We start from the raw sequence: 144,179 nt of genomic DNA, 5'->3' as shown, positions 1-144,179 counted from the left end.
CTATTACTGGAAAACAGGGGAAATAGGAATAAATTGCAGTTTAGTTGAGAGTATCATACCAAAATTAATTTCTTCATTTTGCTTGTTATATCATGCTTATGATATCATGCTTATGTAGGGGTAATTGCCTGAAAGTTACTTTAAACTGTGTTACCATTTCTATAAATTTGACATTATTTGGAATTAAAGAAAAAAAGGAGTGCTTAAAAATAACTGATATTTTTATATATATATATAATATTATATATAATATAATATATAATATATTTATTTATATATATGTTTATATATATCTACTTCCATATACCTAGAAAAATAGTCTGGAAAGAGATTCATGGAATTATTATATAAAGATTATCTGTGGGGGCTGGGGAGATAGCTCAGTCAGTAGAGTACTTGCCTTGTAAGCACAAGGCCCTGGGTTCGATCCCCAGCACCCCCCAAAAAAAAGATTATCTGTGATCTGTAGAATCAGCGAGGTGGTGTAGATTTTTATATTTTTCTCTACATAATTGTACCTTACTTGAATGGTTTGGTAGGAATTCGTGGTGAGGCAGGGTCATAGCTGCTCCTTGCCCTGCCATGCAAATACAGGAGGTGATCAATAACACTAAGAGCAGTAACAGTTATGTAGCACCCACCATGTTCTAGCCACTACCCTACAGTCTCTATATGTTAATTTACCTAATTTGCACAAATATGCCATAAGTACTATTATTGTCTCCATTTTACAGATGAGGAAATAGAAGCACAGAGAGGATAAGCAATCTGCCCAAGGTAACAAAGTGATGGAGCTGGGATGGAATCCAGGTGGCTTGGCTCCCACAACTGCATTTAGCCACTTTACTGTTATGTTGATTAATTGATGGGATGAACAAATGAATAAATGTATGCTGAAGGGGAAAAACGAGTTTTCTGGCTAAGTCTCCAATAAGCAGAAGAATCAATAAACCAGTAAAGCTCATTCCCAGAGCATTCTGCTTAATCAAGGTTTTACAATTTATCTTTCATTGGGCTGTTTACACTCAGAGCCTTCCAAATGCTGAAGAGACACTGATGTTAACAGCTGTTGATAAGTGTGACTGGGAAAAGCTGAACATTTTAATTTAAAGAAAGTGAAAGAATTAATTGCCAGCAAATTAAAAGGCTTCATCTGCCATTTCTCTGCCTCCTCTGTCTTCTGCCTTCCACCCAGAACAATAACAAGGACATGGTGAGCTCAACCATGACCCGCTGCCTATGCCTTTCTAAGTCGCCTGGTTTTGCAGGTTGTGAAATAATCTTCTCTGTGTTTATGTCTGGGAACTTGGAAACACAGGAAAGAATTCTGTAGTCCAGAAACATCTCTATGCCTTAAGAGACTGATGGACTCATCCCCCAGGGGAACAGCCTCTGGCCTGCTAAACTTCATCTTGTTTGTGTCCTCTGCATCTGGCAAAGTGCTTGGCACATAGCAGGAACTTTAAATGGGACAGACCATCTTAACTATCTGGTTAGCTGATTTTGGGGGAGTGAGGGGAGCTGCTGGAGATTGAAACCCAGGGTCTTATGCTTGCTAGGCACACGCTCTACTATTTAGCTACACCCCAACCCTTAGAAATTTTTATGATATAGAGGAAGTTCTATGAAATATAAGTATTCTATGATTAAATAATGTTTTCTAAGTCAAAAAATAGCATTCACTCAGCAAATGGATTCTAAGCACCTACCCCATGCAAAGCACTGTGGGAGATTCAGGTGAATTCAAATAATTCCAGTCTTTAAGATGCTTATAGTGGAGTGTTGGGGCAGGTCCCAAAATGGCTGTTGTTAGGCTCTCTCACTGAGATTTCTGGTGAGCTATGTTATGCTTTTAGTGTGTAGCTAGGGATGGGAACTGATTATGTTATGGTTAGTCAAGGCCAGAAACACTGCAATTCCGTGTATACATTCAAGCTCATAAATGTCAATTTGTGAGCACATGCTCCCTTATGTAACCCGATGGTAGTATGAATTCTTTGTTTGGCCTGCATATTAGAAGGGCCTACAGAAATGGGCTAAGGGGGCTAAAATGGAACTGGCTGGGGGCCGAAGCTAAAGCTGGGGCTAATGACTGTGGCCGCCACTGAATAAAGTGTGTCTGCTATTCTAACTGTCTTGCATCTTCTTCCACCTACGGAACCCTGAATCTGTTTCCTGGGTCAGAGCCCCTGGGCAACATGGAGTCTGAGAGATATATACATATAAGTCAGCATGGTGACTTTAGAATAAGAATTTTATAACTATGAAGTCAGGGAAATCAGTAGTGTGTCCCCACACCCCTGCCTCTGTCTCTCTCTTAAAGTACGACTAAGGAGTAATTTTGTGGGCCTGTGAAGTTTGTATACATGTTTGTATACATTGCATGTTTGTGGTACAGGGTCATAAATCACTTCCCTGGTGCAATTTAAAGTGGTTTCTTGGCAGAGTGGAGGTTGGTTTCTCAATACACAGTGGAGTTTAGGGTAGAGCTGCACCTAAGCACCTCTCTATAAGTAGTAAGAAGAAAATCCCACAGAAAAAAAGACATGTCGGCCTGTTGGATGGGACAAACTGGGGGAAGAGGGAAGGAGAAGAATGTTTAAATTAAAAACAGTGCTGGCTGTCTGATCCTTGGTGGTCTTAATAGAAAGGGCGTAGAGCATTAAGTAACTGAGACATAGCACTGTTGGAGTTAGAAAGGTACCTGGGCAAATTTTGGACCACTCACACTTGAGTCTTTCTCAGAGTGCACAAGCAACAGGAATATCACCATTCCCAGTTTGTTTCCAATCAGAATCACTGAATATTTTTCATGAGTCTTTGAGCCCTTGGGAAGACTGCATAATGTAGGTGAGAGATGAGCAGGCATTGGTGATAGACTTAGCTGTGTTACCTTGGACAGGAAAATGTTATGAAGACAGTAATATATTCAAAGGGTTGGTGTTAAGGTGAAATGAGATGATACAGGTAAAACACACAGCACATCCTAACTATCCAACAACTGCAAGTTATTAATAGCAATAGCTGTAACAGGGAGTAATTCATGCAGAACCTTTTTTACAGAGTCTTTTCACATGCATGCTTAGGGGAATGCTAAGTTTAAGGGTCAAACCTCCAGGTTCACACAGATCTGAGTTCAAATACTGGCTCCTTTCTCATCAGCTTTACAAACAAGGGCAAGTTAGTTAACCTTTCAGGTTTGGTTTCTTCATCTGTAAAATGAGATAATAGTACATAAGGTGTCTAATGTAGTTGTGAAAATTAAATAGGGTAAGTTGTTTCGTATACACTAAGTACTGAACAAATGTGAGCAATTATTTATTATTCATTTGTCCTTCCAAGATTTCTTTCTGAGGAACCTGAGACCCAGAGCAGGACTGAGATCAAAATCCAGTTCATGTGGAGCACCTGGCCAAGAACATTTTCCATGGTGATGTAAGGCAGGTGTTGAATGAAAATGAGTTGGCGGCATCCCCAAAATATATTCTGTACCTGAGCTGAAACAAAGATTTTAGCCCCAGAGGTCTTCAAACCAGCAAAGCCCTCCTGCTGGAGGAAGGACTCCATTTGAATCTGGCAGTGCCACAGAGATCTCTTCACCTCCTAAATGCAAATATTCAAAGCGGGCATTCTTTACTGGTCTTCTCTCTAGCTTTCAGGAACTGAAGTGGGAAGGGAGGTCATGATGTGTTCTCGATGTGACCAGAGTTTGGCTGTGCTCAAAGCTCTACTAGGTGTACCTTAAATTAAAGAAAGCGTGCCTTATGGAGAGTACAAAAAACAGTCATAGGATTGGGATCAGCTCAGCCTTGGATAGGCCCTCCTGATTCTTCAGGATACACAACTCAGTTCTGAGATCTCTTGCTGAATCAGAGATTTTTCTCCTTGAAGGCACATGTAGCAACTGCAGTAAGAGACCTAATGGGACTGAATTCTGTTTCTGTCGGTGCCAGCGTCTGTTCCCTCCGTTCGCTTTCTCTTCCCCTCTCCAGTTACCTCCCAAATTGCACTTGGCTCAGATCCCACATTCTTCCTCTGTATGGATGCCTACTCGCTCCCTCTATTTTTGAGTTTTATGATGCTTGATCCCCTGCATAGGTCTTGCATTTGTCTCCATGAGTGTCCGTACTTGTCCATGTGCATATGAAGATGTTGATTGGTGTAATCTAGCAATGAAGCTATCGGGAACTTAAACCCAAACCATGAAACCAAATCCTAAAGGAAACATGCTGGTTTGCTGAGCAAAGGTAAATCTAAGAGTTAAGCTTTCCTTGAACCAAAGTTTAGAAGAAGATGGCTTACTGCCATTGAAGACAAACAATAAGATTTAAAAAATTTAATATTTAAGGTTGATGATAATTTATATAATCCAAAATCAAGTAAAGATCTATGCATATGTTTTTCCACCCTTGTCCTCCTCGTATTCAATTCCATAACACCTTCCCAAACCAGTGACTATGTAAATATCTCCATTGAATGCTTCTGGAAATTTAAAAAATATATACTACAAAATAAACACAAATTTACAATTCAAACACTTCCTTTATACCCAAATTAAAGCATACAATGAATGTTATTCTTTTTACTTTTTTTCACTTCATAATCCATTCTGGAAATCTTTCAATATCAGTTCATAAGAAGTGCCCTCCTCTTTCCAGCTGCATAATGTTCCATTATACAGGTGTACCATAATCTACTTCAAAATCCCCCATTGATGGACAATATTAGGTTGTTGCCAATTACTTGGTGTAGAAATAGTATTGCAGTGAATAGATTTTGATGCTTACATTGCCCATCTGTATGTGGCATCAAAGGACACCTACAAGAGCAGTGTAGACCATGTGCATTTCCTCCTTCCTTGCCATATAGCATGCATTATTACACCTATAATTCTACTAATTTGATAGTAAAAATGATACCTCATCATAGTTTGAATTTGTGTTTATCTTAATAAAAATAAGATTGCTTGGCTATTCATATATTTAAAAGCTGTTTATGTCTTTTTACTGTGAATTCTTTACATTCTTTGCCCAATTTTCTTCTGGATAATTGATCTCTTTCTTATTGACCTGTGGGAATTTTTAAAACATTAAGGACATTAAACCTTGCGTGTTGAAATGAGTTGCATACGATTTGTTCCCAATTTGCCATTTGTCTTTTGTCTTTGCTAAAATTGTTTCTGCCAAGGGAAGATTTTTATGGAACTTAATTTAAAAATTTTCTCTCTTATGCCTTCTAGATTTTGTATCACAGTTAGAAAGGTCTTCCCTGCTCTGAATTTATGCAGGAACTTTCCTCTTAGTGCTTACTTTTTACATTGAATATTTGATTCTTTTGGAATGGATCCTGGTATAATGCATGAGGAATGGATCCAACTTTTTTTTTTTTCTAAATGGACCTACAGTTGTTCCAGCACTATTTATTGAATGGTCTATCATTTTCCCCACTGATTTGAGAAGGCAACTCTATCATATGCCAACTCACTGTATATATTTGAGTATACTTCTGAATTTTATATTCTATTTTATTGATCTGTCAACAACAGAAGATTTAAAACTGTGTAAATCACTGAGATATCAGCCTAACCGAAATGTAGAAAGAGCAGAGGAATTCATGAAATAAAAATGGTACTGAACTCAATTCTATAAGAATGCTTTCTTTTCACAACAGTGTAAGGCTGAGGAATAGGGCCTGAGGGGGTCAGAAGGATGTGCCTGTGTGACCCAAAGGCTCGGATCAAACATATCCAGAAGATTCTGTGACTGTACCAGGTGCTTCATGTGCTCCTGCCCATCCAGTCATAGATCTGCAACAGGGATGAATATCTGACCCAAGATAGAGTCCATTTGAGCCCTTCTTAGGAATTTCTGAATTTGACACCTAAAGAGAATCAGAGTTTTTGGTGAAGGTAACCACAAAATGTAAACCCCAGGACTTCCATGGGACAGACTTCCTTCTGAAAAGATAGCCAAGAAGCAGTGAAAGAATAAAACTGACACAGAAAAAATCAGATAACAAAATAATACTCAGCAATAAAAGTGAATGAATTGTAGATGGACATATAACCTGAATCCATCTGAGTGAAAGAAGACAGACAAAATAAAGGCGTACCAGACTCTATCTGTATGTAACTCCTTTTTTTTAATGGCAGAGTTCTTTTATTTATTTTTAAATTATTATTTATTTTTTACAGACTGCATTTTGATTCATTGTACACAAATGGGGTACATCATTTCATTTCTATGATTGCACACAATGTAGATTCATACCATTTGTGTAATCATACATCTACGTAGAATAATGATGTCTGTCTCATTCCATGATTCCCCCTCCCTCTCACTTCCTTCTAAATAATCTAAAGTTCCTCCATTCTTCTCTCACTCCCCACTCCCCCACCCCCATTATATATCCTCATCCACTTATCAGGGAAAACATTTGGCCTTTGGTTTTTTATTGGGGATTGGCTTATTTCACTTAGCATGATATTCTCCAATTCCATCCATTTATTTGCAAATGCCATAATATTATTTTCTTTATGGCTGAATAATATTCCATTGTGTATATATACCAGAGTTTCTTTATCCATTCATCTGTTGAAGGGCATCTAGGTTGGTTCCACAATCTAGCTATTGTGAATTGAACTGCTAAAAACATTGATGTGGCTGCATTACTGTAGTGTGATGATTTTAAGTCCTCTGGGTATAAACTGAGAAGTGGGATAACTGGGTCAAAAAGTGGGTCCATTCCAAGTTTTCTGAGGATTCTCCACACTGCTTTCCAGAGTGTCTGCACCAATTTGCAACTCCACCAGCAATGTAAAAGTGTGCCTTTTTCCCCACATCCATGCCAACATCTATTATTGTTTGTTTTCTTGATAATAGCCATTCTAATTGGAGTAAGATGAAATCTTAGAGTTGTTTTTATTTTGCATTTCTATAATTATTAGAGATGTTGAACCTTTTTCATATATTTATTAATTGCCTGTATGTCTTCTTCTGTAAAGTGTCTGTCCAGTTCCTTGGCCCATTTATTGACTGGTTCTTTGTATTTTTGGTGTAAAGTTTTGTAAGTTCTTTATAAATTTTGGAGATAAATGCTCTATCTGAAGTGTGTTTGGAAAAGATTTTCTCCCACTCTGTAGGTTCTCTTTTCCCATTATTGATTGTATCCTTTGCTGAGAAAAAACTTTTTAGTTTGATTCCATCCCACTTAATGATTCTTGCTTTGATTTCTTGTGCTTCGGGAGTCGTGTTGAGGAAGTCTTATCCTAAGTCAACATGATGAAGATTCAAACCTACTTTGTCTTCTATTTGGTGCAGGGTCTCTGGTCTGATTCTGAGGTCCTTGATCCATTTTGAGTTGAGTTTTGTGCAGGGTGAGAGACAGAGGTTTAATTTCATTTTACTGCATATGGATTTCCAGTTTTCCCAGCACCATTTGTTGAACAGACTATCTTTTTTCCATTGTATGTTTTTGGCTCCTTTGTCTAGTATGAGGTGACTGTATTTATGTGGGTTTGTCTCTATGTCTTCTATTCTATATCATTGGTCTGCCTGTCTATTTTGGTGCCAATACCATGCCATCTTTGTTACTGTTGTTCTGTAGTATAGTTTAAGTTCTGGTATTGTGATACCTGCTGCTTCACTTTTCCTGCTCAGGATTGTTTTGGCTATTTGAGGTCTCTTATTCTTCCAGATGAAGTTCACAATTGCTTTCTCTATTTCTATGAGGAATGTCATTGGGATTTTAATTGGAATTGCATTGAATCTGTATAGTGCCTTTGGTAGAATGGCCATTTGACAATATTAATTCTGCCTATCCAAGAACACGGGAGATATTTCCAACTTCTAAGGTTTTCTTCAATTTCTTTCTTTAGTGTTCTGTAGTTCTCATTGTAGAGGTCTTTCACCTCTTCTGTTAGATCGATTCCCAAGATTTTTTTTTTTTTTTTCGAGGTTGTTGAATGGATTGGTTTTCCTAATTTCTCTTTCAGAGAATTCATCACTTATGAATAGAAATGCATTAGATTTATGCATATTGATATTATATCCTACTTTACTGAATTTATTTATTAGTTCTAGAAGTTTTCTAGTGGAGGTCTTGGGATCCTCTAAATATATAATCATATCATTAGCAAACAGGGATAGTTTTAGTTCTTCTTTTCCTATTTGTATCCCTTTAATATCTTTGGTCTGTCTAATTGCTCTGGCTAGTGTTTCAAGGATGATGTTGAATAAAAGTGGTGAAAGAAGGCATCCCTGTCTTGTTCCAGTTTTTAGAGTGAATGCTTTCAGTTTTTCTCCATTTAGAATGAGGTTGGCCTTGGGCTTAGCATAGATAGCCTTTACAATGTTGAGATATGTTCCTACTATCCCTATTTTTTCTAGTGTTTTGAGCATGAAGGGGTGCTGTATTTTATCAAATGCTTTCTCAGCATGTATTGAAATAATTATATGATTCTTAACTTTAAGCCTATTGATGTGATGAATTACATTTATTGATTTCCAGATGTTCAACCAACCTTGCAACCCTGGGATAAACCCCACTTGATCATGGTGCACTATGTTTTAAGTATATTTTCGTATGTGATTTGCTAGTATTTTGTTAAGGATTTTTGCATTTATGTTCATCGGAGATATTGGTCTAAAGTGTTCTTTCCTTCATGAGTCTTTGTCTGGTTTTGGTATCAGAGTGATACTAGCCTCATAGCATGAGTTTGCAAGGATTCCTTCCTTTTCTATTTCCTGGAATACTTTGAGGAGTATTGGTATTAGTTCTTCTTTAAAGGTCTTATAGAATTCAGCTGAGTATCCATCTGGTCCTGGGCTTTTCTTGGTTGGTATGTTTTTATGGCATCTTCTATTTCGGTGCTTGAAATTGATCTGTTTAAATTGTGTACATCTTCCTGATTCAGTTTGGGAGGATCATATGTCTCTAAAAATTTGTTAATGTCTTCAATATTTTCTATTTTGTTGGAGGATAGATTTTCAAAGTAGCTTCTAATTATGTTACGTATTTCAATGGTGTCTGTTGTGATCTTTCCTTTTTCATCACGAATTCTAGTAATTTGAGTTTTCTCTCTCCTTTGTTAGTGTGGCTAAACGTCTATCAATTTTGTTCACTTTTTCAAAGAACCAACTTTTTGTTTTGTCAATTTTTTGAATTGTTTCTCTTGTTTCAATTTCATTGATTTCAGCTCTGATTTTAATTATTTCCTGTCTTCTACTGTATTTGGTGTTGATCTGTTCTTCTTTTTCTAGGACTTTGAGATGTAATGTTAGGTCATTTAGTTGTTGACTTTTAATTTTTTTAAATGTTTGAGCTCAATGTAATGAACTTTCCCCTTTATACTGCTTTCAGAGTGTCCCAGAGATTTTGATATGTTATGTTGTTGTTCTCATTTACCGCTAAGAATTTTTTTATTTCTTCCCTGATGTCTTCTGTTATCATTGCATCATTCAATAGCATATTATTTAGTCTCCAGGTATAGGAGTAGATTTTGTTTGTTATTTTATCTTTGATTTCTAATTGGATTCCATTATGGTCTGATAGGATACAAGGTAGCATCTCTATTTTTTTTGTATTTACTAATGGCTTCTTTGTGACATAGCATATGGTCTATTTTGGAGAAGGATCCATGAGCTGCTGAGAAGAAAGTATATTCGATCAATGATGGATGAAGTACTCTGTAAATGTCCATTAAGTCTACATCATTGATTGTATTATTTAGTTCTATAGTTTCTTTGTTCAGTTTTTATTTGAAGGATCTATCCAGTGGTGAGAGCAATGAGTTAAAGTCCCCCACTATTTTTGCGTTTTGGTCTATTTGATTCTTAACATTGAGAAGCATTGTTTGATGTACATAGATGTTCCATTGTTTGGGGCATAAATATTTAAAATCATTATGTCTTGCTGATTTATGCTTCCCTTTAGCAGTATGAAATGTTCTTGTTTATCCCTTCTGACTAACTTAAGTTTGAAGTTCACTTTATTTGATATGAGGATGGAGACCCTTGCTTTTTTACTGAGTCCATGTGCATGGTATATTTTTCCCCATCCTTTTCACCTTTAGTCTATGGATGTCTTTTTCTATGAGATGAGTCTCTTGAAGGCACCATATTATTGGGTCTTTCTTTTTAATCCAATCTGCCAGTCTATGCCTTTTGGTTATTGAGTTTAGGTCATTAACATTCAGGGTTATTATTGTGATATGATTTGTATTCCTGCTCATTTTGACTTTTTTTTTGTTTTTTAACTTGATTTGATTTCTCCTTTAATTGGGTTTTCCTTTAGGGTAGTTCTTCCCTTTGCTGACTTGTATTGTTGTTTTTCACTTCCTCCTCATGAAATATTTTGCTGAGAATATTCTGTAGTGCAGGCTTTCTATTTGTAAATTCTTTTAACTTTTGTTTATCATGGAAAGATTTTATTTTATCATCAAATCTGAAGGTTAGTTTTGCTGGGTATAGAATTCTTGGTTGGCATCTGTGTTATTTCAGAGCTTGAAATATATTGTTCCAGGCCCTTCTTGCTTTTAGCATCTAGATTGAGAAATCTGCTGATATCTGTATTGGTTTCCCCTTATAAGTAATCTGACACTTTGCTCTCGCAGCCTTTAAAATCCTATCTTTATTTTGTATGTGAGATATTTTCATTATAATGTGCCTTGGTGTGGATCTGTTATAATTTTGTGCACCTGGTGTTCTGTAAGCCTCTTGTATTTGATTTTCATTTCATTTTTCAGGTTTGGGAAATTTTCTGATATTATTTCATTGAACAAGTTGTTTATCCTTTGGTTTGTATCTCTGTGCCTTCCTCAATCCCAATAATTCTTAAATTTGGTCTTTTCATGATATCCCATAATTCTTGGAGGTTCCCATCATGATTTCTTAACATCTTCTCAGTTTGTTCAACTTTATTTTCAAGATTAAATGTTTTGTCTTCATTGTCTGAGATTCTCTCTTCCATGAGATCTATTCTGTTGGTGGTGATTTCTATTGAGTTTTTAATTTGGTTTATTGTTTCTTTCATCTCAAGTATTTCTATTTTTTTTCCTCAGAATCTCTATAACTCTATTGAAGTGTTCTTTTGCTTCCTGCATTTGCTTTTTTAACTGTTTATCAGAGTGATCATGCATTGCCTGCATTTGCTCTCTTATCTCATGTTTTCCTTCACAGATCATTTTAATTATGCAGATTCTAAACTCTTTTTCTGTCATTTCTACTGCCATACTGTCATTGGATTCCATCAAAATAGCATCTTGGTTTTTAGGGACACTTTCTTCCCCTGTTTTTTCATATCGTTTCTATATATTCCCTTCTAGCAGTGAAGATATGAGATACTGAAGTTTCCCCCCCTGCAGGCTTATTGTGACCCTGCAGTTTTCCAGTACCTCTCCTTTGAAGGGGAGATCAATATTAGCAACACCCAATACAGAGAAAATGCAACCCTGAACCAGATAGCCCCTATAAAGACTTTAACATTATTGTAATAAACAAGATGAGTTTGATTATTATTTATAGTATTTCTAGTGGTGAACGAAGAGGATGGGGAAGAGTGTAGAATGTAAGTGAGTAACTAGAGGTACCTCTCAAAGGGCCTCCAGTCTCCTGTAGGTGTCTCAGGAAGAGAACCACACTTCCGATGATGGTGGCCACACCCTCAGGAATAATTCAAAATGCCTGCACCAGCCTCCAAAGAAGCTGGGGAGCCCCAGTGAGGGTGCGACGAGTCTGCAGTAGGAGAGGCAGGTGGGCTGGGTGTCTGGTGTTCAACTGAGGTGGGGGGCGGCAGGAGGGCCATGTATATAAATCTTGAAAGTGCAAACTAATTTACAGTGCCAGAAATTAGATCAGTGACTCCTGCGAAGGGTGGAGAGGAGGGGAGAGACAGAGTTGGTTGAGAGAGAAATTATCAAGAGGCAAAGGAAAAAGCTGGGGGTGATGGGGGTACTCAGTATTTTGAATGTAGTGATGATTTCATAGGTGTGGACTTTCAAAACTTATTAATTACGCACCTTAAGTTCCAGGGTTTTGAGCATCTAAGCAAGCACTCTACCACTGTGCTACATCTGCAGCACAAGATGTTCTTCATAAAGTCAAGACTGGGGAAGGGGAAATGAACACAGAAAGAAGCAGATATGAGTGGTGTGAGTGTAAAAGGGAGGACAGACAAGGGTCTCCCATGCCTTTTTATTTGTTTATTTTTTATTTTGAGACAGTATCTCAGTAAGTTGCTGAGGCTGGCCTTAAACTTGCCATCCTCCTACCTCAGCCTCTAGAGTCTGGGATCACAGGTGTGCACCACTGCAACTGGCTCCACTTAAACTCTTTTGAGGCCTCCAAACTGGGCTTTCCTCCCTTTTTTTCCCTCCATGTTGTTTCTAAAGTTACATATTGAAAGCATAGATTTGATTCTTTCATTCCCCTGAATTCTAACAATAACCAGTGACCATTTAACATGGTGCTCACTGAACCTGCCTCCTGGAGTGGCCGCATCATGCCTCTCCAGATCATCTCCAGCAGACCCCATACTCAGCAAGCTTCTGACTTCAACCACAACAGATGCAGTTGCCCTGGAGTGCTCTTATCCTATTTGTACAGCTGACAAACTTCTCACATATTGAAGGCCCAACTCAAACGTTGCCTTTTTATAGCTCTATTTGACTCTCAGCTCAGTGAATTATTTCTTCCTCATGTTCCCACAGCTCTTACCATCTCCCTTGTGGTGACTTGAGTCTTTCTTTCCTGCAAGATGACAGACTTTCAAAGAGCAGAAAGTGTGTCTTATTCATCTTTATATCCCTAGAAAACAACATGGTTCACAAAATGTAGCAGGTGCTTAATTAATGCCTATTAATTTTAAGTGGAGGAAATTGAAATAAATCAATGACTTCAAAACTTTTAGAATACTTCTTAGTGCATTTCTTTTTAAAAACGAATTGTTACTAGGAATCTCGAAACGTTTGGGGACAAAGGTGGAACTAATCTGGTGGAAGAGCAAATTCATGTGTTTGTGACCTCTGGCTATTTTATTATTCTGGTTTTCAACAGTTTTCTTTCTGTCTGCATCCACGTATAAGAGAGATTTGTTTTTCTACTCCATCCTCTGATGAGGACTCCACTTTCCTCTTTCTAGTTAGAAGCATCTGTAACCTTCCTGTATTATAAGATAACCCTAAATAACAACTCTCCTGTGTCACCAGCTGCCCTGGTTCACAGCCTCCCTGTGTCATAAGAAATCCCTGTTTATGACAGTTAAAGTTTATGAACAAAGAGATTTCCAACTGCAGAGAGAGACAGTTCTCATAAAGGGGCCTCTGACTGCTCAGTTTCTAAGTTAGTATCCAAAAAAGTTAGATGCAAGAATAAATGTCTCCAAAGTATCAAAGAGTCTGGGAGTTAAGCCACTGCTGTTGGGTGCTTCTTCCTCTCATTCTTCTGCTGGAAGGGTCTAATTTAAAATTTTGAATCTGTGGTCTTGTATTTCCAGATTGCCACTTTATAGAGTTGTTTCTGACATTGTTTTCTGTTTTGCATTATCCAAAGAGGCACCATATCTGAATTCTTCTGTAGTTTTATAAACAAAGCTGGCTCAATATAGAACTCAATAGGCTGCATAGAGAACCCATAGGAAGCATTTAGAACATTTGTGGCACATAGAATTTATGACAAAAATAAAAGTGAAGCACTTTCATTGTGTTTGTAGGCAAAACGAGGGCATTGGACCAGATGATCTCCAAGGGCTTTTCCAACCCTAAAAGTTTATGGTTTCTGGGCCGATGAGAACAATTTCAGGTGAATTGTGGGAGAAGTAAATAGTTTTCTGCACAAATAAATAGAATATTATGGCAACAAATCTCAGGAAGAAAATTTCAAAGATTCTCTTCAGTGCTTTATCATATGTAGTTTCATTCTGTATCCCTTTTCTTTCTCTCTAAGAAATGCCACTTGTGTAGGGATTCAGGGATTCAGGTGTAATTTACCAATTCACATACTAGTTCTTCCATACCCTCAAGACAGAGGCCACAAGACCAAGAGCCATTTTGCACGGTCAATAGGACTAAATGAGAAAAGGAAAGAATGTTTTCAGCTGCTAAGTATGTCCAAAAGGAGGTGTTTCAAAAATCCAAGTTCATCTGTTTGTAGGAACCCAAAATATTTTTGTTTAAACTAACAAAGTTACATGGTTTGGTTATGAGGCTAGATTTTGAGACCTTGTTTAACCCTAAATATAAAAGGATCATTAAAACTTTTATATATTTAGCCTCATTTGTAGCATCATTTTCTTGGGAAATGAAATCCATTCCTCATTCCTAGCTGTGACATCATAGACCTGTCTCCCTAATTCCAGCCATAGAAATAGACTTGCTATGGTGGGGAAGTTTGTGGGCAGAGGTCAAGGTGGTGATCATAGTTACACAGTTCATCCAAACTTTACATCTGCCTAAAAGGAAGCAAAACTTTTAGGCAAGAAAAATTACCTTGAAGGATGGGGTTCTGAGTAGCAGCTCTTCCCCTTCCTGCTTAAAATATGCTAAATATTAAGTATTCACCAAAAGCTGTTTGTCATTGCATTCATTTAGAATCCTATTTTGTGACCATGATTGAGGGCTCAGAAGGTTTTTGGTTCTTTATTATAATTAGTAATGATTTTTTGTTCCTTGATTATAATAAATTTGTTTTTGAAATCCACTAAGATCTAAATTGATTATTATCACAAATGGCTGTCAGTGTATTTCTTTTAGCAGAAATGAATGAACTAAATTTTTTTGAATTAATATCTTGCGAGGCTCTTTTTTAACTACTGGAAGAGAAAAAACAGAATGATAAAGTGCATTTTGAACTAAACATGAATTCAGTCATTCATTCCACAAACATTTATTGAATACCAACCATTGGGCTAAGTGCATTCAAGCATACAATGATGAATAAATCACATTTCCTGCACTCATGGAACTTAGGAATTTGAGGAAATAAGACAGATAAGTATAAATAACTCTGTTAAAGGTAAAATGAATAAATGCTTTAGGAGATGACAGAGTTGTTTGAGCATCAAAGGAGAAAGGGCCATATTCGCCTGAGACAAGAGAAGTTTCCAGGCAAACTGGCACACAGATTATTCTCTGCAGAGGGGCAGGATCTAAAAAGTGATGCAAGGGTATCTGGGAGGGAAGGGAATGGAAAACCACTGATGGCTTTAGAAAAGAGCCAGTGGGAGTGACATGGATTAGCCATGTCATTTTAGAAGCAGATATATACTAATTCAGTGGGTACTGTAGCAGTTCAAATGAAGTCTTCTGCCTTAGCGGCAAGGCTGCACAGATAGGGGAGATGCTAAGGAAGCAGAACTACACACCTTGGTGATGCTTTGGGAACAAGGGATAGAAACACAGTAATCAGTCAGCAGTACGGTTAATTATTAAAACCAAAGAAGAGTGATTCTTAAGTGTACAAAGCACAAGAATGACATGGAAAGTTTATTTAAACACAAATTTCAGGCTCAACTTGTGGAGAGAACTGGTCTGATTCAGTATTGGGCCCAGGAATTTGTATTGTGAAGCAGGAGCAGAGGATTTTGATGCAGGTGCTCCACTGCTCACATTCTGGGAAACTGCTGTGGAGTTACCAGAGAGTGTAGGTTCAGGAGAAGAGGAAGAGAATCTGCAGCCTTTACTACAGGGCATGATGTGCTCCTGCAACAAAGGCCTCACCTTCTTGGAACCCACATTCCCATGCAAAATAATACACATGCTAGACAAATGAACACATGAAAAAATAATATGGTTCAAAAAATAATATGGTTATTGTCATGAAGAAAATAAAACAGAATAAGGCTAGAGAGTGAGTGATGGGGCCTAAGACATGGGGGTGGTGGGAAGGAGATTGATTGGACACACTGAGCCTCTCAGGAAGTGACATTTGAGTAGGACCTGAGAAGAGCAGGGGCCCTGAGAAGATGTGGAAGAAGAGCACCACAGGCAGAGAGAGGAGATGCTTGAAGATCCTGAGTGGAGAAAGAGCTTTTGTGTTTAGGGAATGGCTGCAGGGTCAGGGCCCAGTAGAGCTGGAGCTAGTGGAGACAGGAGAAGACAGAGAAGCAAGCAGGAACCAGGCCCTGGAAGAAAGCCTTTGGAAAGGATCTTGATTTAGAAGGTGTGCTGGGAAATTCATCAGAGGCTTTGAGTAGGACAGCCACATGATCTGACTTTCTTTTTTGAAAGGACCACTTAACCTGCTGTGGATTGCAGAGAACAAGTGTGGGGGCTGTTGAACAGGTTTTAGGTAGTGTGGGGACAGTTGTGAAAGGCAGAAATGACACAACTGGCCAGTGGACTGGCCATAGAGTATGAGAGAAATTTTGAGTTAATTTTTTTTTTTTTTTTTGCAGGGGGATAGAAGGAACAATTAAACATTAAAGAGACAAAGATGATATAATGGGACTGAGATCAAAATTTAGGGACACAGAGGAAAAAACTGAGTCTCTAAAGAAAAAATATCCCTATTAAAATATAGAACAAACAACTCAGAAAAAACTCATGAGCTGAACAAAGGAGCCTGAGGGCCAGAAAGGGGCCAAAATGTATGAGAGCACTAAACAAACTATAAAATACTTTGTAAGTTTTCTGGGATATAGCTTTGTATATTTTCTGGGATATAACCTTGTACATTTTCTGGGATATAGCAAAACAGGAACAAGACCCCTGTAAAAAGAGACCATTAACCTCGGGAGAATAGGGGCTGACATTTGATTGGCCCATGATCCTCTGGTCTGATCACCAACTGACCGCTCATCTGCTTGAGACAGAGACATTGATGTGAGCTGAAACCCTCATGCCAGGCTAGAACCCTAACGGGGAAACATGATCTTGCTAGTTATTTCCCAATTCTGAGGGAAGCCCCATATTCTATCTAATTACACACCGTAATTAAAGACTCCATTTATGTCCCTTGCAGTGCATCTCACTCTCAAGATAGCCCACATTCTGCTCTGGGAGTGTGTATCTTCATTTTCCACTTTCTAATAAAGCTCTTCCTCTCTTTGCTAAAGCCAGATGCCTCCTTCAATTCTTTCCTGTGACATGTCAATAGCCAGGAAGTTTCAGGTGGAGATCTCCTCTGCCCTCTGGAGAGACCTCCTCAGACTCCCATGTGATGACAGGATGGAAGGCACAGAAAAAGAGGACTTTGAGTCTTAGGCCTTGGTATTCCTAATGCCTCATGTAACTCTCTCTTAACAAATATTTCTTGAATGAATTATTGGATGACTCAATGCTGTAGAAAAGTTAAGGAAGTGTGAACTGGAAAAAGCCATCAAATGGTTCTTTTCACTCTACTAGGTAATTTTATGTATAACTTACTGAGGAATCACCAATAAACTGAGCTTATTTTAAAAACGTTTGTGTAGGCGAGGGGGAGATCCATGAGAATAGTGTTTGGTAGGAGCAAAGGATGTTTATATTTATGGGGATATATATTTGTGCCAGAAAACTGCAATTATTTTCAGTACTGAGAACTGAACCCAGGGTCTCAATAGCTGCTAAGCAAGTGCTCTACCACTGAGACATTTTTGGTTTTATTTTTAAACAGGATCTTGGTAAGATTGCCTAGGTTGGCCTCAAACTTGTGATCATCCTGGCTCAGCTTCCTGAGTATCTGAGTTTGCCCTGCTGCAAATTATAATTTCTTGAACTCTTTCTCCTTCTCCTCTCTCTTTCCTTTCTCCTATTCTTTCCCAACTACTTTTAATTTCATTAATTTCTATATTGATTCCATGTTAAAGGGATATGACTTTGGATATATTCATGCTATCATGTATTATTATAGTTAATATCACCTGTATATTTTTACATATTTAATATGTCTATTAGAAATATAAAACCACATATGTGCTCTGTGTGTGTGTGTGTGTGTGTGTTTTCCTTTTTATGGGCTAGCACTGCCTGAGGGCCTCAGGCTCTCTCCACAGCAATGTCCCTGTCTGGTTTTAAAGATCTCCAATCAATGAGCTAAGATAATCCTTTAGAAAGAGGTTCTAATTAAAATACCCTTAATAAAGGGATATTGGTATTCTGACCAAATATCAGGTCTTAACAAGGCCCATGGGCAAATGGGAGTAGATGTTGGGTTTCAAGCTGAGTTGGTGTTGTAGTATGTTCCCGAAGAGACTAAGACTACTTTCTAGCCAATAAATCAGTGTACTTCACTTCTTGGAAGTGTGTCTAAGCATAGGTGAACCTTGGGTTCCCTTCCCTCTATACCTCCTTTAAAAAATTTCGCTCAGAAAATACAGTGGCAAAAGGCTTACCCCATTCCAATCAACAGCATCCATCATTTCTTAATGGATAGAGTACCTAAGAAGTAATTCTTTGCTAAGATAGCCCACTGAATTATTTTTAAGAATCTCATAAAATGAGGCCATATTCCAAGTTTGTGTTGCTGTAAAATTATCTTTAATTAATCTATCATAAAGACTTTTTGTCTTGATATTAAAAACTACCATTTTAATACAACTTCTTGGATTTCAGCAAATTGCTGTACTTGATAGAGCAATAACTTTAAAACCTCTTTTTTCCCACCTTCTTCTTCAGTGCTAAGGATAGAGCCCAGGGCTTTGTACATGTTATGCAAGCACCCTGATATTGAGCTATAGTCCTAGCCCTAGTCCATGGGAATTGCTTTTAATTAGTAAAGCTATCTGATTATTCTGTGTAAACTTTCCACACCACAGTTACCTCCTTGCCAACCTACTGCCTTACCTGTTTTTAAAGACCTTCTGTACAAGTTTTTGTTTGCACTTGTTTATTTTATTTTATTTTTTATTAATTTTTTTGGTCAGGGCGGTAGGGGGATACCAGGGATTGAACCCAGGAGTGCTTAATCACTGAGCCACATCCTCAGCCCTTTTCATTTTTAATTTTGAGGCAGGGTCTTGCTAAGTTTCTTAGGGCCTCCCTAAGTTGCTGAGGTTGGCTTTGAACTTTTGATCCTCCCCTTCAGCCTCCCAAATCCTTGGGATTACAGGTGTGCACCATTGCTACTGGCACTTGTTTTCAATTTTGAAGTTATAAATGGAGAACTGTAATTGCTGGTCATGTGGTAATTTTATGTATAATTTTCTGAGGAATCACCAATAAACTGAGCATATTTTAAAACATCCTCTCTGAAGATTCTTTTGAACTATCCTTTCCCCTTCCACCCAAGTTTCCCTTCCTTCTGTTACCACTGTTGCCAATTTAGACATTTCTCCTAGCACTTGAACTTGAGCTTAATAACTATATTACCTGAACCTTATCAGTAGACAGAAAACTCTTGAAGAGCCAAACTCAGATCTTATTTTTCTTTGTATCTTTTACCCCAACACCATAATAAATATTTGTTGTACCAAAAAAAAAAAAAAAAAAATAGAAGACTGTTCTGGGTGCAGAAAAGGCTCAGTTTCAAACAGAGGGACTTTTTATTTGGGGAACTAAGATCTTGAGATGCTACAAAATGGTAATTGCTGTTTTTAACTCTAATTACTGAGGCTATACTGGCACACCAAGGTTGCTATCGTATTTACTTACACAAAGGAAGAGAGGGTGTGTGTATAAGGGTGGGGAAGGAGAGGCTTTATTTTGTATACTACAGTTTTTTGACAGTAAACTACATTTGCAGAATCTGTCTATCAGTCAAGCAACCTCAGCCAGTGTGGGGAAAAACTTCTCAGAATTTCATCTTTGAGCAAGTCTAAGTTGCTCGGCTCCCGGCTGCTATGCTGAGATCTCAAAATGCTGCATTTTATAAGCCATGATTCTGCCTAGAGAGACTAGAATTTTTGGCAATCTTGCAAAATCACAAGAGTTTTAATTAAATTGCTTTCAACATAGCTTTACTTAATGAGTCGTAGGACAAAATGTTGAATTAACACAAAGAATTTCCTAATGGAGTGAAAACAAATGGGAGGTGGCTTCTCTTGTGAGCTTCCTGTAATTGGAACCACCAATCAGAGGTGTCGGCTGAGGGCTCCCAGATGGAATTTTTTTGTTGTGGTTTCTGAGTCAGCATACAAAATCAAATACAGAAAAAGGGTTGACTTTCCAAGTGCTAAATTGTTGAAGGTCAGACAGAGATGTATAAGGCACCACTTGCTTGCTAAGAGCTTATAATCTAGCTGTGGAGGTGAAAAATGGACACATATAGGATCATTATATAGTTAGTAAAATCTTAGAGAGTTAAAGGGAAAGTATAAACAACTGGTGGCCCTACATGGACTGGAGGGTTGCGGGTGGGCTCACCGCAGGGTTTGGTGGGGAGGAAAGATGCTGCCTGCACAGGTCCTTAAAGTGGAATGAGTACAGTAAGACAGGCAGGATGGTCTTAGATTTCCAAGTGAAGAACATGATGCCTGTCAAGGGCACGCAAAGGTTAAGGCCCGTCAAGTAAACTAGTCTGAATAGAGCAGGATATTTAAGGAAATATGTGGATCCAGAAATAGCATGGGTTAAACTGGGAGTTGGATTTAAAAGCATATAAAAAATGAATATAAGTTTAGATTTTATCCAGTAGGGAGTGAGAAGCCATTTGGGTTTCTGAGCTGGAGAGTGACACATTGACAGTTATGTTTATGGAAAAGTAATCTGACAAGGTATTATAGGCAGGCTGAAAGGGAGAAGATAATGGGCAAGAGAAATAAGCAAAGAGACAGTTGAAATGGTTCAGTTGAGAACACAGAGCTTGAACTTGCTCAGGGCAATTGGGTTATAAAGAGAGGTGCAAGAGGGAGGTGGATTCAATAAAGAAATTTGGACTTTGTTTAGTTTTAGATAGATTTTATATATATGGGCTTTGTTTAGTTTTAGATAGATTATATATATATATATAATATAATTTTTAAAAAACTTTTTTACAGACTGCATTTTGATTCATTGTACACAAATGGGGTACATTATTTAATTTCTACGGTTGTGCTTGTTGTAGATTCATATCATTCATGTAATCATACATGTACATAGGGTAATGATATCTGTTTCATTCCACTATTTTTCATACCCCACTCCCTCTCATTTCCCTCTACGTAATCTAAAGTTCCTCCATTCTTCTCTCACCCCCACCCACCCACTCCTATTATATATCATCATCCACTTACCAGGGAAAACATTCGACCTTTGGTTTTTTGAGATTGACTTATTTCACTTAACATGATTTTTCCAACTCCATCCATTTATTTGCAAATGTCATATTTCATTCTTCTTTAAGGCTGAGTAATGTTCCATCATGTATATGTACCACATTTTCTTTATCCCTTCATCTGTTGACACATTTTCTTTATCCCTTCATCTGTTGAAGGGCATTTATGTTGGTTCCACAATCTAGCTATTTTAAATTGAGCTGCTAAAAACACTGATATGTCTGCGTTACCCTAGTATGCTAATTTTAAGTTCTTTGGGGACAAACCGAGGAGTGGGATAACTGGGTCAAAATGTGGTTCCATTCTAAGTTTTCTGAGGATTCTACACACTCCAGAGTTTCTGCACCAATTTGCAACTCCACCAGCAGTATAAAAGTGTGCCTTTTCCCCCACATCCACGCCAACATAGATATGTTTAAGTGTTGATTTTTAAAATTTTCAATTTGTGTATTTCTACTTTGTATCTTCCAGGTAGCATTCTGTTGCTCATTAGAGCCTCATTAGCTGACCATTCAACAGTGACTTCAAGTAGCTGAGGGGTATTTAATCATATGGCCACTCCCAGTCATGCTTGATTTCCAGTCTCCAGTGGGTCCTGAGTGTTGTCTGGTAACCTGAGCACATTGCTCTGCTCTAGTGTTTACTGGAGGGTGAGCTTTCTATGGGCAAGGATGTCTGCTCTGTTCACTGATCTGTCCCAAGTGCCTACGATAGTGCTTGGCATACAGCATGTGCAGTGGACAAATAACTCACACTTTCTCCCCTTCCCTCAGACCTTAAGCCTTTTCATCACAATTCACATTTGCTACATATTTTGCTGTGAAGACATAATTGATCTGAAGAGAGCACCCATTTACCACCTCCAGCTAAGTCAACCAGCCCACTTGTGCCCTTACCCATATTGGCTCCTTCTCACTTCTCACAAAGGACAGCTTGTCTTAGCTTCCACCTAAGTCTAACCCTCTGAATTGTTCCCTGGGCCCCATCCCCTCCTACCTGTTGACTCTTCTTTCTCCTCCTCATCAGTTTCTCCTCTCAACTGGACAATTCCCATCAGAGGAGGAAGACCTGGGGCACAGAAGTCCAGAGGTGCTCTGACATGTGTCTGAGGTGGGGTGCTAGAACCCTTCACAGGCCTGTGCACAGAGCTGCCTTTGGGCAGTTGCAGGCCCCTGAAGCATCTGTTGAAGGAGTTTACTACCGTTTTCCCAGTGTGTAATTTTATGCCTGACAATTACTAGGAGCTCATTTAATATTCACTGGAGATTGAAAATCTCCCATCTAAAATTGTCCCTTTCTTGAGCCCACGTCCCTTCCAACTACCATCCTATCTCTCTGCACCCTTTTATATCAAAATCTACAAGACCATTGTTTATATGCTGTCTTTTCTTCCTGTTCTCTTAGTCTCTCTTGATCTCACTCCAGTAGCACTTCTGATTCTACCAGTGGACTGCGACTGCTCCTTTGAGATCACCTGTGACCTCCATTTTGCCAAATCCAGTTCTTAGGTCTTTCAAACACCATTTGACAAGTGAATCACTCCTCTTTCCCTAACTGGCAGCTCCATCTCAGCTGTATTTGTGGGTACTTACTTGGCTCTCAGTTGTAGCCTTCCAGTTTCTGTCCTCAGACATCTGTTTTCTATAACATTAACTCCTACACTCATGCCCTATCTATATGCTGATGACTCTCAAATTATATTCAGGCCCTGAATTTAATACTCATGTATCTCACATCTCTTTTATAGACATCTCTCTCTTCTTTTAAACTTCAGGTGCAAGAGTTGTGGGTGTGGCTCAGAGGTAGAACATTTTCCTTCTTTGTGTGAGGTCCTGGCTTTGATTCCCAGCCCTGAAAAAAAAATTCAGGGGCATAGCATCATAATCTTTGGTTGATGATATAGTTGGTTTTTGCCAATGTTTGGTCCTTTTGTGATTAACTGATTTACTTATTGTTTCGAAAAATATAAAAATTAATTATGAACCCATTTCCCAGTACAGAAAATAGAACATTGACAAAAGACCCTACATGATCTGGCCTTCTGGGTCCTCATCTGCTCCCATCCCCCTTGCTGCTTCTTTGGCCTAAAATCTTTGAAGTTGCTCTTCCAGTGCCTAGAAGGCTCTTTTCCAAGTCATCTCTGCGTGTCTCTCATTCTATTGAAGTGACCCTCATCAGGGAGCCCTCCTCAGCCTGTTCATTAGGAATGCCAATGGGCAAAAGCCATTGCAGAAACAGTGCCAGGTGGGTGGTTAGACTAGGGCGGCAGACTTGCCCAACAGTCATGCAGGCGTTCGAAAGCCAGCTCAGGAGGGCAGAAACCTCCTGTGGTGCAGAAGGGCAAAAGCTCACTAAGTCTTGATTTTTCAGGATGAATACAGTCTGTGAAGGCAGGGCCTCATGATCCTTCTGACCTTCTGGGCTTTAAGCAGGAGGTGCCAGAGAAAGTACCACAGGGATAAGTGGCTTATGGCAGCCAAGCGTTCATAGAGCTGTCACTGTTTGACCTAGCTGTCTAGTCTTCCTTTCAGTGTGAAGCAGAATTTGTCAACCACTGGATTGTTTGTCTAGTAACAGAGAATGTGAGTTGGGTTTAGACCGTCACGAGACAGGACTTTATTTGGCTCTCTCCATTTGACAATAGTATAATCCTTGCATACATTATGAGATTGGAGAATTTTAGTGTTTTTCCCAGATGATTACAAAATCAAAGGCAATTCACTTTTCCAAGGTAGCTGTTACACAAGGGGTACATCTGTTCTGATGTAGGGCTCTCAGCCCTATTGGACTCACAGGAAAAAAAAATGAATCCCCAGTACTTTTCCCTTTATGTCCAGTGCCTGGTTACTTAAATTCACATCTTGTATACAATGAGAAACAAACAACATTTTAAAAAAGAAAAGAAAAAAGGTTATAATTCCTCCCCAATTCCGACTTTTTTCTTTGTAGCCCCTCATAACTGACTATTTGTGCATCTGTGTACTGCCTGTCTCCTCTCAGGAGATTGAATTCTCCATGGGGACAGAGACCTGGTCTTGTTCATTATTCTAACCCCTTGACCTAGGACAGAACTTGGTACATAGTGGGTGCTTTTTGCAGGTTGGGTTCTCCGGGAAGCAGAGTACAAGATGGAGTTTGGTGTGCGTGACTTCTGGGGAGCACTCTTAGGATTAGCAGCAATAAAAAGGAAGAGAAGGAGAAAAAGTCAGGCAGGGGGAGAGGTTGGGCTGTGGAACAGTCTTGATGGAGTCCTCAGCCAATCCCACAGGAAGCTCTGAAGCTGGGATGGCCCCTTAGAGTTGTACCAAGTTGGGGTAACAGGTCTGAACCTTTATAATGCCGCAGAGATCCTAGGTTTTCCTCAGAGGGGAGCATGACCTTGGAGGATGAGCTCACTTCCTAGGTAATTGGGCAGTGGACTGACCACCAAAGGTCTAGCAGCACTGCCAGAAGCTGAGGAGAACGTTGCTTCATTTCTGATGGGGGACATGAGTAGCTCCTCGCAGTGCCCACCAAAGCATCTGATAATATGGTCAAACAAAGGAAACTACTGAGATCCAAAAACAGGATAGATGGGGTAAGTATCCATGACATACAAGAGAGAAAGTAAGGCAGAGTCGGGTCAGTGAATCCTCATGCCCAAAGCCCTCTGTTTGCACATTCGTCCATTGCTTACTATAAACCCAAGCCCTGTGCTGGGTACTATAGGGAGATGACATTACAGACAGTGTCCCCTGACCTCAAAAAAAACAAGGAAACATAGCACAGTAGTGTGTTATAACCTACACTTACAGAAATGAGTGCGTCTAGAGAAGGAAGAGGAGGGGAGTCCCTCAGCCAGGGGAACACGGGAAGGGCTGAGGAAGGCAGTATGGAGGAGGCTTTTAAAGAGGACTAAGACTTTGCTGGTCAAAGGAGGGAAGGCAGCTGGCAGAAAAAGTGATGGAGATCAAAGGTTCAGACGTAGGAAGTCCCAAGCCAGGTGGCCAGTAATCTTCTGCACGCTCTGGTATTTAAGGTTGGAGACTTCATTGTACATGAATCCCTCAAATGCCACCCAACGTGTGTCTTCAAGCCAATTCCTGAAAGAACCTTTCCTCTTTGCTTGCTAACTACCAGCCTCGGGAGATAATTTTCGGGTGTTCTCTGTGACTTGTTCCACTTTTAAAACTGTAATGAGCCATTAAATCCAATCATCCAAACTATAAAACAGTCCATTGTATTTGAGGAACAGAGTATAATATATACAGAAAAGACCATACCTTTCCGATGACAAACCGAAGGAGTAGTAGCTGAATCCGGTTAAAAAAGTTTAGAATCAAATAAACAGGCTTTAAAGCTCTTCACTGGTGAAACCCTACAGATGAAGGAACCCACATAGAAAGGTGAAGGGATTTCTTCAAGGTCACACAACAGATCTGTGTCAGAGGTGAAACCCAATAATAAACACATAGCCTCTGCATCCTGTCAATGACCTCCTGATTTTTCCAGGGCTCCCTAAAAGATGCTACTATCCTCTTTTTAAATTAATAGGAACAAGAGCCACTGGCCAACACATTTGCTGGGTCAAGTGGCAGCTCTTTTCTAATTGTAGCCACTATAAAGAGGAGTGACAGCAGTTGAGCTAGTTTGGAATCTGTTTTCCTGTAGCTCATGAATGGCAAGCAGAGCAATAAACTATGGGCTTTATTGTTGGGGTAAGAGAATGATTTACAAGGCCCTGGCAGAGGTCACCAGCCTTGCTCTGATGGAAAAAGAAAATACTCTAAGCCTGCGATTTCAGAGAGTGACAAACAGTCGTCACGTGAAACCATGGTTTCAGCTTGAGGTTCCAACTGGGCTTCATGTTTTCCCACCAGTTAATTTCTGTTTGCCTAACCAAATCAAACTGAATGACGGCTTCCTGATATGCTTCTAAAAGAGTCTCTCCCCAACCCCCCAACCCCTGCCGGACAGGAACCCAGCATTCCTTAAAGACCTAGATTCCTTTGATTGTTCAATTGCAACCTCAGACGTTGGCTTGGAATGTGTGGGTAATCTTGTGACCAAAAGAACAAGATGAGAACTGAGTGCCAACAGTGGTTATTGCTGTATTTGACCAGTCTGGAAACAGAACCATGATGGGAAATGATACTGTTAAAATCAGGCCTGAAAGGTACAAAAGACTCGTATATAAAATTATATCAAATATTGATCTCAGTCCTCCAAAACTTAGAAACAGGTAAAATGTTTATCATTTACTCCAAATTAATGATTTTTAAATAGTGAAGAAAGGTTTAGCTTTATTCAATGGGAGGTTACATGACCCCACATCCCTGGGTATGAGCCATTTTAATCTTTTATTCAAATTATGAGAATTCCAATGATTTAAGTTTGGCCTAGAGTTCTGGCAAAAATCAAGTGCATATAGATGCTTTGTTGATAACTAATATTCTGTTTGTCTAAATCTTCCATAATGTCCAGTTTCAAGATGAAACCTGGGCAAAATGAAACTTTAGAGAATTACATTGACTTTCAATTATCATTACTAACTGATGAACCCAGCTAGTGTTAGTCCAAACAGAAGAGCTACACAACTATTGTGGTTGTGCAGTGGAGCTAAAGAGACACTATGGCCTACTACTAGGTCATCAGATAACTAGTAGAAATGCTTTTGTTTTCCCTAAAATCTGTGACAGTCAATTCCTATGGGTCACACTTTGGAGTTTAATGTGTCACTCATCAGTCCCTCAAGTTACACTCATTTCTCATGCCCAACTTTTGTCAAATGGTCTTGTTCAAAGGAAGATTAACAAGGCCAGTAACTTGTAATTTTCTCATGTACTAGTCACCTATTCCTGTCGTTGTTCACATAGCTTAAACACTGTCAATCCAGTCATTACTTAGCATTCAGATTCAGCCAAGATGTGTCCTGTTGGTGATGGTGGTGATGGTGTGTGTGACCGTGGGTGACATACATGGTCTTGCTTCATCCTAAAAGCAACTGTATTCACTTCTATTTTACAGATAAGGAAATGAGAAGAAGCAGTGAATGATTTGGTAGGCAGGGGCCAGGTGAATATGGAGTTCATAAGCCATGAGAGTCCAGCTGCCGTGGGAAAATCCTGGAGGGCTCTCAGTAGGGACACGATGTGATTTGCTTTATTTCTGCCAATCATGGTGGCATTTACAGTATCTTGTGTAAAAGTGGCATTGGGGAGCCAGAGAGGTACTTCAGGAAAGAGTTCTTAGCTTGCTGTTGCCCACTGCTAATCAACGATTCTCACTTTTCCTGCATCTAAGAGAAGTCAGAGAAAGCCTTATAGACAGAGAAAGCGTTGGTGTTGTCTGATAGCAGGATGCCAGTTTTTCTTTGACATCCTCCATCCATTTCTGCTTGTGCACCCTCTGGGTTAGTGCTTGAAAGCAGATTCCACAGGGCCAACTGTTATCAATCTCCTTTCCTTCCAGAAGCCCCTGAGGCCAGAATATCTCTAGAGGTCAAGATGCTAGATAGCCTTTTTTTTTTTTTTTTTTGGTTTGGGTCTTGGATTATGAAATGTGGTGGTATGAGGGAAGGAGGCATATGGAAACTGAATTGGGGTAAGAGTCAGCTGCGGTGACCTTTGGAAGAGAGGGAAGAAGAGAGAAAGGCCCAGAGAGTGACTAATTTTACCAAAGATTTTTATGAGGCTACCAATCTAGGAATTGTGGGAATAATGGAAGAGGATTTGGGGCTTTGTCCTACTTTTGTAATCCTTTGTAAAAGCTTTAGGGTGGCATATTCTACTTCTTGAAGGAAGGCTGCCAAGCTACAATTCAAACCCTCTCTCCACTATTTCTCTCTCCCTCTTTTCTCTTTCTCTCCCTCCTTCTCTAGCTGAACAATTTTTGTTCTGCAGTGTAGCAGATTTCAGGATAATTTTATTTTTACATGTTTAAGTCACTTCCTCACCAAAATAAAGCATCCTGAGAGCAGAAAATTGGATCTTATAGTTGCACCCCCTGAGGTGCTTGGTGCATGACACACCGATGATCTGTCACAGACTAACTGATGCCAAGGTCTCCTATCTATTAGATGGAATGATCATTCTGACTTCAAGGTTTGTTGGGAAGATTAGATTAGATACGTGTGATGTTTCCTTCTGTAAGTTTGTGAATCTGAATTCATACGGTTCATTCCACAATCATCAGGGCACACCTGCTATCAGTTATTTGGGTTGGGTAGAAGTGGCCTCATTTATCTGTGTCTAAGACTGTTCTTTGAGAGGTGAGTACCTTGCTTGTTATGGGAGGCCGCAGAAGAGTGGGGCTACTTGATCTTCTGGTGGGGCCATGAGCTCTGGGATTGATTACATTGGGTCAGCACTTCTGAATCTAATTGCTAGCCTCTTACCTGAATGTCGGCCTCCCCATAATAAGTTTTTCCTATTATGTGTCCACAGTCGCTGAGGACAGCCATGTTTTCAATCAGCAATCATTTGTTGAACAGGCACCAGGCATAAAGCATTAAGTGAGGGACTGTAAGGGAGACCTAAAGAATCACCATGTCTTGGGTATTTTCTACATACCAAGCTCTGAGCTACACCTTTTACACACTTTATTCATTAGAAACATGAATAAAGCAGTTTCTGACCATAAGGAACAAAACGTTATTTGTGGAAATAAGACATATACACACAAAAGGATAATGAATTATTTTATGTATGGCAACTAAAAATCAGGACAATAAGAGCATTGAGAATTTAGAAAAGGAAGAGGTCATTGGTAAGATGTGTGATCATGAAAGTCTTCAAAGGGAAGAACACATTCTAATATGGACCTTGAAGGATGAATAGTATTGGGGTAGGGAGAGAGAAAAAAGGAGTTCATCCCCTAGGAGTATAACTGAGCAAATCTAAAAATAAGAATGAATACTAGTTGTGTCCAGCGGACAGCAACAGATTCAAATGTCTAGTTATGTACTTTTTTAAACTTGCTTCATTTTGTAACATATTTTGAATAGTTTTTTTAATCAGTGTGTATCATCTTCCCTGTTCTTTTTCAAAGCTACATAGTATTCCATTATATAGGTTATTTTACTTTGTTCCTTAGTCTCTTGTGGATGGGCATTTAAGTTGCTGCTAATCATTTGTTATTAGAAAAAAATACTGTGATAAATAACCACATACATATGTAATTTTGTTTGGGAGTACATTCATTGGATAAATTTCTATAATTACAGGGTTAAACAATTTGAACATTTGTCATTTTTAGCGCTTCTAAATTGTCCTCTGTTGGGTTAGTTCCTCCTACAGTATATGAAAGTGCCTGTTTCCCTCTGGCTTTGCCAACATAAGAGTGTTCACAAATCTGATGTCTCAATATAGTTTTAATCTGAATTTATTTTATTATAAATGAGATTGAGCATGTTTTCATATATTTAAAAAAGGTAATTGTATTTTCTTTATAGTACTCATATCCTTTATCCATTTTTTATTGGACCATTAGTCTTTTTTATTTCATAATAAGGAAATTTGTATAAAGAAATTTTTATATTGGAAATAGCCTTTGTGGTCCAAGTTACAAACACTCTCAGTTTGCCATTTTTCTTCTGAGTTTGCTTATTGCATAAGTTAATTTTTTTCCCATATAACCAGCCATTCCAAAAGTTATTGACTTGGAACAATAACCATGTGTTTGTTCATGATGCTATTATGGTCTGGTCTGGGCTTAGCTGAGACAGTTCATCTCTGTTCCACGAGGTGTCAGCTGGCCTCACCTGAGCATTTAAAGTCAACTGGTGGTTGCTCGCCTCACCCATTTAGTGACTGTCTGGCTGCCAGTAAAGTCAGGGAGGTAACTAGTCACATGTCACTCATCATCCAGCAAGCTACTCTAGAATCCTTCACCCAGGGATTGCACATGATAGGCAAATGCTCCACCACACTATATCCCCAGGCCAAGTTCTTTGTCTTGTTATTTTTTCTAGGCAGGTTTTTGTTTTTATATAAATAATTTGATGATCTCTACTCTCATGGATTCTTGATTTTGATTCATTTTTAAAATTACAGTATTATAGTTATACATAGTAGTTGGGTTCATTTTGACAAATCACACATGCAAGGAATTTGATTTCAGTCCCCAGTCCCACCCCCCTTTTCTTCCCCTCCTCCCTCCCTCTCCTCTCCTGCTCTACTGGTCTTCCTTTCACTACTTTATTTATTTTTGATTGATACTTTCTACACATACATAAAGGTGAAATTCCCTTTGGTACATTTATATATGCATACAACAAGATTTCATTAAATTCATTCCATATTTCCTCCCCTTTTCCATCCTTCCTCCCTTCTCATTCTCTCCTTCTACTCCACTGATCTTCCTAATACATTTCTAATATCTCACCTCCCTACACCACCTTCTTTCTTTTATTTTGCTCTAGCTTCCACATATGAGAAAAAACATCTAACCCTTGATTTTTGAGTCTGGCTTATTTCACGAAACATGATTTTCCTCCATTTCCATCAGTTAACTGGCAAATGCCATTATTTCATTCTTCTTTACTGGTGAGTAATACTCCATCGGGTATATATGCTCATTGTCTTTATCCATTCATCTGTTGAAGAACACCTAGGTTGGTTCCATAGCGTAGTTGTTGTGAATTGAGCTACTATAAACATTGATGTGACTGCATCACTTTAGTATGTTGATTTGAATTCCTTTGGATATATACCTAGCAGTGGTATAACCAGGTTGTTTTAGTCAGCTTTTCACTGCTGTGACTAAAGGACTTGACCAGCACAATCACAGAGGAGAAAAGGTTTATTCAGGGGCTCATGGGTTCAGAGGTCTTAGTCCATAGAAGGCTGGCTCCATTCCTCTGGGCTTGAGGTAAGGCAGAACACCATGGCAGAAGAGTATGGCAGAGGGAAGCAGCTTGCATCATGGTGATCAGGAAGCAGAGAGAGAGAGGGTCCATTTGCCAGATATAAATATATACCCCAAAGCCATGCCCCAATTCCCACCTCCTCCAGTCACACCCTACCACTTCAGTTACATTCAGTTAAAATCCCTATCAGGGAATTAATCACTGATGGGGTTAAGACTCTTACAACCCAATCATTTCTCCTCTGAGCCTTCTTTCCCTCTCACACATGTGTCTCACACATGAGCTTTTGGGGGATACCTCACATCCAAACCATAACACAGGTCAAATGTTTCCATTTCTAGCTTTTTGAGAAATCTCCATATTGCTTTCCATAGTGGTTGCACCAATTTGCAGTCCCACTAACAACCTACCTTTATGTTCTTAACCAAAGCTCAGTTCTCCTCCATTGGGCAAGTTTGTTGTATCAGTCAGGATAAGGAACATGCCCACTAACAAATCCTCCTACATCTCAGTGGCTTTTAACAGGAAAGTTTTTCTTCAAGCTCATGCTATAGCACATCATGGTTCAGCATAAACACCAGCAGACTGCTGACCTCTTATTTTCTGAGGTGGCAGAGAGAGCCCACTGGGGTTCCTTTGGTAGGGACACTGATCCCAATCTTAATAACCTCCCAAAGGCCCCACCCTCTGATATCATCACATTGAGGGGTAAGATTTCAAGATGTGGTGGCTGGGGGAATAGCTCTGTGGCAGCACACTTGCCTAGCATGCACAAGCCTCTAGGTTCAATCCCCAGCTTCACAACGAAACAGCAAAGAGTTCAACATATGGATGGGGGAGGACACAAATACGAAGTCCATTGCACCCACCAAAACGACATACGAAAGTCTTAACCACCTGCTCCTCGGGACCACAGAATGCGGCCTTCTTTGGATACAGTGTCTGGGCTAACTAGAGGTAATCAAGTTACAAAGAGGGCATTTGGATGGATTCTCACTTTATATAAAAAGGTATCTTTTCTAGAAAAGGAAAATTTGGATACAGAGACTGCACATATAGAAAGAAGATGATGTAAGGAGAACATGAATATCTATAAACAAAGAGAAGTCTGGAACGGATTCTTTCCCCACAGCCTTCAGAAGGAACAAACATGCCTTGATTTTAGACATCTAATTTCCAATAGATGTCCCTAATAAACACCTACTGTTGAAGCCAGACATTTCATAGTATTTTGTTAAGCAGCCATAGCAAATTAATACAGGGCCCATCTCCAATTGGACCATCATCCAGGGGATGTCTGGTTATTTTAACAGGTTTTCTGGAGTCACACTCAGACTGACAGGAAAGAGACTCATGATCAGTCAGCAATGCTGTCCATGAATATGGGGCGGGGGTAGTAAGGCAGTGGAGTCAGCGGACAAGGGATCTAGCACATTCTGACAGTAATGACAGGAGGGCTTACACAAACTTGTGAGCTGGTGAACCCCTGGTGTGCTTGCCAGGGATCTATGCCTGAGGGCTTTGTGCTGAAGGATGGAGGACTGTGGCGGGTGGGTAGGGAGGAAGCTAGGCATCAAACTCATATGCTGGTACCCAAGGCCAGCGATGAGGCAGCAGCCCTACCCTAAAGAGAGCAGCCACAACCACCAAAAGAAAGTCCAGGTCTCAGATAAAATGAGAGCTCCTTACCAGATGCTGGCATCCCTTTCTATTAGCTCTTTTGAAGTTTACTGTCTTAAGACTACAGGGTCCACTCTTCCCAAATCTTCTAAGTATTATAAGATTTCTTCTCTAAATATGGTTGTGTGGTTGACAACAATTAATTGAATTTTTCAAAATATCCAGTAGAGGACTGGGGATTTGGCTCAGTGATAGAGAACATGCCTGGCATGCGTGAGACCCTGGGTTCGATCTCCAGAAAAACAACAAAACAAAACAAACAAATGAACAACTCAAAATATCTAGTAGAGAAGATTTTGAATGTTCCCAACACATTGGAATGATGTCTGAGGTGATAGATTCACCAGTTACCCCCATCTGATCTTTACATACTGCATATATGTATTAAAATATCATACCATATCCTATATATGCATACAACTACTACATGCCAATTGAAAATAAAAATATATTTTCTTCTTTAGCATAGTATTGTAAGATCTCAAAACTTCTCTAAACCCAAAGTATTTTTCAGAGTGGGTCTCGGATTATACTCGTGTATGAAAGAGACCCTGAAATATTGATGAAAAGGTACAGTGTGGTATCTTACTTTTGATAGGTGCGAACCTCTCTTTATTGCTTTCCTATAGGCAGATTTAGTAACAAAGTTTTGTTTTAATTCTGAGGCACTGATGAATGCCTGGCATTGTGTGTGCCTATGCACACGTGTGCATAAGTGTATGACAAGCATTCACTACATGGGGAACACCATTATCAATTTGGAAGCAAGATAGCACTATGGTATAGATATTTGGGTTGAATTAGCAGGTCCTGGCAACAGATAGTAAGATGATATCAGAAATGACTCGGAAGAAGTGACCACGCAAGAGAAACAGAACAGGATAAGGTGAAAGAAGAGTGTATCAGTCATCTATTGCTTATGTAATAAGTCATCCCAAAATGTAGTAGCTTGAAACAACAACCATGATTTTTGGAGTCAGTAATAATAGGCAGTCTTGAGTGAATGATTTTTCTCATGTGGTCCTTCATGTGGTTGCAGTCAGCTGACAGATTGATTGGGAGCTAATAGTTATATGGATCTCAGTGTATGGGTTCACTCTTTAAATGGTGGCAGAAGAGTCCTTAGTGACTGGAGAGGGCGTTCCTAAATGCACAAGCTCTTCTCCAGCTTCTGCTTTTGCCTGCATCCCTTTTGCAAAAGTTCCAGCGCCCAAGCCCCAAGTTCATGTGGCTGTACAAAGGCATTAGTACAGGAAGGAGGTTTTCCTAGGGGACTCTTAGTGGAAGAATCCAGCCTAGTTTCCTTTTCTGAGAACTCTTGTATCGTGTCTTGAGAATGCCAAAGATACAACTTGCAAATGAGTCAGAGATTTTGCCTTAGAAAGTAGGTTCAAGAGCTAGTGAAATCCTTGTTGTTTTTATTAATATGACCCCATTTATACCCGTAGGCAAGTAAAGCTTGAGGAAACTTGAATAAATTTGGTCTTGAATAAATCCCCTAATCTCTGAGATTTAGATTTCCACTTGTAAAACTCCCTTCACAGGGTGATGGTGAGGATCACAAGAGCCCAGCATTCTTTGTGAAAGGCACTTGTGGCTGCTCTTCCTATAGCAGCCAGAATATGCTGCCATTCTGGGGAATTTTAAACTAGGTACACAGGAAAATATACAGATTCACAAGGAGAAAATAAGAGCTCCAAATGCCTGGGCTATTTAAATATATATATATATATATATATATATATATATATTTTTTTTTTTTTTTTTTAAACTCATGCCAGGTGCACTGGTGAGCCCCGATAATCCCAACAGCTCAGGAGGCTGAGGCAGGAGGATCAAGAATTCAAAGGCAGCCTTAGCAACAGCGAGGTGCTATGCAACTCAGTGAAACCTTGTCTCTAAAATACAAAATAGGGCTGGGGATGTGGCTCAGTGGTTGAATTCCCCTGAGTTCAATCCCTGGTACCAAAAAAAAAAAAAAAAAAAAAATCATGAGAGGACCTTTTGATTCCAGACGAATTAAATGTGTGTGTGTGTGTGTGTGTGTGTGTGTGTGTGTGTGTGTGTGTGCGCGCATGTCTGTCACTCTCTTTTCCTGAGATCAAAAGGGAAAAAACAGATTTTGTTTGTTTCAAACATCATCTTTACCTTTAGTCCTAATCCTAAATTGCTCCTCTATTTTAAATGCAGCTTCTTCTCTCCTGCCTCTAATAGTGTCACTCTAGCTCACAGGACATCTCCTCCAGAGGTGTTTGATTGATCATACCCCAAGTTCATCCCTGCTCACACATCCATCAAGTGCTACTGAGTCCTTTTTATGTCTGGATTGGTGCTAGGACTTGGTGACAAAAAAGATGAATGAGACAGAGTTTTTATCCTCCAGGAGCTCACAGACTAGCAATGAGATAGATGCATGAGCAGGAAATAGTACTGTTATTGTGTACTGTGAAAGAAAAATTTGCATTTATTCAACCAACATTTAATGATTGCTTCCTCCATACATGCTTTATTATGGTGTAAAATATAAACATGGAGAAGATGCCTTGTCTATTTTTAAGTTGTATCTTGTGAAGGGGACAGAGAAGTCAACAGCCACAGGTCAGGAACATAGAAGCCAGTACCAAGTTAGCAAGGGAATCCTGAGTGTGGCACCTGCCAGATGGAAAGGGCTGGGAAAATTCCCCACACATTCTACACGAAACAAGGAAAAGGCAAAGATGGATTCCAGGTGGAGAGAGAGACATGTATAAAGGTAGAGTGGCCTGGGAGAGCATGACATTCTGGGGACACCCAAAGCAGCTCAGCATAGCTGATCACAGAATGAGAAAGGGGGACATGTGAGAAATCCAGAGAGGTAGGCAGAGGTCAGATCACGAGCAGGGAAGCAGTCATCAGATTTGCATTTTAGCAGACGTGGGTAGACTGGCACAAACAGGGGCCAGGTGCAGGACAACGGTGTCAATAAATTAAATAATTTTAATAAATTAAATTTAATAGCTTAACTTAATTTAGAAATGATAAGCGCTTAATTTTGGCATTGTTTTGGAGAAGAGAGAGAAGGGATGGATTTAGAAACATAAGAAAGTGTTAGGAGCTGAATTAGCTCTCAAAAAACTGACGTTGATGTAATCATGAGGACCTTGGAAAGTGAGTGTATTTGTAGACAGGGCCTTCAAAGAAATAATAAGGTTAAAATGAGGCCATTAGGTGGGCCTCAGTCCCATATGTTTTTAGGGGAAAGGGATATTAGGACATAGACAAGCACAGAGGGAAGAGCCTGTGAAGACACGTGGAAAAGGCAGTCTTCTACATACCAAGGAGAGAGGCCGGAGGAGAAACCAAACCTGCCAACACCTTTCTGCCCTTAATCATGGTCCATGGTGGCTGAGCAAGCAAGGCAAAGAGGAAGAATCAGGACGGATATGAGGAGCAAGGAAGGAGGGAATAAAGGATGACTTTGAGCTTTCTGTCTTTGTATAATTTAGTGTTGGGGCCCAAAGAATGATACCCCCAAAATATGATGTTTGGGCATGCTAAGGATTTGACCTAAAGGGAAAGCTCACCTTGCTCCTGCCTACCAGGCCTAGGAAGAAACTCTCTGGAATTCCCTTATCTTCATTAGGAACAGATTGCAAAGGGAGCTCAATGGCCATCCCACTCTGAAATCCCATTATCTAACTCATGAAGGAGGACAGAGGAATGTAAGCACACCTGGACGGGCTTCCCCTATGTGATAAAGTCTTTCCTCTGGGCACATTCAAATTCCTTAGAGACTATCTTAGGGACCGCTCCTTTTCCTAATCATCACTCACAAGCATTCAAAATTGTCTGCATGCTCCTCCATAGGAAAAGCTTTTTGAATGATGTTAAGTGGGTAGGTGATCACAATCCCGTGGCGTTCCCTTACGTGCAGTGGTCCCCATTTGCACGTTAATCAATTGTATTCCTTTTCTCTTATTTAAATTTTGTCAGTTTTTCCAGTGACCCGTCAGAGGAGAAGTTTCCCTTCACCTCAACACTAGCACGTGATGCTGTTGTGCTCTAAGAGGGGTGACCAGGAGGATAGCAGGGTTGGAGATGATGATGCTTTCTAATTTTGCACTCCTGAAAGGACAGCCAAGTGGAGATGTCCACTATGCAGCTGGCTACGTGGAGCCAGGACCCAGTTAGGAGGCATGAGCTGGGGACACAGACATTGGGATCTCCAGATGCAGGGGTGGCTTTAGCAGAGCAGGGTTTCAGGGTCACCCAAGGGACACATATGCTGTGACAAGAGAGGGCAGGGGATAGAACTGTGGAGAAGTCCATCACTTATGGGAGAGGAGGAAGGTAACGTGCACAAGACAGTGGACGAGGCATTGATGGAGGCTCTCAGAGAGGAATAATGTCAGAGAGTCCATAGAGCCTCACCAGTGCTGGAAAGCTTAATGCTTTCAGCTCTCTCTCTCTCTCTCTCTCTCTCTCTCTCTCTCTCTCTCTCTCTCTCTCTCTCTCTCTCTCTCTCCCTCCCTCCCTCCCTCCCCCCTGCCCCCACCACACACACAGGTTTGCTTTGCAATGACTTTAGCCATTATTTTATGTGCACTACTGTTCAGGTTTTGGAGTTAGGACCAGGGTAAGATCTGTTTCTCCAGAGGTGGCAGAACGCTTTTCTCTGCCAAGTAATGCCCACTCTCATGGTTGGTGGACTCCTTCAGTGATCTTCCTAACAGAAGCTGCCCCTTGGCTATGTCCTCTCTCACGTGGAGGGCTCTCTGCTAGTTCATCCTGGTTTTTCCTCCAAGCCTCCCTTGATGACAGATGGCTGGTCTGCTCTTTTTAGGGCTCATTGGGGGCTGAGGAGAATTCCTATGCCTTTGGTCAGAATGTATAGGAACTATGGAAACCATTGTTCCCATTGCCTCCAGCTTTCCCAAACCTGGGAAGGATCCAGTTGGCTTCAGAGTTTTCAGGGTTAGGCTCTTTACTTACTGTGGGGAGGGGAAAGTCAAATGGATCCCCTCTCAAACCAATCAGCCCAGTAAGAAATGCCACCAAAAGAGGTATAGTGATTTTCCTAAAGCCAACTTGAGATTAGGACCTGACTCTGTTAGACTGTAAAGATCTTTCCACTATGAAAGTGCCCCGTTCTCTGATGTCTTCCTACCACTCAGTCCTCCTTCCCTCCCCAACTTTACTCCATGGCTGCTCCAGGAGCCCATGAACCAATGCTGGAATGATTGTGTGGAAGGCTTGGAGCACCTTCACTTGATTTGAAATTTTTTTCCTTTTTGGCTGTGCTGAGGATTGAATCCAGGGTCTCATACACACTAGGCAAGGGCTATACCACTGAGCCACCTTTATCCTAAGCGGTCACAATTGTCATGAGCATTTCCCATCCAAGTTTGGAGGACCATGTGAAGAGAGCAAGCTTTATGCCCGCATCTTGTGTAATTGGAAACCCAAATGCTGGGTGAAATGTCAGAGATCATTTTTGCAAACTCACCTTTAACAGAAATAGTCCCACATAATGTATATTCAGTGTCCCTTGGAATCTTAAAAAGAAAAGAAGCAAAGTGTGAAAAAAAAAAAAAAAAAAGGAGTGAGATGGAAAGATCAGACCCTCCTACCCTCTCACTGAAATAAAACCAGAACAGATTTGTTCACCCTGAGCAAGCAGTCTCTGGGGCTCAAGGTGAGCTCCCTCTTGAGTGACAAATTGAGCACTCTTGTCACTTCAACTCATGGTATTTCTGATATCCTGCTGTATGAATCACCTCCATGAGAGACCCTATCAGAGGTGACCCAGTCTCTGTCTTAGTGCCAGCTACCCGGCGGGGATGGGAACTTCCAGCACCCTGGCTTCCTGGTGCAGCCTGAAAATGAGATATTCCAGGACATTCTTATTTTGCTATTAAGTCTCCTTCTCTAGAGCTCCCTTTTACAGTTAAACGGAAAAGAACTGTGTTAAATATGAGCCCTGAAGCAGGGGCCTGGGAAACTTTTCCTTCTCATCCTCTCACCAGGTCAGGGCTTGGAAAGGCAGCTCTGGCCCTTGGCTTCCCTGGCTGGTTGTGAGCAGGCAGCCAAAGGCAGTTCTGCACAGCAGAGCTGTTTCCTCATACCTGAGTGCAACCCTCCCGGCCTGCACTATTTAAGGCCAGCACACTGAAACTTGCTGTGAGTCACAGCACCCAGGAGGGCAGCGGCAGCTCCATTCATCCCAGCACCTGGCCCCGACGTGGGAAGGAATCTTCCCCTGGCCATGGCTTCCCTGGGGCAGATCATCTTTTGGAGGTAGGGTACTCTTCTCTCTATCTACAGGTTAAGAATAGGAGTGAGGTCTTTTGGGGGTGTCAAGAACTGTGGGGTTGTCCCATAAGGTCTTCTGATCCAGTATTGAGCTTGTGGGAGACTTGCTGGACAAGAACCTAATTGGATTCAACCGTGCACCCCAGCTACTGAGGGCATCCATTCAAGATTAGAGAGGTTTCTCTACATTGAGGAGAGTGTGTACCAGGCTGGGGGCTCCACTGAGATATTAGGGTCTGAGCACTTTGGGTGCACTAAGCAGGGTAGCATGGAGCTACTTGGTGGGCTGGAAGGGAATCAGTGACTAGTAATTGGTGGGACACAGGCGACCCTCAAAATAGCCCTCAGGATGAAGGTGAACCTGCTTTGACTCTTCTCTGTGGTTGTAATTTCTCTGCACTCTGAGCAATTCACACCAACACTCTTATATCATCCCCAAATCAAGGATGAAGTTCCAAGTTTTCCCGGGAGTTCCTTAGAGAGGAGACCCAGGCAGCAATAGCAGCTGCTAACTCCCCAGAAATGAAGAAAGAAGCAAGTTTCTCCCCTACCCTCTATTCTAGGGGTTGTTTAAAGAACCAGTCCTCCGATTTCTGTGTCTTTTCTAATGAAAAGTAAAACAAGCTGAAGTTGGAGACCCTTCTAAAATGGAGAGCAACTTCCTCATGCTGAGAGACACTGCAAAGAAGAAAAGAAGGGAGGGATGGAGGGAATGAGGGAAGAAAGGACTTCAGATTAACAGTGGAAAGTTGGTGAAGGGACTGAGAGCACAGCTTACGTCGCATAGACAGCCCAGAAAATTCTTTTCCTTGAAACAGAATGTCAGCTCCATCACCCATGTTCACCTGAAACCACCAGCCCTGCAGCAGGGGTGGAGGAGACTCAGTAGGATCCTCAGGGTCTGGCAGCTCCGTCAGACCCTGGAGAAGCAGCAGGTGATGATGGTGGGCTTTCATCCAGAATGTTCACAAGATGTACCTACATCAGAAGAACTAGTGTTTTGTGAGCTTCCACTAGGTGCCTTATGGAAATGTCTACTTTGAGCCTCTCACTACCCCATTGTGAATAGTTAAGTCATTTGCTCAAGGCCTTGTGGCTATGTGTAAGGGCTTTAAACCCACTCTGTCGCATTCTAAAACCCCAGCTCTGGGTCCTGTGCCATGCTCACCTGCGCTCCCACTGCCCCAGCTCCTCTGCCTCTCCCCTCCCCCATTCCTCCAGTTTTGATTCCGTGGATGGGAAACATGCAAGTGGCTTTGTTGTTTCAAGGACCTTCGTGTGGGCTTTCTAATAATACATTGCAACCAGCCAGACTGGTTTTGCTGGAGGATTAGCAAGAGGTGGGTGTTCAAAATGCAGATCCCCCACCCTTTAGAGACCCATTGGAATCAACAGAGTCTCCTCTTGTTGGCCTCAGTTGTTTCCTTAGCTATTTGTGCTCTGCAGTTGCAAAAGCAAGGACAAACCACAAAAGTGGCAAATTCTTTGTGCGAAGGAGTCACCAGGAAAGGAACAATGAGCAACTTCAGTGGGACGCAGGATCTGGAAAGCTTGTCCTATAGATGCAGATGGAGTATGTGTGTGGGGAGAACCTAGTGTTCTCTCTTGGTCATAACAAACCCTCTCTCTTTGCCATAATTTCATGAATTAATAATAGTATCTCTAATAGAAGAAATCATGACTACAGTGATGTGTGAGAGCTCATGTAAGGATCTGCCATCTTCTGCAGACTCAGTGGATTATTGCCTTAAGGATTGCCAGAGATTTTAATGCCTTCAGAACTCACCCTGAGAACACATGCTGCTCAGGAATGGAATGCTAATGTGCAGTTGTACTACTGTGCCTGACCTCCTTGGTGCATTCAGGAACTGTGTGATCAGGAATCTCCTCCCTTCTTTCCACCCTGGCTGTCAATGCAGCGCATCACTCATAGAATCTTTTCTGAGTGCTGCTTGGGACCCAGGAGTGAAGAGTTATTATGATCTCTCCTCTGAGGGGGTTACATTCTAGTCAACAATATTAACTGAGAATCTGTTCTGTGCTGGGTATTGCATTAGGCAGTGGGGCAAAGGTAGCCAAAATATTGGCAAGATAATAGCCTAATGGGGAAGAAAGATTCACAAATAGACATTTTCAATATGTTATTTATAAGTCATTGGACAATAGACACAGGATGCAATGGGGGCACTGCCTCGCCAGAGACTTTGGGGAAGTTTTCCTGAGCCAGATGATGTCTGGGCTGTCTTGGAAAATGAGTTAGTGTGACCCGTGTGAAGAAATGGAAGAAGGGAGCTGTCAGTAGAGAGAACAGAATAATATCAAATAAAACAAAACTCATCAACCAGCATAGTATGTTGGAAAGCTCTGTGTTTCCATTACAATGTGAAGTGTGAGCCAGAGAATGCGAAGAGGTGAGGCTGAGAAGTCACATCAGGGCCTTATGTAGCAGACTGAGAGTGAGGAATCTGCTGTTGGCAATGAGGAGGCTTTGCCAGCTCTCAGTGGGGGGAATCTTGGTGGTTTTCTTCTGAGGTGGGCAGAAGCCTGGAGGGAAGGGGAAAAATTGGGAAACAGTTGCAGTCAGTATAAGGAATGATAATGGCCTGAAGTGAAGAGCCATAGTAGAGGTTCGGAGAAGGGAAATGAATTATAGAAACATTTAGGACTTAAATTTGTTGATAGTATATGATCAAAGGGGAGTAAGATGGTACAGAGTAGAAGTGGAAGAGAGGAAGGGTGGAGCTTTGTATGACTTCCATGTTTCTGGATTGGGCAGAGTGAGTTGAGGGAAAGGGAATAAAGGAGAGTTAGTTAGCTTTGGTATGTGTTGAATTTGAGGCTCCCCTGGAACCTTCAGATGGAGACGTTCAGTGGGTAGCAGAAGGCATGAGGCTGAAACTAGAAGAAGTCAGTGCTGGGCATATAGATCTGAGTTCACAGGCAGGGAATGATTATATGGGGTGTCTTCTAAGGACAGCACATAGAGGAGGAGAAACTGGAGTGGAGAACCAAAGAACACCAACATTTAAGGGTGAGTGCAGGAAAGGGAGTTGAGGAAATTGGGACTAAATGGTGAGAAAGGTAGGAAGAGATCAGAATAAGGAAGTCGGAGATATCCATAGAGCAGGGTTGCACGGAGCACCTAGGACTGGTTCTTCATGAAACTGGTTCTTCATGAGTAGAAAAAGAGCAGGTATCTTTGTACCAGAAAAAAGTGGGTGAAACAGAGAGTGAAGGAGACTTAAAGAAGGCTCAGGGAGCTGAGCTCTGGACTCTTGTTCTCCCATTTTCTCCACGTTTTCAAGTTGGCACCTGGTTCAGACATCTCAGATAGACAGAGAAAGTGGTGGCAACACCATTCAAGTTTGCCTGGGCCTGATACTTGTCATGTTGATATTTCAAACTTTACAGGGATAAGAGAAGTTGGACCCAACTTTCAGCCTCTCTGAGTCTACAATATCTGAGCCTTTGGGGTCTTCAGAGCCCATCCTGGGAACATGACAGGAACTTGGAAAATGGAATAAATTGTTCATTGGAATAAATTCCTAAAGAGGTGGCACCTTGTTTCTGCCCCTTCGAGGGAATGTTACCTTCTGAGCCTGAAGCTCTTCCCTGTCCCTACCTGTTGCTGCCCTCTCATCTTAACATTCTGCTCAAATGCCACTTCCACTTTGCAGTCTTCCTGGATATTTCTAGTTGACATTAATTGTGCCTTTTAGGTTCACAGTCAGACTCACTCATGAATATCTGTTCCTGGTGCCCTTCAGTTTCTCTCATTAGGGTTAGCTTTTTCAGGGTCTGGACTTTGTCTTGCTCATTGTTGTAGGGAGGCAGGGTTGCATTGTGGCTACACATCTGGGTTCTGGAATTAAATTGTCTGGTTTCATATCTCTATGAGATTCAATTTCCTATCTATAAAATAGGACCGATAATAGTTCCTAACTGCCAGGGTTATGTGAATGACATGTGGATATTAGGTACTTGGTACCTCCTGAAAGCTCTGTTAACTATTGCGATACTCATTATTTGAAACTCTCTCTACAATGCTCAGTACTCTCCATAAAAATTTAACAATTCCATGACCCCACTGGCTTTTCTGCCCTGAAATAGATGTTTTAGTGAGGGTACGCTGTGGATTAACCGCCACTGGGGTCTCTTAAAGCAATCAGCACCTGTGAAATGCTGGAGAATAGTCATAGAATTCTCCAGATTCTAATTTTGAAAAATAAATCAAGTCCATATCACCTTTCAGTCTATGAATCTGAGGCTCAATCATCCTTTAAATTGAGGATGCCAGGGCTGAGACTCTAATAAATGTCTGGCTCTGTAAGCATCAAGCATTAAAAGGTGGCGGTAAAAAGCATCAAGATGGTGAGGTAGTCTGGGAAGTCCTTTTGTGCACATTTCAGCATCTACATCCTCTAATGAGGCGCTGTCCATTAAGACCTAGAGCAACAGCCTTCAGGGTGCAGTTGGAGCTATGGAGCTATGACCAAGCACTCAGTCATTGTTAATTAGCTAAACTGCCTCACACTTTTAATTATCTCCATTCCGTAGATGCAAATGTTGAGGCAAGATAATTTGCTCAGTGTTTCCCAGCAAGACAACTACAGGAACAAACATGTTCCTACCTTGTTCTCTATTTTGTCTTTTATTAGAAAATTGTCTTTTTGATCAGCTCTGATCTGCTTCATCTTCTACCCCTTAAAGCAAAACCCAGTTCGTCACAGGCAAATACTCACTTCCTCAGGGATGAGTGACTTTCACTGCAAAAAAGTTCTTAGTTGACTGAAGAGAGAGCTATCCCCAGAACAGACTGGAATCTGTGGATGGTTGGTCTGTGTTGTTTCAGGTGGCTAATCTAGATCAGTGAACACAGCAGCAAGGAAAGAATAAATGCAATAAGAATTATACATTTTTAGAGTTTGAAAACTCAGAAAGTCGGTACCTACTCTCATTCTATCAAGAAGATAATCAAACTAAAGTATGCAGTTTGCCCAAGGATCATGCAATTAATGAATGATAGAAAAGGGATTTTTTTGATGATCCTATAAACTACATTGGACCCCAGAAGACCATGTTTTACCCAAGCATCAAGTAACCTCCAATCTGAGATACCAAAGCTTCATCCATACTTAACCTTTGACCCATGAAGAAGTAGAAATATGTGGATTCTAGAGTTAGTCTGAGATGTGCATATAGTCTATCTCTCCACTACCTGACTGTGGGACCTCAAGTAAGTTACTTAATCTTTCTGTCTTTCCTCATCAGTAAATTGAGTTTTATTAACAGTACCTAGCCCTTAGGGTTGTTATGAAGACTTACTGAATTAATACATGTAAAGAGCTCAGAGCAGCATCTGACCCATAGGTAGTGCTTTCTGTGTTAATTACTCTTATTGAATTATTCCCTTCCAATGCTTTTAGAGAATAACAAAGTAACTTGTGGGGAGGGAGAGGAATGACAAATCCAACAAGAACCTTTGTGTCTGGAATTTTCTGGGGTTTCAGTAGATTTGAGATACCTTTTTTCCAGCTCTTCTTCTATGAGATGTGGGGAAATCCTCTGCCCTGGAAGTAGTGAACTAGGCAAATTTGGAAGGCTGCCAACTGTCCCAACACTCCCCTTGACATTCAGTGTGGTCCTGACCATTGTGTCATCTGGGAACTGTTAGAAGTACAAATACTAAGATGCCTCCAGACCTTCAGAATTGGAAGCTCTGGGGATGGGCCCAGCAAACCGTGGTTAGGACCCTCCAGGTGACTAATGCCCACTCAAGTTCAAGAAGCATTAAATTAGCAGTTTTTCTGGGCCCCTAGATACCCAGCAAAAGTGCAAAGATTGCATACAGAGAGAGATAAATTTCACCTAGGATCATTTATCACTCCACACTCTTCTTTAAGAAATGTTTAAAGGAGCAATTGATGGTTCTTGATGAAAACAAAAGGGGGAAAAACGTGAAGTTTCTGCAGGTAAGAAACCCAGGTTATATTTCTCTTCATATTAACTTTCCACAATCCCAAACCATCTGCCTGGTATACTTCAGATTTACTATCACATCACTTACAAATGTATTCCTACTACTCCCTGCATGGCAGTAATGGGAGAAAGGGCAGACAATTTTCCTTCTTTCTTTTTCTGCAGATTTAAAATGAAAAATTTCATGGAATAAAAACCATGAAAGATTTGAGAGGCAGAGAGAGCATCCATAATATTTAGGGATATTGAATTGTCTCTTTTAACTACCAATCTTGCTTCTTTATTGTGTTTTCTTCATACCCCCCACACCCAGAATAGCCATTTCACATCTCTCTTCTGTCTTCAGTTCTCTTACAAACCCCCATCCCTTCTCCCTATCCAAGTCTCAGATAATTATCTTGCTTCATCCTTCACTGAGAAAAATAGAAGCCAGCAGACAGATACTCTTTCATCTTTTCATTTTGCACCCGTTACACTCATTGGTGCCCTTTTTCTCTGCCTCCCCTTGTCAGTCCAAAGGATTTACCCATCTCTATCAAAGGTCAGCCCCTCTGCACCTTGGACCTATCTCCTCTCCCCATTCATGAACACTTTCCCAGCCCACCTCATCAATCTCTCCTCTGCACTGCTATTATCCCAAGCAGCATGTAATCCATGTGTCAGTATTTTCTATTTTAAAAAGAAAAACCACCTCTCAGTCTTGCAATTGCTCCAGCTACCATCCTATTTCTTTTTCCCCCTTCTCAAAAAAAAAATTGTTGCAAAGGTTGTCTGAAATTACGGATCTTACTGGTTTGAGGGCATTGCAGAGGAAGCATTGATACGGTGATTCCTGGCACAGAGTGGAGCCAGGCTTCCTGGGTCTGTCCATTCCCAGCTCTGCCACTTTCTGTGCTAAGTTACTTCATATGTAAAATAGGAGAAATATTAGAATCTACATCTTAGGATTTACATCTTACTTAGGATCTTAGTATCTACATCTTACACTAGTTAGATTTTGTATTTTTGTCCCCACTATACCAAAATACTACACCTGTCAATGCCTCTACAATGTTTACTTCTTTGTTCGTGTCTTGTCTTTACAACAACATTCAACGCAGATGTCTCTGTACCTCTTTCTTGAAATACTTTCTTCTCTAGATTTCCGTTTCATACAGTCTTCCGATTTCCTGTCCTTTGCCTTGCCTTGTGACACAGGTCCTAGCTCTTAGAGTTGGCCAATGCTTCTCTGCACCTGGTAGCAGCTTTTCTCCTGGGTCCCACCTGATTCCAAAATACTACACTCCGCAGTCAGGGAACCTGCCTCTGGTACCACAACATATCCTTTCATTTTTTTCTGTATTTGACAATGGACGCTTTCTGAGGCCAAAAGACCTCGGGGTTTAGAAACAGAATGTAACAGCATAAAGATAATCACGCTGGTAAGGGCTGGCATAAGCTTCCTAAAGTCCTACGAGGCATGATACTCGTGAAAATAGCAAGTGCTGTGTGGAAGGTGGTTTTTTCTTGTCCCCAGAGGAGCCCCAGCCATATGCCCTTAAAGTTTGGGAGAGTTTCCAGAGAGCTTTGATGGAAAGTCTTGTAGTAGATAGAGCTAGAAAAGCATTACTCTAGCCAAGAAGCTGATCCTTGATTTTGTCTTCTACCTGTCCAGGAAAACTGCTTTCTATCTCCCTGTCTTCTCTTCTTTGAAAAGAGGTAGGGTCTTGGTGATTCCCTTTGGAGTTAAGGGAGAAGAAGTCAAAGTCAATGGAAAAGTAATGGTGTCATTCTAGTGACCTTAGGTCAGGGGATCTTTCTCTAATAACTTTAATATGGGGGAAATGGCATCTTAGTAAATGTCAGTCAAGTTTTCCAGCCTTCTGTTGCAGTCACCTTTGCCTTGGAGTCAGCTCTGTGGCACGTCCCTGTAGAGGAGCCTCTTGAGTACTTATTTATGCCAGTTCCTGCAGAAGGACAGTATGCAAGGAATGCTGGTAATGGACTTGTAAATCAATGCTGGTCAGAGTCTACCAACAAGGCTGTGTTTGGGAGTGGGACATGGGAGGGAGACATGGGAGATAGGACTCCAACCTATCCCTTATGCAGAGGAATTCTTCACTGAGGCCTGAGAGGAATGGGTGCTCCTCAGCTACCATGCCTTTCTGGACAGCAGCTTTGTGTTGCTGCCACACTGAGTTTCCTGCAGGCCAGGTTTTGCAAGCCAGCTTGACCAGAGGAATTCCCTTGGGCCATGACAACCTCACCTTCTACCAACAGGCTGCTGAGGGACTGTTGGCTCAGTATCCTAAGCAAGACCAGGAAGATATTTTCCTGGGGACACATCTTAATAAATGGGAGCTAGATTACCCAGTTAGTTCCCAAGTTGTGTACTCCATGCAGTAGCTGCAGTTGTGCATCTGTGTTAGTAGGTTTCCCACTATTTCCCTTAGAAGTGTACAGTATTTCTGAAACACTGAGATTTAGTAGACTCTTGAGGCCCTGATGAGGAAACTGGTCATCATTGATACTGTTGCTATGGGATCTGGTATAAACAACTTGAAATAACAAACTTACTGCCAACTTCAGAAGAGAGCCATTGGGTGCTGGGGATCCCCGTAGGTTGTGGAATATTTAAGTGGGATTCTTCCAGTTGAGGAGAGACAGGGACTATTCAAGAGATCACATTTTATCCTTAGAGGCAGCCAGTGGGACATAATTATCAAAGTCTTGGCAGGAGGTCGTCCCATCTGGAAGAAATGGGAGCAAGGGCATTGGTGTTTTCTCCAAACAAATTCTGGTATGGACTCAAACACTAAATGAGTAACTGGTTTGATTTTTATACTGTGAAATTGAATAATAGCAACATTTAAGGCGTTTTGAAGAGAAAACCCAAAGTCATCCATGGTTTTATCACTGTAAATTGCAATTTTCTTTTTTTCTTTTTCAAGCCCAACTGCAAATATTTTTACATAGTTTTTATTAATACAGTTTCCTTTTATAGTTTTCTTTTCCCATTACAATTTTGTGTGCTAAAACTAAAATTTAAGGCATGTTTACAGTTAAAAATCCTTGCATAGTGCTGCAACAGTTGTAATTCTACATAGTAATGTGTATTTCTGTACTTTTATTGGATTGGGAAATACCATATTGGGACCACCCTTTCTGGAAACTCAATCCAAAGTCCTGGTGGGATTGGCCCATCTGCCTTTTAGAAGTCCTCCCATTCTGCTCAACTCAGTATCCAGGAGCACTGTTGGGGTTCAAGTACAAGACTTAATCTCTTAATAGTCTTTTATGTCACTACCTGAGACAGTGTTTCCTAAAGTGAGTTCTGAAGACACTGATGCCACACCAAATTTTTCCCAGAAAAGATCTATAGTCAAGCAAGTTTGGAAGTTCTGAATAGTTATTAGGTTCAACCATGTAAAAGTGCCAATGTTCAATTGTCTTTGACCTGAAAAAGTGGTCATTTCAAATGGTTCAATCTAATATGTGTGCCTCAGGGACATTCACCATGCATATTAACCTATTAAAAGCTTTGAAAATTTCTAGTTGAAGAAATCTGATTGTGATTGACCCAATGTTATAAAAATACAATTCCTATAAAAATAATACTTATTAACATATATCAGTACTCCATTGATAACTAGATCCTAGAGTAGTGAGAAAATAAGAGAAACCACCAGGGGAGGGAGCAGCAGTGTCAAGGACCTGCCCCACAGTCCAAATGAAGCAGGTTCTGGCTGAGGAGGTGCCCAGCAGGTAAAGGGCAGGCTGGTATTTAACTTCCCAGGAATGCCTGCCCATCTTTCATATTCAAAGTCATCATATTTTTTAGATCTTCCCCTTCTACAGTAATTCTTTCTTGATTAACCTTGCCCTGAACTGACTTTTTGGTAACTAACCTGTCTTTTCCTCTCTCATAAAATTGGAAGGAGAATTCATTAGGTGACATTAATGGCTCATCCATTTTTCCTTAAATGACAGCTACTAAATAAACATGAGTACTATTTTGACTGTCCTCTCATTATTATAATTATTAATTAGCTCCTCTTTTCAGGATATTGTTATCATCCCAGTTTATAATTGTTCAGTTAATTTGCCTACAACTACAAAGTGAGTACAAATTGATCTGAATTCAGGGAGGAGACTCCGCACAAGTTACCTGAGCCTCTACAAAGAATGAAGACACACACAGCCAGAATTCTAGTTTGTTTTTTTTTGCAGCCACTGGAGTCAAGTATCCAAGACAGAGAATGGAAATGTTGGAGGGGGTAGATTCAGAATACACTGACACTGTGGCTTGTCTAGGACTAAATCAGTGCTTCCATCCCTCCCGTCCCCTCCCCCCACCATTTCTTTATCCAGCTGTCTGGAATTTTTTGCCTGAGAGAGCAGACAGGGTCATCTGTCATTTACACAGTAGCCAATGGTCACCAGTAGGACCTATTCCTGCAGAACAACAATACATTTTTATATCATTTGGCAGATCTGGTAACCTAGCAGTTGTTAGGGGTGGGTAAGAATTGTCATGTACTCCAGGGAAGGGGGAGATGAGTTTAAAGGTAAGATGTTACTTCCTTCTGAGAGCACAGAGTTAATTTAATTAAAGTGGTTAATTATATCTGGGTGAAGTGCAAATGACATTAAATGAGGCCCTGGCAGTTTTGTGCCCTGAAGTGGAAGGCACTGCCCAGAGTGAGCGAGCCTGTGAAAAGACACTCTCTGACCCTCAGGGGCATTTCTAGGAACACTCAATTACCAGGAAGAATAAGAATAAGCCATTTTGATTTCTCATGAGGTAAGTGGAAATAAAGCCCTTGACTTAGGCTCACTGAGAGAGCAAACGACGGTAAAACTTGAACAAGCCATGTCATCTTCCAGATGCTCACATCTCATTTGTTCTCTAGGTGTGAAAGTCAAATAATCTTAATAATGTGTAGGGAGTGCTCTGAGAGTGATGGGAAAGGGGAGGGGCACAGAACTGCTGCTTCTCTTCAGCTGCATGCTAGATGGTAAGAAGATGGGACTTGGAGTGAGAGAGGCCTAATTTGGTGTCCCTTTCCAAATTTATTGTGTGTGATCCTATGCTACTCAGTTTCTCCAAGTTTCAGTTTTCATTTGTTAGGTAAGCACAATAAGTGATCCAACCAAAACTGTCTTGAAGATCACAGGTATAAGGTTCAAAAGATGATCGTGACAATGACATTGATGGTAACACACAGCTCTCTTGCATTACCAGTACATCTACATCTTTCAATAAAATGCTGGTCCCATCATGCTTGAAAGTAAAAAGAGAGTTTTTAAAAAGCACCAAGATCCATATGTCTTGAACTTTTAAATAGGTAAAAGTGGCCCCACATCTTTTTTTTTTTTTTTGGTGTAGGGAATTGCACCCAGGGGTGCTATACCCCTGAGCTAGTGTTATCAACCCCTTTTTTATTTTGAGACAGGGTCTTGCTAAATTGCTGAGGCTGTCCTTGAACTTGCTATTCTCATGCCTCAGCCTCTCCAGTGGCTGGGATTACAGGTGTGCACCACTGCACCTGGCTAAAATAAGCAGAAGTCTTGAAAGCAATGATCACACATGCCCCACTTTCATTTCCCTTTGGGTTCAGCTTCTCAAGAGTCCATTATATCAGGGATGTTTCCTGACATTTTAGATCTCTTGGTCAATACTTTTTGTCACTTTTGGAGGTGACCTTCTTATGGGATTGCTTCACAGTCCCACCTCATAATCACAACCTTTAAAGTTAACCTCCTCCTATATACCAGAACTTTCCTAGGAGTGCTGCTACATTATCAATTTGTTTAACAAATATTTACTGAATATCTTTTAGAAGTTTTGCATATATTATTTCTTTCTTTAATGATTATTCAATGATCACTTATTGTACTGTCACCACAGGTCCTGGGTCTACGATCATGAGTGAGGTATAAGGACCACCATCATTTAGAGGACAGACTAGACAGGGAGACAGATAAACACACAATTATAATGCAGTATGTTAAGTGTCACCACGGGCCAATTTTAGAATCTCTTGGAATCCTTCTTACCCCATATTGGTGGTGGTGATGGTGATGGGTGGTTAGAGAGACTTTCTGGAGGAGGTGGTTTCTAATCTGAGTGGGAATTAGCTGGGCAAGGAGAGGTGGGAAGAACATCCAGACCAGGGAAAGGAATGGGAGGAGGGAGAGGAAGGCAGTGCAGGGACCTGAGGTGGTAGCTGGAGAGATCAGCATGAGCCAGATTCAATCTTCTCAACAACAGTAAGGCAGGATATTATCCTCCCCGTTTCACAGCTGAATAAGTTAAGACTTTAAAAGATATGAGAAAGTGATGGAGGATTTGGGAAGAATGATTAAAAGATGTGCAAAACCAGCCAAAATCAAATCTTCTTCGAGAATTATTTTCAAATGAGGTCATGAGGCCAGTGGTCTATAGCAGGACTCTGTTAGTCCCATGAGACCCCTTATTGACCATCTCCCAGGAATTGGCAATTTTATTGTTATACATTATCAAAACCGTTTAATACACAATATAAGAGGGAATAAAAAAGAGAATCTATGGCTTTCTGTCTCCAAATTCTATGTTCTTTTGTTGTTTAGAGAAAATGTTTTTTATTTTTAATAATAAGATTGGAGCAGCTGGGGAGTTGGTGCTTGGGCTGAGGCAAGATGGATCTTATGAGGCAAATCTTCTTGGATTCATGTGCTTGGTAGATTCATGAGCTTGGTAGCCACACTTTGTCAAGAGCTCAGGAGCCTCCATGGCAAAGTCTGAAATGCCAGGTTCCACTGCCTTTCTTTAAAATACTTGAGAAATAAAAGTCTGAAGTGTTAACAAGAATGCTCTCAGTATGAGAAAGAAGTTTTGATATTCAGAGCTGTCAAGATCTTGGCTCTTTTGAGGAGCCAGAAGGACATTTTCCTTAGAGTTCTCCTAGAACTTCTGTTTAACTTACAAGATAAGACAAAAATTTGAAAAAATATAATTCTGGCTATGTTTTCTCATGTTTCTAGGTTAATATTTCCTAATAGACTACTTAATAGATCAACGAAACACTTGGCTCTTAAAGACTTAGTAAATATACTAACATATTCAGCTCCAATATATTCCACTTTTTTTCTTCCAGTTCTAGGGATCAAACCCAGTACTTTGTACATGACAGCAAACACTCTACCACCAAGCAACACCCCCAGTCCTCTACTTGTCTTAATAACTATGTTATCTGAATGCAAATGCTGATTTTCTGAGGCAGAAAGCATGGGACCTACATTTAATATGTGTAGCATATCCTGCTAGCTTCACAGTTTTCTACCCTTAAGGCAAATCCACCATTGCAAGGTGGCGGCTTTCAATAGTATCCCCAAAAGGTGTCAAACTGTGAAGGAAGCGTTCAGTTCATCTGAAAAGCCCAGGACTCTTGATGCTGCTGCCCACTTGGGCTCAGGAACTGAGGTTGTTCTTTAATCATTGCCTGGGGCTGCTTGTGAACAACATATGGAGTTATGAAGAGCATGTTTACTCTCGTAAAAGAAGAAAAACATGTTGTATATAATTTCTAGCACATACTCACCTGGGTACTGGCTCTTACTCTGAGAGCTTTATTGAAAGTACAAACCATTGACCCAGGAAACTGTTTAACAACTTCATGAGAGCATCAGATTGTCAGATGCCTGTTTGTCTACCATCTAGGAAAGGGTCAAACCTAAAGAAAGCACCCACTGGGGATGTAGCTCAATGGTAGAGTGCTTTCCTAGCATGTGTGAGGCCCTGGGTTCCATCCCCAGCACTGCAAAGAAAAGCAAACAAAAAATGACAAAACAGGGTTTGCTTTTAAAAATATATTTTCCTTTATTTTACCAGAGCAATATTTGATTAGTTTGGAAAATAACAAAAGCACAAGGAAAAAAACAGAAATCTTTATTAAACCTAACAGGGATAATCACCATCAGTAGGTCTTTTCAGTTTTTTTTTCTCTGTATATATTTAATAAATAGTATCATGACATATATTAGAAACTACTTTCTACTTACGGGTTTTATGAAGATTTCTTATATAAGTAAATATTCTATGATGTGATATTTTACAAGTGCATAGTATTGTCACTAATGATGAATCTTAATTGAATCACTCAGTTTCCTATTATTGGAACTAAATATTTGGTACAGTTTATTGCATTAATTTAAACTAACACTACAGCTAACAACCTGGGAGATGCACCCTATTGGTTCTTTTGTGGATTCATAGAAGCAGAATTACTGAATCAAAGTTAGCTGGGTATATTGCAATCCCTCTGACAACGTGACCAAAGTGCAAAGTGTCCCTTCCTCCCACCCCGAAGTTTGTACCAACTCATACTCCCACCAATATTTTAAACTCCCCAAAGTAATAATTTCTACTTACGCTTCTTCTAGGACCAACACTTCCCCCTGCCAAACATTTTGAAAAAGAAAAAAGCAAAATTTTTCATCTAATGTTCCCACCTTTTCCAATATTTGAGATTTTTCTTCTTTTTTCTTAGCCTCCTGCCTCCATCCCTGGCTTTGTTGAGGAATAATATAAAAATATCCTATAAATTTAATGTGCATATGATGATTTAGTATACATATATACAAAGGATTATATACATTGTTCACTTCACGTTACCATTTCTTGTGTGCGTGGTGAGAACACTTCAGATCTACTCTTAGCAACCTTCAAGTGTATAATATGATAGTATTAACTATAGTCACTACGCTGTACTTTAGATCCCCAGAACTTATTCTCTTATAACTGAAAGCTTGTATCCCTTGATTAACACTTCCCCATTCCCCATAACCCTGCCACTGCAACCACATCCTCTTCTCTGCTTCTATGATTTCAATATTTTTAGATTCTGTACATAAGTCAGATCATACAGTGTTTGTCTTTCTGTGTTAGTATTATTTCATTAAAATAATGTCCTCTAGGTTATCCACGTTGTCACAAATGATAGGATTTTCTTTTTTTTCCCCAGATTTTTAATTGGTGCATTATAGTTGCACATATGGTGGAATTCTTTGTCATATATGTGTACACATACACAATAGAATATAATTTGGCCATTATCTTTCCACAGTATTTCCCCTTTCCCTTCCCTCCTCCCTTCCCCTGGTTCCTTTCCTTTACTCAAAGGGCAAATGATCTCCCTTCAATTTTCATGAACCCTCTTATCCCACCATTCTTATCCTTTTTTCTCCTTACCTACCATATATGAGAAAAAACATATGATCCTTGACTTTCTGAGTTTAACTAATATTCTCAAGTTCCATCCATTTTCCTACAAATGACATAATTTCATTCTACTTTTGACTCCATTGTGTGTATATGCCACATTTTCTTTATCCTCTCATCCATTGACAGACACGTAGGCTGGTTCCATAGTTTAGCTATTGTGAATTGTGCAGCTATAAATATCGGTATAACCACAGTGTGATTCGTTGTTTAGATATATAACAAGGAATGGAATAGCTGAGTCATATGGTGGTTCAATTCCTATTCTTTTGAGAAAACTCAATACTGATTTCCATAGTGGTTGTACTAATTTACAGTCCCCCAACAAAGTAAAAGACTTCTTTTTTTCCATATCCTTTATATTATTTTAAATTAGCTCTCTAGTATTTATTATTGTTTATATTCTTGATGGCTGCCATTCTAATGAAAATGAGATGAAATCTCAGTGTAGTTTTGATTCGCATCTTGCTAGCTGCTAATGATGCTGTACTTTTTTCATATATGTGTTGGCCATTTATTTGTATTTCTTCTTTTGACAAGTGTTCCTTTAACTCACTTGACCATTTATTAATTGGGCTTTTTAATGTTAAGTTTGTTTTAGTTCTTTATATGTTCTAGATATTAATTCTCTGTCAGAAAAGTATCTAATAAAGATTTTCTTCCATTTGGTAGATTCTGTCTTCACATTCTTAATTGTTTCCCTTGCTGTCGAGAAGCTTTTTAATTTGATGCCATCCTATTTATTAACTCTTGGCATTATTTCCTCAGTTTTGGGGTCCTACTGAGAAAGCTGTTGCCTGTGCTTTTATGATGGAGTGCTGACCTTACATTTTCTTCTAGAAGTTGCAGTTTCTGGTCTAATTTCTGGGTCTTTGATCCATTTTGAGTTGCCTTTTGTGCAGGGTGAGAGATAAAGACCTAGTTTCATTCTCTTATATATGGATAACAATTTCCCAGCATCATTTGTTAAAAAGGCTGTCTTTTCCAATGTATGTTTTTGGACTTTTTTTCAAGGATCAATGACTATATCTGTATGACTTTTTCTTTTTTGTACCGTTGGTCTATTTATCGGTTTTATGCCAGTACCCCAAAGTTGTTGTTACTTTAGCTCTGTGGTATAATTTGAAATCAGGTATTGTGTTGCCTCTCACACTGCCCTTTGGCTTAGAATTGCTTTCACTGTTCTGTTTTTTGTTTGTTTGTTTAATCCTTCCAAATGAATTTTGGGGCTTCTTTTTCTAGTTCCACAAAGAATGTCATTGGTATTTTAATAGAAATTGCCTTGAATCTGTGTATTGCTTTTGGCAGTATGGTCATTTTAACAATATTGATTCTGCCTAACCATGAACATGGGCAGTCTTTCTATCTCCTTGTGTCTCCTTCAATTTCTTTCTTCAGTGTTCTAGAATTTTCATTATAGAGGTCTTTCACCTCCTTGGTTAGATTTTTTTTCGAGGTATTTTATTTTTTTATTTTTATTTTTTTGTGGGGGACTATTGTGAGTAGGGTTGTTTTCCTGATTTCTTTCTCTGCAGATTCATTATTAGTGTGTAGGAAAGCTATTAACTTTTGTAGGTTGATTCTGTAGGCTGCTACTTTATTGAATTTTTAAATTAGCTCTAGCAGTCATCTGGTGGCACTTCTTGGGTCTTCAAAGTATAGGATCATACTTTCTGCAAACAGTGATAATTTGACTTCTTCCTGTCCTATTTTTACCCCTTTTATTTCCTTTTCCTGCCTAATTGCTCTGGCTAGAAAGTCTAGTATTATATTAAATAGGAGGAGTAATAGCAGACATTTTCATCCTGTTCCAATTTTAAAGGAAATGCTTTCAGCTTTCCCCTACTCATGGTGATGCTGGCTTTGGGATTTTGATATATAGCCTTTATGATGTTGAGGTAGGTTTATTCTATCCCTGGCTGGTTTCTTCAGTGCTTTTTTTTTAAATCATGAATGAGTGCTTAGTTTTTTCAAGGGCTTTCTCTGCATCTATTAAAATGACTACGTGATTTTTTTGTCCTTAATTATATTTATTTAGTAAATTATATTTATTGATTTGCATATGTTAAACTGTCCTTCCATCCTTTGGATAAAGCCTACTTGGTCATGATGTATAATCTTCTTAATATGTTGTTGAATATAATTTGCTAGTATTTTGTTAAGAATTTTTGAATCTACATTCATCAGGGATATTGGTCTTTTTTTTTTTTTTTCCTTGATTTATACTTATCTGTTTTGGTATGAGGGTGATGCTTTCTAGTTCATGGAATAATTTAATGAGTATTGGTATTAATTCTTCTTTAAAGATTTGATAGGAGTCAGGTGAGAATCCATCTGGTCCTGGGCTATTCTTTGTTGAAAGCTTTTTATTACGGCTTCTATTCTCATTGCTAGCTATTGGTCTGCTTAGGTTTTCTATGTTCTCTTGATTCAATTTTGACAGGCCATATGTGTCTAAAAACAAATCCATTTATTGTAGATTTGCCCATGTATTAGAGCATAAGTTTTCAAATTAGTCCCTAATGATCCTCTGGATTTCTTTGATGTCTGTGGTGATTTCTCCTTTTATCACCTCTAATTTTATTAATTTGTGTTTTCTCTCTTTTTATTTTGGTTAGTTTGGCTAAGAGTTTATCAATCTTATTTATCTTTTCAAAGAACAAACTCTTCATTCCATAGATCTTTTATATTTTTTATTCTCAATTTCATTGATTTTGGCTTTGATCTTAATTATTTCCTTTCTTCTACTGGCTTTGGAGTTGGTTTGTTCTTGTTTTTCAAGTGCATTGAGATGTATTATTGATTTTTTTATTTGGGGTCTTTTGGTTTTCTTACGTAGGCACTTGCAGCTATAATCTTTCCTCTTAGATCCACCTTATAGTGTCGCCAGAGGTTCTGTATTATGTGTCACTATTCCCATTTGATTCTAAGAATTTTTAAATTTCTCCCCTGATTTTTTTCTGCCATCCATTCATCATTCAAAAATGTATTGTTCAATTACCATGTATTTATATAGTTTCTGTAGTTTTTATATTTGGTGTCAATTTCTAATTTTATTCCATGATCAGATATGATGGAAGGTATCATATTAACTTTTTGTATTTGCTAAGATTTACATGTGACCTAAAATAAGGCCTAGTTTTTAGCGGGTTCCATGAATAGCTTAGAAGAAAGTATATTCAGTTGTTGTTGGATCAAATATTCTGTAGATGTCTGTTAAGTTCATCTAATTTATAATACTTTTTAGATCCAAAGAGTCTTTCCTGAGTTTATGTCTGGATGATATATCTATTGCTAAAGGAGGTGTGTTGAAATCACCCAATATTATTGTACTGGGGTCTATCTGAGACTTTAATCCAAGTACAGTCTCTTTTATTTAACTAGGTACACCAAAATTTGGGGCATACATATTTACTAATATTATATTTTTTTCTTGGATTTTTTCCCTTTACCATTATGAAGTGAACTTATTTGTCTCTTCCTATTAATTTTGACTTAAAGTCTGCTTTGTTAAATCTGAGAGTACTCCCGCTTGTTTGGGGGCTCCATTTGCAAGGTATAATAATTTCTATCCTTTCACTTTCAGCCTCTGGCTGTCTTTCCCTATAAGGTGAGCCTCTTGCAAACAATATATAGTTGGGCCCTGTTTTTAAACCCATTGTGTCAGTCTATGTCTTCTAATTGGAGAGTTGAGACCACTTATATTCAATGTTATTATAGAGAAATGTTTATTAATTCCTGCCAATTAGATTTATTTCTAATGCTTAATTTGGTCCTGTTTCTCATTTGTTTAACTACTCTTCATGTGATATTTGTCCATTTCTGTGCTCTGGGGTTTGTTTTTGATGCCTTCTGTGCAAAGTATTCCTTCAAGTATTTTCTGTAGTGCCAGCATAGTGGTCATGAATTTGTTTCATTTCTGCTTATCTTGGAAGACTTTTTTATTTCAACTTTGATTCTGAAGGACAGCTTTGCTGGATATAGCAATCTTGGTTGACAGTTATTTTCTTTCACAATTTTGAACACATCATTCTAAGCCCTGCTGAATTTTAGATTTTGTGCTGAGAAATCAGAAGTAATTCTGACTGGTTTGCCTGTAAATGTGACCCAAGGTTTTTCTCTTGAGGATTTAAATATTCTATCCTTGTTCTGTATGTTATACATTTTAATTATAATGCGTCATGTAGAGGTTCTTTTTTGATCTTGTCTATTTGAGCTTCTAAATGAATCCTGTATCTGGATGTCCATCTCATTTTCAAGATTTGGAAAAATTGTGTACTATTATTGCCCTGAAGAGGTTCATGCCATTAGCCTGTATTTCACAGTCTTCTTCAATTCCAGTGGTTCTTTAACCTGGTCTCTTAATGTTGTCCCAGAGTTCTTATATTCTCTGGTCATGATTACTTATTTTCTTAAATACAGTCTGAATGTTCAAGGCCAACCACTTTGTCTTCCATTTCTGAGATTTTGTCTTCAGTATGCCTATTCCATTAGAGAGACTCCCAACTGAACATTTTGTTTGATTTATTGGTTTGTCTCTTCTAAGATTTCTTTTTGGTTCTTTTTTAGTATCTCTTATCTTCTTATTGAATTTCTTATTCATATCCTGTACTGACTTCCTTAATTCATTCAGTTATTTTTATGTATTCTCTTGGAACTCATTGGTCATTTTTATAATCATTCTTTTGAATTCTTTATCTAATATTTCATCCACTTGAATATATTTAAAGTTGGTTGCTGTAAGTTACAAACTTTAGGGAGGCATCATGTTACCTTGTTTTATTTTCATATTTCTTGTATTCCTGCATTGGTTCCTCACCCCAACTATCAGCAAAATTCAGCTTTTTATGAACATGTTATAAGAGTTTTAGCCAAAAAGACCAAATCTCAGGTAATCATTGGATTCCTCGGATTCTTTCTTCTTTGCTTCCACTTTCTTCTCCTTAGCTGGAGGAGCTGTGGTGGACAGGACAGGACCTCCTGCTGGTGCCACACCAGCTGCTGGAGCAGGTCCACCAGTCCCTATATTGCAAATAAGGCTCCCGATGTTAACATTGGCCAGGGCCTTTGCAAACAAATCAGGACAAAAAGGTTCGACATTTATACCTGCTTTTAAAATGAGGGCGTTGGTTTTATCCTCCATGATGGTCACCTTGTTGGCATGCAGGATAAGGGCAGAGTAGATACAGGTCAGATACAGAGGCCATAGTGTGGACTACTTTACTGGGTGAAGTGAGGGACTCACCCCAACATGGCCTTAGCTTTCTCAGAAGGACCAAATACCTTGGCAGCAACAGAGGAAGGAAGACCTTGTTGGGTTTTATACATCTGTAGTAATGAATTTCTGTTGGGATGGATTTCTCATCCACTATTATGTGTGGGCCTTTTTAGGGGACTGATTTCTCTTGCCAAAGTGACCTGGAGTGATCTAGATTGAGACTCCTCATAGGTGTGATCTTCATAGCCTTTGTGCTAATTCTCTCTGATTTTGCTGTTGGAACAAATGTCCATGAATGACTAGGGCCCCCCTAGCCATTCCTACTTGGATCTTGTCATTAGTTTGGAGTTTTCTTGTATTTTCTTTTCCTTTTTTTTGAGGGGGGTAGGATAATAGGGATTGAACAGAGGGGTATTTTGCCACCAAGATACATCCCCAGCCCTTTTTAAACTTTTTAATTTTGAGGCAAGATTTCACTAAGTTGCTTAGGGCCTCACTAATTTGCTGAGGCTGGCCTTAAACTTGCATTCCTCCTGCCATAGCCCCCCAAATCATTGGGATTACAGGCATGCACCACTGAACCTAGCTTAGTTTGGGGAATTTCATCTCTTTGTACTAAAGAATCACTGAAGTTTGATTGTGGTTAATTTGTATGTTAATTAAGATCAGTAGTCTCTTGACTGGATTTAGTTCAGCAGCAGAATCTCTACCCTGTGAACTCGTGTCCCTGTAGACTCAGCACCTCCCAGAAAAGGGGGAAACACAATAGCAATACTGGAGCAAACAATATGCAGCATTAAAATAAATACCCAGTGCTTACAATGACATCTACAACACTAGTTGCCACAAAAACAGGAAAAATGAGGTCAGAAATTGCTAATAGAAATAAAGGTTACGAATTAAAGTAAACAGTAGGTATCAACTGTGCCATCCATAGTACTAATAAGTGCAAAAACATGAATGATGGGGGCAGAAGCTATAAAAAGCAAATAATTCTAAAAGATGGTTAAAATGCAGTTTATTGAGAGAAAAGAAAATGTGATAGGAAAGTAAAAGAAAGTTCAGAGTGTGCACAATGTAAACAGGAAAAATGCAGAAGAGATGTAGCAAGTGATGATTATAAACAAGGAGGAGAAAAATATAGAAAAAACAAAGTAAAGGGAGAGAGAACGAGAGTGAGCAAGAGAGTTTGGCTATTAGCAGGAGAAGAAAGGATATAAAGAGAAACAAGCAAAAGGAAACAAAACATTTAAACTAAAATCCCAATCCTCAAAAGGCAAGGAAAAATAGTTGTTGTAAAAAAATGCTAAGAATGAGAAAAAAGAAACAAATATGTACACGTTTGTATCACCAACAACACAGAAAGAACAAAAAAAAATATATATATATATATAAAAGAGTCTTTATTGGGATTGAACTCAGGGGCACTTGACCACTGAGCCACATCCCAGCCCTATTTTGTATTTTATTTAGAGACATGGCCTCACGTTTGCTGAGGCTGGTTTTGAGCTCAAGATCCTCCTGCTTCAGCTTCCTGAGCCGCTGTGATTACAGGCATGCATCACCATGCCCGGCTTAAAAAATTCTTAATGAAAGAATTTTCTTTAGTGAGGTGGTCAAAACTATGGATGAGGATGAATGGTCACTTCCTCTGCCCAGCTGTCCTTCTTTCCATTTCTTCCTGGGCTACATTCAGAGACAGAGAGAGAGAGAGTGTGAGAGAGTGAGCTGGGGGTTGTTAACCCCTTCTTCTTTTCATGTTGTTTACCAAGGTGCCGGTTGGAGTGGCCAAAACTGAAACTGGTTGAAATAGCTCAGATTTTCTTATCAAAGGCATAAGGTAGTTATGCTCACATGCTTGTTTTTAATTATTCGTGTTCACTCTTATGATTGTCATGAACAATTTCCTTTACTGGTGGTTGTTCTTTCCTGATAATGTACGTAAATGATTTAGAATATGTGAAAGCCTAGAAAGATATTTAGAGGTAAAACACAACAAATGGTAGAAGGCACTACTTAGATTATTATGACTTTTTGAGTCTAATTTCACCATGGAGATCAAGTTCTCATTCTGATTAGTGTTCATGTGAGAATTGGATACAGGAAAGATTGAATCAGAAAGTTTTCAGAAGGGAAGTAAAAATATATTTTATATATATGTATGTATGTATATATATATATATATACATATATATACATGCACACATATATATGTATAATACCATATATACTTTTTATAAAATGTGTATATTTAGCAAATATTTATTGAGTGCATATTTACTACTATGATCTAAGTGCTGAATTAGGTATTTGGAATTTGCCTTTATAAAACTTAACATTCTTTAAAAGGGAGAGAGAGAGAGAGAGAGAGAGAGAGAGAGAGAGAGAGAGAGTATAAGGTAGGATGGTATGGAAATACTGTCGATTGGAGTTTTGTCCGGGCAGACCAGACTGAAGTATTCCCAGGGCGGGGCTGCTGCAGAATTCTAAAAGGGAAGATCCCATATAACTGGGGCTTAGATCTTATCAGCCTTTAGGGACTTTGTTGGGTGGTATCTGCTCTTAATAGATTAGATCAGCTCACCCTTAGGGCCAGGTAGATGTTGTTCTTTGCTGGGAGCCTCAAGAATTTGCTTAGGAGGCTCCCAAGAATTCTACCTATAGGGCAAGGGAACCAACCCTGCCTAGTACTCACACACTTCGCTGCCTGAGAATATGGCCTTTCCACGCTTCTTCCCCAAGGACATTCACACCTGCCTGTTTAGTTTCCCAGTCCTTTTCAGCTGGTCATGTGGAGTAGCAAACCCAAAGGAGTCTCTGACTTGAATTCCCCTGGGTACAATATTCTCTGTGCCTGTCTTACTCACTTTCTGCTGGGTACACCCTAAGCCACACAATAGGCACTTGCTGGGACAGTGTGGCAATCTACAATCTCCCAGGCTCCCACAGCAGCCTCAAGTTAGCCCTGGCATCTGCTCTCTGCCTGCCAGCTGAGAAACAGAGAGCATTTTTCAAACATCAGTTCACTGCGCAGCTTCTGGATCAATTAAGTTCAGGTTGCCTTTCTGATCTACTGGTTTTTCTGTGCCAGATTTCTCCACCGTGTTTCTCTTTGTATTATCCCTTCCCTCTGTGGTGAACCAGTGCCGCTCCTCCTGCCACAACCGACTTGGCTCCAATGTGTTCTTTCTTGTTCTTTGTTCAATGACCCCAAATTTCTGAATCTGTAAAAGACTCTGACTGTCTGATACTGAATACAAGTGAATTCCCTCTTTCACCAACCTAACTGAGAAGCAGTACTCTGGCAGCTGGAATCCAAGCCATGGAGCAACTAGAAACGCTGCCTTCCTCTAATCTGCCATCTTCCCAAACCATTCATTTCAAGTCAATTTTTGCATGTGGTGCCAGGAAAGTTTCCAATTTCATTCTTTTACATATGGATATCCAGCTTTCCCGCCACAGTTTATTGAAGATGTCCTTTTGCCATTGATATTCCTGGTGTACTTGTCAAAGTTGAGTTGACTGCATATGAATGTGTTTATTTCTGGACTCTCGATTCTGTTCCATTTGTTCAACATGTCTTTCAGTTACTATAACTCTAGTAAAAAGTAAAGGATGTATAATGCTTTCAGTTTTGTTCTTGCTCAAGATGAGTTTGGCTATTCAATCTCTTGTGATCCCATAGGTATTTTAGGGTTTTTTTACATTTCTGTGAAAAAAATGACATTGGGATTTTGATATGGATTGCATTGAATCTGCAGATCACTGTGGATACTATGGAAATATTAGCAACATAATTCTTCCTGCCCGTGACACAGAATATCTTTCTCTTTACTTGTGTCTTCTTCAATCTCATTAATCAAAACTTTGCAAAATATATACTGTTTAGTATACCACTTGTTCACCCCCTTGCTTAAATTCATTTTAACTATTTTATTATTTTTTGATGCTATTGTAAATTGGATTGTTTTCTTAATTTTTTTCAGAAATTAATTCATTAATTATTTCATATTAATTCATTAATAATTACTGGTCTGTTCAAATTTTCTATTTCTTTATGATTTAGTTTTGTTTCTTGTAATTTATTTCTTATAATTTATCCATTTTGTCTAGGTTATTCAACTTGATGTTTAATCATACATAGGAGTCTTTTATGATTTTTCATATATCTAAGGTATCAGTTATAATACCTTCTCTTTCATTTATAATTTATTTGAATCCTCTCCCTCTCTCACGTTATTGGTTAGTCTAACTAAAGTGTTCTTAATTGTGTTTATTTTTTCAAAAAACCAACTCAGCCTTATTGATGTTTTCTAGTTTCTTTGTAGACTTTATTTATTCTTATTCTAATATTTATTATTTCCTTCCTTTTGCTAACTTCTGACTTATTTTGTCCTTTTCCAATTCCTTAAGGTTTAAACTTAGGTTTATTTAATTTTTTTTCTTCATGTAGGTGTTCAATGCTATAAACTTTGCCTATAAAAACTGCTTTTGCTGAATCCTGTATGTAAGTTTTGGTACATTGTATTTTGTGAGAAACATGCTCAACTGTCCAAACCCAAAGACTGGACTAAGAGACATGAGGTATAGCAAAAGAGAGGATTTTTACTGATGGTCTTGCAAGACTGGGTGTCTTTCCCCTGGCTCCTCATTGACTGAGTGCTATGGGATGTATGTCTTCCCAAACATTGCTTAAGTTTTACTATGTCCTATTGGGTTTATTTAAAGAAATGTACCTTTAGTTGCTCCCACCTCCCTTTGTTCTCTTGTGGTGGGAAGGCCTTCTTGGGTTGAGTGCATTTTGGCATATACTGCAGTTTATCTTTGTTGATTAGGCTGGTCCCTTCTCTCTCGCCTCCTGTTTGTCAGGGGACTGTGAATCTTTCACATTCTGATGTTACCTGCTTGTAATGTTCCACTTTGTTCTACCCTTCTGCTGCTTTTCTTAAGTCTCAAGTGATTTTCCATTGACGGTTGTATACTGTATATTGAAAATGGTCCGACAGACTTCCTATTTTTCACATATTTCTATTTTATTTATTTCAAAATATATTTTTGAGTGGTGGGGTACTAGGGATTGAACCCAGTAGTATTCATGCACTCTACCACTAAGCTACATTCTCAGCCCTCAAGGTACATTTTATTTTATCTTTCTATTTCTTCTTTGACCCATTTGGTGTTCAGAAGTGTGTTTTATAACTTCCACTTATTTGTGAATTTTCTAATTTTCCTCCTGTTTTTGATTCCTAGCTTCATACTATTGTGTTTGGAAAAGATACTTGATAGATTTCAATCTCTTTAAGTTTGTTAAGACTTCTTTTGTGGTCCAGTATATGATCTATCCTGGAAAATATTTTGTGTGCACTTGGAAAGAATGTCCATTCTTCTACTCTTGGATGGAATGTTCTGTATATGTCTATTAGGTCCATTTGGTCTATAGTGTCATTCAAGTTCACTATTTCTTTGCTGATTTTCTATCTGGATGACCTAGCCATGGTTGAAAATGGGGAATTAACGATTTCTACTATTATTATATTGCTGTCTTTACTCCCTTCAGTTTTGTTAACATTTGCTCATGTACTTAGGTGATCCAACTTAGGTGCATGCATATTTACAACTGTTTTGGGCTCTTGCTGAATTAACCCCCTTGTCATTATATATCGACTTTCTTGTCTCATGATAAATGTTGAATAAAAGTCTATTTTGTCTGAAATAAGTATAGCCATCCATCCTTTTAGTTAACATTTGCATGGAATATCTTTTTCCTTCTCTTCCCTTTAGTCTATTTTTGTTCTGAAGACTACAATAAATCTTAGAGGCAGTATATTATTAGATCTTGTTTTTAAATGCCTTCAGTCACTTCATATCTTTTGTTTGGAGAACGTAGTCCATTTTCACTTAAAGTAAGTAGTAATACAAAGTTAACTTCTTTTTCATGTTTAAATTGTTTTCTGACTGGTTTATAGTTGCTTTGTTACTTCATTCCTGTCTTTCTGGCTTTCTTTGCACCTTGACTTTTTTTTTTAATTTTTAAATTTTTTTGTAGTGCCATATTTTAATTCCTTTTTCTTTATCTTTTGTGGATCTACTGTTTTTTTTTTTTTCCTCTTGGGTTACCATGAGGCTGCATGACACATATTTTTTCTTTCAGTGCTGGGATTGAATATAGGACCTCATGCACACTAGGAAAACACTCTACCATAGAGTTATATCCCCAGCCCCATAAAACATCTTACAGCTATAATAATTTATTTTAAACTAATACAACATAACTTTAATTGCATTAAAACAACTGCATTTTATCACTCCTGAATTCTTTACTATTGATGTCACATTTTATATCTTTTTACATTGTGTATCCATCAACAAATTATAATAGCTATAGTCATTTTTAATACTTGGGTCTCTCAACTTTTACACTAGAGTCAGATGTGATTTATACACATTATTATGGTACTAGAATGTTCTTAATTTGACTATAAGTTTATTTTTGCCAGTGAGTTTTATATTTTCACATGCTTTCACATTATTATTCCTTCATTCATTTCAACTAGAAGAAGTCTCTTTAGCATGTCTTGTAAGTCAGGTCTAGTGGTCATGAACTCCCTCAACTTTTGTTTCTCTGAAAATGTCTTCACATATCATTCATTCATTTCTGAATAATAGCTTTGCTGTCTATATTATTCTCAGTCAGCAATTTTTTTCTTTCATCACTGAATGAATCATCCTAGCCTCCTGACCTGTAATATTTCTGCTGAGAAATCTGCTGATAACCTTAAGAAATTTCCCTTGTATGTGCCAAGTTTCTGTTTCCTGTTTTCAAGATTCTCACTGTCTCACTTTTTACAATATGATTATAATATGTCTTCTGGTAATATTCTTTGGGCCAGCCTTACTTGGGGTCTTTGGACTTCACTAATCTTGATATCCCTCTCAAGGTTTGGAGAGTTTGAGGCTGTTACTTCTAACTTTCTTCCCCTTTCCTTCTCTATTCTTTTGAGATTCTCATAATGCCTGTTTGTTTACTTGATAGTATTCCACAGATTTCATAGATTTTCTTCACTGTTTCTCATTCTTTTTTTATTTTTGTTCTTTAAACTTCAAATAACCTGTTTTCAAGTTTGCTGATTGTTTTTTCCACTTGCTCTAACTTGCTGTCAAAGGTCTTCATTAAATGTTCACATCTGTCATTGTATTCTTCAGCACAATGATTTATTTGGTTCTTTTCTTTTTCTTTATTAAACCCGTCATTTTGTTTTTGCATCTTTCCCTGATATTTTTTAGTCTATCTATGTTTCCTGGCATCTCATCGAGCTTTTTTAGGATTATTATTTTGAATATGTAGTCAAGCAATTCAGAGAATTCCATTTCTCTGGACTTGGTTGCTGAAGCCTCATTAGTTTCTTTCAGTGGCACCATGTTTGCCTGATTTGTCATCATGTTTGCAGCCTTTGCATTGGTATCTGTGTGTTTGAAGAAAGATACACCTCCTTCAAGTCTTTGCAGACTGGTTTTGTCAGGTAATGACCTTTTCCTGTCAGGTTCTTGGATTGATGGATTGCTTCTAGGATCACATTTCAGCAGGGTTGGAGCCAGTTCACATAACTTTTCTGTGTCTGCAGTAGGGTCCAGTGGTTTGGGTACGTATGGACCCTGTCTGATCCCTGGGTAAACCGGACTTTAAGCAGACCTTGGTCAGTAGGTGTGGGCCTGGGATGAATATCTACATCATTGTGTCTACAGTTGGGCCCGAAGGTGGTAGAACCATGTATGCATATACTTGTGTCCTGTGCCAGGTCCCTAGGAGCGTTTCTGTGAGGTCATTAAGAAGGCAAGACTGGCTCCAGTCTTGGGATGAGAGGAGCTGGAACCAAGTCACAAGGCTGCTTCTGGATCCACAACAGAGACTAAAGTTTGCAGGCCTGCCTATGAGGCACAGATGGATGTGTCTCTCTTCAACTTCCTTAAAGGGCTGGACCCTCAGGTCACAGGCTGATTTAAGATACAGAGTAGAGACTGTCAGTGAGCCTGAGGCACCAGTGTGCATGACTCCTCCCAGACTTCTCAATACATGCTACCACTGATTTCCCTCAAGAATTCAACAAAGGGTATGTCCTGCTGGTGGCAGGACCAAGGTCAAACAGGTGAATCCACAGAGGTGGAACTGTCTCTAGATCTGTACCTGGGACCATGGTCAGTGAGCCTGCCTCCTGGGAGCAAGCCTATCTTTTCAAAAGGATCTTCTTCAGTCTTGGCCTTTACTAGGATTTTGCAACATCTTACTTGGATCCCAAAACTCTCACAAAGGCAATTTTGCCCAGCAATAGTTGCCAAATGGAGAATATGAGTGGGGGAAACTTCCTATTTCACCATCTTGGTGATGTCATTCCCTTCGGCCTCCTTGTCCTAATTTACCATCCAAACCTACTCTCAGTGAGATAACACTCATTCACCCAGGTCTCAGTGGTTAATGAGATACACTAAGTACTTTAAGAACAAGATCAAAGGAATAAATATCTTCTTGTAGAGTTTTGCTTTATTATCAATTTAAAGATGAAAGTTATTGCAAGGTGGAGGACGAACAGCAGAGCCTCAGAGCTGGTGAAATAGAGGTCATCTGCTTCTCTTTTTCCTGCTGTTGCCCTTTTCCAAGTCTCCCTTTTGTGGAGTGACAGTGGAAAACAATTAAATATTCACAACCTCTTCTTTCTTTATCCCACTTCTCAGGAAATGCCTGGCATTTCCTGCTATCTCCCCATGCTCCAACTCATAGGACAAAATCCTGAAATAAAAATATGGACCTTCACTGACTTGGGCTATCTCACAGACATATTCTGGTATAGTAGTAGAAGAATATGTACCCAAATCAGGTGATCTCAATTCAGCATTATCAAATCCCTAGGATGAGTCAGGCCCCTTGTCTGACACTCAGAGAAATAAATGTGACTGATACATTGATACAGCATGACAAGTAGTTACAATCAAAGAAAAAATTATTTTTTTCTCTTTCTGACCTTTTAAGGTGTATTCAGTAGGGAAATACATGATGAAAATTCCTAAGCCTCTCATGAAAATTTGGTTCTCCTTCAGTAGACTATGTCACCTCAGACTCTGGTTTCCTGAGAGTCCACTTCACACAAGATTCTCTGTTCAAGCCCCTTCTCTCAGGTGTTCCTATTTGTGAGGACTCAACATGGTTCTCGGATATCTGATCAACTAGGAAAACACACATCCCTGGCTTCTGAAAGAGCAGTGACTGTTCAAATACAGCTTTGTGTTCTGTCTCTCTTCCTTTCTCTCTGATCTGTTCTGCTCTAGACCACACTGAATTTCTCAAGTATGATTTAGAGTCTAATTCATGGTGCCCCCAACCCCAGCTCATTTCAGGAGGGAGCATATAATAAGCTCTTCAACTTAAGCTTTGTATTTGTGTGTTGGAGAGGGAGAGGAGGATGTTCTCACAGCACAGAAAAGTTTTTGTCTCCAAAGAAATATCTTCACAAATCTTCCCTTCCTACTCTAAGCTCTTTTTATATCCTTCATCTGAGTGAGGTGGCTAAGAATTATGGAAATGATTGTCAAGATTCCCTTTTTAAATTCTGCATAATGATGCAGTACCTCACTTTGGCATGCAGCATCTATTGTATCTTGGAACCTCAGCTGAAACTTTAGATTTAACATCTTATTACGCAAAAATAAAAGACAGTCCTTGCTCTTGAGAAACTCGGAGGAGACTAAAGGAGACACAAATTTGTAAACAGATCATTTCAATACAATGTGACAAGTGTCATAACAACGAGCTAGACACAGCATACTGGGTATAATGAGGACACAGAAACAGTTTCTGATACACAGTGGCACTAGTTTCTCTCAAAAATTAACTGGAGGGAAGGTCACATGCTAGAGAAAGGATTCAGTATGTTATTGGGAACTTCGTGCTTCAGAACAAGTGCTACTGACGTGTCTCCTGGTTGTTTAAGTACCTTCAAAGAATAACTGAATTATAGGTTTTGGTAATACTGTTAATTGGTTAAAGTGAATAGGAAAAAGCTCCTTTCTTAAACGTTTGAAAAGAGGCCCAGAAATCTTAGCAGCCAAATGTAAAAATAGTAATCCTCTCTGAATCGCCTATGGAATTCTAGAAGAGGGACAGTTCTGAGACCTGGATAATTAAGATGTGCCTAGCTTCAAGGGCACCAGTGAATGTACAGAGGACATCTGGACATGAGGTGGAGAGACCCCATCCATTGCACTTTCTCATTTCCTGTACTTTTCACGTATTTCTTTTCCTTCTCTCCCCTCCCTCCCTCCCTCCCTCCCTCCCTCCCTTCCTTCCTTCCTTCCTTCCTTCCTTCCTTCCTTCCTTCCTTCCTTCCTTCCTTCCTTCCTTCTTTCCTTTCTCTCTGTTTTTCCCTCCCTCCCTTTCTTTCTTTCTTTTCTTTTCTTTCAACAAATAGTTCATTTTACTTTCCCAGCTCCCAATCCCAACATAGAGCGTAGCATTATAAAACTGCAAAGAAAATGCTAAAAAAGTTCAAGAATGAGCTCGCTCCTCTAATACTAGGGAAGAAAGAAGCTGTGACCAGTTAGGGCCTTGATTGAAGTTCATGCTTCTGAGCCCCAGACTCTTAGAGATGTTTCATTCACATATTCAGAGACATACCATCTACTTTATGTGCTGATGCCTTCTTGAGGTCCCAACCATACTATGGCTATGTATCTCACATTTAATAAACTTGTTCTAATTTCAGTTGTTTTGCTTATTGGCCCTTTGAGTCATGGAAATTCTTAGAAATTCAAATAGGTATGAACTCTAGCCATGACTTTCAGACCTCTCAAACCTGAAAGAAGCACCTATGACCACTGTTGAACCACTGTTTTTGGAAAAAGTAGTTCCTATAGCCAGTGACCACATTTCAGAGCCATAAAGCAGGATTTCCTGCCACTTTATTCCCTTTCTATGATTGTGATTCTGATGGAAGCCACAGACACTTTCTCAGGGAGTCTGTGATTGGTTTCCATGGGGTAGCAAAAGAATTGCCCTGATGGAGCAGGACAATATCTCTTCCTGCCTCTTTCCTTCCCAGCTCCTCATCTGTACTGCCTCAACCCCACTGGTCTTCCCTGCCTTTTTGTTTTTGGCTCCAGTGACTATCAGAACTATTGTATTTTGCTGAAATAAGAAAAAAAAATTTCAGTTCCTGGTTTGGATAAGATATGCCTAAAAAGGGGAACAAACCAAGAAACATTATAAATGTAAAATTAAGCGAGCTAGTTTTTCATCCTAAATTCTTAAATCTAAATCCAGATTTAACTTAACTAGCACAGCCTTAAAGGCCCCAACCCTGATTCCTTTCCTCATCTCTGACTCAGTGAGAGACAAAGCTGGTCACTCTCTATACTAAGGAAAAACTGGGGAGGCGCTGCTTCCAAGCCTAGTCAGATTCTCAGTCTCTAACAGAGTCTGCCTCTCAGTGTCTCTGGATGAGCTCTTCCTTCCCTAACTCTACTTTCCACTCCTTTGGCCTTGGAAACAACATACTTAGTATCCATAGTCACCCTGGTTCTTGCTGTGGGCCATAGCCCCTTAGCAGTGTGAAAGGGAACTAACATTTTTAGGACATTTGCTTCATGCCAGGCACTATCCGACCGACTCTGCATACATCATGAGGACAAGCACCAATGAAGAAAGGGATTCCTTCCCAGGTTCTTATGTATTTCTCCCTCAAGCTCAGAAATAGATGCCCTAAGCATTAAAAAGATGGTAGTGGTACCCGCCCATGCCCAATGTGCAATTCACAATATAAAGGATACTGAACTATAAAATAAATAATGTATACCTAGCCTAAAATTTTAAAAACTTCTGGTTTTCCTGACTTTAAATTTCTAGATAAGTTCACTGAACCTTTGTTTTTGTCTCTGGCCCTGATCCATGAGCCTGTTGGTCAGGGGTGAGGGGAAGGTGTCACGACCCCTGCTTGGCTGATGGTGGAAGGACAAACTTTGGTGTCCTAGTGGTGGCTCAGTGCTGTCTAGGTTTCCGGTACCCTGTGCTAGCCCAAGAAATGCTTTCTTTAGTGGGTCTGTTGAAGTTTTTGATAGCTTGGATCCCTAGACAGCAAAAGCTTTGTAACTTCTATCTCCAACTTTCTCAATATGCCTAAAGAAGATTCTTGGGTGACCATTAAGGCTGTTTCAATCCTTTGGTGAAGGAATAAATCTTACCTCTAAGCTTTTACAGCAGCATCTGGTAGTCTTTCTAATGGACATAAAGCCTTAATGGTTGGTAGTGTATTCTTTGTATATCATATTAGTGTCTATAATACCTGCTAGATAGTATAGATATACCTCAGCACTTTGAAGACACAGTGCCATTATGTTTCTTGGCTTCCTTTGTTACCTTGGAATGTAAGCTGTCAGTCTAGTTACTGTTTCATTCTAGACAGTCTGTCTGTTCTCTTCCTGTTTTTGATGTCTTTTTGGCCTTCATCTTTTTTGATTTCAGCGTCAAGTGTCTTGCTGCTGTTTTCTCTCTCTTTTTTTTTCCTACTTGAGATTCATTGAGCTTATTGAATATGAAGATTTGATTCTTTCACAAATACTAGAAACAATTTGGTATTTCTCTCTCTGAAAGTTGCTTCTCTTTCATTTTCTGTTCTCTTTTTCTGAACCTCTGATTAGATATAAATTCAAACTTGTTTGGTTTTTAGGTGTCTCTCTTTATATTTTTAATCTCCTGCTTCTCTGTACTGCATCCTGTGTGATTTCTTCAATGCTTACTTCTGCTTAACTAATTCTTTCTTCCAGATGTATCCAATCTACTACTTAACCTGTCCAGTGCATTTTAAATTTCAATTATTTATTTTTAATTTCTAGATGTCCTGCTTGGTTCTTTTTCAAATCTCTCTCTCTCTCTCTCTCTCTCTCTCTCTCTCTCTCTCTCTCTCTCTCTCTCTCTCTTTGGTTCATTATTTGAGTTCTCCATGTTCCTATTTATTTTAACACATTAAAAAGATTATTTCATATTTTATATCTGATGGTTTCATTACCTGAAGTCTTCTCATTTCCAAATCTGCCCTTGCTTATATCAACTTCTGCTCATAATAACTTCTTCCTTGTGTATTTTAAGTGACTTTTTATTATGACCTTTAATTTGGGGAAATTTTATCTGACTTTCTTTGAGATCTGGGCTAAAAGTACATTTCTTCAGAGAATATTTGCTTTTACTTCTAGCTGGCATTGGAACTTCACCAGTGAGTAGCCTTTAAAAGTAACTGTTGATTTAGAGTTCTTTGAGACTGGAGGCATTGTGAATACACACCTCAAACTTGCATAATGATTGTCTTGTACAGACATAATTTCTGGGAATATTTTTTCCTTTCACACAGAACCAAGACCAAATAGGGTTGTTGCCCTTTGTAGGAAGGAGTTATAGCTTATGTGAGTCTCCAATTAGTCCCTTGCTGGTGTGACCCCTTATTTTTGACTCTGGTATTTTGCATGGCTCTTAAGAAGATTTGATGTGTGGGATATGTAACTAGCCACTGTGTTGAGCAACTCCCACCACCCTGGATTCATGTTTTTGCTTCATTTTTAGCCCCGGAAAGTCTTTGTTATTTTTTTTTTTTTTTTTGCCAGCAAAACCAAGTTTTCAAAAATGTGTTTGTGTGGTTTGCTTTGGTTTTACTCAGCATTTAAAGTATTTTTAGTAAGGTCGTTGCTTTTTTAAAGGCTATTTAGCATGCATTATTGCTGGAAACTTAACTCTTCATTCCCTACAGAGCTCCTATTTCATTTAGAGAGACAACTCTATTTTGTTCCTTATGCATGGAGAGAAATGACTAAGAGGACTCAAGTGTAACCAATAATCAAACACAGCTGTTATCAATTAATTCCTTTTCTTGACCATGACCTTCCAGGTTTTCCCTTATTTCCAACCCTCCAGATCATTTTGTTAAAATCCATAGCGTCAGCAAGATTTCATATGCCATAATTTTTAAAAGACTGTTTTCCTTTAGAGAGGAAGAGGAATGATCACTTTTTTTCATAGGTGGCTTTTAAAACTTAAGAATGTGTTAGTTCCCTTTAGTAACACAGTATAGATATTTATTAATTCCAAGTATTTTAGATGCCATGGGTTGGGCACTGAGGGGAGCCGTCTGTAAGTTGGAGCATTTATTTGACAAACATTATTAAGTTCCTATCATGTTCCAAGAACCTGAAAAACAGTAAGAACAAAGACATAGAGAGAAGAAACAGCCTGGCATATTTAGGAACCCAAAGCAGTTTAGAATGAATGGGGCGTCGAGGTAGGGAGCCAGAAGTGGAGAAAGAAGTGGACCAAAGTATTCACAAATTTATGTAAACTCTTTTGAGCTTATATGTATACAGCATCTATAAAATTTTAGGATTAATTTGTATCCTTCACTTTCTCTATTCAAATCAATATTTTATTTTTATACTTAAATCATCCCTTTTCTAAAAAGGTACCTGAATGTGCAGAAATCTTAATCAGAAGATAAAAGAGAAAATTTGAATTTTATATTAGCCCTGTAGCCTACCCTTGGGTCAGTGCCAGATTCCAGGCTGGAAGGCCAGGGAAACTTTCTTTGTGTCTGTTACCGATGGACAAGTCCACAAAGGTATCACTCAGAGATGACTGTTGATCTTAGGACAGGGACTATCTCCCCCTGCTTTGGGTTTCAGTACTAGCCTAGGTATGGGCAGGCAAAGGTTGTCATAGGTACATGCAGCCCCAGGATGTGGTCTGCTTCTGGTGATTATGGAGCAAGCAGGCCAGGCCTTAAAGGGATAGGTCTAGCAGCCTGATATTATACTGCAGTTCTCAAACCTTACACAGCCACAACTAGAGCACTGTGCCTGAGTCCAACATATGAGAATACTGGTCCCGACAGGTAAAGATGTACAATGGACCTCCTGGTAGGACTTTTAAAAGACTGAACAATACGCTCCCTGTAGATTTCCACTGTACAGTTGTCTATTTTCAGTGGAAGACTTTCTGGCATTACCAAAATAAAAAGAGAGCATGATAGACACCTGAGAACATACAAATATGACACCATGCCCCATTTCATAACATAGAGGAATGAGACCACCTAAGATAGGTGTCAGAGAAAAGCTCTGAGGGTGATGGATGTGCTTGTTTCTGGCTTTATTAATGAATAAACAGCAAACTGATCCCAGGGCGAGACTTTCTGAGACGTAACCAGTCCAAGTACTTCTCTGAGTCTCTTCAGTGACAGGTCTGGGTTTCCTGAAGGCAAGAAAAAGAATGGAAAGTCAAAAGAGTCATTGTGGCTCTAGGGTGTTGCAAAGGTAATCTAGATTATAGATCACTGGCTCTGTCAGGCCATCCATCTTCCTGAGATCCAGGACTTATGGCCACAGTGACTGATGAGGAGGATGGGCTAAATGGAACCACATTCTTCCCAGAGGGAGCTTACCCCGTCCTCCCTCCCATTTCCAGCCCCAAACTCCCAGTGTTGACCCTTGCCCTCCTCCCTATTCACAGGCTCAACTTTCTGAGGTCCACCTTCTGCCCCACTCCCTTAAATACCTGAAGGAAAGAGATTGGAGAGCAGCTCTAGGCTGGCCTTCAGGGGAAAGTGTCTGGGGCCCGTGAAAGCTAAGCCAGGCTTGGAGTGGTCCTACTTTTGATAACTCAGGAGGAGGTGGAAGGGGCTGGTGTTGTGGCTTAGTGGTACTATGCTTGCCTGGCATGTGTGATACCCTGGGTTTGATCCTCAGCACCGTGTATGAATGAATAAATAAATAAATAAGTAAGTGTCCATCAACAACCAAAAAATTTTTTTTTTTTTAAAAAGAGGAGGTAGAAGGGTATTCTAGGCAGAGAGCACTAAGAGACAATGAACAAATCAGTGAGAACACAGGTTTCCAGAAGAGGACAAGGATTAGGAAAATAGCTTGGGACATTTTAGGATGGCCTTAAACTCTAAATTCAGTTTGAAGTTTTTAAACTATCAGGAGTCATTTAAATTGGAAGGCTGTGAGAAGGGATAAAAATAAGAATTAACTTTATGATTTAAAAATAACAACTAACATTTAGACGTCAGAAAGCATAGTTTATTTCTTTGGATGCACATAATAGCCTTGTGTTGAATGTGGATTCAGGTATAGGATAATTGTAGCACAACTCAACTGCACAAGTTCATTGCTCCCATCAAACGTCCATTAGGAGAAGAATGTCAGGCTCTCTGAGGAGCAGATCAAGGAGAGGAACAGGGGTATCTTCTCATTTCATTCATTCCAAAAATGACTAGACTGACTCTTGCTCTTGTCCATGGCTGGACCAGAGGAATGTGAGATGAGGAGAACAAGGTGATGCCAGACAAGAGGGTGGGGGACCGGGTCGGGGCAGGGGGGCTGCTGTGAGCCTAATAGAACAGCAACCAGGACAACTACCGTCAATTGTGAAAGGGAAATGTTTATTAGCAGCCAAACCTCACCCCAGTTGCAGGGAGGGCCCTGCTTGGACATCTTTCCCAAGCTCCAGTTTAGAAAACCTACAAGTAGGAGACTGGTTCAGTTTAAGCCACACAGGCAGGAATACCTGCTTTTTCTAACAGGACAAGCACTTTGTGGGAGGGTCAGGAAAGGTTTGATGGGTGCTTGTTATTAAACACAATGGGACCAGTTATATTGCTGAGGGAATCTTCTTGGAGATGTTTGCTTTTTTTTTTTTTTTTTTTTTTTTTTCTTTCTTTCTTTCTCTGCAGTGAGAATAAGGAGGAACAGGAAATACAGGTCTGATTAGGAAAAGGACTAGTAATCAACCTTGTATTGACTTTTGTCTGACTCTGCTTGTGCTGGTGGAAAACGGTGTGCACAAGGATGATGAAATGCTAATGTGAGCAGCATGGCAATCAGGGGACAGTTATAAATAGAGCAGTCTGACTAATAAAAAAGAATGACTTTGCTCCCAACTCAAATATTGTTTTGGGAAAAGGTATCTGTTTATTAATATTCTGGAATTTTCCACCTGATACTCCCCTTCCAGAGTCTCAGATAAAAGATACCTCTTCGGGGAGATGAATTTTTTCAGTCTGTGTAAACTGTGCTGTCCTTCCATTGGTTACAGCTGTACAAAACACAACAAGCCTCTCAACTGATTTGAACCCTCAGATTTATAAAATACTGGTTATGTAAATATAGTAACATAACTAAGACCAATGATGATGGCATCTCAGACCCTAAACTAATCCTGCTCTGATTTCCCTAGGACCAGTCCTCAGGGAGTTCCTTGCCGTTAGTCCTCAGCTTCCTCATCTAGAAAGCAAAGATAACAGAATCTATTTCATGGAACTATGGGGATTAAATGAGATAAATGAGGCAACACACTCAGTAAATATCTGCTATCATTGTTATATTATTAACAACATTTTGGGGAAGCATACATAGGATACACGACTGTAGCAATGGTAAGACCAGAGAAAACACCAGAGAATATCAAATTACAGTCATCTATTTGAAAGGAGTCTTCAAAATTGTCCCAATCTTTATCTGGTGGCAGACAGTCCTTGCTACCCTAAGCAAGAGAGGGTTAAGAAGTTTCCGGTCCTTGTGTGTGCATATATATTCAGTGATGAGGAACTGTGCAATCTCAGGCCAGTACTAAGAGTTGTGATGGAAAGTTTCTCTATATATCGAATCTAAATCTAACCTCCTAGAACTTTCCACTCAGTGGCTTTGTTTCTTCCAGAGCGATGGAGAACAGGCCCATATGGCACCTTTCAAATATTGAAATGAGCATTGCTATATTTAGTCTTCTTTAAATTAAATCGCCCCAGTTCCTTCAACTGTTCTTCAAAAGACATGTCTTCTAATCACATCACCACCTTGCTCTTACTTCTTCTAGATCAGTGGTTTTCAACCAGGACCACATGTCTAGAAACACTTTTGGCTGTCACAGCCAGGGCAGGGGTGATCCTGGCATCTAGAAGATAGAGGCCAGGGAAACTGCAAACACCCTACAATGCACAGGACAGCCCCCAACAACAAAGGATTATTCAGTGCAAATAGTCCATAGTGAAAAGGTTGGGAAGCCCTGTCCTAACTATGCATCAGTGTTCTTAATATGTGGGATAAAACTGCACAGAGAGGTGTCAGCTAGTACTGCCATTATACTGTCACTACACTTCTACTAAATTAGCTTAAGATTCAGGCAGATTTTTAGTTTATAAGTCAGTTAAACCCCCTTTCATGGGTAGTTGCTGACCCAGGGATGATATACACAGGGCCCGTGTGCCCACTTAAAAAACATTAATCAGTGCTGGCACTCTTCTCTGGTTGCCCAGAGGCTGCCTTGAAATCTCTTCCAACACAATATTCTAGGCCACCACTACGAATCGTTCAAATGGTCGTTGGCATGCCAGATGAAATCTATTCACTGGCCATGTCTCCCTGGATTTGTGATATTGGGACCCAGGGCATGATGTGATTCTGGGACCTGTGATTTGGAGGACTGTCACAATTCTTGGGGCAGCTGGAAAGAACAGAGGATACTTTGATTTGATACTCAACAATAGCCAAGTCTTTTATATGCTGTCCCCCAGAATCCTTCTCCTCAACCAAAGCCTCGCCATACCCCGCCATACAATGTAAGTAGAACAGAATGTCCTCTCCCATGCACATCCTCGAGCCCCAGGGAACAGTGCCTCTTCTTTGTCAAGTTCTTGACCCTCCACTCACTGCTTTTGATGCTTCTACTCTCAGTTCCCTGAATCAAGCTGGCCTTCACTTTACCAGTATGAAGAGATAGAAGGGGGAGGGGAGGGACCAGGAAACAAGCTTTGTACCCTGCATAATGCAGGAGAATGAAAAAAAATAAAAAGCTTAAAACTTGAGTAGATAGCAATCTAAACTTCTCAGAAGCCTGAAATCAGTATTAATCAATATCTAGACACGGTTAATTTTACTTTGAAGCCCAGTGCTTCATTCCATGTAGTGTTTTAAAATATATCATTCCTCGGCATCTGAGGACAGTTTCCAAAAATCCTCCCACACCTCGAAGATACCAAAATCTGCAGAAGCTTGTCTCTTGTATAAAATGTGCAGTGTTTGCACATAACCTGTGCACATCCTCCTACATACTTTATAGCATCTCTAGATCACTTATCTATCTAACACAATATAAATACTGTGTAAATAGTTGTTATACTGTGTTGTTTAGGGAATAATGACAAGAAAATAAGTCTGCACATGTTCAATACAGATGCAGTTTTTTTCTATCTACAGTTGGTTGAATTCAAGGATGTAGAAGCCATGGAGATGGAGGGCGATCTATAATTCCTTTTTCCCCTTAGTTGGGGGAGGAGGAAAGAGACACTTTTGGATAGACTGAAAGAGCTATATTCAATTACAGCATTCTTCATAACCCTAGTCACTTCATTAGTTTGAACAAAGTAATATGTTTGCTATGCCCTGATTTGCTCAAATACTTGATATATTAATTTAAAAGCAGATTTATTCAGATTAATCATGTTTACTAACTTAATCTAGTTTTCAGAGTTTTAAACACTCATCAATTGTGCAAGTAGAGTTAAACCAATGACCTATAAAGAATGTAGTATCTGTCAGTACTTGGGAAGGAAACAGAAACTTGAGAGCATAGAAACCATTCATGTCTGAATAAAACAAAGACCATTTTGTGTTTTCCAGATTGAGGGCTCTATATGCTATGAAGCAGATCCCAAAAGCCCTTGTTTTCAGGAATGGAGGTAAAGGAGATATGCAGGGGTGGGGATAAAAGGAGCCTTCCAAATGTGTGGCTGCCTGCCATCTAGGACTTTTTCTAGACTTATGGCACATAGCTAAAAGTGCAAGCTCGTATTTCAGACTCCCTGGGCTTGAAATCTGTTTCAACCATTGCTTTGAGAGCTTCGTCTATTACTTATCCTAAGACTCAGTTTCCTTGCACATAAAAATCAAATTATATTGTTGTATTGTAGGCACATACAAATAGGTAACAACATATTCTACTATTATGTTTAATTATAATGCATCAATAAAGAAGGAACAACACAAATAAATAAAAAATAAAGGTAATGGTAGTAGTATTTACCTACAAGGTTTATTGAAAAGATTGAATAAGACACTGTACATAGAGCAGTCATAAGCAGAACATACCCAGGAAGAGTCGGCCATTGTCTTCTCACACTTGTGGACCTCTGAAATTCGATCCTTAAAGAGATAGGATCCTCATTTATTCCTTGATGTGTTACACAGTAATACAGTCTGTCTGCTGTAATATGTGTTCTTAAGGCACCAATTAGCTCATTTGTAATTGCAAGATCGGGGAACAATGACAGTGTAACGTGGAAGTTGTGCTGGTTCACACGCTTTTTTCCAAGGCAAGGAGAGTTGAAATAGCAGAGAAGAATAACAACTTCAGTGGAAAAGGCTCAGCATGGCTTCCAGTTTGATTTTTTTTCTCTTTAATTTTTAAATGAATATCTGCACTTGGGGCTCCCTCCTCAGAGAAGCACATCCCAGGTTGCACTTACCTATGCCTACCTTCACAGCAACCCCACTGGCTCCTAGCAGCCAAAGCCTGAGTGTCCATCTTATTATTTTTGTGCATTTTTAATATTCTCTGAAGCAGCTTCTGGTCCTACTGAGCTGCCTGCCTTGGTTTCCAAGGTACCAATTAGTGTTTGTGTTGGTAGGCCAATTACAAAGTCACACCAGTTTTGAGTGGTTGTCCTTAATCCTATATTTTTCTCCATAAACCCTCTTACCTTAATTCTATGATTTTCCAGACTGAGATCTTCCAAGAATGCATATATGATGTGCATTTAACAAATGCCCAATGCTTTCAAGTGCTGCAGAAGACGGCAGCAGGTGAAACAAAGACACGTAAAGGAAAGGAACAAGGCCACATTTGGGCAGCATGGATGAGTTGGGCAGAATTCCAGGCTGCAAAGCTGGCTCCTCACCCAGGAGGCTCTGAGTTCTGTAGCCTATGAAAGAAGCTTCCAGCCCAGGGCACTAAAATATGCTGGTTAGGTCCTGACCCTGTCCGATGAGGTAGAAACAACACCTTTTCTTTGTATTTCTGCCTCTGATGAAGAGGGTATAGTAGCATGCGTTAGCAAAATGCATTGCTAAATAAAATCTTTCTCTTCACCTTTTGTTTGTTCAAAAGCATTTGTTCATGGAAATATATTTTGATTCTCCCTGTTTTCCCCAGGTTTGCATGATTCCTACCTCCCTTGAATTCCTGTGACAATTTGATCCTCTCTGTACTGAAGTCCTGCTTACATTCTACTTCTTATCATTAAAAAGATGTGTGTGTGTGTGTGTGTGTGTGTGTGTGTGTGTGTGTGTATTTCACCTCAACTTAATCATACTTTCCTTGAAGGTGTTATGGGGCACAACTTAAGAACAGACCAATCACCACTGAGAAGTCCAAATTTGAGAGTCTTTATTAAGCTGGCCGGCTGACTGTCTCACATAATGCCCCCAAAAATGGCTATAGGGAGAACAGCCCTGGCCACAGGGTCGTAGGGGTTCTTATACCAAAAATCACATTAATCATAAGTGTCTGTTGCTATGATTCGAAATTACAAATTAACATCATGAGATCATCGACAGAGGGGTAAGTGGGTCACCTAGGTACAAACTAAAGAATGGTTACTAACAACCACACAATTACCGTTTACATGGTAGGTTGGTTAGGAGCAATAGGGATCAAAAGAGAGCAATTTTCATTACATAAGAATTGTTATTTTGTATTGTTAAACATGTCACACTAAGTAACTGATGATGAGTACAGAGACAGGGTGTTCCCACAGGAGAAACTTATTTTCTACATAACATGGAGTCTCAGAGCAAAATGGAGTCTGTTCAGTCATTTCCCTTAGAGTCTGGCCTGTAACATTCTCATGGAGCCAGATCTGTCAGCCCATCACAAAGGCAGGGACTTTATTACTTCATCTCTATATTTCCTCCACATTGCCCAGCACCATGTCTTTCACACTGTAAGTGCTTAATAAATGTTTACTAAATGAGCAAGTCCTCCAAAAAAAAATTGGTTTTCATTTGTGCGCTTCTGCAAGGAGTGCCTGACAAAGTGCACTGTGAATTCCAATGCAGTGGTTGGAAGACAAAGTTCTGCCTTAAAATTTTGCTGTAGCAGGAAACTATTCTGGGAAGGTAAGGACCAAAAACCAATGTAGGAACACCTTATGTGAAATATTTTATTCATAATTTTAAAAATTAATAAGCAACAGACAGGAATTATTTCATTTGGCTGCTCTGATAGTTCCTGCTTCTCTTTCCAAGTCTCTGGAGGTTAAACTGTTTCCCAAGGGAATACAAGTTTAGAACAAACCTCAAGGTTATTCTTCCTCAGATAAAAAACTTACAGACAGAGGGCAGGGTTCTGTGTTGACACCAGGGAAACATGTGGGCCTGGGGGTGACAGGGATGGGCCCTGCTGCTTTGACAAAAACAGTCAAGCTCCATTGTCCTGCTCCTCTTGGTGAGCATCCAGATAGACCTGTTTAGTGTGCGCTGTCTAGACCCCTTCTTCAAATTTTAATAATGCATAAAACAGAATTTTAATAGTGAACTTAACTGAAATAGCTACAGATGAAAATATTATGGTATAAAGTAATATATGAATAGCCCTTTATGGATTATATAATATTCAATGTTTCATCTGATCCCAAAGTCACCCTTTGAATTAGTTTGCTAGGGCAGTTATAATAAAGTGCCACAAACTGTGTGGCTTACACAGCAGGAATGTATTGTCTCACAAAGAATCTGTTTCATCCCTCTCTTTCAGCATCTGGCTGTTTGCTGGTAACCTTTGGTGTTCCTTGGCTTATATATCACTGCTTTCAACCTCTCGTGGTGTTTTCCCTGAATGCATGTGTATCTGTGTTCAGATTTCTCCTTTTTAACTTAAATTTTAAATTTTATTTATTTTTGAGATGGGGTCTGACTGTGTGGGCCAGGCTGGTCTTGAAACCCTGGGAAAAAGGGATCCTCCTGCCTCAGGTTCCGAAGTACCTGGACTACAGGCCATGATGTCCAGTTAAATTTTCCCTTTCTATAAGGACACAGTCATATTGTATCAGGGGCCTACTCTACTCCAGGTTTACCTCATCTTAACTAATTGTATCTGCAATGACCCTTTTTATAACTACAGTCACATTCTATGGCACTAGAGGTTAGGACTTCCACATATGAATTTGGAAGGGATACCCATAAACTATAACACTTTCATAAGGCATAAAGCAGGAATTACTGCCATATTAATTTTACAGATAAAGAAACAGTCCCAAAGAGATGAAGTAATTCACCCAAAGTAAGTAAAAACCCTGTGTCACAGATGCAAAGCAGCAGTCGGGAGAACCATACACTGCCTCCCGCTATGAGTTCGTCTAGCTATTCACACCTGCAGCAGTAAGAACTGAGGCTGCACTGAGGTGCAGGGAGGGGAAGTGGTCAAATGTGGTCTCTTTTTGGAAGCAATTTAGCAGATGCCCTATTACAAAGAGCTCTACTTGTTGCCCCTATGGGTGCACCTCTTGAGGGCTTGACCTCCCCTCCCCAGTAATTGTTTACTCAAGTTGTTTCTTGTAAGTCTGTTGTTTCTTCCTGGTGGGCCCATTCTTGGGCCAAGCGGAGCTGAGTACAATGCGCTTATTCAGAGTAGAAAGTAAAATGCTCTGTACTTCCTTTCTCTATAGCATCATTCTTTGCCACCCTGTGCCTTTCTTTTGCCTGCCTATTGAGTAACCCCAGTGTGGGTGTGGGGAGTGTGTGAATTACCAGCAGTGTGACTGGGGACAGCTGCCTGAGGAAGCACACATCAGGGCAGGCAGCAATAGGCAAGCTTCCCAGGAATGGCTTTGCCAACCCACCCACTTTGACCTTCTGCTCTGCCTGAGTCACTCTCACCAGCTAACGCTGGCCCCCTCCTGGAGCATGCGTTCCCCGAGGCAGGAAGGAGGGACACACCACACTGCCCCACCCTTGCGGAGCAGTGTAGGAAGTAGCTCAGCGCAGATTTGGGAGACACATTCTAATCTGAGCTCTGCCAGTTGCTAAGTGTGTGGCTTTAGAAAAGATGCCTAATCTCCCCATGTCACTTCCTCATCTGTAAAATGGAGATGATAAATTTGTTTACCTCATAAGGTTAGTGAATGGATAAATGATAGAAGCTAAAAATGGTGTTTGGAATGACACATCTACCATGGGATTCTAACACACTCTGGATATAAGCAGGACTTCCTTACTGGTTTATTTTATTTCCTAAGTGTCATTTGCTAATCTGCTAACTAAAAACTTTCAGGATATATACCAAAAAGTAAACAGTGGTTGTTCTGGATGATGGAATTTCAGGTGATTTCATTGTCCTATTTTTGACTATTTATGCTTTCTAAACTTTCTGTAGTACATGTGTTATCTTTTTTAACAAGAGATAGCAAATGCCCCCTGAGGACCTAAGGGTGTAGTGGACTAGATGTGAGTGGGTACAAAGTGGAAAAGATGTGACCATTGTTCTTAGTGGAGTTAAAGTCCACAGAAAGGAATAAGACAGACAAATGATAGAAGGGTGGACTGTGATGCTAAGTAGACTTACTGGTTTATTTTTTAAAATTCTTTACATATTCTGATTGCAAATTGACTATATAAGCCCAGTCTGCAACCAGTTCATCTCAAGTGGCACTGGGCATCACAGAGAGGTTACTGTTAGTCTTACCCCGACGGTCTTAGTATATGGTCTTCTCTGATCTGAAATAGGAAATTAGGATGATAGTGTCACATACAAGGGGAACTCCTTTAATCTAGCCCAGGGACTCAGGGGGATGTGGATGGAATTGCTGAGATTCCTTTCTAAGGTCCCTATCTCTTGGAAGGGGCTTATAAGGAATAAAAAATTGGGATGCCTTATGTAGCATATCTTGCACATGACAGATGTGTATCAGATCTCGAAGCAGCTTGTCAGATGAAATGAAGTAATTTCCTGTTTCTTTGTCTTTCTTTCCATAGTGTTATTAGCATCATCGTTATTCTGGCTGGAGCAATTGCACTCATCATTGGCTTTGGTATTTCAGGTATGTGATTTCTTGCATTACTATGATCCATCCATTCACCCTTTCACCCTCACTGTTAAACTAATCACTCAGTGTGATAGAGTAGGAAGAGCACAGGACTTAGACAAAGAAAACTTGGGAACAGAGCACTTGTTCCCTTATTGTATTCTCTTCGCTCTACTTATTTAACTCCTTGGACCTTAGCCTCATCATTTTAGCATGGAGAAATAATGGCCAGCAGTAGTCAGATGAGAGAATCAAACAAGAAGTTTACCAGTAGTCCACTTACCAGTAGTCAGTGCTGAAGATGTCATTCTGAGATCACAGGGAAAGTGCTACATCTGAGCCATTCTATCAATGGTTGACCTGGGTAGATGATTTCCTTGCAATGCAGCCTCAGCTGCAGTATTAAAGAATACCACTTCTTGTTACACAGAAGTCTTAGGTAATAAGAAAATAGATCATGACTACTGTACCATGTAGAAAACAGATGGCATGGTGGCATGTGTGGTTAGTTCATGAAAGCAGTTAACGGATGTCCACTGCGGGAAGTCTTCTCTTTCCTCCTCTGTGCAGGCCATTTCACTGAAACACCTAGTCTGGATAAAGTTTTAATTACAATGCTGAGCTTGTTAGGCTAGGAGCTGTCTTCTCTGAGGCCAATTGTTTGCTCTGTTTCCCATAAACCACCTGACTTTGGCCAACACATTTATTCTAACCTTGTGACCAAAGCTGTCTCTTCATAACTTTTAGTTTCTATAGTTCCAGCTGCACTCCTCTCTGTCACTCTCCTTCAGAGATATGCAGCCCCTAAATAGTGGTCAAAAGGCCTAAACTAAGAAAACTTGATGTAAGTGGATTTTTCTCAGAAATGACATGAGCACCCTTCCCCACTTTATCATCAAAAATATATATTTTGTCTTTTTCTACATTTTTATTGGATAACACTCTGTTGATTTGTAGAAATTCTTTACATATTCTGATTGAAAACTGACTATATGTATTATGAAATCTTTTCTATTCTGACTTGCTTTCTCATGCTCTGAATAATCTTTCAAAAGACAAAAGTTCTTAAATATTTTTGCTCTTTATATATAGTATATATTTTATTAGTTTGTACTAATACATTTTCATATTACAAAGTCAATTTAGTGGGAGAATCATCCTTTTGATATTTGAATCCTCTGACCGCAAACAGAACTATACCTTAAAAAAAAAAAAAAAAACTGTGGATAACAGAAGAAAAGACAAGTTAACAACATCAAAAATTTCTTTTTTTTACAGGTGGACATTAAAGTGGACCTAATTCAGTTTTCTCTTTAAAAGCCTCCAAAGACAAAAAACAGCTTAAAATCACTGCAATGAATTTTTAAAAATTGTATCCTAAGCTACTGGTCTCTGGCACCGTTTTCTGTTTTCTGCTGCTTTGATGCAGGCTCTTCTTTGCTTGTTTCTTCTTTTGTTTTTTTCACTGGTCCAGCTGTACCATTTTCATCATGTTCACTATAACTATCAAATTTCATTTTCTTGCCCTGAAACCGTACTTTGCCTTTAGCAGATCCAGACTGAGCAGTTTTATCACCCTTTTCTTTTGGCTTCCATTTGTTTAGGGATTCTTGTTGGTCTTCTATGATTTTTTTCAAAGCTGCTTTTTCTACCTCTCCTTTTAGTACTTCCCAAGTCACTTCTTTGTTCCTTAATAATTGTAGGTTACTATTGTTTGCATCTTTGGCTTTATCCAGTGTTTCCTTGGCTTTTTCTTTAAAGAGAATAATTCCCTTGTTTGCTCCTCTAACAAGTCTATCCATTTTATTTTTTCACCATGATTTGATAAAAGGATGTACAGATCTTCTCCATAGGTCTGATTTCTAAGTCATCCCAAAGTTTCAGCAAACATCCAGTCTTTTCTTCTAGAGATTTCATTTCAGCATCTTCTACTAACTTTTGTTTTTCTTCTTGCTCTTATTTAGTTCTTAACTTAGCTTCCACTTCATTTTGCATTCTTTCTTCTCCATCTTCTTCTTCTTTCTTTTTTCTTTCTTTCTTTCTTTTTTTTTTTTTGCAAAGTAATCTTCTTTAAAAAGTATTAGCAGATCTGTCTTTGTACTTTTGACCAGGGGTCTATACAAACTTCTTAGCAGAGTCAATGCTATCAAACACAGCAAACATTGATCTCTTAAATGCTTAGTGCAATGCTCTTCTCTCTGAATATTCAGCAGTTGACCTTTATCTTCTAGCCATTCTTTTATGTCACTAAGGGTTGCATCAATTGGGAAGCCTTCAATATAAACAGATCTGTTTTTTTTTTTATCATTTTTATACCCATCGGTCACTTCTGGGAAGGGTTTGCTTGAAGATCTTCTGATCTAAGTTTTGTCTTCACTTATTTCCATAGTTCTGCCTTAGATTTGCTCAGCTTCCACTGTTACATTAAAGTCTGTTGTTAGGTGTTTTGCCTTGATTTGATGACAGATTTTGGCATTCAGAGTCGCCATTTTTTTCATTATCACCATTAAAAAGCCATCATGACTATCTTCAAGGTCCAGGCCCCACAGGTTGCCACAGGTTCACGAACAATGACGGAACATCTCCACTTGACTAAGAAGTTCTTAATTGTATCTCAGTTTATTTTATCACCCTTTTCTTTAACAAACTTGAGGGCTTTTTTTTTTTTCATCTGTTTAAGAAATTTTTGCTCATCCCAAGATCAGGAAAATTTTCTTCTGGATTAAATTGTGAAAGATTTGTTGTTTTACCTTTCATGTTTATACCTAGGAACCATTTAGAATTAATTTTATGGTACAAGATTCAATCTCTCTATGTGGCTTTCTAGTCAATTTAGCACCATTTATTGAAAACACAGTCCTTTCCCAACTTCTCTCCAATGCCAATATTGTCATAAATCAAGTAGGTGCGTGGATCTATTTTCAAACCTGCTAATCTGTTTCATTCTAAGAGAGATGCTCCCTGTCTTATGATGGGGTTACAGCCCAATAGATCCTTCGTAAGTTGAAGTATCATAAGTTGGAAAAAACATTTAATACACCTAACCTATCAAACAGCATAGCTTAGCAACACAGCACACTGTAGACGACCAGCTGTTTGCCCTCCAGTGGCCACCTGGGAACTGTTCTGCCTGCTGGTGCCCATCATGGTCACAGAATATCATACCGCTTATCAGTAGCTCAGGAAAAGAGAAAAACTCAAAATGTGTAGTATGAATTTTACTCACAAATTGAACCATCCTAAGTCAGGACTGTCTATAATCCTTTACAATTCATTTTCCTTTCATTTATGCTATTTTATTTCTTTACTTATTCCTAATTCCTAATTTTGGTCTCTCTCCCAGTTCCTTCTTAAACTAAGTTGATAAGGTTTCAGGTATTATTAACTTTACAGTAGTTTTCAAAGAACAAGTTTTGTGTTTATTTATAATTTTTTGATTTGTTTCCCTGTTTTACTAATTTTGACTTTTTGTCTTTATTAATGTTCCTCTTCTTACTTCATTTTGGCTGTCTTTTAATTCTTTTCCTAATATATTAAAATAAGCACTTCATAAAAAGGCATGTTCAAAAAGCCAATAAATAGCTTTTTTACTATTGCCATTCGATTTTTCCAAGTGTTTACCTATTTACTTTTAGCTAGAAGTTGATGACCGATCCTGTGCTCGTGTCGTCACCAACACTGGGTATTGTGGAATCTTGTGGCCTTAATTTCTCTTTCCTGGTGACTCAAGAGACTGAGTACATGTTCAGATGAGAAACATAATGTAGAGTGACAGAGAGCCCACAAAGACTATGTTCTGCATGGTTCCATGTATTTAAAGTTCAAAGACAAGCAAAAGAATCTCTGCTTTTAAAAGGTAGCATAATGGTTATTACCTCTGGGGAGGAGTGAGTGGGTAGGACATGAGGGGGACCACGAGGGAACTGCTAGGAAAGTAGCAAAATTCTGTTTCTTGGTGTGGATAGTAGTTATGTGGGGTGAAGTCATAATTCTTCAAGCTGTACAGTTATGATGTGCAGTTTTATATCCATGAATTATACCTAAATACAGACTTACATATGAACAAATTTTTATAAATGTGTGTGTATTTATATGTATATATACACATAAAGGTATATATTCTTTATAAAGAAAATGTTGATTCATAAAGCAAATATTTGAGAGTAACTTCTAAACAAATTAATGCTAAGATACATTTTGGCACCTTCCTAAGGCTTAACTCTTCCTAAATGTAATTTTCCCTATTCCTGATCTTATACACCAACTTGAATTAAAACCCTAATGTTTACCCTTTATTCTTTGCCTTGGTGACTAAGGCTTCTTGAGCCTAGGGCTAACTAGTTTGGCATTAGAACACTCATAGAGTTGTTTATCTTTGTTGTTAGTTGCTATGACTACCCTAGCAAAAATTTTCACATTGCAATGACTTTTCTGAATCAGTCAATACCTTTTCCTGTTGCATATTATATCATGCTCAAGTACTGATAACAACCTCAAACACGGAGCTCAGTTTGAGTGCAGAGTTGAATCCTTAAGGATTTTTTGAATGAATGGATGGATGAATGGATGGATGAATGGGGTAGAAGAATGAATATATAGAAATTATAGTATATTTGGTAGTGTACTACCAAAAATATTAAAATTCTACTACCACCAATTTCACAGGATGAAAGCTGATTATTTTGGATAATATGAGCCATCATTAGATTAATAGTTCTTAGTTGGATTTTTTTTCAATTTTCCCTATTAAAAAGGCCATAACCTTTACCAGAGATCATCATACTGTAACACTTTAAATGAATTCAATAAAACGTTAATTGGTTTAATGTAAAACACATTGAAATTAAGCAAATAACATTAAATAGATGATAATGAGAATATCCTTTGAACCCTTCGTTTGTGCAACTTTGTGTACTGAATAATTGCATGTGTTATCTGATTTACTATGATTCCGTGTTCACAAAAATAGGGGATAGATATTATTACTATGTCCAGATAATAAATCTGTGTAAAGTCAAATGCAGTTGGAAAGTAGGCTATGTTTCAGGTTCAGGTACTTCAAGAACCCACACTCCCACCTGCCACTGCAAACCAATGATAATATCCACACTGAGAATGGACCCCATAAAACATAAGATGCATTCAAGGTGAATTGTTTGGAAGAGAGGTTGAGGAGCTCCCTGATTAAAGGACAGCCATCGTGGATGACCCTTGGAGAAGGAAGGAGATAATAGTGGAAAGGCTCCTGGCCACATTTAGCCTAGTCACTGTGTTATCACTCACTCACTGGTGACTTTGAAGGGCTCCGTATAGTGGAAAAGTTTAAGAGTCAGTGATGTACCAATCTCTGGTCTGACAACTATAAATCCTTTGGGGTGTAACTTAACTTTCTAGAATCAGTTTCCTTACTGAAAAAACAGACAAGGTCATTTTGAGAATTAAATGACAGTGCCCATAAAGCATCTGACATGTGTGTGATAAATGGCTTCCATTGTTACTTACATTGACACCATTAATGCTATTAATAAAAGTTTACTATTAGTAATACATTCATATAACAACTCCTAGGAATTGCACAATTTCCTGCTCACATTACAGCAGGCCTCCTTTGAAGCTGGGGAGGTTAAGGCAAGAAGTCACAGTACGCTTTCTCCTAAGGTAGTGTGGGCATTACACAAATTATTTAGAAAATATTTGAGCTTTCTTACATTTACTTTATGATTTTTATTTTTTTTATTGATTGATTAATTATAGTTTTGGGGACTAAACCCAGACCTTGTCCATGCTAGGCTATCACCCTACCAGTGAGCTACATCCCCAACCCTATTGATTTTATTTTTAAATAAAGTAGGAATATCTTTTGATGGCTGGTCCTCTATATATTTCAATAATATGAAATACATTGGTTTTCAATAATATGTGGCAGAAGGAGCATAGTCTTAGTGCCAGACAAGACTGGTTTTACCTTGTCTCTACTTCCTGCTAGGTACGGGACATTAATCGAGTCATTTAACCTCACAAAACTTTTTCCTTATTCATAAAATGGGTATAATAATCATTCTTAGCCCTCACGGCTTAAAATGAGTCACCATAAATAAAAAATTTGCTAAAACATTCCTTTCTTAACTTCCTGGAACTCTGATCTGCTATCTTTCCAAATGATTACAGTTCATGGTTATTGATATCAGTGATTTAAGGTTTAACATGGCAAGTTGAGGTACTGTATTAAGCACTTTCCTTGCATTCTATCATTTAGTCCTCAGAAAGCATCCTTATTTTACAGATGAAAAAAATTATGGAAGAAAGAGGTTAGAAAACTCGTCCAAGATCATATATCTAATAAGTGGCAGAGCTGTGACTTGAACCCAGACAGCCTGATGCCCATGTCATACTCCCAGTCATCATGCTCTATTGCTTCCCTACTAATTTAGTCAGTTTTTTCCCTGTTGTGACCAAAAGACCTGACAAGAACAATGAGAGGAGGAAAACATTTATTTGGGGGCTCACAGTTTCAGAGGTCCAAGGATAACCAGCTCCATTCCTTGGGGCTCAAGGGGAGGCAGAACACTATGGTGGAAGAGCGGTGGAGGAAAGCAGATTAGGACATGGCCACCAAGAATGAGAGGAGAGAGAGAGAGAGAGAGAGAGAGAGAGAGAGAGAGAGAGAAACACTCTGCTCAACAAGGACAAAATATAAGCCCTAAAGGCTTGCTCCCAATGACCCACCTCCTCCAGCCACACCCTACCTGCCTTCAGTTACCGCCCAGTTAAGCCGCATCAGGGGATTAATGCACTAATTAGGTCAAAACTTTTCTAACCCAATGATTTCATCTCTTTCTTGCATTGTCTCACACCGAGCTTTTGGGGGACGCCTCATATCTAAACCATAACACTAACATTTTCCTTTACTAGGCTTGGCCCAGTATCCTTTGTAGTTGCTTCTAACATGAGCAGTTGCTACTTCCAGTCTCACCTCTTCTTTGGCAAGAGTATCACTCACAGGTGCTACCCCTGGCTCCTCTGGTGCAGGCTTAAGCCTTCTATTTGCCTCAGTAAGCCACGTACAATGGTGCCCATCTGGATGACTGAGTTTCAGTAGATGCTGAGTGGCCATCTGCTGAGGGCTTCTTGCATGTTCTCTATGCTATTGGAACACAGTTTTTCTTACTGAGCCATGTTAAAGGACACCTTATTTCCCAGGTTTTACCCTGTGCTGTTGGGAACCGCAGAATCATAGCTTCTTTACAGAAATTCTGGGTTACCTGTACTCGTACTCTCCAAGGTATTCCTGCTACCAGTGAAGAACCAATTGAATAGTACTCAACCCCTGCAAAAACTGACATGCTCCGATTTCAGCTTGCTCCACTTTAATGGTTCCTGCCCTTACTTTACACAGACAAGAGCTGTGTTAGTAATTTTCCTTCATGAGCAGAATAATTCATTTTCAGCTGTTAGCTGTCTTCCAATTCTTAGTCTTATTCAATTTTAGAGTGAAATGAAGTACTTTAAATGTATGTTCATTTAACAGAATTTTTAAATCAATACTTAGCAGCCTCTAACCCATCTCCATAGGACCCTTTTATCCTTTGGCTGACCAAATCACATAAGAGTCTCTGGCTGCCCATGGGCCTAAATAAACTTATCAGGTCAAACTGCATAAAGCTCCTTGAGCTAATTTTTGTTTACGAGTCTGAATACAGACTCTTTTTTTGTAAGAATATACACATGTTGTTGTTTGCATATTGAATTTCACTTTATCACTTTTGAGCATCATTCATTCATTTAACAAGAAAGTTTTTATTGGCTGCTTCTGTATCCAAAGCAATGGCTGGGTTCGTGTGGTGTTTTAAAGTTCTTACTGGCTTTTATTCCTATTCTTTATTTGATATGGGGGAGAGATTTAACCAACATTACACTCATTCCATCTGCCACATCATTAATGCAGCCTTAAATGACTAGAACTTGCAGCAGGTCCCCAGGGCAGTCCACAGCTGCCTTCTTTTAATCATTAATTTCTCTAGGAGATATTTCAGTGGATTCCCTACCTGTGGGCTCAAGGCCAACACATTAAAATTAATTCAGCAACACAATTACCAAACTAAGATATGTCATTATCATTTCATTTTCTTCATAAACCATGCTAATCATGTATTTTTTTCTGAAAAATAATCTTTCAATTCAACTTTAATGGCACTTTATAAACTATAATCAGATTTATTCCCGCTCTAACATAGTTACATGTGCTCCATGATTTTGAGAATTTTTGTGTATTTTTATTGCCTTCTTTTACACTGACTCACATTTCCCCAGAATTTAGATGTGATAATTCTGCCAAATGTTCTTTACTCTTGCAATGGATAAATTTTCTAAAATAGTGCTTTGATTTCATTCATTTATTCATGCCCTCAGCAAATATTATTTTTCTCTATAGAAACATAGCACAAGGCACTATAGGACCTATAGATATAACTGAGATAGTTTTTGCCCTTAAGAAAGCTTACAAATTAGTACAAGATATAGGCCAGAGACATGGTAAAGGAAGAGAGCCACCATGATAAAGGTAAATATGAGTGTTAAGAGAGAGTAATGAGAAGAATTTACAAATTTTATCTCCATGGACTAAAAGAAGGTATTAAGAAAGGGCTGCCATCTGAACAGGTCTGAATATCCAAAGAATATGGATAACCAGTGATAGGGAAAAAGTAGGTGCCAATGTACAAGGTGTGAAGGTGTCTAGGGGATGGTACAACCCAGGCCAGCCTGGGATGCCTTGTCAGTCTGTTAAGTAAGAATAATTGAAAAGCAAACTGAATCTTTAAAACAAGTGTTCAAGAAAATGCTAAGGCAAGAGATATATGTTTGCACTCATATTACTCAGCAAAAACTCCATATTGTCCCCTTTCATAAATCTCTCCCAAATCTACCACATGAATGGCCATGCATGGCAGCACTCCCAAAATCTTTCTCCCATCCCTCAAGCTTCCAAAACATTCTTCCAACCTCACCTATGCACATGTTTCTGTTTCCCTTGCCTTTTACTTGCTATAATTTTTCTTCTATCAGTAGCTCTGTTCTTCTTATGCAAGAAATCTATCTAGCTTAGCTTCTACAGTTTTCTCAATCATTACCCTTGTCTACTTTATAAAGGTCTAGAATCTGACAATTCCAAGTCCAAGCTTCATATCCAAACCACAGAAGGAGCCTCTGAGTAGATTCAGTTAAATTAAGTCACATCTGTAGGTGTCCTCAGACAACAGCTTCTAGTCCACAAAGAATAGCTGGTTGATCTTTCCTCAACGGGGTGCATTATAGGCTGGGCCACTGGAGAAGAGGCAATTCCACATAGTTGGCACGATAATTAGTATTTCTACTGCTGGCATATTCCTAGAGGAGGGGGTGGCTTCTATCTTTGTCAAAAATCAACTAAATTAAGTTGATTCATTATGCCATAGCCAACACTATAAGCCCAACCTAGTTCTTAATCTTCATTATGCCTTAGTTTCTTCACCATTCAAATGGAGATGAAGTACCAGTACTATAGAATGTAGTCTCTTCAAAATTACTAGACATATTTAGCTCATATGAGGTTTCACTTTGTGCCACTTGTGGTTGACTAAGAATAATAATACCTATGTGTATAGTTATGGCTTGCAAATGAAGTTCACATCCCTTTTATTTGATCCTCACAAGAACCCCTTAAGGTAGGTGAGAAAGATATTGTTACCTCCATTTTTCTGGGAATCAGAGGGGCTACATGACTTATTATTAAGTGGCAAAGTCAGATTTGATGTTCAAATGAGAATGAGACTTGAATGAGAATCTTCAAACCCCAAATTCAGTGTGTTTTCCTCTTACTGCCTCTCAAGGTTTGGGTTGATTGGTCTTACAAACGCTATTGGGTATGGAAGATATGCTGTAGATACCAAAATTATTGCATTCCTGTTCTTTCTGTTCTTGTCTCCCTTTTAAAAAAATGCCTTTCCTGTTCTTCTATATTTCTAATTTATCACAGAAATCTCTGCTTGGCTTTTAGTAATAAAGGGTTTGGCTGTAGAAGTCCCAAGTCTTCGATATTGAGACTTTCCTCCTGAATTGCAGGGAGACACTCCATCTCAGTCACTACCTTCACCTCAGCTGGAAACATTGGAGAGGATGGAATCCTGAGCTGCACTTTTGAACCTGATATCAAACTTAATGATATCGTGATACAATGGCTGAAGGAAGGTGTTGTGGGTTTGGTCCATGAGTTCAAAGAAGGCAAAGATAATCCATCAGACCAGGATAAAATGTTCAGAGGCCGGACATCTGTGTTTGCTGATCAAGTGATAGTTGGCAATGCTTCCTTGAGACTGAAAAAAGTGCAACTTACAGATGCTGGCACCTACAAGTGTTACATCACCACTTCCAAAGGCAAAGGGAATGCTCACCTGGAATATAAAACTGGAGGTGAGTTACTTTGGTAGAGAGGAAAAGAAAGTACCAAAAGATACTTGAGCTGAAAAGCATGAATTACTGATGAACTACCATGTTGTCCTCACAAATGACCATTATCAGACACATCTTTCTGAGCTCGGTTAGTAGCCTTTTTTTTTTTTTTTTTTTTTTTTCTCTTTTATTTTATTGTTTTTATTTTTACAGACTGCATTTTGATTCATTGTACAAAACAGTAGCCATCTTGGCAAGATCCACATCAGCTCCATAAGTAGTCCACTAAAATATTAGAACTTGAAATCTTTTGCTCTTGGTTCTTTCCATTTCTGAATTTCCAGGTATATTTCCTAAGATATTTTACCAAAATAAATATAGTCTCTTTAGGATAGCCCTCGCTATTGCTAATAAGAGAATTCTATAATCTGATTGGGGATGTTACTATGCCAATCATGCCCAAGCCCATATCTGAAATGAGTCCTTCTAGAGGCAGTGGAACTTTAGCAGTAGTTCAAAGGGAAATAACCCAAACAAAATTGTCCTATAAACTCAGTAATACCCTCCCAATGAAATTGCCTTTTCTTGCCTACCCAATTTAATAAATATTTTCTGAATTTATACATAAGGGACTCAGATAGATACAGTGAGGAATGTGGAGATAATTTATAAAACGAAGGTAACTCTCCCTCCTCTTTCAGAGCTCCTAGTGGAGATCTATAGAGTTGAAGGGCAGGGCAGGGATAATAATCAGTAAAGCATATCATATGCTTAAAGCAAAAAGAAGTAGAGCAATTCATCCAGGAGAGGAAAGTAAACACCATCAGTGATCAGTCATGTTGACTGTATGTATCTCCTACCATGATAGGATGAGAAGGGAACTTCACCTCTACAGTCTTCCTCTCCAAAATTTGTAACCTCATTCTAATCATGAGAAAAACAGACAAGTTCCAATATAAGGGCATCCTACAAAAATACCTGACCAGTACTCCTCAAAACTGTCAAGGTCACAAAAAACATGGAGAAAATGTCACAGACTAGAAGAACCTAAGAAGACAGAGTGACTAACAGCATCACAATATCCTAGTCATGTTCCTGGAACAGAAAAAGAATGTCAGTGGGAAAACTGGCGAAATGCAAATAAAGTCTAGTTTTAGTTAATACCGATGTACCCGTGATGGTTTCTTGGTTTTTGACAAATGTACAATGTTTATTTAAGATGTTAACACTGGAGGAAACTGGGAGAGAGTATACAGGATCTCTCTTTGTACCATCTTTTCAACTTTTGTGTAATCTAAAATTATTCCAAAATTAAAAGTTTATTTTTACATATGGGTAATAGTAGATATATAGGATTATTGTGAGGATCGAATGAAATAGTGGCTAGGATAGACTGGAAGAAAATACACCCTTAGGAACTTGTGGCTCACTGTTTTATACACTTCAAATTCCATGTCATCTCCCAGGACCTGTTCCCTACCTGTTCCAAACATGTGAGTCTTATCTCCCCAGTGAGGGCAAAAAAAGACTTTCTTTTCACACTTACTCAGCACTAGTCCAATCCTGGTCAAAAGAAAATGTTAAATAAATTAGTAAATTGTGTCTTGCCATTTTGACATAATTAAAAAGTTTCGGCCCTAACATTTTTTCTACAAGTGTCTATTTGCCTACAAAAAGAGGGAAATTAGTCTTAATCTCAAAGTGTAGTGACTTCTTAAGTGAGGAGAATTATTTTAGAAAAAAATGCCCATTTCTGTCCCTGGATATCAGGACTCTACAGTCTCTATCTTAAGCAAACGCCAAGTTCTCACGATGACAAAGCTTGTGAATGGAATGTCTGTGGGTGATAGGTGAATACTGTTTGTTTCTCCCCCACTTCCCCCTAACTTTATCCTCCAGAAAGAAATATACATAAAATCCAGAAGGTTGGATTCCACAGGTTCCTGGGAAAATGTCCCATTGCCCTAAGAAATGAGATTTTCTGTAATCACTGGAGCTTCTCTTACTAGAGAACATTGCTATAACCATAATATACCTGGAACTTAGGTCCTTGGAGTTTGTGATACTGGCCAAATGGATGTCATGTATAGCACCGCTATGAGCAAATCATTCACATCTACAACAAAATGGGCCTTAAACAGACATTACCCTGGGGAAGTACTGAGTAACTTCAAAGATAGTAATGACCTTTTGTGCTTTTTAAGACCTAGCAGCTCAAGGCTGTATGACTTATCTGTCCAACTTTGACTTTTGTACTTTTTAACCTTTGACTCTGCAGCCTTCAGCGTGCCAGAGATGAATGTGGACTACAATGCTAGTTCAGAGAACTTGCGTTGTGAGGCCCCTCGATGGTTCCCCCAGCCCACGGTGGTCTGGGCATCCCAAGTTAGCCAGGGAGCCAACTTCTCAGAAGTGTCCAACACTAGCTTTGAGCTGAACTCTGAGAATGTGACCATGAAGGTTGTGTCCGTGCTCTACAACGTCACCATCAACAACACATACTCCTGCATGATTGAAAACAACATTGCCAAAGCCACAGGGGACATCAAAGTGACAGGTGGGTTGATTCAATGCTTCTTCCCTCTGTGAGGCTGGGGATCAAACCTAGGGCCTCGCACAAACTAGACAAGTGTTCTACACTGAGCTCTAGCCCCAGCCCTCTCCATGCTTTTTGTGTGGGTTTATTGTGGGGAAAATAATGTCTAAGTTAAAATTCTATTTCTTTAACAGATATGTTATGCAGTAGGGTACAAAAATCTCTAGTCCTTTTCACTGAGACCTTGATCACAGTTCCGGGTGGGATTGCATTATGTAATACAAGGCCTGACATAGCACAATATTTATAGCATTTATTTAAAGATGACAATGAGGTTTTATCTTGTATGTGTTCTCATTGACTGGTTTTCTGGAGACCAGTGTTTAGAATTCGGAGGCTCTGTCCAACATAGTAGGACTACTTTGGTGTAATAGTGAGGTAGTGATGATTATTTGACATCTTTGATATATCTGGTTGATAACAACATTCTAAGTTTTCCAACCTGCCTTTGAGAAAGCTTTGAATCTGAAGACTAATGGTCTAGACTCTGACTTCATTTTATTCAGCCCTCAAGGGACTGACTCATAATCTTACTAATATTAGTTCAGAATTCATCTGAAATCCCTGGATTGAACTGGCCTCCTAGCACCCCAGCCCCACACCCTAACTTCCTGCAGTAGGTGAATGCATAAAAACCTAGGCTTGAGCTAGTGTCAGGAAAATGCACAGACTAAATTATGATGTTTCAGAACATCCCTCCTGGAGCTAAATTGAATTCAAACTGTAGAGGAAGGAGTTTGTCAGGAGAATTGCTATCTATATCAAGCCTGGTACTAGGCAGAAAATATCTTGCTCATTTTAAGAGCCCTGTAAATGTTTGCTGAATTTAACTGACTAAATCTCATTCATAACAGCTTATATTTTTATTTAAAATTATATATATGAAAAAGAAATCTATGGGATGAGTGAAAATATTTGCAAATCATATATCTCATAAGATGTTGATATCCAAAATATATAAAGAACTTCTATTACTCAACAATAAAAAGATCAAATAACCAAATATTAAAATGAGCAAGGGATTTGAATAGACAGTTTTTCAAATATGATGTACAAATGCCCAAAAAATGCATGAAAAGATGTTTAACATCACTGATCATAATAGAAATGCAAACTAAAACCACAATAAGATATCACCTCACACACTCATTAGGATAGCTACTATCATACACACAAGAGTTCCAGAAAATAACAAGTGTTGGTGAGGATGTTGAGAAATTGGAATTTTTATTCACTGTTGGCAGTTGTAAACTGCAACCATTATAAAAGAGTATATGGAGAGACTGCAAAAATTTAAAAAACAGAACTATTATATGATATAGCAATCCTATTTCTGGGTATACATTCAAAAGAATTCAAAGGATCTCATAGAGATATCTGCATACCTATGTTCATAATAGCATCATTCATAATAGTCAAGATGTTGAAGCAAACAAAAATGTCTTTGATGGATGAATGGGCTAAAAAGAAAGCGTGGTGTATATATACAATGGAATAGTATTCAGCCTTTAAAAAGAAGGAAATCAGCTGGGCATGGTGGTGCACACCTGTAATTCCAGCAACTTGGGAATCTGAGGGAGGAGGATCACAAGAGGTCATCCTGGGCAATTTAATGAGATCCTGTCTTAAAATAAAAATGAAAAGGGCTGGGAGTATAGCTTAGTGGTATAATATCTCTACCACTGAGGCATTTAGTTCAATCCCCAGTACAAAAAAAAAGGAGATCCTATCACATGGTATAACATGGATGAACTTTCAGAAAGTACATTATGCTAAGAGAAAGTAGTTGAAAAACATACTGTATAATTCTACTTATATGAGGCATCTGGATTAGTTAAACTCCCAAAAAAACCACCAGAGGTGGGATGGAGGAGGTAGGGAACAGGAAGTTGATGTCTAATGATATAGCGTTTCAGATTTTCAAGGTGAAATAGCTCGAGAGATCTGTTTTACAACAATGTGAATATAAAAAAACTGAACTGTACACTTAAAAAGAGTTAAGATGGTAAATTTTTAACTACCTTTATTAAAAGTATCTAATAAAAATATATGTGTATGAGAGAGAGAGTTATTGAAGAACAAATTGGGGACTATCCTGGTTAGGACTCTCTTGGCTATCTATAACAGAAACGATCTCAAATAAGCCTAAGTTAAAAAGAAGGATTTATTCAGAGTCCTGGGTTGTTTCATGGAACTAAAGATAAAAGGAACACTTGACTTCATTCAGAAAGAGCTGGAACCAGGAACTGAAATTGTACTGGGATTCTTTGTCTCTCTTTTCAATGTGATTCTCTCTTTACTCTCACTTGTTTTAGTCTATGTGGGAAAATACAGTTACCAAAAGCTCCTATATTTAAAAATCTCTGGCAGTTGAGTGAATAACCAGACTGAACCTCAATCTATCAGTGCCATTCTACATTCCCAAAAAGGACCGACTGGGTGGATGTGGGTAAGCTGACCATCTCTAGACCAGTGAGGCAGGATCCAATAGAAGGCCTGGCCAGAACAGAAGGGGAAATGAACCACTGGCTATTTTAAAAAATGCTGTTGACAATAGTATCTCAGTTCAAATCTTACTAAAAAGCTCCACAATGTTTAAGTAATGCCTTTTGGTAGAAGAGGCAATAACTATGCACAAAATAGAGATTGAGAACACCTTGTATTCAGTGAACAGATCCTCTTTTTCTTATATGCTTATCAGATATGTTGGAAGAAGACTTCCAAGTGTCAGTACTAGGATAAGCTGGGTTATTGAAGAAGAAGGAAAAAAGAAAAAGGTTTTGGTAGAATAATAAGACTTGAAAGGTCAGGAGCCTATGGCAATGGTCCAAGGGAGAAACTATGAGTATTTTAACTGGAGCAATAGAAAGAGAAAGAAGAATCAAAAGATACTTAAAGAAATACTTATGTTTGTGATTTTTTTTTTTTTGATACTGGGCGTTGAACCCAGGGAAAGTTTACCACTGAGCTACATACATCCCCGGCCCTTTTTATTTCTTATTTTGAGACAGGGTCTCACTAAGTTGCTGAGGGCCTAAGTTGCTAAGGTTGGCCTCCAACTTGTGATCCTCCTGCCTCAGCCTCCCAAGTTGCTGAGCCATCCCACCAGGCAAGAAATACAACATTTGATAGCTCAAAATTAAGAAATAACAGAATTCCTTCTTGTCATGCACAATGTAGAAACTCCATACATGTTTTGAAATAACTGAATGAGGTCATAGGATGTAAATCTCATGTTCTCTAATGATAGTGGTAATTTAAGTCATTCATCCAAGAAGTATATATTGTGTGCTAGGTATGTTCACAGAACTTTATTAAAGCCCCATGTGACACTGAGATTAATAGTGCAAATATAATAAGAAAAGTTAATCACAGTATAGATATGGTACCTATAGGAAAGAGTTGTTAATTATTACTGTAGTGAATCAGTAAGTAAGACAAAGTTCAAGTTGGGTTACTGAAGGAGAAGAAAAATGGTTTTGATAGACTATTAAACCTTAAAGTCAGGAGCCTATGGCAGTGGTCCAGGGAGAAATTATGAGCTCATTAAGTGGAACAGTAGAAATGGGAAAGGAAAGAAAGAAGAATCAAGATACTTGAAGAAAACCATCTATAGGCCTTGGTGATGCAAATGTGAAAGTCCAGAGAAATAAATCAAGATGGATTTGATATTTCAACCCAGGATATTTAGGAGATTGGTAATGCTACCAGTAGAAAACAAAACAAAACAAACACAAACACAAAAACAAATAAATGAAAACAGAAGCCACATGTATAGGAAGAAGATGAGGGTTTTAGAGATGTTGAGCTTAAAATGTCCATGATGTGCCCAGGAAGAGATGTTCAATGGTTAACACACTACCCAGTACATGATAGGTTTGGGGGAGAAGCTACATCCCTGCTCCCTGTATTTCCTTCTATGAAAAGGGATCCTATGTATGTAAGAGATTATATTTAACATATGTGAACTTTTTAGCCTCGTTCTTCCTCCCTCTTTCACTCCTTCCCAGAGAAGGAAGAAATAATTTATCTGATGGGTAAGTACATTAGGAGATCCTGGACATTGGTAAATTAGCTCCTTCTTTTCCCCTTTCTCTTCAGCTAACTCTCAGGAAGTATATATTCTGTTCTTGTTCCTCCAAGCCATCAGTGTTTCAGGGGTAGACTGTGGTACAGAAGGAAGCTGGCCTCAGTCTGATTTTGTCTATCACTAGGGAGGAGTCTGGACTACATCCCACTTGCTTGCCTACAAAGCACCCCCTTTATTTTCAGAATTTTTGGCAATAAAAGTGATATTTTGGACTTCCTTAATCTAAAAAAAAGATTGCTTGGTTTTAGAGCAAGGCTGGGAAGAGGGTGTTATTTTTTTGAACTCTTTGGATTCCCAACAGTAGGTGCTCAAAAATATTTACTGAACAATTATGTTTTAACTGATGTATTTAGTAGTAAATCCAGATGTGGAACTCAGGACAGAATTAAGCTAAAAAAATAGGTTCATACATGATGAACATGGGAGGAAAGTTCATTAGACTTCAGTGAGGCTACTATTATTGTTGTTTATAGCTAATATTTATTGAGTAGTTACTATGTGCAGGCACTATTCTGAGTACTTAATATGTAATCACTTGTTAATCTTCATCAGAACCCTATAAAGTAGGTTTCTATTATTTTAACCCTATTTTAAAGAGAAAGAAATTGGAGCAAATGTATATTGAGTAAATTGTTTAAAGTACACAGCTAGAAAGCCCCAGAATTGAAATGAGCTAAATGAGATTGGAGAGTCTAGGAAGACAATAAGAGCAAAAGAAGAGTAATTTCCTCTCTTCATTTCCACCTTCTTCTACTTCAAAATGAAAATGATAATTCCTTGTCACTTCATAGAGGTGTGATGAAAGCTGATGACACAGGGCCTGTAAAGGTCACTGCCTCGGGAAAGAATGTGTCCGAATCCGAGCACTGGCTGTGGCTGTTCAGTGAGCCTATTCTTTACGTGGTAACCAACAACAATTTCTTTGTTGGGATAGTTTTTCATTTGGCTGAGTGCTCCCTGGAGTGGAGTAGGGAGTGGAACTTCCTTGGAAGAAAGGGAAAGCTCTGCCTTTAAGCCAGTTGCAGGAAGGTAGGGGGAGAGCTCCAAAATTATGTGTGCTAGGAACAAGTGGCTCTGTTTTACAGGTACTTTTCCTTGCTAACTGTCATGCGAAGAAGACATTCAACTTCTCCTGTGTGACCTGAACTTTTTTCTCTCCCTTTACAGACTCTGAGATCAAAAGGCGGAGCCACCTACAGCTGCTGAACTCAAAGGCTCCCTCGTGTGTCTCTTCTTTCTTTGCCATCATCTGGGTACTCCTGCCACTCTCCTCTTACCTGATGCTAAAATAATATGCCTTGGCCACAAAGAAGCATGCAACGTTATTGGTATGATAGGTGAGATAAACCACCAGTGGTGTGGGAAATCGGTCCTATGTGTGCCTGTGTTCCTAACAAGAGTCAAGTAGCCTTCAGCATCAGTCACAGAGAGAAACATTTAATAGTGCCAGGCCATGACACTATTTCTTTCTACTACTGTTGTGAAAGATAATCATTTGCTGGCTTACAAAAGAGCAGAGATCTCATTGACAGACTTAAAGGGAAATCAACTCTGCACAATTCAAATTTTGTATGAATTCAAACACCTTTTCATTTACTGTCATCTGTGAAGACAAAAATATCTTATTGAGGAGGAAGAGATGTTTAGCCTTGACTAATTACTCTGGATGTGACTGTCATTAACAAAGCATAATGACATGCACTTACCTAAGTGACCTCTCTACCACACCTCCAACTTAGCCCCTGCGAATGGGAGGATTGGTGGATGACTCACCAGCAAGCCTTTCTGCCAAGATTTCCCATTCTCAATTCAGTTCTCTGGCTCCAATTATTGTTAGGACATTTCCTTCTAAACATTCTACTGCATATGAAATTTGTGTAAAACAGAACTCATGAAGTTTCAGGCAACACTCCCCCATTACTCGGCGGCGTCCCCCACAAGCCTCTTTTTTCTCCCCTCTGTCCTGCATGTCAATATGTGGCCACCCACTAGGGCATTTCCCCCTGTGTTATCTCTCAAGTTGTCTCTAATCCAGCCTCCATCATCTCACACCCAGACTAGTTCTAAAACTTCCTGCTTGTCCCTTCTTCTCCCTGTTTCAGGTGATAGGAAGCAAGGGAGCAGAATGAAAGAATTCAAATATTATTTTAATCAGAGTTTCTTTGCTCTGGAGCCCAGAATGATTCTCTGGGCACTATTGTATCAAAGTTCAAGTCCTCAGTTTACAGTCTTGACCCTCTAAGTTTCTCTCCCTGAGGAGTTTCTTCCTCCTCTCAACTATTCTCTGGTCTTCCTCTCTCACTGCCCCTTTCTGGAAACCTGCTCTACTCTACAAGAATCCATATCCTTGACTTCCTTTATCCATTTCAGGAAAGTGTTTTCTAGCTTAAAGCCCCTTTCCTGAGGGCCCTTGGCATGTATGTATAATTTATATCTCACACTTTCTATAGCACATATATTCCTTGCCTAGATTGTTAAGACCTTAAGGCAGGCAAAGATCAGTTGATCTGCTTCTTTTCATCCTTTCTCTTGTTCTGCAAGCTCTTACTACATTACAGTGCACAAAGTAGATTCTTTGTAAGAAAACCTGCCAGTTCCCAATCTTACATGGTTGTCAGCAGAGGGAGATTTCCCTGAGGAAACTATCCCTTGGGGATCTCACTACTAGAAGGAGTCCAATCTTGTTTCCTTGAATCCCTACAACACTGTAAATGAGTTTTTAATAACTTGCAACTAGATAATATGACCTATAAAGTATAATTTATTCATCTTTACCTTATATTCCCTTTGAGCAATAATTTGCAGTTTTTATAGTAGAAAGCATGTAAAAAAAATGTTCACATACAGTATACATAGAGCTATATACTGTTACCCAGTTAGCTGCAGCTAGAAACAGCTCTTTTTCCCAAGAACCAGAGAGGAATAACCTTCACTCAAATAGGGTTTTTTTTTTAAAGTAAGTGGATAGATCATTATTTAAGACACATGTCATAACTGTTCAATACATTGTAATTACACACGCACTCAGATTGGGAATGAGACAGAAGCTATCTTCTCAGGAACCTCCACTCTGGAGCCTGCCCACATTTCATCTCTCAGTTCCTGTTTGCTCTGAGGACCTGGCTCTTCCCTGAGACTGTCACTGAAATGATCCCCCTTTAAGATGAGATTTAAACCTTCTGCCTTCCCTCAGCTCCTCATGAGATCATGTGGCCATGACAGAACAACATTAAAACACAGAAAAATAAGCCCATTTCTAAATAGGAGAGACACTCACACAGTGGCAGGGGAGACTGTCAGTTCTCAATAAATGTTTGCTGAGTGGCTGTAATGGCATCTTATTGCTGTTATTTTCAGAATCCCAGGAATCTACAGAACCATTTTTTCCACAAGATATGACCTAGTTTTATATTTCTAGGGGGAAATGAATGCATGACTAGAAGTCTGGACTGAACAAACAAGAACGAGGAATGAAAAGAAGACAAAAGCAACCCACAGAAGACTCCACTATGAACAAGATAGACCTATCTTCAAAGATATATGTTAAGAGTTGGGGAAATAATTCATCTGGAGTAGAGAAGCATGTTAAGACTGCTAAGTAAAAGACACATGGAGACAAGTGTATTCCCATGACTCAGGGACCTCCCTTCCCCATTAACTCCTGGGGAGTGAGAGGATGGGATATTGCATCTCTCTGAATCCTTACTTATATGTGCTGTGATGTTGCTTTGAGGAAGTTCCTTGAGTTTTAATCATTATATATTCATATCTTATATTCCACACACTGAACTGTAGTATTTGCTCTATACTAAGAAGCTGCTAATGAGCTTCACAACTCAGAGGTGGCTGCATTCTAGTGAAGGGTCAAATGATTCACCTCTCATTACAATGCTTTCAAAAGTGCCTTGGCTTCTTCTCCCACTTGACAAATGCTAAAGATGTGGAAAATTATAATTTTAAGATAAACAAAGTAGTTGAGTGACACTGATTTTCTAAATAATCTGAGCACCTTCTTTTTGGAACAAATGCCATTTTATTTTTCAGATGGCATTGACCTATGGTGAATGGCCCAGGGAAGGACCTCTCACCTTACTATGTAACATTATGTCATCACAAGGCTTGAGGGTTCTACTTTCTATACCTCAGCTTTCAACAGCATCCAAACCATTGGGACTCAGTCGGAGTCGTTTTACTCCCTCTTGTCCCTCAGGGACATTTGGCAATGACTGTGGTTGCCACGACTTGTGAGAGCAGGGTGCCACTGTCACCAAGTGAATGGAGCCAGGGGTGCTGCTTGATATCCTACAATGTACAGTACATTCCCCACAACAGAGAATTCTCCATCCCAGATGTCATTTGTGACAAGGTTAAGAAACCCTGATTTAGAGTAGAAAGGAAACTAGAAAAGAGGAGAGCAAACAAATCTATTTGCTTCTTAAAAACAGGCATTGGCTTCTGTCCCTTTGGCTACTGCTTCAGCTCAGAGGGCCAGATCTCTGTGTTGGGCAACCAGAATAACATCTTTCAGTGAACAGTGTTGACAAGGCATGTGGGAAATTCCTAATGGGATTATCTTTAGCTCATTGAGCTTCTAAATTCTTTTCCCTTTATTCTACCCTACAAACTAAGCTCTGTAAGAATCCTAAATTCCATCTCATGTTCTTTCACTCTAGATTTTAGATCTCAGGACTGTGTCCAACGAAAGCACAAATTAAGGCAACAAATGTGTACCTTCCTTGAACAACATAGAGACTTTAGAGCTTTTTTATCCTTTTTCTGTTTTAGGGTCCTGAACACCAGGGTCTCAAGTGTGCTAGGCAAGTGTTCTACCACTGAGCTACACACTAGCCCACACAGAAACTTCTAAAAGAAAGCAGGGGAAATGACCTTTTGAGACTTTGAGGGACAAAGTTTTGATGGAAAAGAACGTTTTGTTTTCAGCCCCACCCCCTCCACTTTTCCTGTGTTGACCATTGCCTCCCTGGTCCTTGGGACTACAATGTTTGTATTATATTTTGTTATAGAAAACTTCATTTTAGAGCACTGACCATTCAAGAAAGATTATTAAATATACATTTCCTACACAGTTGTCTGCCTGGTCTGTCAAAGAAAGAGAAGATGGATTTAAAAGTCATAAAACTGATTCTAAAGACTCGTACCTCCCATATAACAGGCCTTCTCTAAATGTTTGTTGAGGGAATGGGACGTAATGACAGGAATCTGTGAGTTGGGGCTAGTGTCAGGGTCTTGTTCCTTAAGGATATTTATACTAGCCTAGCATTTTTCCATCTTGAAAAATACTGGTGGCACAGACCTTGAGGCAGATAAATGTAGGAAAATATGTAAAAGTGGACAAACTAATTACTCTCGTATTTTAAAAAATCTGACACTACAGAGGAATTGTCAAATTCTCAAACTTTAGAGTACGAAAAATCTCAAAATTGTCTTTTCTAATCTTTTCACTTTTCAGATTAAAAACCCAGAGATCCAATACAAAGTGTGAGTCACTGGTTCATACACTGGCTCCTCAGGTTAATATAATTTTCCAAGAGTCACACTGGTAACTGGTGGAAAGATAAAACCTGTAGAAAATTTAATTGCTGACAGGCAAATTCCCAGGCAACTTTCAAAATAACTCTGAACTAGTGCATTCTCAGCTTGGTCCCAATAAACTTTTGCAGAAAAAAACTGTTAGCCAACTTTTTGTCACTGTGACTAAACACCTGAAAGAATCAACTTAAAGGAGGAAAGACTTATTTTGGTTCACAATTTCAGAAATTTCAGTCCATGGTTGCTTTGGGCCTGTGGTGAGGCAGAACATCATGACTGATTGTACACGGTAGAATGAAGCTGCTTACCTGTTCGTTGCCAGGAAGCAAAGACACTCAAAAAAAGGTGTTGAGGTCTCAATATCTCCTTCAAGGGTACTCCCCCGATTGCCCAACTTCCTTCCTCTAGAACCCACCTCCTAAAGGAGACCTCACCTTCTTCCTCAGGGCCTCTACCACCTCTCCACAGAGCTGATGACCAAGACTTTAATACATGGGCCTTTGGAAAAGATTTCAGATTCAAACTCTAAGAAAGGTTAATGAAAGTGACAGCATAAACACTCCTAATCCCTATTTCTTCTTTGGCCTCGTCCATGGGCTCACAGCAGATGCATTAGACAAGAGATACGTACAAACAAAGCAAAATATGATATATGCATCCGTAAATGTTCAAAACTAAAAGTCAAAAGCTAAAACACTTCAGAAGTATTAACACATTGAGGAGAAAACAAGTCAAACTTCAAGGTCAAGTGTGCTACCAGCACTACCTGGGTTGTAAGATTTCCTTTAAGTGCATAATGACCTTAATCTGTACACTATTAATTGGAGGAGAAGGTATGCAAGGGCTCATTATTACAAATCAAGACCTCTGCCCTGTGAAATATGTAGTGTGCTTTGGTTCTACTGAAGATATGTGAAATTCCAGCTGGATGAAGTTCCACACACCCACCTGGACATCTGGTCTAATTCAAATTCTTACCGTGTACAGAATCATTCCCAGGAATTTTCATTTGGGAGTCCCCAGCAAAAAATAAAGTCAGGAAATATAAGTATGCTTTCTTCCATCTTTCTTTAAATTTTACCCACTTTCAAGATCTAGCAAAAATCCTTTCCTCATGACACTTTCTCTAAGTGGTCCAACACACCATGATCTCACTCTCTTTAGCCTATACATGCAATTTAGCACAAAATCACATTTTATTTATTTATTTATTTATTTATTTATTTTTACTGTTGGGCACTTAGACTCCCTCTACGATGATGATGATGATAAAATAAGTATGGGGACCCAGGCAGTCTTTGGAAGTTTGCTTTGTGAAAAAGGATCAAGTAAAATATTACCTAGGAAGGCTTGTTTACTGATGGTGTCTGCAGGGCCAGAGCTGTTAAGTCACAGCCTGGAAAGGGAGGGCTATAGTTACCTCTCCAGGAGCCCAGTCAATGGGAAGACATGGCTACTCCAGCTGTGTCAGGGCTGGACTCTTCTAAAGTCATAACTTTCACCTTCAGCTTTATCTTTTCAATTCAAATCTAATTACCTGAACTAAAAGGTCTCTTTAGTATTTTCAATTACAAGATTCTTTACCCAAAACTCTAAATGTTACTTCAGATAAGAACTTTATGAATAATTTAAAAATATATATTTTAGTTGTCAATGGATGTTTATTTTATTTATTATATGCGAAGCTGAGAATAGAACTCAATACCTCACACATGCTAGAGAAGCGCTCAACCGCTGAGCCACAATATGTTTTCCTTAAAACCAGAGAATAAGGATGCTCTGTTAATTTAGCCAATGTTAATCTAGTCAATTAATCATGGAAGACTGAAATCATTTCCTTTCTCTCTGGTCTTCCATATTTGCAGTTGCCAGATTTGTAATCATTCATGTATCATTATTGAGAGTATTATTTAAGTTTTGACAGATAAAATTCTAATGGTACTTAATATGACTTTGACTTTGATGAGATGGCTCAGGTAGCCATATATGACTCAAGTGGTGGGTCCAGTTCTTAGAGTGGGTGAGGCTGGATGTACAACAAGGCTAGAGCATAAAGAGATTTTATAGTTAAAAAGAGAAGGTCCCTCCAAAGGAACCCGAGTCACATCCTGCTAAATAAGACTCTACGAGAAAAATGACAATTGTGTTTAGTTCTCTCACTTTCCTTTTAAAAACATGTTCCCAGTAAATTCTCCTCTAGGTCCTGCATATTTGCCATCTTCCCCACTGTTACTTCCCTCAAAGCCCCCTTGTAGAAGGAAAGGAAATTGAATGCCTGCTACATGTCAGACATCATAGTAGGTATTTCTCTCATTCAATCCTTATCCTGAGCCCATCATCCCCATCACCATTTTACCTCTTCCCTGAGAGGTGAGTTAAAACCAATGATGACATAGCTGACAGGTTAACCATAATTCAAACCCAACTCTGCCATCACAATCCATACTATTTCTGAGAGAATACAAATAGGTATACAAGTGCTATGTAAGGTTTAAAATGTTATATAAACATTGACTATTATGTTATCATTGATATTAAAGCATGAGGATTCTTTGAGAGGTTTCAGTTTTGTTGCTCATGAAGATCTTCAGCTGTTGTGAGGACAAAGGTTCCTCTCTCTGCAGCAGATGATCCCTCCAAGGAGCTCGGGCCTTCTCTGATGCACTAGGGGGCTGGCAGTGAAGTTGCAAACCTCATTCTAACTTGTTCTAAGGACAACACCTTGTGCTCCTCTAACATAATGAGTAAAGAGTGCACGCAGGTAAACAATCTGGATAGAGATAAATATGTGTCAGAAAAATGCCTAACTCTATTAAATTCCTCTCCCCACCTCATCCATTTATGAACCAGAATATTGTACTTACCTACTCAGGGTCAGGCCTGAGCAGGGTTCTTCCCATGGTTGAAATTTATATTGGAATCCCTGCCAAAATAGTAACTGCCTTGTTTAGTACCTGTGACAATTAAATGAGATGATTCATAAAAAGAAGTTATTACGTTATCTGGCTGCATTAATTGGCTAAGATTGCCATTACAAAATACCATAAATAGGGTTGTTTGAACAACAGAAATTTATTTTTTCAGTTTTGGACACTGGAAGTTCAAGATCAAGGTGTCAGCAAGGTCTCTACTTTTCTTGCAGACAGCTGTCTTCTTGCTGTGTCCTTATGTAGCCTTTTCTTCTGTATGACTGCATCCCCAACATCTCTTTCTCTTCTTGAGAACACCAGAATATACTGAGTTAGAGCCTACCCATATGACATAATTTAATCTAATTATCTTCTTGAAGGTGCTGTTTCCAAATACAATCACATTCTGAGGTGTACTGGGGGTTATAAATCCCACAAATAAATTCCAGGGAACAATTTAGTCCATAACTTGCATAAAAATAAAAATAGCTATTATTAAGTGCACATGTTGGACAGGGCAAATGAGTATCAAGGAATTACAATAAGAAAGACAGGAACAACTTTGCTTTTTCCTCCATTTGACCAAGAATAGATGTATAATGTTTGAACAGTTGGGATACAACAGAAAACCTTGTCCAAATAGCTACCAATTGAAACCAGGTCAGAGGACACTTGAAGACTAGAGCACAATGGCTCAGCAGGTAGACACTGTTAAGGGAACTGAATTGGCTAATGGCCTCCCCAAACCACAGGTTACTATTTTAAATGTTACAAAAGACCATAGAGCATGAAAAGATGAAAAATAAAACCAGTGTGAGTCCAATCTTCAAAGGAGGAGAATTGAGTCATAGGGGGGCAGTTTGGCTTCATGTGACTAAACTAAATTGCCAAGTAATAGTGCTGTCTTTGGGCCAGAGGTAGATTACATTCTGTTCTGTCCTGGAGCCTCCAGGAAAGAAACTGGTTTTTGTTTTTGTTTCTTTCCTTCTCACTAAAACACTTTTTTTTTTCCAGTCTTTGAAGACTGAAAATACCTGTGTGCTGTTCAAAGTTATACAAATGAGACACACCTGTGGTGCTACATGTGAAAACATAAAAGGAACTTATTTGGAGAAAAAAAGATTTGAAGGAGAAGAGCAACCTTCTGGGCTCTTGATATATTGCTTATCCTGGAACAGCCGCCTTGAACTCATCAGGGCCAAGTGTTCCAACAGAACCCCAGTCCCATTACAACAGAAAGAGACCCTTCCTCACAATAACCTCCTATATTATATTTATAAGAAAGGACAGTAGGGCAGTTATGATGCTGTGGAAGCCCACTATTGAGGAAGTGACCTTGTTGATAAGGGGAGCCCCATCACATAAACAACAACATAAAGGCTTATTTGCTATGATAAACCATAAATTTTTCAGATTGTACCCTAAAACCAATTTCATATGCCTCATTGATGTTTGTTCTTAGGTTTTCCCCTCACTTGATTTTATCATTGCTTATTAGTAAAAAGCAACATTGCCAAATAATCCCTAGTTTTTCACTTAAAAAACAGTGAAATGATGTTATAGCTTTTAGAAAAGTTCCAGGTTAAACCTACTGTTGCTGGGTTAACTTTAATGGATCTGTTGCTTCCCTTTATCTGGGATGTGGCAACAACTATTTTACTTTTAACCCTCTTCAATCCTTATTCAATTCAATGACTTAAAGTTTGAGAGCTAAACACTGGGATTTGGGGTAACAGATGTACAGTTTTATTTTTTGCATAATTATATTTGGCATGGTCCATAGAAAGGATATGGCTACCTTTTGTTAAATCTGCATTTTCTTTTTTAAATAGTTTTTCTTTTTATTTGTTCTAACTAGTTATACACAATAGCAGAATGCATTTCAATTCATTGTATATGAATGGAGCACAACTTTTCATTTCACTGATTGTACAAGATGTAGTGACATACCATTCATGTAATCATACATATACCTAGGGTAATGATGTCCATCTCATTCCACCATCTTTCTTACCCCATATCCCCTTTCCTCCCCTCACTCTCCTCTGCCCAATCTAAAGTTCCTCCATCTTCCCTTGCCCCACTCCAACCCCATGATGGATCAGCATTCACATATCATAGCAAACATTTGGCCTTTGGTTTTTGGGAATTGGCTTATTTTGCTTAGCATGATATTCTCCAACTCCATGCATTTACCTGCAAATGCCATAATTTTATTCTCCTTTAAGACTGAGTAGTATTCCATTGTGTATATATACCACAGTTTCTTTATCCACTCATCTATTGAAGACTATCTAGGTTGGTTTCACAGTTTAGCTATTGTGAATTGAGCTGCAATAAACATCAATGTGGCTGTGTCACTGTAGTATGCTATGTTAAATCTGCATTTTCTAACTATTAAAAAAGAGAAGTGGCATATAAATCAATTTTTGCATAACCTATTTGAAACATGAGTTTTATTTGCTTCACATTAGGACTTTGTCCCTTTTCTGTAAATCTCTTGGAATCCTACATAGAAGCTGTTCTCGTTGAATGCTAGGTTAAGTCCATTCGCTGGTATTAGCTACAAATTTGGTTTCATGTCCTACTTAATGATTTAAATAAACTTAAATATTCTAAAAAGAAAAAAAGGAAGAAGAAGAGAAAGAGTGAGAGAGAAGCCCCCAAAGCTCATAAGCAGGAGTGAGTATAAGGTGGTTGTTCTGCCAAGGGCTTCCAGAGCCTTTCACATGTGTATCTGTCCAGTAGAGGGAAAGGAATAATCAGACTTCTCTACCAGCTATTGTAGAGAGGGTTAGAGGAGAAATTATTGGGTTATGAGAGCCTTAACCCAACAGGTGAATTAATCCCCATGGGATAAACTAAATAGTAACAAGGCAGGTAGGGTGTGGCTGGAGGAGGTGGATTATTGGGGGCCTGACTTTAGGGTATTGTATCTGGTGAGTGGAGTCTTTCTCACTCTCTCTGCTTTCTGATCATTATGTGGGTTGCGTCCCTCCACCACACCTTTCTGCTATGATGTTCTGCTTTACCTCAGACTCCAAGGAATGGAGCTGGCTCTCCATGGACTGTGACCTCTGAAACTGTGAGCCCCCAAATAAACTGTTCCTCCTTAAACTTGTTCTTGTCAGGACTTTTAGTTTCAGCAATGAAAGACCTGACTAAAATACTGCATATAAATACTACAGTACAAAAGACAAACAACTACTGTAAAAATTGTCACATTTATGGGTGTGGGGTCATACTTTCAGGGTGAGCCAGCTCCCTGCTAGGTGTTAGAAGAAGAGACTTACACAATTCTCCTCAGATTTGCATTAGCACTCAAGTGAACATTTTCCCCAGCCTCTCAACTTATCTTACTGTCTAGTCACATTTTGGCTTTTGATTTGTGAACCAAGAACCACCATCCTGAGGCATGGTGGGAATACATGTAGTTTGCTTCAGGAGGAGAAAAGCAAGAATTCATTAGGCCTAGTTCAAAACAGAGGAGTGATAAAGTTGAGAAATAGGTCAGCGTAGTATGGTGGTTGGTTGGATCCAATAATTCAGCAGATCCTATGCACATTCCTGAGAGGAGATGGGAAGAAGATTCTTGACAGGAGCTGGGAAGACAGACAGAAAATGATTATTCAACTAGTAGACTAAATAATCCAAGAGTCTATTAGGACCCAAGACAGGTGATTCTCAACTCTCCTATTAATGTATATAGGAACTTGGGTATGTACATACATTAAAAATTATTGACAACTTTTAATTTTATAGAAAACAACTCATAAACCCACCTCACCTTCCTAATAATTATTACCATGTCTGTATATGCTCTAGTTTCATCCATTTGCACACATATATTATATAGATGCATTCAGCCTTTGCCTTGAATAAATATATAGAATTATGTACCTAAGGATTTACTAAGTCAGAAAAGCAATGAACTTTACCTAATCCCACATATTTCACTTAAAAATTTTTCAATCTGGAGTACATGATTCATTAGACATAGGCAAAATTACAGTCCAAATTATAAAGGAAATGTGCAGAATTTGGTAAGGAACTGTAAATTTAAAGTTGATGGGCCCTAGAAATGGAGAAAATGCCTAGAGTCTAGAAAACAAAAAAAGAATCTCTTACTTTCACAACACATTCTGGCTTATATCATCCTTAAAATGGGTATTATGGTTTGACTCTTAAAGGTCCACATTGCAAAGGACTTGGTCTCTAACATGTGGCTTCATGGAGAAGTGGTGGAAACTTTATAAGAGGGGCCTTCTGGAAGGAAGTTAGAACACTAAGGGCATGCCCCTGCCTTTCCCAATCTCTCTCTTTCTCTCTCTCTTTTCTAGCTGTCATGGAAAATGTGCTCTTACCATGATGTACTGTGCTGCCACAGTCCCCAAAGCAATGGGGACAAGTGACCATGGACGGAAATTTCCCAAACTATGAGCCAAAGTAAATCTTTCCTCCTTGATAATCTCAGGTATTTTTTCCACAGTAATGGAAAACTAACACATGTGGCTAACAATATCTACTTCACAGGGCTTTTGTGAAGAATAAATGAGGTAAAGTTGCAAGGTAAACTACAAAAAGGAAATAAATGTAAGGAAAAAGCATTATTAGCATCACATATGAGTCTGTATTTCCCACTAAACTCCTAAATCTTGACAAACAATTCTCTTACATTTTATTTTTATATCTTCTCCACCCCACCCTACCTCCCATCTCTCCCTACATTCCACCCACTCTTGCAGAGTGCTATAATATAAAGGCAGAAACAGAGCTCTAACAAATTACCTTAGGACTGTTGGAGACATTTCACTGAGAGTTTTACAAGGGTGATAATGGGGATCTGGGAGCTATTTTAAATATTTTATAGAAATCCAATCTGAAATACTGTTATCAACAGTAAAGCTTAAAAGCCAAATAAAACATCAAGGTTTTCTTTAATTTTTCTTTGTTTTTTTTTTTCTTTTGAGTTGAATTATATAAAACAACCATGCATCTGATAGAAAAATTATTACTTTATTTAACAAACATTGTGAGATACTTCATGATATCTGCAGAAGATAGAGAAGAATAAATCATAATCCTTCCCTTTAAAGAACCTACAGTCCAGCGAAGACAAACAAGTGTAATGCTTAAATGTTATGTTGTATGACAAGGGCAGTAATGAGAATAATCATAGTAAAGAGAACATATTTGGGAGTATTAACCTAGACACGAGTGGGGTTGGGTGGTCATGGAAAGCTTCCTGAAGGAAGTGGAACTGAAGAATTTCGGGTAGTTATCCAGGCAAATGCTGTGTGTGAAAGGATGAAGGGGAGGCCAGACAACATGTTCCATGCAGAGGGACAATAAATTCAGAAGGTTAAAGGTGAGAGAAACTGTGATTCTGTAGAGCAGGACTACAGGATATGCAAATACGGTGAGCAGAGGGATGGTGGATGGTATTTTACTCCAGCTTTAATTTTGAAAATTCCATGCTTAGAAAACACTTGAAAAATATTGCAATGAATATGTACTCTTCACCAAAATAATACAGAGGAGGTGGGGATTTGGCAAACTGTTAACAATTGGTAGTTAATTTGTGATATTTTTAATACTTTTCAGCTGCTCCCTCTCGCCCAACCTGTAAATTTATAACTTTCTATATTTTTTTCTCTATCCTATATTCCTTTCCCTCCTTGAGGAACTTTGGAGATTAATTGGTCTAAATTTAAAAGCTCAGTTATGTGCACACTCTAGAATGGCTAGTGCATATAAACCAGCATTTGTCAACTTTTCATGACAAAACCCCTAAGGGGCATTTCTAGAATTTTTTCACTAATCATCCCCCCTTCCCCCAGGAAATTTTAATCCACAACACACTACATATTTGGGTTTGTTTTACATACACACACACACACACACACACACACACACACACACACACACATACAAACACACACACATTTATATATGTGTGTTATATATGTGATATCTACAAAATATGTGTGTACACACATACTTTGTATATTGAAAGAGTAAGATTTATTTCACATGCTAAGAACCAATTTTCATCTATTTAAGGAGCAATTTTGCTCCCACTGAGAATGTATGAGACAAACAAATCTAACACAAAAGAGGAATAAAGCAGATTATAATTGAATGAACCCTCCTGTTCCAATTAGTTTCTAGAAACAATATTAATATATTAATCACATATAGATGTAAAGTAAGACACATTCTAAGGCCTCTAACAAAAAAAAAAAGTTTAACTCCTAATGCTCTGTTTCATCTCTTCTTAGAAAAACTTTGTTGTTCTAAGCAATCACCTCAGCATATTTTTATATGCTCCAGAGAACCCAGTAGAGTCAATTAATCAATTGTCATCTAGTTCTGACAGAACAACTCAAATGACTTAAGTTTTGGCTATGGAGTAGGACATAAGAGCAGGGAGAAGCATGCAATCCTAAGCAGTTTTGGAGCAGCAGCAGGAACAAACCAAGTTAGGTAAGTCCCAGGGAAGAATGTCCTTTGTAGGAGGCAACAAAATCCAGGCAGGTGTTGGAATGGGAAGGTTGTTTTGAAGATAAATCTACTGATAACACCCTCTTTCCAAGGTCTAGATGAGAGCTGCCCAAAAGAAATTCATTGTAAGCATTTATGTAATTTTATTCTGATAACCACATTTAAAATGTAAAAAAGAACAAGTGAAAATAATTTTAATAATGGATCTGTTTAATAGATTTTTATTAAAATATCACTTTTGGATAAACTTTAGTACATTCATACAATGCAATATCATTTAGAACTAAACAGAAAGAGGTATGAAGTCATAAAATGACATGAAGGAAACTTGAATGCAGATTAGAAAGTGAAAGAAGCAAATCTGAAAAGTCAACATACTATATGGTTCCAACTATATGGCATTCTGGAGAAAAGGCAAATCTATAAAGACAATTAAAAAATCAGTGGTTGCCAAAAGTTTGAAAAGAGGAAAATGAATAGATGAGTCACAAGGAATTTTTAGGGCAGTGAATCTATTTTGTATAATATAGCTTGATATATGTCGTACATTTATCAAAACTCACAGAACACACTACACCAAGAATGAACCCTAATGCAACCTATGGAATGATAAAATGTCAATTTTGGTTCACTGATTATAACAAATGGCCCACTCAGAGGCAAGATGCTGATGGTGGAGAAGGCTTTACCTATGTGGGGAAAAGAGGTATAGAACTCTGCACTTTCTACTCAATTTTTCTATGAACTCCAAACTGCTCTAACAAATAAAATGTATATTTAAAAATTATGTAAATAATAAATAACTATATTATCACTTCAACATGCAATCAAATAAACATTATTAGTAAGATATTTTACATCCTTTTTTTCCATAGCAAATCTTTGAAAACCAGCATATTTTTGCACTTACAGCTTTATCTTAATTTAGACTAACCACATAGTGCTCAAAAGCCCTGTATGGCTAATGGCTCTCATATTGAACAGCACGGGTCTAGAGAAGTGGCAATGCTCACAGTGCCTTGGGAGGAACTTACCTACTCTTCCTACCTCACAATCTCTAATGGCATTACTTTAAGTCACACTGGAGGCATATACACACACACACACACACATATATATATTTTATGTACATGTATATATATGTAATATGTTGGTTTTATGTATATGTGTACATATATATAATAAAATATATATATTAAAAAAAAATATATATATATATATCGCTTTTGCTCCTCAAAGGAAGCTTCTAAACAAGTCTCTAAACCAGATTGCTGCCCCTTGGCTCTCAAATACGGATATTCAGGAGCATAATCCCTATGCACTACCCTTCCCAGTTCAGGACTCCAGACAGGTACCACTTCAAACATTTTCTTGACAGGACTCTGTCTAACTGAGGGGCATGGGATGCTGAAGAATAGAAGAGCTTTATTACACCAGAATTTCCTGAAAACACCACATGCTATTCATTAATAAGAGGAGAGAACTTTCAGGTCCCATGTACTGTGGAAATATATGAAAAATTTATTAAAATGCAATGCAGGTTTGGATGCTACTTAGAAAATAGGTACTTAAGAAAAAATAGTTGCTGTCAATATGGAAATATATAACTATGCTTAGTTTCAGTAGTAAGGGATTATTTATATTTCCTACAACTAGGAATATTGTTTATATTTCCTAGCAACAGTCTGGAGCCAATGTATAGTCTTCTCTATATTCTATGAAATGTTATAATCTACTCAAGCTCTAACTACTACTACCAATATGTGGATGCACTTTCGCTCAGAAAAGTTAGCTATTATTCAAATTAGAAAAGGCAGTACATTAAATCATACTCTACCCTTTTATATTCATCATTTTCAAGTTTTATCACTCAGAGAAGCAAGAAAAAGGAGGTTAATTTGCTTACCATTTTCAACATCTCTTCTAGAAGGAGTAAAAGGAAAAATAGAAAGTGGTCTGAATGCGAAATAAAGAGATGAAATTTCACAGATTCTGCAAAGAAAATGTGACATGAATAGCCTTTCCTGACACTGACATGTACATATGTGCATTGTTTTAGTCAGTTTTTCTGCTGCTATGACCAAAAAGACCTGACACAAACAACGAGAGGTGGAAAAGGTTATTTTGGGGCTCACAATTTCAGAGGCCTCAGTCCATAGAGGGCAGACTCCATTCCTCAGGGCCTGAGATGAGGCAGAACATCTTGGCAGAAGTGTGTGTCCAAGGAGAGCACCAAGGGACAGGGTACCAGGAAGCAGAGAGATAGCTCCACTCACAGGGACAAAATACATACCCCAAAGGCATGCCTCCAGTGACAACCTCCTTCAGCCACACCCGACCTGACTACAATTACATTGAGTTAATCCCTATCAAGGGATTAATACACCGATTAGGTTAAGAGTCTCCTAACCCAATCATTTCACCTTTAAACTTTCTTGCATCATCTCACATATGAGCCTTTGGGGGACAACTTAGATCTAACCCATAACATGCATACATGTAAATTTCACTTATAGTCACAAAACTCATTTTTAAACTTGCTTAATTCTCATCTGAGACCTCTTTGAAATTAAGAAGAAAAATTTAAAAATTAACTAAAATTGGTATGTGGCATTTTTAAAGTTAAGAAGACTTCACAAAATTCAAATTGTTTTTCATCTTATTTGTATTTCCTTTAAAATAAGCATCTTAATATAATCTTAAAATAATTTAATAAAACATCAAAATATCTGGGATTTGCTTTAAAACTTTTCAACAATGAAAAAACAATAAAAGTTGGGGAACTATATTAAACAAGAATGACAGAATACTGCTAACTGGTAAAGCTGAGTGATAGGTACTTGGGAATTCATTATGCTATTCCCTATACTTGTATATATCAAGTATCTCAAGTTTCCCAAATAAAAATGTTCAAAAGTGATTCATGATCATTTAAAATACATAGAATTTTTCATGATGCTAGTGATCAAACCCAGGGCCTCACAAATGCTAGGCAAGTGCTCTATCACTGAGTTACATCTCCAGTCCTAAGTGACCTGGTTGTGTCTGTCTTGGGACCTGGCATGAGAAATTTACTATTTACTTACACTCTTTTGGTGTTTACATGTTTTATCACTTCATTTTTCAATGAAAAAATGTATAAATATGTGTGTGTGTGTGTGTGTGTGTGTGTGTGTGTGTGTGTGTGTATCCTATCCTGTCATGGAAAATTGGTTCCAGGACTCCCTGCAGATACCAAAATCTGCAGATTCTCAAATCCCTTGTATGCAATGGTACGGGATCTGCTTACAATCTATATATATCCTCTGTATACCTTAAATAATCTCTAGATTATTTATATTTAACACAATGTAAATGCTAAATAAATAGTTGTCATACTATATTGTTTAGGGACTAATAATAAGAAAAAAGTTTGTACATGTTCACTACAGAAGCTTTTTTTTTTTTTTTTTTTTTTGGTAGTACTGGGGATTGAACCCAAGGGTGCTTTACCACTGTACTACCTTCCCAGCCCTTTTTATTCTTATTTATTTTTAATTTTCAGACAGGGTCTCACTAAGTTGCACAGGTTGGCCTAAAACTTTCAATTGTCCTGCCTCAGCCTCCTTAGTAGCTGGAATTATAGTCCTATGTCACCATGCCTGATAAGGTACAATTTCTTAATGAAGATTTTCAACCCACAGTTGATTGAACTATTGATGCTAAACCTAGACATACAGAGGTTTCACCATATATCCACATACATCTATACACACACACACACACACACACACATACATATTTTGTTAAGTACAGAGAACTTACTGAGGATACTGATGTACATTTGGCTTATCAGTTGTGTGCTCTTCTGAAACTTTTGATGTATGGATAACATTTAAATGAGATAATACAGTTGAAAATACCCAACAGTGTCTAGCACTATATAGGTGTTCACTTTAGTGTTGGTTTAAATGATATCAAATATGTAGAGAAATTTTAGGAGATAGGCTGCCCATAATATTTGACAGAAAGGAACAAAAGGAGAAGAAGCACCCATCCTATGGCCTGATTTCTATTTTTTTCTACTCTACCAGGAAGTCTTGTGTGTTTAAATAGCCTGAAAGTTCTGATTGAGTTCCACCATCCTCAACAGCTGTCCTTTTACCACTCGTAAGGACTAGATGTGCTCACACTCATCCTGCAGTCTACACCTAGGGAAAAGGGTTTCTAGCTTTTTACCAGGGAATTTTGGGTCCCTGGTGGTTAGAAATTAGTCTGTAATGTTTGGAAAGGGGAGATCACTCTTGGAATTCCCTGGCCTAAGGGAAAGGATGTAGCTAGAGAAGGGCCAGGATGGTTCCCATCAAAGCAAAGGACCCAGAGTAGGGGCCACAGATACCCGGATCTAAAAGCAGCACTTATAAAGCCAAAGTGTTATACTGAACCACTCAATGGAGTAGGATAAAAGATGTAGATTCTTGCCCCAATTCTGCCAGTAATTTCACATGTGATGTTAAGCTGTTCTACTTTACTGTGCCTCAGATTTTTACATATTCATTTAATAGTTACTTATTGAGCTCCATTATGATCCAAAAATTCATCTAGATTCTGGGAATACACAGAGAATTTAACTGATAATAGTCCTTGCTCTCACTGACTTACCATTTTGGCAGGGAGCAAGACATGAAGACATCTGGGGCAAATGCATTTCAGACAAAAAGTCCCTTCTAAACCAAAATTTTCATGATTAATCTTGAAAGTTGACATGTTTATTAAATACAAGTAATAAAGGAATCCTAAGTGGAAAAAAACGGTGTGTGATAAATTATAATGCAGCATAACCAACGGCACAAAACATGCCTTTTATGACCAATTCTCTAACCTAACAGCATGAGCACTCCACAACTGCTTCTCTAATTTTAATCACAAGCATTATCACCATATGCAGTATGAAATTCAATCTCTAAAATGTGCTATTTTCTCTATATTATTGCCCATTTTAATTATGTATGTTTTCTATGCAAGATAAATTTATGTAAAAATAATATAATCACAGCACATTATCCATACGTCTAAAATAAAATATATTACTATAATGCAGTAGGTGTTTTTTAAAACATCTATTTCAAAAATGGTTAATAATGATCTCTATTATGTGACAAACAGAAAAGGAAAGAGATGAATAAATTGTGGAATAAAATATAAATAGTTTAAGAACCACTTAACATTTATAACAAACCAACTAATTCTGCAGCTTCCTGATAATATCAACTATAGAATGTTTGGGGGTAATGGCAGACTATTTGTCAGACAACTAATAGTCAAATAAGAAGAGTGAAAAGTCTTAGATATGACAGTGGAGAATTTTTTTCTAAAAGGGTAGGTAGTTAAGTAATCATGGAACTGATGTCTTGTGTAGTTCCAGTTAAAAACTCAAAAAAAAAAAAAAAAAGGAGAGAGAAAAGAAAAAGTTAGCCACAGAGAGCTCCGAAGTTCACCTTAATAATAAGCTATTACATTTTTATCTTCTCAGAGTTGAAGAGTTGCCCATTTATCACAAAATATCAGTTATGAGGGACAAGTAGCTAATGATAAAAGTAATAGTCAGATAATAGTCAGACCTCACAATTAGAATGATTTCAGGATATAGAGTGTTTAAATAACAATCAAAACCCCCATAATTCACAGAGTCCAGGGGCCTATGCGAGCCCTTTTTCTATTGGTCTCCATTCAAAACCTAAAAAATAAAACAGAAGCGAACGCTGCTCAAGCTTTATGTTTTTTTTTTCTTTTAAATTGCAGTTATTTCCACTAGATGGCACTAAAGATTCTGTGTTTTAGAAATCAGGTCTTCTTTTAAAAAGAGAAGGCAAAAATCATTTGACCCCGCAGCTAGGGAGGCTGAGACAGGAGAATCGCAAGTTTAAAGCCACTCTCAGCAAAAGCAAGGCACTAAGCAACTCAGTGAGACCCTGCCTCTAAATAAAATACAAAATAGGGCTGAGGATGTGGCTCAGTGGTCGAGTGCCCCTGAGTTCAATCCCCAGTAGCCTCCCACAAATAAAATTGTTTAAAATAAGCAATGATTTTTTTCTGTTCATTTGTCCTATCATTATAATCAGTTTCTTAGAAATTAAACATGAATCTTACCCATTTATTCCCTAATCAAACATTTATTAAGCCATAGTGTGTTTCGGACACTGTGCCCTGTATTAGGGATGCAGAAATAAGACAGGATCCCATGTGATTTAAAGTTCCCCGTATGGAAGGGAAGGGGTGTAGTGAGGGCAAAGGGAAGAATTAGACAAACAAATAGAAAATTGGAAGTGGAGGTCATTACTGCATACCATAGATAGGGCACCTAGTGAGGAGTTGGTGAATGCAGGAGTCCCAGAGAAGATGACGTCTGAACTAAGTTTTGAAGAAAGGATAGGAATTAACTAAGTAAAGAAGAGTGGACAGGGTGCCCTAGGAGAGCAAGTAGCTTGTACAATTACAACAGGCCTGAGCTCAGGGTACATGCTGGGATTGGAATAGTGCACTACATAAATGTGGATGGCTGGCCTGCAAACTTAGGGTCATGTCACTCTAAGACAGGTGGAATTTTATCCCGAAGGCAACTTTCCTCTTACGTGTGCTGCTTCTGTCCCACTGACCTACCAGTTGCTCAAACATGCTAGGCATGCTCCTCTCTCAGTCATCACAGACTCTTCACTTATCTCAACTACCTTTTCCCCAATAATCTGCATAAGTCACTCCCTCGCCTTCAAGTCTTCACTTAAATACCGCCTCACTGACACAGCTTGATCACTCCATTTAAATCGTAGCCCACCTTGCTCCACGGGATGCCCTTCACTCGCTTCATTTTGCCCACAACACTTCCCACCTTCTACCACACTATATAGGTTATATAGTTGTGACATTCATTGTTTATTGGCTGCTTTCCCCTAAGAGAAGGTAAGTTCCACAAGAGTGGGGATTTGTGCTTATTCTAACAATGATGTATCTCTAGTGCCTGGAACCTAATCAAAAGTCCCTGCCATCATGGGACTTGCTATTCTAGCAGGGAGGAAGGCATGCAAACATTTGGGGAAAATATATTCCAGGTATTTGACAAGTTAATGAAGGAATGGAAGAGCTACCAAGAAGCATGTACAATTAAAATTTCAGAAAGATCACTAATAGGATTATAGAGAATGGATTGGAAATAGGGACAAAAGGGGCTGGGATTGTGGCTCAGTGGTAGCGCTTGCCTAGCAAGAGTGAGGCCCTGGGTTCAATTCTCAGCACTGCATATAAATTAAATAAAATAAAGGTCCATTGACAGCTAAAAGAAAGAAAGAAATAGGGACACCAGGTGGAATTCACACAAACTAAAGGAGGAGTAGGGATGGAAAAGAGGGAGTGAATTTAGATACTATGAAGGCAATAATGATAATAGTAAGATGAAACCACCCACACATGTAACAAGTAGATTGATACTTCACCTTCAAACGCCACAATGATCAACAGAAATTAAAGAGGTTTCAAAAAGGAATAAGGACCCTGGCAAAGAGTAATATTTAAGAGACAAGTGGAAGAAGTAGTACACTGCAGAAAAAAAGAGGAGTGGTCACAGGGACAAGAAGGAGAAAGACAAGCAGGAGGAACACATGACAACCAAGGAGGGAGACAGTTTCAAGGAGAAGAATGTTGTGTTGAAAGTTATAACAAATCCATAGGAACTGAAAAGTATCATTGGATTTAGCAAACAGGAATCTACTGGTGACTTTGGCAAAAGCAATTTCAGAAGAATGGTGACAGCAAATGCAAGAGCGTTCTATATTCAGGAGTTAAATGCAAGGAAAAGAACTGAAGAAGCAAGTGAGGACCATTCTTTTCAGGAGTCTTGGCTATTAAAAGGAGGAGGGAGACTGGAAACTGGAGAGCTGTATAGGGCTGAAGACTTAAGCCCAGCTATGAGCTGAAATAGAGCTTTACCAGAAAGGAGAGGATAAAGGCAGAAGATAGGGGGGCTGACTTCTGAGCACAGGTTTTAGAAGAAAGGATTCTCTTTCCTTTGAAATAAAGGAGGAGGGATGATGGCTGATAGAGCCAGGTGTAAGGGTCAAAGATAGATGTAACCGAATGTTTCCCTTTCCGTATATTCACCGAATGGCTTGTGGTACTAATAGAGTGAAGTGCTAATTCAATTCCGACTTGCTGATTTCCTGATGAGTTGCCTTCGCGTCCTGATTTTCCTGACTTCCGTATCCTCCCTGTCTGGAGCAGCCGTAGGATGAAATGCAACAGAACTTTGATGGATTTGGTTGATTTCATCAGTATTGTTCCTCTGATACCATAACTTTTGCTTCCCTCTCTTTCCCATCTGGAGTCCCCAGATGAACAATGTGGAAGCATGGAGTAAGACACTAAACTAATTCTGAGAAGGGAACATCTTTAACAAGTTCACTTTCATCCCATGATCTCAATCCATACCACTTATGGTCTGTACCATCTGCAAAACTATTAGTCAAATGTGGTCCTGTTAGTTATCTCATTATTGGAGATCACCATTTTCTGCCTGTTAACAACATGTCTCTATCTAATGCCTACTGTGTCGGTGCTAGGTTGCCAAGGATTTTTCATCTCAACAGAGAGATAAGAAATATGTATGTGTGTACATGAATTATGTATATAATCTATACATACATATGCATATACACACACATATATATATACTTACATAACAACACTACAAGGAAGCACAGACTGCAAAGTGAAAAATATAGGAAAAAGAGACGTTAGAGCTCAAATTTGGAGCCTCAAAGTAACAGGCAAAGCTTTAGGTAGTTAGTGCAAAGCAGGACTGATGTAGAATGAAGGGTAGGTTTAAGTGCTAAAAGTGGGAGAAAGTTAAAGATAAATTGTCAAAGATCAAGAAATGTGCTTGGCAATATTTAGGGAATACCTCAACGCTGGTTTTGTGAATCTATAAAGGAATTCAGATATCATCCTATAGATACAAGGAGCTACCAAAGATTTTAGAATGAAGACTGACTTATCCCATGTTTTTACAATTAATCTGGAAAACCAAATTAGAGCAATTAAAAAAAAAGAAGTCAAAGATAATTCAGAGACTCCTGTGATGCTTGAGATGAGGGTGATAAAGTCCTATACCATCTTAAAATTTTTATTCAGTAAAGTGTTGGCAATGAAGATGGAAAGAAACTGATGCCTGCCTGGATATGGAAAAAGATAAAGGAGGCCAAGAGTACTATAAGGTTTCAAGCAGGAGGGAAGGGAGAATGATGATACTCTGAAGGGAATGAAATAGGGAAATTCAGATAGTGCAGTTTAATGAGCAAAGAAGTTCAATGAAGTTTAAGATAGGTTTAGGTTAAGGTATGGATGACACATTTGGGAGATTTATAATAGATGGTTGTCACAAAAGCTTAAGGGAAAACCACTACTGGAAGTATGGATCTGAGAGTCAACCGCATAAGAGGACATATGGAGAGAAAAGGCAGAGGATAAAATGGAGTAAGAGGAACTAATGAGGAAGAAGAATGTGAGAGTAGCCCAAGAGACTATAACAGGAGAACAGAGCATTGCAGAGGTCTTAGGAAGCGATTTTTAAAGAGGAAGTGTGTAACAATGATGAATACTAAAGAGAGAAACGCAGTCACTTGTTATCTACAAGAGGAATGTTTCAACAGGAAAGAAGGCAGAAATAAATGGGTGGTAATAGTGATAATGAGAAGATAGTGATGAAAGCCGAGAGTGAGACTACTCTTGAGAAGTAGAGTGGTGAGAACCAGCAAAGTTAATTACGTTGAAAGAGATCTGGGTGAAGGGGGATTTGTTTCCCCCTTCAGAACTTGATCATAATTCTTGGCAGAAGAGAATGTGTTAGAAAGGGACTGATGAAAAACACAAGAGAAGCCAGGTTTTGCAGAGACAGAAGAGGTTGGGATAAAGAACAAAGGTCCTGAGGGCTAATCTTTAATATAAGAAAGGCAATCAGGAGAATATTTTTAGAGAGAATGGTGAAGGAGTTCTCCAGATAATTTCATTTTCTCACTTAACTGAAGGTAGTTAGCAGTTGAGTGTCTGAGGGATTTGTTGCCTAAGAGCTGAGAAAGGAAAGAGTAGAGGTGGCTGGGGTAGAATCTTAGACATGACATCATATGACTGTGTTTAAATCCCAGATATGTTATGTTTGAGACTCAGTTTCCTCACAAAGTCATTAGAAGATTAAATGAGAGAACGCACATGTAAATGATAAAGCACTTCTTAAACAAGAGAAATTTGGAACACCTGCCATAGGAAATGTGATACAGCATGAATAAGAAATGAAACAAAGTATAACCAAGCATCAGAGGGTTTAGAGCAGAAGTTTAGAGCAACTCTATATAGCAAATACAAGTCCACACAGTTTTTGTGACTTAATTCCAGCATACTGGAGTGGAGAAAGCAGATTCTGAGTCAGGGTAAGGTTGGAAGACAAGAGGCTGAAGAAACCCAGGTAAGAACTATTTCAAGAGGCATGAATCCATTGAAAATTACATGTAAATATTATATTAAATGGCATTTGACTCACTGACACGTTATTTTTTCCTTTTGCTGCAGTTAGAACCAGGTCTCAGGATCCTCACAATGGAGGCCAAACCATACAAGATATCTGCTCCCCCTGCTCTTTTTTTTGCAGTGCTGGGGATGGAAGATGGCCTCCACACATAGGAGGCAAGCACTCTTCAGGTGAGCTACATTCCAGACCTGACATGTTATATTTTAGAAATAGCCAGATGTTTCTTTTTGTTTTTTGTTTTTGTTTTTTTTTCCTTCAGTTTTATAGTTTTCACATTTTGGAAACTTTTCTGTTAAAGTTCATACTCCAGGCACAATGCCTAGAGTATGAAATCTACAGCATAATGAAGAGGTCAATAAAACAGCTGTCCATGGGTCCAAATCAGGTAAATAAGATCATCAACAAAGTAAGTGAGACAGGCAGGCATATTAGACAAGCTTAAGTGACTGGAGATAATGAAGACAGAGGGTAAGGAATTAGGGAGATAAAGTTTCCAGATCCTAGCTGTAGAGAAGCCCCCATATGACTAAATCAGGATTCTTAGTAAGAACACTTATCAGAGATAAGTATAAAGCTAAAGGTGCCAAGTGTGTCCATCTTCCTTATTAGGTGGTGAATCCCCAAAGGGCTTGTCTCTTACTGACAACTTCCACTGTCCCATTGTGACCAGTCAGGATTGACTGATTTAAAAAAAAAAAAAAGCAGCCAGGATTGGTCAATGTAGCTCAGTGGCAAAGCACTTGCCCAGCATGTGAGAGACCAAGGGTTTGGTTCCCAGCACCGGGGGGAAAAAGATCAAGTCAAACTTGCTTTGCTGGTAGCTTTTCAGGTGATAAATATTTAACACCATTTGCCATCTACGCGCTTTCCCCGAACCGGGCGAAACAAAGGCTTCTCATGCAACAGGAATCAAAGTAGGGCTCTCAGGGGCAGGTCGAATGAATCCCCCAAATCAAGACCTCCACTGTAATTGGTCAGTGGCCCTCCTAATTGGTTCCCAGAACCAGTCTGAGGTGCCCTCATCCCCGAAAAGTGCAGAAGCTAGAGAACCGCTGGAGTTCTTATAACCCTCACGCTGGGCCTTAGGGATTTCGGGACTAAAGTTTAGGAAACTCGCTGGCTCACACCCTATGAGAAGAACGTCCAGCACCGCGCCCCAGGCCTCCCGAGCCAGAAAACGCCGCCTACAACTCCCAGCAAGCTCCGAGTTGAGCTCCTGGGGCCAACTGACAGCGTCGCCCACCAATGGGAGAGCTCAGTCTGCGTTCTGGGGACCCACCCGAAAGCAAAAAGGAGGCCGACCCTGCCGCACATCAGCACTTCTCAAGTGTCCCTGAGTCCTCTCTGGCCGCCACTGGATAAAGGGATAGTGCTCGTAAAATGGTGACGCTGGCTACACTATGCCGCTCAGTCCTAGCCTTGATCTTCTCCTCACCCTGCCCCCGACTTGTTCCCCACCAGTGAACTGAGGGAGGGGGGGCGGGGACTGTGGAAATGCCAAATTTTATTGGATGATGGTGGTGTCGATCTGGATGGCGGCTGAGCCCAGAATGGTAAGGTCCGCCCCTCTCAGGCGGTGATTGGAGTTCCCGGAGTCGACACCGACTGGGATTGGTGCGAGGTCCGGCACTAGCTTTCGGGTATCCTGGGCCAAAGCGCGGGGAGGTGGTCACCCAGGAGCTGGTGTGGACTCACAGCTCCCTCACCCGCCACACGCCCTCGCAGAGGAAAGGAGCCAGGATCTTCTACCTCATTGCGCGGCGGCGGGGGTGGCGCTTGTCGCGTGTTGGGGCGGGACCAGTGGGGCGGGCTGCTGGGGGCGAGTGGCCATGGAGGGAGTGAGATACAGGGGTCTAGGAGGTGGCATCGAGACCTAGACCTAGAAGTGCAACAGGGGAGGAATTGGGAAACCAGTGGCTGTGGGTGTGTCTGGCATGGGATGCCATGGAAAGGAGGGGGCCCAACCACAAATCCTGAGTAGATTTGTGGATGTTTTCTTGGAGGTGCCCTGTACCTCCCGTTTGCTCATTTATTTGCCAGCAGGAGAGTCCCCATGGTCTCTGTTCAAGTTCTGGGAACTTTCTCGTTGGGTGGGTTTGATCAGCCACACTATTATAGAACTGTCCGGGATCTTTTCTGATACTGGGCACAAACCTTGGGAATATGTCAGAAAACAGGAAGCCACTTGTGGGCTTTGTGCACAAACTCCCCGATGGGACTGCACCTGGGAACTCAGGCAAGACTCACTGCCCTTCGTGCATGGGACTTTTCAAAGCTCCCAGGCTCTTGCCTTGTTTGCACACGGTTTGCACCATGTGTCTGGAACAGCTGGAACCCTTCTCAATAGTGGACATGCGAGGGGGAGACTCTGACACAAGCTCTGAGGGGTCAATATTCCAGGAACTCAAGCCACGAAGTCAGCAGCCACAGATCGGCATCCTCTGTCCGGTATGTGATGCACAAGTGGACCTGCCCGCGGGTGGAGTGAAGGCTTTAACCATAGACCACCTGGCAATGAATGATGTCATGCTGGAGAATCTTCGAGGGGAAGGCCAGGGACTGGTGTGTGACCTATGCAGCGACAGGGAAGTGGAGAAGAGGTGTCAGACCTGCAAAGCCAATCTCTGCCACTTCTGCTGCCAGGCTCATAGGTAAAAATGGGATACCCCACCTGGTATGACTTAAGAGTGGAGTACAAAGTGGTGTTAAGACAGAAATCTTGGCTGGGCACATTGGCACACCCTTGTAATCCTAGTGGCTGGGGAGGCTGAGGCAGGAGGATTGTGTTCAAAGCCAACCTTAGCAGCTTAGTGAGATCTTAAGCAACTCAGTGAGGCCCTGTCTCTAAATAAAATACAAAAAAAGGGATGGGGCATGGCTCAATGGTTAAGTGCCCCTAGGTTCAATCCCTGGTTACTCCCCCCCCCCCCCAAAAAAAAAGGAAAGAAATCTTTCGTGGGTAGTTAAAAAGGAAAACTTTCTCAAATGCCATTAAAGATCAAAAACCAATACACAATGCAATAGCAAACACTCTAAAATAGTAGTTAGCCCCATTGGCCTAGAAAAATACTTGTAATAATATGAAGGTTTGCATTGTCTTTTTCAATTTACAAAGCACATTCAGTTTCTTTTCTTCATCAGTCATTTGTGTAGTGCATAAGTGTAGTCGGTGCTGAAGAAAGAGTAGGATGAGTATAACAGCATAGATTCTACCTTTGATCTCATATGATCATTGCAACTGTTACAGAAAGGCAGGCACTATTTTCATCCCCATTTATTAATTGAAGGAATTTGCCAGGGTCTCACATCTGGTAAGTAAATAAGTAACAGAATCAAGACTTAAACCCATATCTTCTGACTGTTCTGTGTTCTTTTTATTAATGCCATCTTCCCAGGATAGGCGCTGATCGTCTGGACCTCAGCTCAGCCTTTGCCTTACGCCATGGAGTAAGGATGTAACTTGGAGTGGTGGAATGGTAGATATTATTTGGAGTGCTGATTATGTCTTCTATCACATTTGATGAACAGTTTGTCAGATGGATCATTCATTTTCCCTTGGTACTCTATCCCACTCCACTCTAAGGACATCCAAATATAAAATGACCAAGCTTTTAGGATTAGTGTAAAGTAGTTTTTAAGTTCCGACTTCCATTTGTTTTCTGACCTTACCAACAGAACAAGTTAGTAGTCTTCACTCTTTCTATTTTTAACTGGTAATTATGTGATAATCCCTATGACTGTATTGCTGCCAGCTAAACAGCTGACCCTATTTCTGTGCAGTTGCTCTTCTGATGCCAGGATAGGCACTTAAGCTTCAAGTTAATATAATGCTAATAGGGGAAATCTGAGCAGTCACTGGGGTTTCTTAGGGATTTCCCTGAATCTCTGGAGGGCTACAGAAAAGGGGAATTAAAAGAGAGCTTTGATTTTTCTGACCATTGATTTCACTTTTTAATAATGTTGATGACTCTTAAAGGAAATTCTAGTCTACTGATGTGGGTGATATAGGTATTGGTCAAAGGAAATACTTTAGATGAAAACCAGATACAACTTTTTGTCAGGGCCAGCTAGTTGCTTTTTTCTTTTTCTTTTTCTTTCTTTCTTTCTTTTTTTTTTTTTTTTTTTTTTTCTACTACTGACCTTTTTATTTTTTATTTTGAAACAAGGTCTTGCTCAGTTGTCTAGGCCCATGTTGCTTGGATCCTCCTGCTTCAGCCTCCCAAGTTGCCTGAATTGTAGGTGTGCACCACCTTGCCCAGCTAGCTGGCTTTTTAATTGCTATGCCATTTGGCAGTTTATGTAGCTTGGTGCTGGTTTTCATCATGTTCAGCTCTAGCTTCCTGTAGAAGCAGGCTGTGACTTTGTCCAGATTCACCAAATTACTGGGGAAAGTTTTAGGATGTCTTCTTGGCCTTATAACCTTTTGCAGAGAAATGTTCCAAGCCAAAGCCCAAGAGCACTCCTATTTTGTTATGAAATAATAGCCATTTTAGGAAGGTATTGGTCCTGCTGTGCAAATAATGATTCAGAGAGGATCATACTGTTAGGGGTTAGAGCAAGGCATGGAACTCAGATTTCTTTTTCAGAGCCTGTGCTCTTAAAACTTCTGCCAAACTGTCTCCCACCTTGGAGTCATTCCTTAATATCCCATTTCTACCGGTTTGTTCCCAGGCGGCAGAAGAAAACAACTTATCATACTATGGTGGACCTCAAAGATCTGAAAGGTTACAGTCGGATTGGAAAGCCCATCCTGTGTCCTGCTCACCCTGCAGAGGAGCTGAGACTGTTTTGTGAACTCTGTGACCGGCCTGTGTGCCGGGATTGTGTGGTGGGGGAACACCGGGAGCACCCCTACGACTTCACCAGCAATGTCATCCACAAGCATGGGGACTCCGTGCGGGAGCTCCTCAGAGGCACCCAGCCCCGTGTGGAGGCCCTGGAGGAAGCCCTGGCTCAGATCAAAAAGATGAACAGTACTCTCCAGGAGCGAGTGGAAGCAGTGGCAGCCGATGTGCGGAAGTTCTCTGAGGGCTACATCAAGGCCATCGAGGAGCACCAGGACAAACTGCTGAAACAACTGGAAGACATACGGGTCCAGAAGGAAAACTCCCTGCAGCTACAGAAAGCACAGCTGGAACAGCTGCTGGCAGACATGCGGACTGGAGTGGAGTTCACTGAGCACTTGCTGACCAGCGGCTCGGACTTGGAGATCCTCATCACCAAGGGGGTGGTAGTAGAACGGCTCAGGAAACTGAACAAAGTTGAATATAGCATCCGACCTGGAGTAAACGATAAAATAAGCTTCTCTCCTCAGGAGAAAGCAGGCCAGTGCCATGGCTACGAAGTATATGGGGCCATTAATACCAAAGAGGTGGATCCAGCCAAATGTGTCCTTCAAGGAGAAGGTAGGAAGGCATTTGCCATGGGCATTGAGAGTGGACAGGGACATGGTGTTTAAAGAACTGTGACTTGTTCAGCTGGAAAAGAGATAAAGTGATCTGCTGTCTTGCCCTTTTCTGATTTGTTCTGGTCAGAGTGCAATTGATATTTAATACAAGTGTAAGACTTTGCCCTTTTCCACTTCAGAAAAGTAGTAACTACCAAGAATTCAGGGATCATTCTTTGTTCCCATCAGAGCCAGAACCAGGATAGTGCCCACAGGAGATAAGAGCAATGACAAGGGCAGGGTGAGGTTTTCCTGCTCAGAGTGTGGCAGGCCTCGGCTGCCTGCATCAAGTTCTGCAGGAGGTTAGAAATGAGGAAAACGACATTATGTTTTCCTTTCTTCCACACCCATTCTTGATTCACATAAGCCTTATATCATTGGCATTTAAAAGAATATGATAGGTGTTTCATTCAGCAGAGGAAGAAATGGTTTCTTTTGACCTGTATTGTATTCCTAAAGGAAGCATATTAGTCAAATATGTATTTTATAGATCAGTTCTGATGGGAAAATTGTATTCAAGAGTCATCCTGACTCTGGCAAGGAATTCATAACTTTGGAAGTCACAGATACCTTTAAGAATGATCTATTCCCTCAGAAACACCTATGAAACTAGGGCATATGCTTTGGGGAGATGTTTAGACCCTTCATGAGCCTCTCCATAGACCTCCTATTAGTCATGAAGCCTGGGCTAGGAGACCTGGTTCATCTGGATGCTGGGCTGGAGGCTGTAGCTTCTGGATACCCCCCACCCCCACCCCAGCTTGGCACAAGTTGCTGAGTTGCAGAGGATCTCACTACATGGAGGGTCTGACTTGGTTGTCTGTATCCTCTGCCTATTCCAATAGGATCCAGAGCTTGCAGAGTGTGGTTTTGCAGTTACTAGCTTCTCATAGATCTTGAGATTTCCTTCTCCAAATACCTAGGTCAATTCTGAGATTTTCAAAGCTTCCTTAAGGGTGAAAATAAAGTTCAGGATCCTGTGCAACCCAAGAGCCAACCTCCCAGGAAGAATTCCCAAGATATATACTCTGGAAGGCTGAAAGGAAAGAGAAAAGAAAAAGAGCATGGTGTTACAATAAGCAGGAAACACAACCTTTGTGTTCTGAAAAGAAAAAGTGAGATGATATCTGATCTGGGGATGTGGTCACTGCAGTTTACCTTTAAGGTGAGCACTGAGTGTTATTTTTTGCAGATCTCCACAGAGCTCGAGAGAAACAGACAACCTCTTTCACCGTACTTTGTAAGGATGCAGCAGGAGAGAGCATGGGCAGGGGAGGAGACAATGTCCATGTTGCAGTTCTTCCTAAAGATAAGAAAGACAGGTTTGTGTTGTGCAGTTAGATGTCATAGGTAATAAGCAGGAAGAAACTGGAAACATGAGGTCTTTTGAGTTTTGGGAGATGTAACTGTAGTAGTCCATCTTATCTTTATGAAAAAATGTGTTATAACCAGTTGGGCCAAATGTGTTTTCTTTTGTGGATTGTATTCCTATATCCAATCCTCTCTCAAAGATAAATCTGTCCCTTCGATTACCTTCTTCCCAGCTTTGGAAGAGACTGAACATTTTTCTAGATTGGACTGAATTTTACCCTTCCTAAAATTTAACCTACCTTTTCTACTAAATTGTGCCAGGAGCATATTTATATTTCTCTGGAATTAGATTATGGAGAAAGGACTGAAGTAGGATTTATGCTGCTTATTCTCTGTTGGAAAATTAATTTCTGAGACAAGTGGAAGAAGCCTCCTCTTTGGGGGACAATTTAATATTGAGTGGAATGGTATAAGAGTTTACATACTAAAATGGTAGGCAACTGAAACAGGTTTGTGAGAGGGAGTGGATTTTCTAATTTTTGTCTCCATTCAGTCCAGTCAGGACAATGGTCCAAGATAACAAGGATGGAACATACTACGTTTCCTACACCCCCAAGGAACCTGGACTCTACACTGTGTGGGTCTGCATCAAAAAGCAGCATGTACAGGTAAGTAAGACCCTAGCACATGCTGCCCCTTGCTCCTTTGACCCTGCCCTGCCTGGTTCTGTCATCTTGGGTTCTGGAGACATATCTCATAGGATCAGCTACATCAAGATTGAATAAGATTCTCTTTTTTTTTTTTTTTTTTTTTTGCCTTTTCCTCACTGTAGAAAAAGCCTAGATTTTACCACTCTTATTCTTACTAGAGGATGCTAGTGAGCATAAGAACGCTTTATCTATCCCTATTTTGCCTCCTGGCATTTCTGCTTGTATTTTATCATTTTCCTAGTCAGTTTTTTGGGGAAGATGCCCCAAACACAGGGGAAATCTATCAGCAGAGAAGCATGCACCTTCAAGGAATGCACCTTCTAGCTCAGTATTTTCCAGCTTCGTTCAAACTGACCAGACATGGACTTACTGGGACATAATTGGCAGGGTTATACCCCCTCCTCTCAACTGACCAGTTGTCCATCTGCCTTACCATCTGCTCATGTAATTCTCTACTCTGTTTTTACATATATGCTTATCTGTTACCATGGTTACTATACTACTTCCACAAATAAGTATGATACTTTCTGGTTTTTGAAGTTTTTAAAATTGGGTAATACATGTCCAGCTGATTTTCTCTGATGACATCTACTAACATTAGAGTAGTCAAAGTTTTCTATCAACCAGAAAACAACATTGTTGGAAATAACAGAACACTATGCAGTGTCACCCTCCCTTAGGCTTGTGGCCTGTGTACTAGGCAGACTCATTCAATAGTCATTTATTGTTTACCTAATCACAGTATGTCAGGAAAGGTGTTTTTGTACATTCATTCTGTTTTTCTTTTCAAAATCACACAAGTACAAGGATCATTGTTCAATTAGACTGAGACTAAACTTGCCACACTATACAGTAGCTCTGTAGCAAAATCAGAATTTGAGCCTATTTTTTTGATGCTTAGTTGTTGTTTTTTTGTTTGTTTTAATGAATTGTGTGTGAGCTTTCTGTCACTGTGACAAAATACCTGGGATAATCAACTTAAAAGAAGTAAAGGTTGGTTTTGGCTCCCAGTTAAGAGGTTTCAGTTCATGGTTCTCCTTTAAAATGAGGGGGAATATACTATTGTGAAGGCTTCTAAGATGCTGGGCTTTTTATTTTGTGCTGTCTCAGACTATGGGGTTCTCACATATGGAAAGACAAATTGTAACACTCATTAAACTTTTTTGTTTTGTTTAACATAGGATAGAAATTAGAAAATGAAAGCTATCCTTGAAGAGAGTGGGGGTGTTGGGAGAGTTACTAATTTGAAAATTATTAGCCAGATGCATTTAACCTTTCTCCCTTCCATTATATCTTCACAGTCCCAGGGTAAGTAGGTGGGCAAACAGATGTGTTGTGTCCAGGATAGAGGAGTAGGAAGAAAGAGGGTAGGCCACCCAGTATGTGAGGAGAGGACCACAGGATGTCTTCCTAGCCTTTGGTTGCAAATTTCTACAAATTACCCCTAAGATTACTTAATAATTAAGACTAAGAATCCTGAAAACCAAAAGTCACATAAAAGCACAAATTGAGATGACTAATGTATCAAGTGGTCTACACACTTTGATTTCACACAGGGAGGCAGAATTCCGTAAGAACAAGCTTAACCTGATTAGGGAGGGTATGGGCTTCTGCTTTTCTGCCATCTTACCAGAACAAGCCCCATCTAATTCAGATGTCACTGAGAACAGATCCGAGTCTGTGGGGTTCTGCTCAGTGTCCAAGGGGTTCTATGAAGCAATCAGTTTCCACAGTGGAAAGCATGACTGAGGGCTGCACAGGCTCCGTGATTCCAATTTACTGCATTTGTGCCTACCCCCACCTAGCTGAGCGGAGTTCTTGCCCTCCCACCTGTTTCTCTGCTACTGTCCTTGTCTCTCCAAGGGTGGGCTCCATGGCTAGACTGTTTAGCACAAAGCGATGCTCAGCATGCCCTGTTGACTCATAAGGTGCTGTTCTTTGCTCTTGACCTGAACATGGAAGGGCTCGCCATTCACTGTGACCGTGAGAAGAAAGCACCGCCCACACCTAGGTGTGTTTCACTGCTGCACCTTCTGTTCTAGTGGAGGCCAGAAGACTGCACGCTGTGCCTGTGGAGGCACCATGCCAGGTAAGGGTAACTCCATTACTGTTGGGACTGTGCCAGCAGTACAGATCAAGTGAAGCCCCCCACACTGCCATACAGCCACTAGGTTGGGATGCTTGGACTGAGGCTTTGTTTCTAGGAAGCACAGCCTGTTTGTGTGCAGAAGATCCACTTAATCTGACTTCTGTGTTCTGAGTTGAAATTTCGGACTGAAAGTTCTGAGCTGTCTGGTTTTGATACAGTTCACCAATCCTGCAATCCCATGCTTCTCTGGGATTCTCAGTTTCAGTCTGTACCCTTTCTAGTAGTAGTCTGTACCTTTTCTAGCTGCTCAGCATGAGAAAGGTAGACCCATCTTACCCCTTTTAAAAACTTAAAGAAATTCCAAATGATTGGGGAGTGGATGATTAGATTAGTTAAACCCGGTCTGGCTCTTTTTGGTGGTAGGAGATCACAGGTGAAAAGTCTAATTATTTTTTTAATTGCTCTATCATGTCCTTAATCTAATGGTGGGCCATAAAATGGGCTTTTGCACCCTTCCTTATAACCACTTCAACACTTACCTCCTTTATCATTTCCTTTAATCTACCCTTCTTTTTATTTCATTTTACAATTAAAATCCAAATCCTAATCCTTTCATTTTGCAGTTAAAGGCTAAACTTGTTCATTTCCTTCAGTTGATGCATTTAAACACTTGGGAGAACTTCATTAACCTTAGCTGATTTGCTGTGATGAGTCTTGAGAATCCTCTTACCATGGAGGGTCAGATAGCTGGTTCCTCTCATCAGGGTTTTCTTAGGTAATGTCCATATGTTGCCAGGAGATTTAATTTCCATATCTGGACTCCACTCTCAGGGTTGTTTTTTCCTCTCCTCTTTGTACTATGCAGGTGGGTACCTAGGCTGTGGCCATGGGCACAAAGGCCACCCTGGTCGTCCCCACTGGTCTTGCTGTGGGAAGTTGACTGAGAAATCTGAATGCACGTACACAAGTGGGCAGAGCACCCCGAGGAGTCTACTTAGGACTGTGGCACTCTGATGGCTTCCTGGCAGCCTGGTAAAGCTGCAGACGGCTTGACTTCAGATTTCCAGAGGATTCCAAAAGCTCCATTAATTCTGAAGAGACTGATAGAATTAAAAACAAAGTGCCTTATCTTATGTTACAGTTGAAGTGCTTATTTGTAAGTTACTTGCTGATTGTACTTGTGAATGGTTGACTGTGTTTCTTTTTAAGGTAGGTTGGCGTGTTCTTTCTGTTTTGTGCAGGTATGGAAGTATCTATGCCCTTGGAACTTAGAAATCATGGGGTGGGGAATAACTTAGCTCCTTACTTTTTGATACAGAATAATCTTTTTATTTTTCCCTGAGCTATGTTATTTAGACATTTCCCTCAGAATATAAAAACCTCCCTTCATTTTATCCACTGTTTCTTAGCACACTTTCAGTGGATTCACTGGTACATATTTTGTGACTATTATAATGTATCCTTACTGTTTGGGCAGGTGTCTCCCTCCTATCCTCTCTGGACCATGTCCACCTGCTGCCCCTGAAACCTGAAAGATTGCTCTTTGGAATAGAGTATACTAGAGTATACAAGTAGAAAATTAATACAAGGGTGTTGAAATACATCTCACATATCTATTGCAGTTCTGTTGATGCCAGGTGGTCTAGATGCCATCATCCCTTCACATCACTTTGATATTTAGAGAGTAATTTGCTTGTGTGTACATACCTAGAAACTTACCTGAAACCTTTGTTTCTTACAAGGTGCCTTATTAGCTGCTAGAGAATTCTGGGGAGAGGAAATAGCACTGGTGCCTCAGCCCTGCCAAGAATTTCTCTGTTTATGTTTTGTGTGTTCTTCTGGGACTCTCAGTTTCTTCCATAGCAGAAAACTCAGAATATATTAAATAAAATTATTGAAATCTGCATTGTAAGATTCCTTAAGTAGTGGATGACTCATTTGAGTGGTGAATTGGGTCAGGCAAAGAAAGCTAAGTCATTAGATGATGACTGTCAGATCATCTGGGGTGTATTTCCTTCTTGAGGTTGACATAAACACTAAGATGTTCTCTATAGTCTCATCCTCTTCTGGAAACATTTCTATCAGCCTCCTTAACCAAATCTGATCTTCCCAGAAGATGCTGTTGCCCATCACCCTCTCAGATTGTTAGCAATGTGCTCCTCCTCACTGCTGATATCCCTGGCCCAAGGGTCAGGTAGGGGTCCTTTTAGTTTGTCGTTGTTGCTTTAAGATGAGTGGTTCTCAGCTAGGAGGAACTTTGTCCCCCAGACGACATCTGATAGTCTCAGAGAAAGTTTTATGGCCACTACTGGGACAGGTGCTAGTAACATCAAGTGGGAACAGCTTAGGGATGCTGCAGTGCTTAGGTTAGCTTCCCCAAATGAGGAATTATCCAATTCAAAATGTCAGTAGTGCCCCTGTTGAAAAATCCTCTTCTGAACCATTATCCCCACTTGTTTTCTGAAAACTGTCAGCCATGAAGCTCATGCCATCAAACTATACAACTTGCTGTTCCTCAATGGTTCAGCCATCTACAGAGCCCCAAATCATTCCCTCTCTTCTTGCTTATAGTATCAAGCTTGCTGTCACCCCAGTACTATTTCTCATCAATCTGGGGGTAATTCAGTACACACAGACCTTGTGGTTCTGCAGCCATTTCCACTTAGCCTACCTTAGCCTTGTAGTCAGACCTGATTCCACCTGCACCCTCTGCACGGTCTCAGTTTCACTCATCCTCCAACCACAACCTCCCCTCTTTGCACTTAACCTCTATGAGAACCTGACTCTAGTGATTCTGCTGCCTCCTTTGAATCCACCATGCAGTGATCCTACCACCTTCTTGCTGTTCTTCTCACCCCCTCCTGTCCTCTCCTTCATCCTTCTCAGCTTAGATTCTATAGATCATCATTACAATCTCTCTTGTATATGGTGGTCCCTTGTCTTCTTGCCTGACAGAACTGCAACCCAGGTTGGATCCAGCTTTCCATCTAACCCTCTGAATGATTCTGCAGAAAACTGCAAAAGCATGATGACTAGTCCCACTTTGAACTGATGACCACTAATTTTAATAGGCTCTTAGCAGTGTCTGGTGTGTTGACAACATCTCCTTAGTCCATTTACTGTCCCACTGTCCTAGATGATTGTTTCATACTGTCTCTTCAGACTTCAATTTCTGCTCCATCTCTCAGGAAATTCTCTTCTGAATCCTTTTTATTTTCTTGGTGAAATAGGAAGCAAGTTCTTTGTGCTCCTGGTATTTCTTCCTCTTCTCATAAGGACACCCTTACTGGATTAAGGCCCCCATTTAACCTTATTACCTTTGTAAAAGCCCTATTTCCAAATAATGTTATGTTGAGGATTAGGGCTTTGCCTTGCAATTTTTGGGGGATCACAATTCAGTCTATAATAACTTTACATCCCATTTTAGCAACCTATTTCTCAGCTCCCCAGACCTCAATAGAATTGTAATTTGTTACCTCTACTCCCCACCCCCTGCTCTTTCTATTCTCTCTTAGATTGAATCCAGTCAGTCTTTCATCCTCAGGACTCCACTGAAATAACTCTGTCAATGTCACCAGTAATATCCATGTTACAGAATCCAAGTTAGTTGTCAATCTTTATCCCTTTTGACCTATCAGTAGCAATTATCATGGCTGATTACTTTCCCCTCCATGAAACATTGTCTTCACTTGTTTTGTGTGGCATGACTCTTCTTAGTTTTCCTGTCTCAGTGTCTTTTTCCTTCTCTTTCTCCTTTGCTATGTCCTTCTTATCTTACTGTTCTCTACCTCAGAGAGAGTCAAGGATCAGTTCTTGCAGTTCTCTCTTTCCCCTGCTCCCTAGATGATCTCATTCTATCATGATTTTAAATACCATTTATACACTGACTTCCAAATTTGTCTCCTGGTCCAATCTCTATATAGGATGATATCCAATAGCTTTACTTAACATCTCCCCTTGTATGTATATAATAGGCACCTCGAATGTAATATGTCCAAAACAGATTTCCAATTTTTAATTCTTACTTCCCATTTACTCACCACCACCAAACCATTTCTCCCAGTCTTTTACATCTCTTTAAAAGGAAAGCACAAATCCATTCTTAGAGGCAGTGGAGCCAATAACCTTGGAAATGTGCTTTGTACCTCTGTCACATGCCACATCCAATCCACAGGCAAATCCTGTTGGCCCTTCCTTCTAAATATATCTTCTGACTACTGCTTTCCACTTCCATTGCTACCATCCTGGTATAAGATAGCAAGATTTCTCACCTGAAGTCTTACAGCTATTTTCTAACTCATCTATTTCCACCCTTACTCCCTTACCTTGTACTCTCAACCCAAAAGAATGATCCTTTCAAAATATGTCAGATCATGTCATTCTGTGCTCCACATCCTCCAGTGGTCTCCCCTGTTACTCAAAACAATAGTCAGCATACATGCATCACATCAGCATGTGAGAGAGTGAGATTTGGATCCCTGCTCTTCTCTTGTTTCCTGCCCATTCCCCTCCATCACTCTAGTCTAACAAAACTTGTCTGCCTGCTGCTCCTAAAGCTCCAAACACTCTCTGTCTTGAGGCCTAAAATCACTGCCCATCCATGTGAAATCCTCTTTTCACAGTTAACTTCATGATTTACTCCCATATTTCTTCAGGTTTCTGCTTCAGTGTCAACTACCGTCCTGTTAGTGAGGTCCCTCACTATCCTGTGTAAAATAGCAACATCATACCCCAGGATTCCACATTACCCTGACTAGGCTTCATCGCTTCTGACATATATTTCTGTTTATGCTCTGTCCTTTTATACCAGGCTATAAACTCAGTGAGATCAGGGACTTGACATTGAGTAACCTACTATATTGTCCCCATGTAGGACAGTTCTTGGCACATAGTAGAGACTAAATGTTAAATCGAATGAATATAGATCTAGTTGGTAGAATTTTTAGTTTGGATCTAATTAGTCTGTTTTCATAAGACTTCCCTTCTTCCAGACACCAATATTTCTTGTTTAACCAACTACCACTTGGGGAAAAGTCTCAGACTTCTCAAACTTGTTGGATAAATTGTATGCACCCAAGGGGCCACCCTTGAATTTTCCAGTTACCTCAGATAGCTAGGGAATAACTTGCCATGAAGAAGCTGTTGTATTACATCATCTTTCCCCATGTGTCTTTTTATGAATCATATTGCAGAATTGTGGATAAAAAAACTTATCATTTATTTCAGGTAGAAACTGCTATACATGAAGTTATATTACAATACAAAATTTCTGTAAGATGTCTAGTTTTGGGTTAATGACTTGGACTTTAGACACTACTAATAGTAACAATTCTTCTAGAATTATTTAAAGTTTGTATGGGTGGCAGTCAGGGAGGCTGTCCTTGGCCTGCACAAAAGGAGCCTTAACCCAATTAAATTCAACTACTCTGCCATCCAAAAGACCTGGTAAAATAGGAGTGATCTACAGAGCTCAAGACTACAAGGTGAGGGAAGAGGACGTGGAGGATTTAGAACTTGTCTCCATGTAATGAAGTGCTTCAGAAATCATCTGTAAGTTGTGAGCATTGGAGCATCAAGAAGATGCTGCATTATGATGTGGGTTATGCTGCTGGTGTTAAGGTTAAAAAAAAAAAAAAAAACAGCACAAATTAGCTTCAGTCCTCTGGGATAAACACTTTGGATAAACACTTTGGCTGTCTTGGAGAACAAACACACACATTTACCTGTCAGCCCACCCATTCTCTGATGTCTACAATGCATTTATTGCTCAATTTTACTCCAGAAGATGGATACCTATATTGGGTTTGGCTCAGTTAAGAGGTTGTTTGATGAAGTAAAGCTAATTAGAAACAGAATACAGGAAGAGGCATTTCACTCTGCCCTGTTAGCCCCTACATGCTGGTGTAGGAATTCCTTCATTACTTCCAGAAAGATCTCCCCTGACTGGGTTAAATCCCTGCGATAAACCCTCGTGTGTGTGTGTGTGTGTGTGTGTGTGTGTGTGTGTGTGCCTCTCCATCATCACAATCATCACCATGCTGCTGCATAGCCATTCATAATTAATTTGATTAGTTCCTATCTCCCCTATTGCATCTAAGCTTCAGAAAGGCAGATTGTTTGGTTCTGTTTATCTTTGTATTTGCAGTGCCTAGCAGTGTCTGATGCTTGAGATCACACACACACACACACACACAAGAAATAGAAGTATTCTCCTCATCACTCTTTTCATACATAATCTCCACCTGCACTCAGATTGACCTGTAAGGCAGTGAACACACTGTGCAGCTACACCTGTCACCCCATCCACGCTCTAGGATAGGCTGCTTTTTTCATTTCCATCTCTCAGCTACTGACCCTGCAGTATGTTGTGCTGTAACTTACTCTAATTTCATTCTAATTGGTGCAAACATTTTACTCAAGGTTACATGCCCAGGAGTTCTGAATTTCTGCTGTGATTCTTTTTGCCTACAGGTATGCTTTCTAGCTCTCCCTGCGCTTTCCTAGGGCTAAATGCTATAAAACAAATAGCAGTATGATATCCTACTTGGTGAACCCAATTGTCTCAAGGTATTAGGGTACTCATCAAAGTTTCAAGAATCAGAGAGGCTACCAGTACTGGTGGCCCCATGATTATCCCATTAATGAGGAGAATCTAACTCACCTTGGAGCCCTGCTAAGAGCCACTTCATTGAGCAAGGGATAATCAGAGGAAACAACCCAGTATTCATAAATAGTCATACCAAATCACCACATGATTGCCAGAGAAAGGGGTCATATCCCATAAGAGTATAATGATTACACAGCAACCAGCATTCTGGATGGGGTTTTTGGAGGGTCCAGGATTCCACCAGGCTATGGTAAGCACTATGCTCTTGTTTAATCATCAGAGATATAAAGAAAAGTCAAACAACAGACCCTCCACAATGGGAATTCTGCCACATAAGAAATACCTTATTATAAGTTTGGTGCTCAGGAACATTGTGCTTTGGTGACAGATGTTCACTACCACCTGCACCCATGCCCTTTACTACCATATTCCAAGACCTTGTCCAACAGTAATATCACTAACCCCTGCAAGGCACTTCATGGTTTGTAAAGCATTTGTTACCTCAGATTGGCCATGCCCAAGTCTCCTGAGGTTGGCAGGAAGACATAAAAAGAAAACCTAGAAGTAGTTGTGTCACATAAAGGAAGGGCAATTGACATGGGCAGGATTCATAGTGCAAACACCTCACTACATTGTGAGATATTGCCCATTGCTAGAGGGTGCAAAGACTCATCTTGTCACAAGCAGACCTTAAGAAATAAACTCACACTAAAGAAAATAAACATAAGCCTGAGATAGACACTGGAATGCCACTTGTATTAGTTCACAATGAGACTAATTTCCACCTGAGGACTAGGATTTAAAAATGCACATTTAGTATACTCCATCCCATTCGGGTATCTACATCAACAGCATCTTACTGTTGTAGGAATACC

General features: G+C 39.4%; 2 protein-coding genes and 1 pseudogene across 4 annotated transcripts; 2 read left to right on the top strand and 1 right to left on the bottom strand.

Moving 5' to 3' along the window:
• Window positions 1-38,836: 38,836 nt before the first annotated feature.
• On the top strand, window positions 38,837-108,135 carry VTCN1 (V-set domain containing T cell activation inhibitor 1). 2 transcript variants are annotated; one of them, XM_079131992.1, is made up of 7 exons: window positions 38,869-38,971; window positions 82,253-82,333; window positions 84,469-84,533; window positions 94,617-94,964; window positions 97,222-97,500; window positions 102,797-102,966; window positions 105,048-108,135. In XM_079131992.1, exons 1-6 carry the CDS (start codon window positions 38,940-38,942, stop codon window positions 102,919-102,921), a joined length of 930 nt encoding a protein of 309 aa, XP_078988118.1. In that variant the 5' UTR covers window positions 38,869-38,939; the 3' UTR covers window positions 102,922-102,966; window positions 105,048-108,135. The 2 variants fall into 2 exon arrangements, with proteins under 2 accessions (XP_078988119.1, XP_078988118.1); XM_079131993.1 differs by lacking the exon at window positions 82,253-82,333 and having other exon boundaries at window positions 38,837-38,971; window positions 105,048-108,134.
• LOC306654241 (lupus La protein-like) lies at window positions 85,901-87,007 on the bottom strand (annotated as a pseudogene). Its single transcript has one exon. The product of its transcript is annotated as a lupus La protein-like (transcript).
• Window positions 108,136-128,729: 20,594 nt separating the features above from the next.
• TRIM45 (tripartite motif containing 45) lies at window positions 128,730-139,289 on the top strand. The gene is made up of 6 exons (XM_079112320.1): window positions 128,730-129,792; window positions 131,813-132,546; window positions 133,780-133,909; window positions 134,452-134,566; window positions 136,571-136,697; window positions 137,563-139,289. Exons 1-6 carry the CDS (start codon window positions 129,305-129,307, stop codon window positions 137,709-137,711), a joined length of 1,743 nt encoding a protein of 580 aa, XP_078968446.1. The 5' UTR covers window positions 128,730-129,304; the 3' UTR covers window positions 137,712-139,289.
• Window positions 139,290-144,179: the final 4,890 nt, after the last annotated feature.

Source organism: Sciurus vulgaris, assembly GCF_902686455.1.
Source record: "Sciurus vulgaris genome assembly, chromosome: 1".
NCBI lineage: Eukaryota > Metazoa > Chordata > Mammalia > Rodentia > Sciuridae > Sciurus > Sciurus vulgaris.
Note: the sequence above shows the minus strand (reverse complement) of the source record. Positions and strands in the feature narration are given on the sequence as shown.

Coding starts and splice junctions, on each gene's coding strand:
- VTCN1 (XM_079131992.1), top strand. CDS start 38,940: ATGGCTTCCCTGGGGCAGATCATCTTTTGGAG. Junction 82,334..84,468: donor TCTCGTGGTGTTTTCCCTGA/ATGCATGTGTAT, acceptor TTCTTTCCATAG/TGTTATTAGCATCATCGTTA. Junction 84,534..94,616: donor CATTGGCTTTGGTATTTCAG/GTATGTGATTTC, acceptor CCTGAATTGCAG/GGAGACACTCCATCTCAGTC.
- TRIM45 (XM_079112320.1), top strand. CDS start 129,305: ATGTCAGAAAACAGGAAGCCACTTGTGGGCTTTGTGCACAAACTCCCC. Junction 129,793..131,812: donor TTCTGCTGCCAGGCTCATAG/GTAAAAATGGGA, acceptor GTTTGTTCCCAG/GCGGCAGAAGAAAACAACTT. Junction 136,698..137,562: donor CTGTGGAGGCACCATGCCAG/GTAAGGGTAACT, acceptor TGTACTATGCAG/GTGGGTACCTAGGCTGTGGC.